Source organism: Gorilla gorilla, chromosome 13, assembly GCF_029281585.2.
Source record: "Gorilla gorilla gorilla isolate KB3781 chromosome 13, NHGRI_mGorGor1-v2.1_pri, whole genome shotgun sequence".
NCBI classification, from domain to species: Eukaryota; Metazoa; Chordata; class Mammalia; order Primates; family Hominidae; genus Gorilla; species Gorilla gorilla.
Genome location: NC_073237.2, coordinates 48909638 through 49039051, shown reverse-complemented (window position 1 = coordinate 49039051; position 129414 = coordinate 48909638). Strand labels below are relative to the sequence as shown.

The 129414-nt window shown below is 39.8% G+C and overlaps 3 protein-coding genes and 1 pseudogene across 8 annotated transcripts; 1 reads left to right on the top strand and 3 right to left on the bottom strand.

Moving 5' to 3' along the window:
* Positions 1–8856: 8856 nt before the first annotated feature.
* SNAPC3 (small nuclear RNA activating complex polypeptide 3) lies at positions 8857–54375 on the top strand. 2 transcript variants are annotated; one of them, XR_010130196.1, is made up of 10 exons: positions 8857–10736; positions 11453–11530; positions 21102–21186; positions 32032–32136; positions 34529–34678; positions 38779–38861; positions 40514–40678; positions 45306–45413; positions 47057–47651; positions 48970–54375. XR_010130196.1 is itself a non-coding variant. In XM_004047828.5 (9 exons), the coding sequence occupies exons 1-9, from the start codon at positions 10420–10422 to the stop codon at positions 47202–47204; spliced, it is 1239 nt and encodes a 412-aa protein (XP_004047876.1). In that variant the 5' UTR covers positions 10327–10419; the 3' UTR covers positions 47205–48968. The 2 variants fall into 2 exon arrangements, 1 of the variants encoding a protein (XP_004047876.1); XM_004047828.5 differs by lacking the exon at positions 48970–54375 and having other exon boundaries at positions 10327–10736; positions 47057–48968.
* PSIP1 (PC4 and SRSF1 interacting protein 1) lies at positions 51699–98710 on the bottom strand. Of its 5 annotated transcripts, XM_019033632.4 has the most exons (16): positions 98413–98710; positions 97713–97922; positions 94176–94252; positions 77573–77711; positions 74404–74508; positions 73585–73647; positions 67181–67277; positions 66073–66148; positions 61600–61828; positions 60235–60353; positions 57555–57610; positions 56883–56953; positions 56575–56676; positions 56248–56461; positions 54372–54483; positions 51699–53215 (listed from the first exon to the last, which is right to left on the bottom strand). In XM_019033632.4, exons 2-16 carry the CDS (start codon positions 97782–97784, stop codon positions 53155–53157), a joined length of 1593 nt encoding a protein of 530 aa, XP_018889177.1. In that variant the 5' UTR covers positions 97785–97922; positions 98413–98710; the 3' UTR covers positions 51699–53154. The 5 variants fall into 5 exon arrangements, with proteins under 5 accessions (XP_018889177.1, XP_018889181.1, XP_018889183.1 ...); XM_019033636.4 differs by lacking the exons at positions 51699–53215; positions 54372–54483; positions 56248–56461; ... (2 more) ...; positions 57555–57610; positions 98413–98710 and adding an exon at positions 58249–60147 and having other exon boundaries at positions 97713–97851; XM_019033638.4 differs by lacking the exons at positions 51699–53215; positions 54372–54483; positions 56248–56461; ... (2 more) ...; positions 57555–57610; positions 98413–98710 and adding an exon at positions 58249–58920 and having other exon boundaries at positions 97713–97851.
* Positions 98711–112214: 13504 nt separating this feature from the next.
* On the bottom strand, positions 112215–112343 carry LOC109028221 (thymosin beta-11). Its single transcript, XM_019033162.2, has one exon. It carries the CDS (start codon positions 112341–112343, stop codon positions 112215–112217), a length of 129 nt encoding a protein of 42 aa, XP_018888707.2.
* Positions 112344–114591: 2248 nt separating this feature from the next.
* On the bottom strand, positions 114592–115360 carry LOC101150860 (ferritin heavy chain-like; annotated as a pseudogene).
* Positions 115361–129414: the final 14054 nt, after the last annotated feature.

The following is a 129414-nucleotide window of genomic DNA, read 5'->3' as shown; positions in this document are numbered from 1 at the left end:
TTTGTTTCAATTTAATTTAGTTCTGCTCTGATCTTGGTTATTTCCTTTCTTCTGCTAGGTTTGGGTTTGGTTTGTTCTTGTTTCTCAAGTTCTTTGAGGTGTGACCTTAGATTGTCTGTGCTCTTTCAGTATTTTTGATGTAGGCATTTAGGGCTATGAACTTTCCTCTTAGCATCAGCTTTGCTGTCTCCCAGAGGTTTTGACAGGTTGTGTCATTATTGTCATTCAGTTTGATGAATTTTTTAATTTCCATCTTGATTTTATTTTTGACCTAATGATCATTCAGGAACAGGTTATTTCATTTCCATGTATTTGGATGGTTTTGAAGGTTCCTTTTGGAGTTGATTTCCAGTTTTATTCCACTGTGGTCTGAGAGAGTGTTTGATATAATTTCCATTTTCTTAAATTTATTGAAGCTTGTCTTGTGGCCTATCATATGGTCTATCTTGGAGAAAGTTTCATTTGCTGATGAATAGAATGTATATTCTGTGGTTGTTGAGTAGAATGTTCTGTAAATATCTATTAAGTCCATTTGTTCCTGGGTTTGATTTAAATCCATTGTTTCTTTGTGGACTTTCTGTCTTGATGGCTTGTCTAGTGCTGTCAGTGGAGAATTGAAGTCCCCCACTATTATTGTGTTGCTCTTAATCTCACTTCTTAGATCTATTAGTAATTGTTTTATAAATTTGGGAGCTCCAATGTTGGATGCATATATATTTAGAATTGTGACATTTTCCTGTTGGACAAGGCCTTTTAGCATTATGTAATGTCCCCTTTTGTCTATTTTAACTGCTATTGCTTTAAAGTTTGTTTAGTCTGATATAAGAATAGCCAATCCTGGCTGGGCATAGTGGATCACGTCTGTAATCCCAACACTTTGGGAGGCTGAGGCGGATGGATCACAAGGTCAGGAGATCAAGACCATCCTGGCTAACATGGTGAAACCCCATCTCTACTAAAAATACAAAAAAAGTTAGCTGAGCATGGTGGCACATGCCTGTAGTCCCAGCTACTCAGGAGGCTGAGGCAGGAGAATGGCATGAACCCAGGAGGCAGAGCTTGCAGTGAGCCGAGATCGCACCACTGCACTCCAGCCTGGGCAACAGAGCGAGACTCCATCTCAATAAAAAAAAAAAAAAGAATAGCCACTCCTGCTTGCTTTTGATGTCCACGTGCATGGAATGTCTTTTTCCACCCCTTTATCTAAAGTTTATGTGAGTCCTTACGTGTTAGGTGAGTCTCTTGAAGGCAGCAGATAGCTGGTTGGTGAATTCTTATCCATTCTGTGATTTATATCTTTTTTTTTTTTTTTGAGATGGAGTCTCACTCTGTTGCCCAGGCTGGAGTGCAGTGGTGCGATCTCAGCTCACTGCAAGCTCCATCTCCCAGGTTCACACCATTCTCCTGCCTCAGTCTCCCGAGTAGCTGGGACTACAGGTGCCTGCCACCATGCCTGGCTAATTTTTTGTACTTTTAGTAGAGACGGGGTTTCACCATGTTATCCAGGATGGTCTTGATCTCCTGACCTCATGATCCTCCCTCCTTGGCCTCCCAAAGTGCTGGGATTACAGGCGTGAGCCACCGCACCCAGTCTAATTCTATATCTTTTAAGTGGAGCATTTAGGCCATTTACATTTAATGTTACTATTGAGATGGGAGGTACCCTTCCAGTCATCATGATATTTGTTGCCTGTATACCTGTATACCTTGGTATCTTTGGCCAGGCATGGTGGTTCACGCCTGTAATAGCAGCACTTTGGGAGGCCAAGGCAGGTGGATCACGAGGTCAAGACATCAAGACCATCTTGCCCAACATGGTGAAACCCTGTCCCTACCAAAACTATGAAAATTAGCTGGGTGTGGTGGTGCACGCTTGAACCCGGGAGGTGGAGCTTGCAGTGAGCCGAGATCCCGCCACTGCACTCCAGCCTGGGCAACAGAGCGAGACTCCATCTCAACGGCTGGAGCATAGTGGCGCTATCTCGGTTCACTGCAAGTTTGGCCTCCCAGGTTCATGCCGTTCTCCTGCCTCAGCCTCCTGAGTAGCTGGGACTACAGGCGCCCGCCACCATGCCTGAGTAGCTGGGATTACAGGCACATGCCACCATGCCCAGCTAATTTTTGTATTTTTAGTAGAGATGGGATGTTGCCGTGTTGGCCAGGATGGTCTCGATCTCCTGACCTTGTGATCCGCCCACCACGGCCTCCCAAAGTGCTGGGATTACAGGCATGAGCCACTGCACCTGGCCTTATTTTTTTTATTTTTTATTTTTTTAATTCTTTTTGAGACAGTCTCCCTCTGTCACCCAGGCTGGAGTGCAGTGGTGCAATCTTGGCTCTGTCACCCAGACTCAAGCGATCCTTCCACCTCAGCTTCCTGAGTAGCTGGGACTACGGGCATGCACCACAACACCAGGCAAATTTTCTGTACTTTTAGTAGAAAAATACTAAATGCCATGCTGCCCGAGCTGGTAAAAATAATTTTTAAAAATCTAGACCAGGCCAGGCGCGGTGGCTCACGCCTGTAATCCCAGCACTTTGAGAGGCCGAGGCGGGCGGATCACCTGAGGTTGGGAGTTCGCGACCAGCCTGACCAACATGGAGAAACCCCATCTCTACTAAAAATACAAAAATTAGCCAGGCATGGTGGCACATGTCTGTAATCCCAGCTACTCGGGGGGCTGAGGCAGGAGAATCGCTTGAACCCGGGAGGCGGAGGTTGTAATGAGACAAGATTGCGCCATTGCACTGCAGCCTGGGCAACAGGAGTGAGACTCCATCTCAAAAAAAAAAAAAAAAAAAAAAACTAGACCAATTCTACACTCAGAGAAAAAGAAACTGAAGCCAGAGAATAATAAAATAAATGACTTATCTATAAGAAAGATTTAGACAGTAGGGGAAACTAACTGGAAATACAACTTGGATAGCCAACATTGAAATGGTGGGATACACACATGACCTCAGTCCCAGTGAGGCTCCCAGGTACCTATAGCCTTATTACAAGAAAGAAGGCCTTAGGGCAGTGGCAAAATTACTTTGGAAAACAAACTGAAATAATTTTACATGTAGAATTGCACAAACTGGGAGCTGGATGGATTTTAGAGATATAATAGTTCAGAAATCACAGTACAGATCAGCGATCACAAACACCAGATGCCTGTGAGTTGTGTTTGGCTTGAATACTGCATAACGTTGTTTTTTTTAAATTAATTAATTAATTAATTTATTTATTTATTTTGAGATGCAGTCTCGCTCTGTCACCCAGGCTGGGGTGCACTGGCATGATCTCGGCTCACTGCAAACTCTACCTCCCAGGTTCAAGTGATTCTCTTGCCTCAGCCTTCCGAGTAGCTGGGATTACAGGTATGCACCACCACACCTGGTTAATTTTTGTATTTTTAGTAGAGACGGGGTTTTGCCATTTTGGCCAGGCTTGTCTCGAACTCCTGACCTCAGGTGATCCACCCACCTTTGCCTGCCAAGGTGCTGGGATTACAGGTGTGAGCCACTGTGCCTGGCCTATTGTTTTAATTTTTTTTTTTTTTTTTTAGAGACACAGCTTCACTATGTTGCTCAGACTAGCCTGGAAGGAAATACTGTGTTTAAATTTTTTATTAATTAATTGCCAACATTTTAAGATTGAGAGATTTCACACTTAAACAAATTGACTCTCTGGCTTCTTTTGAAATTCTTTTTTTTTTTAGACCTCTATGGTTTAACTCGGGGATCTTTTGAAATTCTGAAAACTCTGGTAGGCGAGGCCCGCATTCTCACGTGGCACCATCACAGCTGCCCCCGTTAGACAGAGGATAGAGTACTCCCCAGTTTCCCACAGTTCCCACCAGCCGGTGTTTCTCATTTTCATCACCTGCGGAGCCCATATAAGTATCTCAGGTGAGGAAGCTGGTTCAGAGGCCAAGTGTGAGAGTTCGTGGCCCCTTTTCCTACTCCCCAGTTTTTAATATTTTCTTCAATAAGCAGAGTTGGGAAATCAAGAGCCAGATAACACTCCATAATCATCTTGGTTTGAGCCACTACTCAGTATTCTTGATTCTAAATTCTACACCACTACTCCAACCTAGTGGTTGGGTCCAATAACCATAATCAGAAAAAAATAGGGGTTTTTCCCCCAAGAATTATAGAAAACTCATCCAGAATTTTAGGGACTATACTTATCCCAGGACCTTGGAATCTTTCCACTTCTTTGCTGCATTACTAGTGCCAGGCCTACAACACCCCCATCTTTTGCCAAATTTGCCACTGAGCTAGAAGCTGCCTTTGCCATGACTTTATCCCAACAAGGGCAGCTGCTAATATGATTATGGTTGCTTCCAGGAAGGTGCGTTCCATGGAGGCTAAGACCCAAATGACTGCCATGTTGTTGTGACTGCTGCTGATGCTCACCATGAATTCTTCTTTCCCCAGTGATCCCTGCAATTCCCACCTCTGAAGCTGCTGCTCCCAAGTGCTACTCCTCATGGTGACAATGAACCACCTCCCTTGGTTACAGCCATTCTGATCCTGCCCTTACCCACTGCTGCCCAGGAACCTATGTGGTCACCACTCCTGAAGCCAATGCTACTAAATCGCCAGATAATATGTTAGACCAGTTCTACCTGAAAGATGACCTCATTCTCTGGAGTGAGGGCGCCCCCTGTTGAGGAATTTGGGTCAAGTATTTCAGGACCTCAGAAGACTTTAGGTTGCAAGAGAATCCAACTCAAACTATCTTAAGATTTAAAAAATAAATAAAAAGTTACTAGTGAAGGAGTTAAGAATATGCCACCCCAAAGTAGTGGCATACTATTTTCAGTTAAAGGCACTTGTGTGGTAGGAGTTATTATTTTTTTAAATTTATTATTATTATTTTTTTGAGACAGAATCTCGCTCTGTTGCCCAGGCTGGAGTGCAGTGGCGCGATCTCGGCTCACTGCAACCTCCACCTCCCGGGTTCAAGCAATTCTCCTGCCTCAGCCTCCTGAGTAGCTGGGATTACAGGTGCCTGCCACCAGACCCAGCTAATTTTTGTATTTTTAGTAGACACGTGGTTTCACCGTGTTGGTCAGGCTGGTCTCGAACCCCTGACCTCATGATCCACCTGCCTCAGCCTCCCAAAGTGCTGGGATTACAGGCGTGAGCCACTGCGCCTGGCCGAGAGTTATTAAGAAATTACTGTAGGCAGAGAGAGAGGAAAAGGGGCCCTTGGGGAGTTTTGGTTTTTAAAGCATCTCTGGAAAAATTTCTTGTAAAGCCCCGGCTCTTAGAGCCAGGCCAGCAACCTTTGATATGCAAATGCAGGGCATTAGAAACTGGGTCCACCCAACGTGGTGATTCCTGCGGCCTTCTTGCCCTTGCCCCACATGTTCCTGGCAACATGGCCGCCCCACATATCTCCACATGTGTAGAACATTCAGAGTGCCCTGCATTTGCATCTTAAAAGGCTAGGATGAGAGGGCCAGCTTTTTCCGAGGGCTACGTGAATGACATGCCTGGTCAAACCAATCCCCTGAGCCCTACGCAAATCAGATATTGCCTTCTCCAGCCTCTGCATATATACCTGGCTGGTATCCGTGGCGGGTGGGGACCTCCTCTTTCGGCTTTGGAGCCCCCCTCCCCCTGTCTCCCTACTGGGGACCTTTTTCCATCTGTCTCCTCCCTTCCTTGCCTATTAAACTCTCCGCTCCTTAAAACCACTCCATGTGTGTCCGTGTTGCCGGCAGGGGACCAAGAACCCTCGTGTTCCTCCACTCATCTGAGCCGTATCACTTGGAAAACAGCAGGTGCAAGGAGTTCACTCTGACTTTTCTTCTGTTTCTTGAAAGCAGGAGATGAAATTCCCATGTGAAAGGTGTCCTCCCTATACCCAGAAGGAAAACATCATTCTTATCATCAAGGACAGGAAGTTGAGGCTGAGGGAAATCTGTACAAACCAACCTTGTTAAACTAACTCTTAGCTTCCTAGTCACTTCTCCACTCAATTAACTACCCTATCCTTGTATGCTTTGCCTTGTCACATTTTCATAATTCACTAACTCTTTATCCAGTTCAGTTTATAAGTGTTCAATTGTAACTGTTTCTTTGGGTCTTCATTTCCTTATGAAGGATCCTATGCCACATAACACTTGTATGAAATTAATTTGTATGTTTTTCTCCTGTTGCTCCGTCTTATGTCAATTTAATTCTCAGGCCCAGCTGAAAAATCCTAAGAGACTAGAGGTAAAATTTTGCCTCCTTTACATAATGGCAAATATAGGAGAGCGGATGGCCTCAGCCCCAGTAGCTCCAAGTCACTTGACTTCTATCTTCTCCATTTTCTGCCTTTGCTTGTTCAAACTCTTGCCTCTGTTCCTTCTTACTCTTCCACTGGCAGGAACGGTCTGTGTCTAGGACACATTATTAGGTCCTTAGAATGGATAAAGAGCTTCTTGGTTTATCGATAAAACCCCACAGGAGGATTCAGATTGGCTCTATTTGAGACACTTCATCATCCTTGGACCAACCACTGTGGCCAGATTGGGAATGGTTCTATGACTGGCAGCCCCAGGAGGATCAAAAGTAGTAGGGAAGGTCAGCTCTGATAAACAATTCTAGGCTGACAAAAACAATAGATATTTCCTACAACAATGTACTGATAAAAACCAGGGCTCCAGCTGGGCATGGTGGCTCATACCTGTAATCCCAGCACTTTGGGAGGCCAAGGCAGGAGGATAACTTGAGCCCAGGAGTTCAAGACCAGCCTGGGCAACATGGTGAAACCTCTTCTCTAAAAAAATTAAAAAATTAACTGGATGTGGTGACAGTGTACCTGTAGTCCCAGCTACTCAGGAGATTAAGATGGGAGGATCACCCGAGCCTGGGAGGTCTACGCGGTGTCACACGCGTCAGTGTGAAGAGACTACCAAACAGGCTTTGTGTGAGCAATAAAGCTGGGTGCAGGCGGGCTGAGTCTGAAAAGAGAGTCAGCAAAGGGTGTGGGATTATCATTAGTTTTTTTTTTGTTTTTTTTTTTTTGAGACGGAGTCTCACTTTGTCGCCCAGGCTACAGTGCAATGGCGCAATCTCAGCTCACTGCAACCTCTGCCTCCCAGGTTCAAGTGATTCTCCTGCCTCAGCCTCCCAAGTAGCTGGAACTACAGGCACCCGCCACCACGCCCAGCTAATTTTTGTATTTTTAGTAGAGAAGGGGTTTCACCATATTGGCCAGGCTGGTCTCGAACTCCTGATCTTGTGATCCTCCTGCCTTGGCCTCCCAAAGTGCTGGGATTACAGGCGTGAGCCACGGCACCCAGCCTATCATTAGTTCTTATATGTTTGGGATAAGCGGTGGAGTTAGAAGCAATTTTTTTGTGGGCAGGGGGTGGGTCTCACAAAGTACATTCTCAAGGGCAGGGAGAATATTACAAAGCATGTTATCGCAAGGGCGGGGAGGGTGTATTGTCATAAGGTCAATTGATCAGTTAGGGTGGGGCAGGAACAGATCACAATGGTGGAATGTCATCTTTTGTGGTTCTTCAGTTGCTTCAGGCCATCTAGATGTATACGTGCAGGTCTCAGGGGATATAATGGCTTAGCTTGGGCTCAGAGGCCTGACGCGCTGCAGTGAGCCATGATTGTGCCAGTGCGCTCCAGTCTGGGTGACAGAGCGAGACACTATCTCAAACAAACAAACAACAACAAAACAACCAGAAGGCTGGGCGCAGTGGCTCACGCCTGTAATCCCAGCACTTTGGGAGGCAGAGGTGGACAGATCACCTGAGGTCAGGAGTTCTAGACCAGCCTGACCAATATGATGAAATCCCATCTCTACTAAAAATACAAAAAAATTAGTCAGGTGTGGTGGAATGCACCTGTAATCCCAGCTACTCAGGAGGGTGAGACAGGAGAATCGCTCCAACCCAGGAGGTGGAGGTTGCGGTGAGCCAAGATCGCATCATTGCACTCCAGCCTGGGCAATAAGAGGGAAACTCTGTCTCAAAAAAAAAAGAAAGAAAGAAAGAAAGAAAAACCAGAGCTCCTATGGAAACACAATAACTTTATTTAAAAATTGGTAAAGAACTTGAATATATATTTCCCCAAAGAAATATGCAAATGGTCAATAAGCACATGAAAACGTGCTCCATCAATATAATTAGGGAGATGCAAATAAAAAGTCATGAAACACCATTTCACACTCACTGACACGGTTATAATAAAAAGTTCAGATAAGTGTTGGCAAGGATGTGGAGAATCCTGCTGGGGAGGGGTGTAAAATGGGACAGCCACTTTAAAAAAATCTGGCAGTTCCTCAAATAGTTGAAAATAGAGTTCCATAAATACAGAAATCCCTTGGTATCTGCAGGGGGGACTGTTTCTAAGACCCTTGTGGACTCCAAAATTGGCAGATGCTCTTCTTGCAGTCAGCCCTGTGGAATCCGCCCATAGGAAAATTCCTCTTATCCTCAGGTTCTGCAACCTGGGAATACTGTAATTTTTGATATTTGGTTGGTTGAATTGGAGGATGCAGAACCCACAGATAGGGAGGGCTGACTGTATACTACTGGGCACATGCCCAAGAGAAATGAAAACGTATTTGCACAAAAATGTGTACATGAATGTTCATAGCAACGCCAAAACGTAAAAACTTTTTGATAAATAAAATGTGGCATATACATACAATGCAATATTATTCAGCCAAAAAAGGAATGAAGTACTGACACATACTACAAAATGGATGAACCTGTTACAGGTGGCAGGTATCCAAGTTACCAGGGCAAATCTGTATGGGTCTGCAGCAACTTCAGTTCTTGCCTCCTCAGAAGAAAGAATTTGACCGAGGGGCAATAAGGCACGAAAAGAGACTGAGGCAAGTTTCAGAGCAGGAGTGGAAGTTTATTTAAAAGGCCTTTAGGAAAGAAAGCACGCTCGGAAGAGTCCCAAGCTGTCACTGAGGTCAACTGTGATATTGACCTTGATCCTAGGACTTTATAGGCTGGCTCCTTTCCCATCATTCTTCCCTTAGGGTGGGCTGCCTCCATGCGCAGTGCCCTCCTTACCCTTGGGAAGTGAGCACAGCGCAGTATGTATGAAGTTGTATGCGTGCCCATCTGAGGCTTTCTTCCCTTTTCCAATAGAGTCCCCCTGAAAGGTCATACTCCCCGATTTTGTCTCTTAATGCATATGGCCAGGAAGTTGCTTCTCCCTGTCACCTGCATTCAACGAGCACTTTAGTGCAACAGGTGTGGGCCATCAGGAAATGGCCTCTCCCTGGCACCGGCTGCCAATTTATCACTTTTAGAGGCAATGTGATAAATGCCTAAGCATCACCCCACATTCCTAGTGGGTGAGGGAAGAGCCCTCTCCTGCCCTGCTCATGCCTAACTACCTGTAACAAACCTTGTAAATATTAAGCCAGCCACCAAAAGACCATATAATTCCGTTTATATTAAATGTCCAGATTAGTTAAATCTAGAGAGACAAAGTAGGTTCTTGGTTGGCTAGGGCTGGAGGAGTTGGGAGGATCAGGGGTGATAGCTAAAAAGTACAAGTTTCTTCTTTCGAGTGGTAAAAATGCTCTCAAATAGTGGTGATGGTTGCCCAAGCCTGTGAATATACTAAAAATCACTGAACACTTCAAATGGGTGAATTATATGGCATGTGATTAAAGTCTAATAAATAAATAGTATGTCCTGCTGTATCCTTCAGGGCCTCTGAGAAATGGAGAGAGCTCCATCTGAAGCCAGACTGAGTTCCGATCCTGCTTCTATTTTCCCCGCAGGTAAATCCTTCCTCAACAGCAACACGGGGTGATACGCCTTATCCAGAAAGGTTGTTGTAATTTTTAAAAACATTAAAAACATACATTAGGGTTAATCATGTAGTGTGTGATACACAGACGCTCTGAAACACTACTGCACACGCACACGAACATGGGGCCTCTGCGGAGGTTGTGAAAGAACCAGATCTGGAGGGCTGGTCGTGTCCCTGGTCTCGGCCCTCGCCCTCCTTGTTTCTTAGGCTCTAAAGCAAGCAGGCAGCAGAGCAGTCCTTGAACCCCAGTCAAGAAAAAGCCCTGCACCCCTTAGTCCGAAAGCCGCAAGGAACGGGGCCTAAGCGCCTGGCGAGGCCGCCCTACCGGGCAGAGACAGTTGCTACGCAACTCGGGGACCAGAAACCCAGCCCCACCCGCTGCGGTTAACCGACAGCCGCAACGGTTCCCGCACCGCCCGGGTCGGAGAACAATGCTGCGCCCCGCACGTAGAGCCTCGCGGTGCCGCGCCCTGGGGCGGGCCTGCCCATGGCCTGCCGGGAAATGTAGTTTCTGATGCCCCGCCCGCGCCGCCTCGCCGCTCGCCGGCCGGGCGCCCCAAGCAACTACAACTTCCATCACGCTCTGCGAGGCCTTGATCTGCAGGCTTTTGCAGGGAAAGGAGTGGGGCGAACATGGCTGAAGGAAGTCGAGGTGGCCCTACGTGTAGCGGGGTGGGTGGCAGGCAGGACCCAGTCTCCGGCAGTGGCGGCTGCAACTTTCCAGAGTATGAGCTTCCCGAGCTAAATACGCGCGCTTTCCATGTGGGCGCCTTTGGGGAGCTGTGGCGGGGCCGTCTACGCGGGGCCGGGGACTTGTCGCTGAGGGAGCCGCCGGCATCCGCTCTGCCTGGGAGCCAGGGGATTGCTGACTCCGACCGGGAGGATGCCGCGGTGGCCAGGGATCTGGACTGCAGCCTGGAGGCGGCGGCTGAGCTGAGGGCGGTGTGCGGGTGAGTGCGGAGCAAAGGGGCTCTTGCAGCTTGGGGTCAAACAGGGTGCAGCCTTGCTCGTGCGCTCCTCTGGGACTCATCCCTGAGAAGGGCCTGTGGTTTAGACCTGGGCTAGGAGTATTACCCTTTAAAGCTTTCAACCCGCTGGAGCCTTCCTGGGACACCAGGAGAAGTCCTGGGACCCGAATTGTACAGTTTCTACGAGTTGGAGCAAAGGGACAAGACAGCTGCGTCAAAGACTAGTTTTTCCATTTGCTTATTCTAAGAGTGCTTGTTAATAAAGAATAGCAATCAGGGCAACAGCGACGTGTACCTGCCATTGACAGACACTTTGTCAATGGAGGAACCTGAGTAATGGTGAAGCTGCGGGAGACTTCATCAGAGGAGTGTTAAAACCCCGACTAACTGGTTTCTTTTGGGGACCTTCCGGGTATTCTGTTACTGAAATATTTCTTAAAAGTGCCTTATTTGGGGATGAAAATATAAAAATAACTTTAATCTCTTTCTCCATTTAACAGTAGTGGCTGCCTTCATCGGCCTTTTCATTATAAAATATAATCACAGAAATCGTTGTCTTAAGTTCTGGCCTCTCTGAGCAGCCTGCTGGATTTTATCTGACTTCGTAATTCAGTAATGTATTTAGGAAAACAACACTAACTCGCTGTGAACCAGATGCAGAGTCGACCTTAAAGTATTGCTTTTCCTTTTTGTTTTAGCCTTGATAAACTGAAATGCCTTGAGGACGGTGAGGATCCAGAAGTCATTCCGGAGAATACTGACCTGGTGACTTTGGGGTATGGAGGACTTGGTTTTTATGACCTATTTATTTAAACATTTTTTCAACATTATGTTTTGAAAAATTGAAAGTGCAGTATTGATTGTTGTCTGTATACCCACCCCTTAAATTCAGCTGTTCTTAATATTTGACCATATTTACTTTAGCCGTGTGTATGGGATGCCTGCTGTGTGTTTTCATTTTGCTATCCCCCATTCAGTAAGTTAGACATGATAATTTACCTGTAAATACATAAGCATATAGCTTCTAAAAGTATCATTCTCCTACATAATTATTGTGGTATTATTATACCTAAGAAAACCGTAAATACATAATCTGTAATATTCAGTCCATATTCAAACTTGTGTTTATTTTTTAATATTTTTGAATGTGTGTTTATAGAGGTGGTAATCTACTTAGATCTGGGGGGCAACCTAAATACTCTGATAGTGTTTTTCAAACTATTTGTGGTAAAGGACAGTTCTTGTTTTTAAAAATTTTTAATCTTCGACAGATATATACTTTGATAAAATACTATAAAAAGAATTACTAGAAAAATGGAATTAAAAAAGACAAACACAATATAAGTTCAAATTTTTAATTAAATTCAATAGACAAAATTACTGTCAATGATAATGGAAGTTTATAAATGCTTACTGTCATTTTCTGTACGGATTGGTTAACAAATAGGTCATAGATGAATTCTGGTCTGCCTACCACTCTTTGAGAGGCACTGTTGTATGATAATATAGAGAAATTGCGCATGTAATAGTGAAATTTATAATTTCCAATTTATAGTCCACTTATTTCATACTACCTCAGCTATGTTCTGTCGTTCTTGATCCTACGCTGTTATCCCCCTCAAATATTCAGGCAGTCATTTCAACTCTACTTGGGTTTTCTTTCATAATAACTGCCAAATCTGTTCCCCTGGTCCCTACTGCTAACTTTTACAGCAGCAACACCTGGAGCACTATGCAAGGTTCTTAAGTGTCTTTGATAAGTACAGTCATTTCTCCCACTGATTTATCCATCATGCTATCGCCTGAGCATGCCATTTTGCTTAAAAATGGTCTATGGCCCTACATCTCCTATATGGAAAAATTTCAAACTCCTTAGCTAGACATTTGAAGCCTTCCACATATATCCCAAATTTGCCTTTCCAGATTTATTTTCAACCACTTTCTCTTTCAGATGGCTCAGGATGCATGTGGCCTCTCTCCCATCTGAAACATACCACTTCTTATGTTATGTTATGTTATGTTATGTTATGTTATGTTATGTTATGTTATGTTATTTTTTTGAGATACAGTCTCACTCTGTTGCCCAGGCTGGAGTGCAGTGGCGTGATCTCTGCTCACTGCAACTTCTGCCTCCAGGTTCAAGCGATTCTCCTGCCTCAGCCTCCGGAGTAGCTGGGATTACAGGTGCCTGCACCCTCGGCTGCCTAACTTTTTTGCATTTTTAGTAGAGACGGGTTTCACCATGTTGGCCAGGCTGGTTTCAACTCCTGACCTCATGTGATCTGCCCACCTCGTCCTCCCAAAGTGCTAGGATTACATGCGTGAGCCGCCACACCTTGCCCATACCACTTCTTTAAAAACCCAAAGATTCCTTTCCAGATTACCACAACCCATCTTTCCCTTAGGAAACAGTTGCATTTATACTGCCTTAAACTCTTAACATTTCTAAAGTCCTTGAAGGCTCAATGAGAGTCCAAACTCCCATCTGTGTATTGTTCTCAAGCCTACTATACTGCCTTGCTCCAATTGGTGCTCTGTAACTATCGTTGATTGATCAGTTGTATTTGTCTAAAATGCACATCTGATTGTCACTCCCTTGCGTAAAACCTTTTGATGTCCCTTAGGCTGAAGTCCTGAGTCTGTAGTGGCTCACAAAGGCCTCTAAGGAATGGACCTTGCTGTTTTCGTTTTGTTTTGTTTTTGAGATGGAATTTCACTCTTGTTGCCCAGGCCTGAGTGCAATGGTGCGATCCCGGCTCACGGCAACCTCCGCCTCCTAGGTTCAAGTGAGTCTCCTGCCTCAGCCTCCCAAGTAGCTGGGATTACAGGCATGCGCCACCACGCTTAATTTTGTATTTTTAGTAGGGACGGAGTTTCTCCATGTTGGTCAGGCTCCATGTTGGCCAACCTCTCGTGATCCGCCCACCTCGGCCTCCCAAAGTGTTGGGATTACAGATATGAGCCACCGCACCCGGCCCGACCTTGCTGATTTTTTTTAAGCTTTTTCTCTGCAGTGTTCCAGCCACACTGCACTGTTTCAGTTCCTCGAATGTGCTCTCTCACTCCAGGCCTTTGCCCAGAACAGTCATTCTTGCTTATCTCCTGACCTTGTTGACTTCCACTCATCCTGCAAGTCTTAGCTAAAGGACTACAGACTCCATTTAGGTCATCTTGTATGCTCATGTAGCACCCTATGCTTCCCTATTGAAATGCTCATCACATCTGTAATATACGTGTTTAATTTTCTGTCTTCTTAGCTACACTTGAAAGTTCCTTAAGTTACATCTGCCACACTCACTGCTATATTACCAATTCCTAGAACTGTGGTGCATAGTAGGGAGCCAGCAAGTATTTGTAGAATGAGTGGAATAAATGAAACTTTCAGAAGACTCAGGAAGTGATTTTTAGAGATAGACTGAAAAAAGAACGTTGATTATAATCATATTAAAGCAGACTCTTTTTTGCTATAGTTAATAATGTATTCATTGATTTATAGTAATTTTGTTAAGCCATGTTAAATAGTAATTTTAAGACTGCTTAAACATTACTTCCCTTGACTACTTTGCACTACTAGGTCAACTAGATTTCCTTGGTTTCTTCTAGTCCCTCCAAACAGGATTTGTGGGTAGAATTATATATAATCTAATATAAATCAGTACGGTATTCTTCAACTGGGTGGGGTTATTTTGATATACTGTGAAGCTAGTGTATTTAATACATGACCATTGTTAACCTTAATGGTCCTGCCAAAAAAAAAATTAGACTTGTGGCAAAAGCCTAAATTTGTATCTCTATGCTTTATCTTTCTCTGAACCTTCCTTTTCCTCACCAATAATTTAACATTATTATATTATAAAAATAAAACATAAGTACATCATTTCTTTATTATGACATAAAATAAATTTCTGGTACTTTTTCTTTCCCACATCAAATGAAAGAGCTCATTTTATGCATATAAGGGACCAAAGGTAGTTGGTAGATATTGATTCTTCCTTGATACATGTTGCTCCCTTAATCTATAGCAAACTACATAGCTTTGGCAGTTTTGACATTTTTTTTGACTACTTAGTTGGTTTTAATTCCTAGGAATAGGAGAGATAATTATTAATACATGGGTGCTGCTAAAACTTACTTGTCATTCCAAAAGCTTCAGCAACATCACTTATTTATTTGTTTATTTATTTATTTTTAGACAGAGTCTCACTCACTCTGTTGCCCAGGCTAGAGTGCAGTGGCTCAATCTCTCCTCACTGCAACTTCTGCCTCCTGGGCTCAAGTGATTCTTCTGCCTCAGCCTCCCAAGTAGCTGGGATTACTGGCGTGTGCCACCATGCCTGGCTAATTTTTTATATTTTTAGTAGAGATGGGGTTTCACCATTTTGACCAGGCTAGTCTCAAACTCCTGACCTCAAGTGATCTGCCGGCCTTGCCCCAAAGGGCTGGTATTACAGGCGTGAGCCACGAAGCCCAGCCCTTCAGCAACATTACTTTTAATACAATAGAAATTTTAGATTATTCTGCCCATCCCCCTCACTTTTGTGACCAAGAAAGCACTGTTTACAGGTCCAGGATGTACTGTTTAAAGGCTAACAAAGGGAACTTACAGAGTCCTGCAAAAACAAAAAACAAAAGAACCATGAAATTGGAGAACTCAAAACTCCTATTCCACCAAACCAACCACAAATGATTTTTTAAAAAAACTTAAACAGGGTGGAGTGCTTGAGGTCAGGAGTTCAACACCAGCCTGGCCAATATGGTGAAACCCCACCTCTACTAAAAATACAAACATTAGCTGGGCATGGTGGCACCCGCCTGTAGTCCCAGCTACTCGAGAGGCTGAGGCAAGAGAATCACTTGAACCCGGGAGATGGAGGTTGCAGTGAGCTGAGATCGCGCCATTGCACTCCAGCCTGGGTGACACAGCGCAACTCTGTCTCCAAAAAAAAAAAAAACTCTCAAACAGCTCTCATATATCTGAAGTTGGCTAGAATGACAAAAGAGCACCATCAAACTGGGAATCTTGTAAACTATCACTGTGCCCCAGATGTTACAAAAACGAGCAAGAGGAAATAAAATCTAACGAGAGCTTGTTGCAGATAATCAGGAAATAACTGTTTATACAGATCAACTTTGGAGACTACCTGTTTCCACTCGGAAACAGGTAAAGCCTGTAAGTCTAGCCTGTCGTGGTGGCAGGCGCCTGTAGTCCCAACTACTTGGGAGGCTGAGGCAGGAGAATGGCGTGAACCCGGGAGGCGGAGCTTGCAGTGAGCCGAGATCACGCCACTGCACTCCAGCCTGGGCGACAGAGCGAGACTCTGTCTCAAAAAAAAAAAAAAAGAGAAAGCCTATAAGTCTATACTCCAAACAGAATTGAATATACTCAAATAAGCATTTGAGGGTATAAAAATGTTTACCTTGGCTTAGAATTTTTAAAACTATTAATAAGAATGGAAATGATGACTAAAGGAGAAATGAAAAAAGAGTTGATGAAACAAAGGGAAGATATGGAAGAAAAAGACAATTACCTCATAAGTGAATAAATTGTAAGATACCTAAGGGAAAACAGACTGAAATGAAAGCAAGAGGCAATGAAGAAAGGCATAAAAACAACCAAGAGAATTGAAAATGACAAAGAAAAAAGTAAGATGAATCCGAGAAAGTAGGGAATGGTAGGTAGATAGGCAAAGACATAATATTCATATTATCAGAGTCCCTGAAGAAGAGAAAGAAATGGAACATAATTCATATTTAAAAACATAATCCAGCAAAAGTTTCCAGAAATTGAAAAAAAAACTAAATCTAGAAAGGGTTCCCTAGGTACCTGGAAAAATTAACCCAGACTTACTGACTTTTGGGATATATTTTAGTACAAGTATTAGATTTCAGAGATAAAGATGAAATCATCAAGTCTTCTGTGCAAAAAGAACATATAACTTACAAAGGCAAACTTACAAAAAGCATCACATGTTGAAAAACTGACATACAAAGCAAGGCAACATAGAGCAGTGTTTTTTTTTTAAAGCTCAATGAAGGTGTGAATTTAAGGATTTTACATCTAACTGAATGTTCTCAAATGTCAAGGTTATAGAAAAATAGTTTTCGACATACGAAAACCTGGGTAATTTCTGTACCTGCTGGCCATTTCTGAGGAATATACAAGAGAATGAGCTTTATCCAACCAATTGATGACTGGAAAATTTTCAGCAAAAGTACTAATACAGAGAGGATGAGGGTGGAAGATTTGTGTAACCGTTGGGTATTGCAACAAAGTACAGTATTGCAACTAAAATGATGGAAGGAGAAAAATGGATAATGTGTGGGCAATAGATGGGTTTTAAAGACTACTGCAGAGGAAAAAAAACCTGACACACCAGATAGTAAAGTGTTAAATAAGAAAATGGGTAACTATAGGATTTAAAAAATGTGAGTAGAAAGGTAACCAGTAGAACAATAATAGAAATATCAACTCCCCCTCAATTTCTAAAAAATAAATGGAAAAGAAGGGTATGCATTTCATAATGAAAAACAGCTATTACAACAAAATACAAATAATTAGAAAATATTGTGATAGAGTTGAGACCAAATACATCAGTCTTAAGCAACCTATTAAAAAAGGATTTTCAATTTGGCTTGTAAAAAATCTTGGGGTGACAAGAGACACATCTAAAATAAAATGATTCAGAAAAGCTAAAAATAAAGGGTTAGATGAAAGTATACCAAGTAAATGGAAACAAAAATCGAGCAGGAGTAGTGATGCTGATATCAGACAAATAGTATTCAAGCCCCAAAGTATTACATGTGATAAAGGACACTTTTTAATTTATATCTTATGGAGGTACATATACATAAAATTTGCTCCCTGCTAATGAGAACTGTATGACATGTTCACAAAAATTGATTATGTATTAGGTCACAAAGGAAACATCAATGACATTCATAACATAGAATATTACTAACAGGTTGCGTGCAGTGGCTCATGCCTGTACTCTCAACACTTTGGGAGGCCAAGATGGAAGGATTGCTTCAGCCCTCGAGTTTGATTACAGCCTGGGCAAGATAGGGAGAACCTGTGTCTACAAAAAAAATAAAAACAATTAGCCAGCTGTGGTGGCACACACCTGTGCTCCCAGCTACTCAGGAAGCCGGGGTGGAAGGATCACTTGAGCCTAGGAGATTGAGGCTGAAGTGAGCCGTGATTTTACCACTCCACTCCAGCCTGGGCAACAGAAAAAGACCCTGTCAAAAAAACAAAAAGAAAATAAATTTCCAGCTCAGAAAACAAAAAAAGAACAACAAAGTAAGTGAAAAGAAAATACTAGAAAGGAAATAATAAAGATAACAGAAATTAATGAGGAAAATAATACTTTTTGTCCCAGCAATCCCATTTCTAGTAATTTATACCAAAGGTACCCCTCCAACAATATGAAAATACATGTGTTCAATACTTACTAGTGATGTTTAGCTTGTTTCTGTCTGCTTGTTATTCCTTGAAGTATTGTTTGTAGTTGCAAAATATTTGAAATACCTTAAATATACAGACGTAGGAGAGGAGAGTGTTGAATACGCTATGGGAAATCCACACGGTAATATTTTGCAGCTAGAATAAAGGATGAGGAAGGATTAACTCAGTAATTTCCAGTACATTCTATTAAGTGAAAAAAGCAAAGTCCCAAAGTATATGCCACCTTTCCTGTAAGAAAGGTGTGCCAGGTGTAGTTTATTGGCTCTCATCTTCAAATTTACCTTTTTCCTGCTCTGTAACAATGGACCTTGGCCTTTTAAATACTTTTCTTTTGCCAACTAGCACATCCTTAAGCTTTGTCAGTGAAGGGCAATGGAGAGACTTCTCAGGAGTCTCAAAGGTTTTGCTTCCTGATCTGATGTGCTGGCTCAGCAGGATCCTGCAGTGCACACAGCTTCCCCAGTGCCCAGCTCCTGCAATACACTGCAGTCTGAAGCACCCCGCGCCCAGCAGCTTTCCTGCCAACCCCATTTCCCTCCACAGCTCCCCTTAACAGGTTTTCCTAGTGCCCTTGAGGGTGGATTTCCAGCAAGTTCCACTGATGCAGTACCATAGCAACTTCTTTCTCCAGCTCGTCTGGATCTCAGTCCAGGAAGAAAAAGGACTTCCTTGCGCTCTTTCTCAGCCCTAGGGGTAGGGTGCTCCTTCTGTTTGCTATTATTCTATACTTTAGTGTTCCCTTTTACTGCTTCCTTGCCAATCCCTCATTATTCCAATCCTCTGTTAAAGTTATTGAATCCTTAACCTTTGTTCAAATTGCTGTTCTTTTTTTCTTCCTAATTGAACTCAGATTGATACAGGAGATAACAGAGTATACACAAATATCTGTTTATTTGAACAAAGGAAATGGAAAGGATAAACCAAAACTATAGAGACTGATTGCCTGCAGGGGTGGGTGGGAAAGGGGTGGAAAGAAGGGAGGGAATGGGAACAGGTTAGTAGGAACAAAGAGGGAGTGACACTTTTGACTCTTAGGATCATAGTGATGTGTCACATATCCCAAATGTAATCAGACAATTAAAACCAACTAGGATGTAGGGGGAACCCAAAACTGAATTCAAAAACTAAAAAATAAGGCTAGTTGTATTACGGATGTGTAATATAACACCACTGAAAAGGGTGGGGAAGAAAGAACTAAAGTCTGTATTAAAGCCTGTCTTCTTTTTTTTTTTTTTTTTTTGAGCACTTCACGAATTTGCATATCATCCACGCACAGGGGCCGTGCTAATCTTAAATATATTGTTCCGATTTTTAAATAATAAAATGCTACCAAAAGCGTATCTTGATATAATGTAAAGGTGAAGACAGAACTGTTTATAATTTAGTGTTTCTCACAGGGGTATAGGTTAGCAATTCTGTAACTATTTTATGTATTTACTAGAATTGAACAAATCATAGGTTGCCGACAGTGAAAGCTGGATTTCTCACTTGTGGAGAAAGAAGTTATAAACAAGGAAATGTTAAAGGCTAAAATGAATCCTGTGGTTTTAGTTTGGGATCAGAAGTATCAGTATAAACTCATAGTTTTAAATGTATAACAGTAAAATACAGAAATACAGATATTTGTACATGTATAGGTTAGTATACGTACATATATTTCCTGCCTATCTCACCTGAGAGGCCTAGAAGCAGTGACTCCAGTAACAATGAGAATGCCTAGAACCCAGATACTGGTCTCTAAACACCTTTTTCCAGTAAAGGAACTAGGGCTCTTACAAGTGGTTGATTCCAGGGACGAGACAAGAAAAATACAGGATGGGCCTTGAGCATCTTGTGGTGCCGGAAAGTAAGGGAATATTCAAAAAATAAAAAATAATTTTAAAAAGGAGAGGACTTGCTGAAAGAACGGGAGCTCCTAATAATAAAGCTGTACCAATTTGAACAACAAAATAGTGATAGTATTAGATTTTAACCCCAGAATAAAACAATTATCGGTAGGTTCATACTAACAGAAATGATGAAATAAACAGATGGGAGGAAAGAGGCAGGTCTTCCTCAAAATATAATTCCAATGAATAAATGTAGAAGATCCATTGAATAAATGTAGAAGAAAGTAAAGACAGAATTGCTATTAGGCATACACCACAGTAATAAATGTTGCAGACAAAATCTATCAGTGAATGCTAAAATTCATGGGTGAATTTTGAGGAGAAACAAGATTTGCGTAGTGTCAAAGTATCTCCCCCAAAATGTTTACCAAGTTCATAGAAAATAAGGTGTCTTTCTGGTGCAGGAGCCTGGCAGACAGAAACAAGCTAAACATCACTAGTAAGATGTCATATTAATATCATGAACATCTTGATATGATATAATGAGAAGGGCATCATTGTAGTATTCTTACCAAAATGCTAAATTTATTCCTATCATGAGGAACTAGCGGTCAAACCCAAATTGAAGGACATTCTATAAAATAACTGATTAGAGCTCTTTGAAATTGTCAAGATCATGAAAGATAAGGAGAGACTGAAGAACTTTAACAAACTCAAGGAGACTAAGGAAAAATAACAGATGCCATGTGGGATCCTGGATAGGAATCTGGAACAGAAAAAAAAAAATGGGTAAATTAAAAATTGTGTGAAATTTTAAAAAGGCGTATAGCTAATAATATTGTATAAGAATTTATTTCCTGTTCTTAATTGTCTCATGATCAAGTAAGATGTTGACATAAGGGAAGCTGAACAAGAGATAGAAGGGAACTTTTTCCTGCTTTTGCTACTTAAAATTAGTTCAAAATAAAAAAACTTGAATGTTAAATATGTTTTTGAAGCCCGAATAACGAATGTTGAACTTTGATTTTTTTTTTTCTTTTACATCTACAACAGGGTTAGAAAAAGGTTCTTGGAACATCGGGAAGAAACCATTACAATAGATCGAGCCTGCAGACAAGAAACATTCGTTTATGAGATGGTAATTAAGAGTCTCATCTTTTTCACCCTTTTCTCTTAAAACAGTAAGCCGACATTGGCTGAGGGTTAGTAATGACAGTATGGTAGCTTTATACTGGATATGCTTAGTTGAAAACAAACTAGAGAAACTCCTTTGAGTCTGGGAACTAGTGAGAGAAGAGGACCCTTAGAACTCAAGTGACCACATATTTGACTTTTTCACATCTCTGCCTTTATTCTTGTTTGGTTTTATCTTGCTTTCGGTATTAGGCTAAATTTATGCCTTTTCACTACCCTATTTCTGGTCTTTTTGTTCTGCTCCTGATTTTGGTTTAACCACATTGTCAATCCTCATCTATTACCTCTTGTGTAAAACTTTGGGAAAATTTAAGATGATGACTCTTGAGGAATTAGGAGCTAGTAGACACGATAGGTTCAGAATCAATGTGCTAGGCACTGTGCTGGCACTTGATCATGCATACGGGCACCTATTGTCTCTCCCACTTATTTTACTTTTATTGTGGTAAAGTTTACATAACATAAAATTTACCATTTTGATCATTTTAAAGTGTTCAATTAAGTGGCAATAAGTACATTCACAATGCTGTAAATCATCACCATTTCCAGAACTTTTTCATCATCCCAAACAGAAATTCCATACCTGTTAAGCAATAACTCACCAGTTTTCCCTCCTGCAGCCCCTGCTAACCTCTATTCTACCTTCTTTCTCTATGAATTTGCCTATTCTAGATATCTCATGTAAGTGGAATGCTTTTTTGTCCTTTTCTGTATGGCTTTTTTTTTTTTTTTTTTTTTTGAAACAAGAGTCTCGCTGTGTCGCCCAGGCTGGAGTGCAGTGGCGCCATCTCGGCTCACTGCAGTCTCCGCCTCCTGGGTTCAAGCGATTCTCCTGCCTCAGCCTTTTAAACAGCTGGGATTATAGGTGCCTGCCACCATGCCTGGCTAATTTTTGTATTTTTAGTAGAGACGGTTTCATCATGTTGGCCAGGCTGGTCTCGAACCCTTGACCTCAAGCAATCTGCCTACTTCGGCCTCCCAAAGTGCTGGGATTACAGTCGTGAGCCATGGCACCCAGCCTATGGCATATTTTACGTAGCATAATGTTTTATAGGTTCATCCATGTTGTAACGTGTATTAGAACTTCCTTTTTATGGCTGAATAATATCTATTGTATGTATACACCACGTTTTGTTCTATTTATCCGTTGATAGACATTTGGGTTGTTTCTATCTTTTGGCTATTGCGAATAATGCTGCTATGAAAATTGGTGTACAGATATCTTTTTAAGTCCTTTTTCATTTATTTTGCGTCTGCCCCTAGGAATGGAATTGATGGATTGTATGGTTAATTCTGAGAAACCTGTTTTTCATAGCAATGATACCGTATTACATTCCCATCAGTAATGCATGAAGGTTCCAATTTCTCCATGTACTTGTGAACATGTGTTTTCTAGCTTTTTTTAATAATAGCCATCCTTGTGGGTGTGAAGTAGTATCTCATTGTGGTTTCGATTTATATTTCCCTAATAGCTAGTGATGCTGAACATCTTTTTATTTGGTTTTTGGCCATCTGTATATTTTCTTTGAAAAAGATCTATTAAAATATTTTGTCCATTTTCAAATTGGGTTGTTTATCCTGTTGAGTTATAAAGAGTTCTTGGCCGGGTGCCATGGCTAACGCTTGTAATCCCAGCACTTTGGGAGGCCGAGGCGGGTGGATCACCTGAGGTCAGGAGTTCCAGACCAGCCTGACCAACATGGCGAAACCCTGTCTCTACTAAAAATACAAAAATTAGCCGGGCGTGGTGGCATCCCCCTGTAATCCCAGCTACTCGGGAGACTGAAACAGGAGAATTGCTTGAACCTGGGAGGTGGAGGTTGCCGTGAGCCAGTATCATGCCACTGCACTCCAGCCTGAGCAACAGAATGAGACTCTGTCTCAAAAAAAAATTAGCCGGGCGTGGTGGCAAGCGCCTGTAATCCCAGCTACTCTGGAGGCTGGCAGGAGAATCACTAGAACCCAGGAGGTGGAGGTTGCAGCAAGCCCAGATTGTGCCATTGCACTCCAGCCTGGGCAATAGGAGTGAAACTCTGTCTGAAAAAAAAAAAAAGAGTTCTTTGTATATTCTGGATACTAGACCCTTACCATATAAGTAATTTAAAAATATTTTATCCCATTCTATATGTTGTCTTTTTACTTACTTTTCTTTTTTTTTTTTTTTTTTTTTTTTTGAGACAGAGTTTCACTCTTGTTGCCCAACCTAGAGTACAATGGAGCAATCTTAGCTCACTGCAACCTCCATCTCCCAGGTTCAAGTGATTCTTCTGCATCTGCCTCCCGAGTGGCTGGGATTACAGGTGCCTGCCACCATGCCCAGCTAATTTTTGTATTTTTAGTAGAGATGGGGTTTCATCATGTTGGCTAGGATGGTCTCGAACTCCTGACCTCAGGTGATCCGTGTGCTTCGGCCTCCCAAAGTGCTGGGATTACAGGCGTGGGCAACCACAGTCAGCCTTTTTAGTTTCTTGATACTGTCGCTGGATGTACAAAAGTTTTTAAATTTGATGAAGTCTAGTTTATCTTTTTCTTTTGTTGTCCTTGCTTTTGATGTCATACTTAAAACATTGCCAGATGCAGCATCATGAAGATTTTCCCATATGTTTTCTTCTAGGAGTTTTATAGCTTTAGCTCATAAGTTTGTCTTTGATCCACTTTGAGTTGATTTTTATATATGATGTGAGGTAAGGGTTTGATTTCATTCTTTTGCATATAGCTATCTATTTTTTGCAGACTGTCCTTTCCCTAGTGAATGATCTTGGCCCTTTTGTCCAAAATCAGTTGACCATATAAGTTTCATCGTTACATTCTATTGGTCTAGATTCTAACCTAGAACTACACTGTTTTGATTACTTTGGCTTTGTAGTAAATTTTGAAATCAGGGAGTGTGAGTCCTCCAACTTTGTTCATGTTTTTCAAGATTGTTTTGACTATTCAGAGTTCCTTGAAATTCCCTATGAATTTTAGGATGGGTGTTTCTATTTTTGGAAAAAATGCCATTGGGATTTTGATAGGGATTGCATTGAACCTGTAGATTACTTTGGGGGAGTATTGAGATCTTAATGATATCAAGTCTTCCAATCCATGAATGAGATTTCTTTCCATTTATTTAGATATTTAATTTCTTACAGCAGTTTTTTTTTTTTTTTTTTTTGAGACGAAGTTTTGCTCTTGTTGCCCAGGCTGGAGTGCAATGGTGCGATCTTGGCTCACCGCAGCCTTCGCCTCCCGGGTTCGAGCGATTCTCCTGCCTCAGCCTCCTGAGTGGCTGGGATTACAGGTGCGTGCCACCATGCCCAGCTAAGTTTTTGTATTTTTAATAGAGACGGGGTTTCTCCGTGTTGGCCAAACTGGTCTCCAACTCCCAGCCACAGGTGATCCGCCCGCCTCGGCCTCCCAAAATGCTGGGATTACAGACGTGAGCCACTGTGCCCAGCCTATCAGCAGTGTTTTATACTCTTTATGTATACAACCCTTTCACTTCCTTGGTTAAATTTATCCCTAAATATTTTATTCTTTTGAATGCTATTGTAAGTGAAATTGTTTTCTTAATTCCTTTTTTTTTTTTTTGAGACAGTCTCGTTCTGTCACCCAGGCTGAGTGCAGTGGCACAATCTTGGCTCACTGCAACTTCCGCCTCCCGAGTTCAAGTGATTCTCATGCCTCAGCCTCCTGAGTAGCTGGGACTACAGGTGCCCATCACAATGCCTGGCTACTTTTTGTATTTTTAGTAGACACAGAGTTTCACCACGTTGGTGAAGATGGTCTTGAACTCCTGACCTCAGGTGATCCACCCACCTTGGCCTCTCAAATTGCTGGGATTACAGGCGTGAGCCACCACACCCGGCCCTGTTCCTATTTTCTTTAGTGTTTTTATCATGAAAGGGTGTTAGATTTTGTCAAATGCTTTTCTGTGTCAGTCGAGGTAATGATCTGTTTTTTTTTTTTTTTTTTGCCTCATCATTCCATTAGTGTGGTGTATTATATTGATTGACTTGCTAATGTTAAATTACCCTTGCATTTTGAGGATAAATAAATTCCACTTGGTTGTGGGATTCAATAAAAATTGTAATCATAAAAAGTACCTTTTCTTATCATAACTGAATGACATTAGAAATCAATAACAGAAGAAAAATTGGAAAATTCACAAAAATTAAACACATTTGACAAAAGCCTTTTCATATGCTTCTGAATTTGCTTTGCTAGTATTTTGTTGAGATTATTGCATTCCTATTTATAAAGGGATATTGGCCTGTAGTTTTCCTGTAGTGTCTTTGTCTCACTGTGGTACCAAGATAATGCTGGTCTCATAGAATGAGTTAGGAAGTGTTTACTCCTTTTGAAATTTTGTGAAAGAGTTTGAGAAACTCTGGTATTAATTCTTTTAATGTTTGGTAGAATTTACCAGTGAAGTCATCTGGTTCTGGGCTTTTCTTTGTTGGGAGGTTTTTCATTGCTGATTCAACCTCCTTACTTGTTACAGGTCTATTTAGATTTTTTATTTCATTTTGAATCAGTTTTGATAGTTTGTATGTTTCCAGGAATTTGTCCTTTTCATCTAGGTTATCCAATTTGTTGGCAAACAGTAGTTCATAGTTTTCTCTTCTAATCCTTTTTTTCCTGTAAAATCAGTAGTAACGTCTCCACTTTTACTTCTCATTTTAGTAATTTGAGCCTTCTTTTTTCTCAGTCAGTGCAGTAAAAGTTTGTCAAATTTGATGTTTTCAAAGAACCAGCTTTTGTTTTTATTGATTTTTCTATATTTTCTATTCTTTTTCATTTATCTCCACTCATCTTTATAACTTTCATTTTTTTTTGCTAGCTTTGGGTTTAGTTTATTCTTTTTAAATTCCTTATCTAGTTATTGAGATTGTTCCTTTATATAAAGTTATACAGCCATAACTTTTTAAAATCACTCTTTTTACTACATCTCCCTAAATTTCCTATGCTGTGATTTTTGTCGAGTGTTGTTAAATTTCCACATACTTGTGAATTTTCCAATTTTTCTCCTGTTATTGATTTCTAATATTCACTTAATGATCAGAAAAGTTACCTTTATTACTTTAATTTTTTTTAATTTAAGATTTGTTGGTGTATCCTGGAGAATGGTTCACATGCACTTGAGAAGAACCTGTATTCAGCTGTTGTTGTTTGGAGAGTTCTTTGTATATCTGTTGGGTCTAATTGTTCCCGTTGTTCAAGTCTCCTGTTTCTTTATTGATCTTCTGTCTAGTTGTTCTACCCGTTATTGAAAGTGGGGTATTAAAGTCTCCAACTATTACCATAGAACTGTCTATTTCTTCAGTGCTGTTGGCTTTTGCTTCATATATTTTATTTTACTTATGTTTTTTGAGATAGGGTCTTGCTTTCTTGCCCAGGCTGGAGTGCGGTGGCGCCATCACTGCGCATTGTTGCCTCAACCTCCTGTGCTCCAGTTTTCTTCCCACCTCCACCTCCCGAGTAGACAGGACTATAAACTTGCACCACCATGCTGAGTTAAGTTTTTGTATTTTTTGTAGAGATGGCGTTTTGCCGTGTTGCCCAGGCTGGTCTTGAACTCTTGGACTCAAGCAATCTGCCCACCTTGGTCTCCCATGCTTCTTATGTTTTAGAGTTCTGTTGGCTGTATATAAGTTTATAATTGTATATATCTTCTTGCTGGATGGCATCTTTTGCCAATATATAATATCCTTCTTTGTCTATTGAAACCTTAAAAAATTTTGTTTTTAGAGATGAGGTCTTGCTCTGTTCCCCAGGCTGTCCTCAAACTCTTAGGCTCAAGTGATACTCCCACATCAGCTTTCTGATAGCTGGGACTACAAACATATGCCAAAACATCTTATTTTTCTGTAACGTAAGGATTACTTTGTTTTTTTTTGAGATAGTCTCACTCCGTCACCCAGGCTGGAGTGCAGCGGCCCGATCTCGGCTCACTGTAATTTCTGCCTCCTGGGTTCAAGTGAATCTTGTGCCTCAGCCTCCCGAGTAGCTGGAACTACAAGCACCCACCACCACACCCGGCTAATTTTTGTATTTTTGTAGAGGCAGGGTTTCACCATGTTGGCCAGGCTAGTCTGGAACTCCTAACCTCAAGTGATCCACCTGCCTCAGTCTCCCAAAGTGCTGAGATTACAGGTGTGAGCCACTGTGCCCAGCTAGGATTACAATTAAATCTTAAAATTGAAACAACTTACTTTTAATTATACACAGTCCTCAACCTACTGTGGTTTGACTTAGGATGTTTTGACTTTATGATGGGTTTATTGGGGTCTGAAATGCATTTTCCACTTGTGATGTATTTTATTTATGGGGTTTATTGGGGCATAATCCCATCATTGTTGAACATTTGTGTCAGTTTTGTTTCTATAGTATTCAAATACTCTGCTTCCACATCTTTGTCTGTCCCTCTTTGGGTTGTCACAGATTATGTCTTTATATGTTGTGTGTCCATTAACATAACCTTGTAAGTATTGTTTAATCCATTTATTTTGCAATCATATAGGAAAAACAGAAAAATCGTAGAGGAGTGAGTTACAAACCAAAAGTACAATAATACTGGCTTCTATATTTACCTGTGTTGTTCCCTTTAGCAGTATTCTTTATTTCTTCTTATGGCTTCAATTTACTGTCTAGTGTCTTTTCATTTCAGCCTGAAGAATCCTCTTTAACACTTCTTACAGGTTAGGTCTGCTGGTAGTAATTAATTCCCCTAGCTTTTGTTTATCTGCAAATGTCTTAATTTCTCCTTCATTCCTGAAGGATGGTTTTGCCAAATACAGAATTCTTGGCTGACAGGTTTTGTTTTTTTTCTTTCATGGGTTTAAATATGTCACCCAAAAAAGAAAAACAAAAGTAAAAAAATTTAAAAGCTGAACACAGTGGTGGTTTCCCATAGTCTCAGTTACTGAGAAGGTTGAGGCAGAAGGAGCACTTGAGCCCAAGAATTTGAGGCCAATCTAGGCTACATAGATAGATAGATTTAAAAAATCAGGGCCGGGCGCGGTGGCTCACGCCTGTAATCCCAACACTTTGGGAGGCCGAGGCGGGCGGATCACGAGGTCAAGAGATTGAGACAATCCTGGCTAACACAGTGAAACCCCGTCTCTACTAAAAATACAAAAAATTAGCTGGGCGTGGTGGCGGGTGCCTGTAGTCCCAGCTACTCGGGAGGCTGAGGCAGGAGAATGGCATGAACCCGGGAGGCAGAGCTTGCAGTGAGCCGAGATAGCGCCACTGCACTCCAGCTTGAGCTTGCAGTGAGCCGAGATAGCACCACTGCACTCCAGCTTGGGCGACAGAGTGAGACTCCGTCTCAAAAAAAAAAAAAAAAAAAAAAAATTGGTCAGTCAGTCCATCCGTCTATCTGCCCATTCTCTGGTTTCTTAACCTCCATGGTTTCTGATGAGAAAACTCCTGTTAATCTTATTGAGGAATCTGATTTTCTTTAAGTATTTGGTTTCCTTTAGCTGATCGAACACATTTTTAAAGTTGATACATAATGATTGTACAAATTTCTGGGGTACTCATTGAGCACATTTAAGTCAGTTGCTATAACGCCTTTTTTTTTTTTATTTAACATTATTATTATTTTTTTAATTTCATTTTCTTCATTTTATTTCATTTATATACCCTGAAGTGGGATGACTGAATCATGTAGTAGTTCTACTTTTAATTTTTTTGAGAGACCTCCATATTGTTTTCCATAATAGCTGTATCAATTTGCATCCTTGCCAACAGTGTGCAAGAGTTCCCTTTTCTTTTTTTTTTCTTTTCTTTTTTTTTTTTTTTAGTATTTATTGATCATTCTTGGGTGTTTCTCGAGGAGAGGGGGATTTGGCAGGGTCATAGGACAATAGTGGAGGGAAGGTCAGCAGATAAACAAGTGAACAAGGGTCTCTGGTTTTCCTAGGCAGAGGACCCTGCGGCCTTCCGCAGTGTTTGTGTCCCTGGGTACTTGAGATTAGGGAGTGGTGATGACTCTTAAGGAGCATGCTGCCTTCAAGCATCTGTTTAACAAAGCACATCTTGCACCGCCCTTAATCCATTTAACCCTGAGTGGACACAGCACATGTTTCAGAGAGCAGGGGGTTGGGGGTAAGGTTATAGATTAACAGCATCCCAAGGCAGAAGAATTTTTCTTAGTACAGAACAAAATGGAATCTCCTATGTCTACTTCTTTCTACACAGACACAGCAACAATCTGATTTCTCTATCTTTTCCCCACATTTCCCCCTTTTCTAGTCGACAAAACCGCCATCGTCATCATGGCCCGTTCTCAATGAGCTGTTGGGTACACCGCCCAGACGCGGTGGCGGCCGGGCAGAGGAGCTCCTCACTTCCCAGAAGGGGTGGCCAGGCAGAGGCGCCCCCCACCTCCCGGACAGGGCGGCGGCCAGGCGGAGGCGCTCCCCACCTCCTGGACAGGGCAGCCGGCCGGGTGGGGGCTGCCCCCCACCTACTCCCGGACGGGGCGGCTGGCCGGGCGGGGGCTGCCCCCCACCTCCCGGACGGGGCGGCTGCCGGGCAGAGACGCTCCTCACCTCCCAGAGGGAGCAGCTGCCGAGCAGAGGGGCTCCTCACCTCCCAGATGGGGCGGCTGCCAGGCGGAGGGGCTCCTCACTTCTCAGACGGGGCGGCTGCTGGGCGGAGGGGCTCCTCACTTCTCAGACGGGGGCGGCTGGGTGGAGATGCTCCTCACCTCCCAGATCGGGTCGCGGCCGGGCAGAGGCACTCCTCACATCCCAGACGGGGCGGCGGGGCAGAGGCACTCCCCACATCTCAGACGATGGGCGGCCGGGCAGAGACACTCCTCACTTCCTAGACGAGATGGCGCCCGGGAAGAGGCGCTCCGCACTTCCCAGACTGGGCAGCGGGGCAGAGGGGCTCCTCACATCCCAGACGATGGGCAGCCAGGCAGAGACGCTCTTCATTTCCCAGACGGGGTGGCGGCCGGGCACAGGCTGCAATCTCGGCACTTTGGGAGGCCAAGGCAGGCGGCTGGGAGGTGGAGGTTGTAGCAAGCCGAGATCACGCCACTGCACCCCAGCCTGGGCAACATTGAGCACTGAGTGAACGAGACTCCGTCTGCAATCCCGGCACCTCGGGAGGCCGAGGCTGGCAGATCACTCGCGGTTAGGAGCTGGAGACCAGCCCCGCCAACACAGCGAAACCCCGTCTCCACCAAAAAAATACGAAAACCAGTCAGGCGTGGCGGCGCGCACCTGCAATCCCAGGCACTTGGCAGGCTGAGGCAGGAGAATCAGGCAGGGAGGTTGCAGTGAGCCGAGATGGCGGCAGTACGGTCCAGCTTTGGCTTGGCATCAGAGGGAGACCATGGAGAGAGAGGGAGAGGGAGACCGTGGGGAGAGGGGGAGAGGGAGAGAGGGAGAGGGAGAGGGAGAGGGAGCTAACGTCTTTGTTTAGTGGACTTTTATTTATGTGCGAATGTAGCTATTGCCTGTAGGAATAATTAATTGACACTTTGACTAGTAATTCCAATGTCTGGGCTTCCTCAGGGTTGGTTTTGTCAAATTCTTATTTTCCTAAGAGTTGTCCATACTTTCCTCCTTTTTGCGATTTATATGTTTTTTTGAGAACTAGACATTCTAGGTGTATTTTTTCTTGTGCATGGCTGGAGCTGCCTGTGACTTTTCCAAACGATTATTTTAGCACGTGTGTTACTTGTTGTACGTGGTCACTGATGTTTCTGTTTCATTCTCTCTGTGGTCAATCAGTGATCTGACAAAGATTTCCTTAAATACCTGGCTCCAAAAAGAAAAAAAAGCATCTTGTCTGTAAGTCTTCCAATATAGATCCTGCTGGGGGAAGCTGCTGCCACCAAGAGGGTCAAAACCAATGCACGTACCTGGGCCAGGCACTCGGCATCACCAGACCAACCAAAACATAAAATCCTCAGTTCTTAGAGAACAGGTCCCCACTGCCTGCCTTGGCACCAGCCAGCTTCTCCAGGAATTCAAGCTGCCTGTCTCATCGGCGAGGGGCGAAGGAGTGAGGGTGGTAGTTGATTTGCACACAGTGCTTACTAATGAAAAGCAGCAACTTCTCTCGTCCTCAAACACTCCCCTGATTGTTGTTAAGTGTCCCATCAGGTTCCAGAGTTCCAAAATAGTTTATTCCAGTCTCTCATTCCAGCTTACTGGTTGCTTCTGTTAGAGGGACTGGGCCCTGGAGCTGCCTACTCTATTTTGTGACATGATTCCCACTTATTTTTAAAACTCGTGCATCTAAACCAGTTCAGCCTGGCCTCTATTTTATATTAATTTAGCACACATAAAAGATCAAAATATATTAAAGATGTCATGGTGTTATAAAAAGCATAGGGTTTAGAGCCAAACAAATCTGTATTTGCGTCCTAACTCTGGTATGACCTTGAGTAAATCACTGAACCTCTGAGCTTTATCTGTAAAATAGCTTTCACAGGAATATTTGATAAGGAATGTAAAAATGTAACTGGAAATGCCAGTGTTATACCAACATTAGTTGATACTCCTGTTGCTCATCAACTGCTAAGTACTCAGTACCACACATCTTATCAGATGCATTATGTACACATTCCCAGCAACAGTACAGTAAGTATTTTCTGGTTCTGTTTGTTTATTGAAAGAAGATGAAACTAAAGCTTAGAGATGTCTTAACATTTTTCCCAGAGTATAATTAGGTGTCAAACCCAAGGCTGCTTGACTCGATCCCTTGCTGATAGCCATTGTACCACACTGCATCTTATCTGAGTTATAGTATCTGGTTTCAGTGTCTCTTTTTCTTTCTTCAGGAGTCACATGCCATAGGAAAAAAGCCTGAAAATTCAGCAGACATGATTGAAGAAGGGGAGCTTATCCTATCTGTGAATATCTTGTACCCTGTTATATTTCATAAGGTAAGTAGTAAAACCTTTTGGATTTTATGGATAATAGTAACTTTTGTAAAAGTGTTTAATTATTTGAAGAGTCATATTCCTATGCTTACATTAAAAATAAACACTCTGGGAGTGGTGGCTCATGCCTGTAATCTCAGCACTTTGGGAGGCCAAGTCAGGAGGATCACTTGAGGCCAGGAGTTTGAGACCAACCTGGAAACATAGTGAGACCTTGTCTCTACTAAAAATCAAAAAAAAATTAGCTAGGCATGGTGGTGCACATCTGTAATCCCAACTACTTGGGAGGCTGAGGTGGGAAGATCACTTGAGCCTAGGAATTCAAGGTTGTAAGCGAGCTATGATTGCACCACTGAACTCCAGCCTAGGAGACAGAGTGAGACCCTGTCTAATAAATGCAAGCATATGCTGCCTATCTGATGTCTTATTTTTAGAGCTGACAATCTATAATCTTGTGCCATCTGTTCTAATAAGGAATATTGGAAATAAGGTCAAATTTCAAACAATCTCTCGATCCAATAGGATTACAGGTATATAGTATTGAAATATATGCCTGATTTCTGCACTAGAAGCAACTGAAAGTATATGTACATCCATAATGATTCTAATTCTACAAATTCTTGAGGGATTTTCGCAGAATAGGTGGCTAATGGAGGAATTAGCCTATGTTCACTAATTTAGAATAGTTGGGAAGTTATTGAACTAACCAGAGACAGCTCTTCTTTGATGAAAATACAGAACGTTATTAAGTCAAGGGTATCTAGGAATCTCTTAGGAGAAAGAACTCTTTCCTAGGCCAGAGTGTATATATTCTTGATTCCTTAAATAGATGTGTCATAAATTCTGATGAGTTGTCATTGAAATATTAATATATATAAGTTGCACTTATGAATAAATAGGCTTTTACGAAGCATCTGGGATGTAGTTAGTACTAATTATCTTATTTGATTAAGATCTCAAATTGCTGGCTGGGTGTAATGGCCCACACCTATATCCTCAGCACCTTTGGAAGGCTGAGGTGGGCTGATCACTTGAGCTCAGGAGTTCAAGATCAGCCTAGACAAAGTGGCAAAACCTCATCTCTACAAAAAATACAAAAACTAGCTAGGTGTGGTGGTGTGTGCCTGTAGTCCCAGTTACTAGGGAGGATTGCTTGAGCCCGGGAGGTCAAGGCTGCAGTGAGCCAAGATCATGCCATGGCACTCCAGCCTAGGTGACAAAATGAGACTGTCCCTCACCGCCACCCCCTTCTCCCCAGAAAAAGATCCCAAATGACCAGTCATAAAAACAAACCAAACCAAAGTATGAATCTGGGTTTATAACCTCAGGTTACAGTATAGATTGCCTGACCTCTATGAAGTAACTTTTAGGAAATTTTAAGACAGTCTTGCTAAATGAAGTTACATTCCAGTGGATCTTAATGCTCATGTCAGTTTGGTATCATCTTGATTATAAACTTTAGTTTAAACCAGAAAATTTCCATGGCTAAGTATGTCAGTTGTACCCATGGGATTTTTGTTGGTTTGTTTGTTTTTGAGACAGGGCCTTGCTCCATTGCCTAGGTTGGAGTGCAGTAGTACAGTCGTGGCTCACTGCAGCTTCACTCGAGCAATCCTCCTGCCTCAGCCTCCCAAGTAGCTAGGACTACAAGCATGTATCACAACGCCCAGCTAACTTTTAAATTTTTTGTAGAGATGGGGTTTTGCTATGTTGCCCAGGTTGATCTTGAACTTCTAGGCTCAAGCAATCCTCCTGCTTCGGCCTCCCAAAGTGTTGGGATTACAGGCATGAGCCACTGTGCTTGGACATTCCATGCTATTCTAATTTATGGAGATGACTGAGGGATGACATGGAGAGGCTATAATGCCTTTGAAAGGAGATTTTTATTACATTTCCTTAGAGGAGGGGGCACACCATGTAGGGCCACAGGAAGAAGCATCATTCTCATTTAGGAGGCTGAAAGGGGAGAGGGGAAGGCATAGACCACAGTTTTTATTGGGGTTTCTGTGGGAAAGACAAGGTAGGGAAGAGTAAACAGTTTAGGATTGGCTAATTCGAATAATTCCAGTAGGTTTGGTGGCAGAGGGGCTGTCCCCTGTAGCCTGGTGCTTGGCCCTGGGTGGATTGAGGTTGAGGGAATACCAGGGGAAATAGTGGCTTGGTGTGTGATAAAGGAGGTGGTTTCAGAGTGGCTGTGGAACACAGGGGAGATGTAAACAATTTTGACCATGAGTTTGGCCCTATAATTATTGGATGTGAAAATACAGAGCATCAAGTTATGGGGACAATTTAAAATTAAGAAAACCAGCAATTTAATTTTGATCTAGTCATGACAGGATTTGTAGTTTTATCGCTTTGTCTCTAAATGAACACTTATTTATTCTTTGACTTTTAGCACAAAGAACACAAACCATACCAAACAATGCTGGTGTTGGGCAGTCAAAAACTCACACAACTGAGGGATTCAATTCGCTGTGTCAGTGACCTCCAGATTGGCGGTGAATTCAGCAACACTCCTGACCAAGCCCCTGAGCACATCAGCAAAGTAAGGTGATTTCCTCCCATAAAACAAAAGGAAATAACAAGCTAAGAAAATAGTGATTACTCTAGCTGGTTCATAAATGTCCCAGTAAATCCTTTTCTTCTCCTGCGGGATTCCATCAAACTACTACACTATCTCATTCCTTCCCTTTATCACCGGAACTTTTCCAAAGAAGAGGCTAGACTCTGTTTTGATTTCTTCATCTCTCATTTGTTTCTAAACTATTGTATGGAGACTTTTCCTTCTGGGCTAATAGTGACCACCTAATTTTCTTTTTTGTTTTTTTTTTGTTTTTTGTTTTTTTGAGACGGAGTCTCGCTCTGCCGCCCAGGCTGGAGTGCAGTGTCGCCATCTCAGCTCTATAGTGACCACCTAATTTTCTAAGCAGTTGGTCACTTTTCCATTTTTATGTAACTTGACCTCACTGTAGCATATGACTTTGCTGTTCATTCACTCGTTTGAAGCTCTGTCAGAGTTGTGATCTGTCATGATTGTGCCCAGCAAAAGGCTGGAGTCGACCTGAGAGCCTCAAATAGTTAGCACCCATTCTTCACCTTTTGCTGCCCAAGGACCAATACCCAACAAGGAGAGAGCATATGAAGTTGGTCCTTGCTGGTGTTTCCCCAATGTGTTGCCCTCAAAAGGAAAGAGAAGCCCTGCATACCCCCTGGATAAGGATGGAAAGGAGCAGTGTGGTAGACTGGCTACCCACAATGTTTTCAGAAAGGATCGTTTACCTAATAAAGCAGGAGGGCCTTGATCCCTTCCACATTTCATCATAGGGCAGGATTGAACTAAACCTGCTACAACTCTGGCAGAGGGCCTCAGGTTTACAGGGCCATTTCAGGGGAGGGATAGCATCTCCTAGAGATAAGTAAAAAGATATTTGGAACAACAAGGATGGAGATAGTGTTTGGACAAGAACCAATACAATCTCCTTTTTTCCTGGGTCCTGTTCCACCAGCCACATAAATGTTGGTATAACTTAGGTTTCATGTTAACTTTTTTTTTTTCTCCCTAGGCTGACATATAAGGCCTTTTATAATGATGCTTCCCAAATTAACTTTCTGAACTGTTTACTTGCTGCCTTTACACCTCATTCATCCATAGTGAATTTGTGTATTTTCATCAGTGTACCATACTTTTTCATGTCTCTGAGTATTTGAACATGGTAGGAAGCCCTTTCCCTACTTCATCCATTTTGTGAGTTCATTCTCAGATTTCCAAACCCAGCTCAAAACTCACCAATTATATGCAATTTTTCTTGACTCCTTTCTTTGTTACCCTGGCACCTTTTCTTTTGTCCATTGTAGTATGTATTTCAGTATGCTGATTCAGTGTAATGTGTGTCCGTCTGCTCCACAGGCTGACTATATTCCAGTTTTTGGTGACTAGTGTGGAGACTAGCATATGGTTCACATGTAGATTTCACTTAAGTACCTGTCGAGTTATGCTGGAAATGGTTTTTAGATATTTAGGTTCTTCAGGGTTGCCATCTCAGTGCTTTTGGAGAGAAACAATAGGATAAGAAAAGTAGAATTTCAAAATTTTATGCGGAGCAGGAAATATGAGATTTATCTTTTTCTTTCTTTTTTTTTTTTTGGATGGGGCTCTGTTGCCCAGGCTGGAGTGCGATGATGCAGTCTCGGCTCACTGCAACCTTCACCTCCCAGGTTCAAGTGATTCTCGTGCTTCAGCCTCCCAAGTAGCTGGGATTACAGGTGGCCCCACTGCGCCCAGTTAATTTTTGTATTTTTTATTAGAAACGGGGTTTCACCATGTTGGCCAAGCTGGTCTCGAACTCCTGACTTCAGGTGATCCACCCGCCTCAGCCTCCTAAAGTGCTGGGAGTACAAGGTGTGAGCCACCGTGCCTGGCCAAGATTTTTCTTTAAAGCAGCGGTGGCAATCTTCTGCAAAGTTTTTTAACCTTGTCAAAAAAAACATAAGATGTAACTGTTAAATAATAAGATCAGTCTAAGAAGAAAAATCTGAATTTACCCTCTTCACTCCAACCATCTGAACATTGCTCAAAGCAGTTTGAGTCAGATCTGGGAATCGGTCTTACCTTCAGGAAACCCTGGAGAATGTTTGTCTGTCTGTTTTTTAATCAAGTCCAGTCTGGGCAACAACTCACTGTGTTGCCCAGGAGAAGGTTTTAACCAGGCTTTGTCAATTTACTTGGTCTGTTCATTGGTGCTGATAGCTTCGGAAGTTTTTTAAGCAGGGATTAAATAACCCATAATTGTATTTTAAAATATTTACATATCTCCTGTTATATTGTTTCTGTCTCTTCTATTATTATTATATATATATATATATTTTTTTTTTTTTTTTTTTTTTTTTTTTTTGAGACAGAATTTTGCTCTTCTTGCCCAGGCTGGAGTGCAATGGCACGGTCTCGGCTCACTGCAACCTCTGCCTCTCGGGTTCACACGATTCTCCTGCCTCAGCCCCATGAGTAGCTGGGATTACAGGCATGCACCACCATGCCCAGCTAATTTTTGTATTTTTAGTAGAGATGGGGTTTCTCCATGTTGGTCAGGCTGGTCTTGAACTCCCAACCTCAGGTGATCTGCCCACCTCGGCCTCCCGAAGTGCAGAGATTACAGGCATGAGCCACCAGGCCAGTCAGGGAAGTTTATTAGTGGATGACTTTTGATTTAAATGGAAAACATTTTTGTTCTTTTAGAGTTCACCTTGTAATTAATAATTATGCCAAAAGATAGTAAGTTGCTTAAATCACCTAAGATGAAGTTTTATGGCAGTGTTTTGTAAAACACAATTATATATATTAAACTTCATTTTGTTTCCAAAATAAGTCAATAGTTATTTTTTTAGAACCTTTATTTTGGACCCTGCTTACCTCTTTGAGGGTGTAGAAGTATATTAAGTGGCAGATTTTGTATTGTAGCAGCTAGTCATATGACATTAAGTACATTATACTTAATGTACATAATCTCCATAACAACCTATGAGGAAGGTAAAGGCTTTACTCAAATTTTACATGGGAAAACAGGGTGAGTGAGATTTAGTGACTGGTCCAAGAAGAAACAACATAGCCAGTCTTGCAGGAGTGTCTCGTGCGAACACAAGATAATCTGTAAGTGGGGGAATGAAGACAAGAAAGAAAAATGGAAGCTTCAAAGAAGTAGGAGAAAAATTAAAATATTAACGGTAAAATTATTTTAGTACCTGAAACATATCTCCTATACATAAATTGCTTTTGATCTTCACCACAATCCTGTAAAACATCGTGGCAGATATTATTATTCTCATTTCACAGATGAGAAAACAGGTCTGAGAAGTGATTGCTACATACCAAAATCACAAAGCTAGTAAGTGGTAGGTTAAGGAAAAGAACTCAGGTCTTCTGCCCTCATTCAGGAGTCTAAATAGAAGGTGAAGGACCAGTTTAACAGAGTGCTTCTCAACTCTGGTTGCATGTTTTTTTCTAGAGAGCTTTGGAAAAATACTGATCCCCAAAGATTCTTAATTAATGAGTCTGAGTTGACACTTGTGTTTGGTGTTTTTGTGATTTGATTTTGCAGTCAGGATTGAGAGCCACTCCTTTGACGGACACTGTGGTAGAATGAGTTAAGAACCCTTGAAGGTTCCAACCAGTTGTGGTACAACTACAGTACCTGGGGCAAGATTGCTTGAGTAAAAATAGAAATTCAGATTCTGTCTGCCTAAGAGTTACTGAAAATATAAAGAGAGAATTTTTGTAAAAACATTGCAAATACAAAAAAATGCCAGAAAAACATAGCTCGATGATCATTGTTATTACTGGGGAAACATTAAAGATAGGACTTTGTTTAGTTTTTAGTTCTAGTATCCAACACTACTTACTGCTCTGTAAGTATAATAAAATAATGATGTTTATTTGATTTCTAATTGGGTTCCTTTCATGAATCTCAGAATATACACATTTAGATCAAACGTAGTGATTATAACAGCAATAGGGTAAAATTGAAAATAGTAGCAATTTTTGTAACACATATTAGTGTGATTTTATGATATATCTATTTTGAATTAATACTTAGAGCAATTTCATCATTGTTAATAGTTGATTTTCTCTCAATACCATCTGTTTTCTTGTAGGACCTATACAAATCAGCCTTCTTTTATTTTGAAGGAACATTTTATAATGATAAAAGATACCCAGAATGCAGAGATTTGAGCAGGTATAGTTTCCAAAAATCTTCTCAAAGTCTTTCCTATTTCTAGTTATCAAAGTAGTGTTATCTCCACAAATCCTATTATTGGCCTATTAAGGACCTTTGCCAAGGAATTATTGATAAATCTTGTCTTGTGCATTACATACATCCAAAAAAAATTAGCCAGGCACAGTAGTCCCGGCCACTCCGGAGGCTGAGGCAGGAGAATCTTTTGAGGCCAAGAGTTCAAGGCTGTATAGCATGCTATAATCTCGCCTGTGAATACCCACTGCTTTCCAGCCTGGGTAATATAGCAAGACTCTGTCTCTAAAAAAAAATAAATAAATCACCTTAACATGCATTATTAGTCTCTGGCCTTTACATATAAGTAATAGTGGCAAATTAACCTTTCACTATTTTTTCTGCCTATCCAGCATATACTATTGTTTGCCCTAGGTGATGGTGATATATATATATATATATTGCTTAAGTACATAATATAGGAAAAATCTGTAAGCTCATTTTAATACCATACTTTCATTATCAATGTCTTAACAATTACAGTATACAAGTATATATATTATTGTTGCCCTTTTTTTAAAAAAAAAAAACAATGAAAAAGTCTCGTTCTGTCACCCAGTCTGGAGTATGGTGGCACGATCTCAGCTCACTGCAGCCTCTGCCTCCCAGGTCAAGCCATTCTCGTGCCTCAGCCTGCCAAGTAGCTGGGACTACAGGTGTGTGCCATCATGCCTAGCTAATTTTTGTATTTTTAGTAGAGACAGGGTTTCAACATGTTGGCCAGGCTGGTCTTGAACTCCTGGCCTCAAGTAAGCCGACTGCATTGGCCTCCCAAACTGCTAACATTACAGGTGTGAGCCACAATGCCCAGCATATTGTAGCCATTTTAAATCTGTATTCTAACCCAACAGTTCAAACCTATTGGTTTCAGCTTTTTTTTTTTTTTTTTTTGATACAGTTTCGCTCTTGTTGCCCAGGCTGGAGTGCAATGGCGCGATTTCGGCTCACCACAGCCTCTGCCTTCCAGGTTCAAGCCATTCTCCTGCCTCAGCCTCCCCAGTAGCTGGGATTACAGGCATGCACCACCACGCCTGGCTAATTTTGTATTTTTAGTAGAGATGGGGTTTTTCCATGTTGGTCAGGCTGGAATCGAACTCCGGACCTCAAGCGATCCGCCCACCTCGGCCTCCTGAAGTGCTGGGATTACAGGTGTGAGCCACCATGCCCAGCCTTGCATTTATTTATACTATAAATAATTGAAGACCCCAATGAGCTACTGCTTATGTGGGTTATAACTATCAATATTTATAATATTAAACACTGAAACTAAGAAGTATTTGAAATATTAAATAATCTCATTACATACTAACATTTTGTGAAAAATATTTTTCAAAACACAATGAGTGGCATTGTTACACATTGTGCATTTAAGCTAAAGTGATGCACATCATGTAACCTGCAGAAAATGGATCCCTTACGAAAATTCAGCATTCCTAATCTCAACATGTGTCAAACATTTTGGTCTTCATCTCAAGATGGCAACTGTCCAGTTAGTTGGGTGAGCTAGGTTAATGTGAATTACTGCAATCACAAACTGTTTTCTGTAGTTTTTAAGTTTTTGTGGAAAAATGATATATCCTTGCCTTTTCCCCCCTCAGAACTATCATTGAGTGGTCAGAGTCCCATGATAGAGGCTATGGAAAGTTTCAGACTGCTAGAATGGAAGATTTCACCTTCAATGACTTGTGTATTAAACTGGGTTTTCCTTACTTATACTGTCATCAGGGAGACTGTGAACATGTCATTGTCATTACTGACATAAGGTAGGTGACAGCACTTAGGACATTTTGTTACCTTTTTTTTTCTTTATTTCATAGTACAAAACCAGAGATAGTTTTTTTAAAAATAAGAGGAGTAAAAGTAATAACCATTGCAACTTGGCGTGGCAGCAGCAAAAATACTGTCTTCTTTCCATGCAAATACCAACTCTTTCCATCCAGTTGCATCATCTATTGTTCATTATTTTGGAAAATCTTTAAGAAATACTTTACTATTAGACGGTTAAAAATCTGTTAATAATTTTAAAAGTATCTCCATTTTGTATTAAATAGCTGTTATTCAGATAGTACTTATCCATTTATATATAACATTGCAACTTTGTTTTTAGGTTTGTCTTTTTGCCAAAATTTGAAGAAGATAAAAGGGAATTGGAGGAAGAGTAATTCTAATACTTGACAAATGTGAAGTCTTAATGCTTTGACAAAGATTTAAATTGGGAAGGAGCTAAGATAGTCTAAAATAAGACTTAGGGATGAGTTATAAATTTTAGACAGCTAATAGCTCTATTCCATGAATAAGGCTATTCATTTCCTCTTTATTTAGGAAATCACAGTTTAAGAAGGAATACTATGTACGAATAAACCCTGCTCCATTGCTGGTTTGATTCCTTATGAGAGACCATTTAAAAGTTTTTTGTGGAATAATAATGTACCTATGTTTGACCAGTTATTAGAAACCAGTAATTACTGGTATTAATTAGTAATTTATTATACCACTAATAGAAACTGATGCCTGCCAGGCACAGTGGCTCACGCCTATAATCCCAACACTTTGGGAGACTGAAGTGGGCAAATTGAGCCCAGGAGTTCGAGACCAGCCTGAAAAATACGGTGAAACCCTCTCTACAAAAAATACAAAAATTAGCTGAGCATAGTGGTGTGTGCCTGTAATCCCAGCTACTCAGGTTAAAACGTGAGGATTGCTTGAGACCAGGAGGTCAAGGCTGCAGTGAGCTATGATCATGCCGCTGCATTCCAGCCTGGGTGACAGAGTGAGACCTTGTCTCAAAAAAAAAAAAAAAAAAAGAAAAGAAAAAAAGAAAGAAGCTGATGCTTTCAGAAAGTCCCTGCTTCCATTTTTGGTCTTACTGACTCTTCTCCAAAATTTTGTATCTCATGCACTCCATCTCAGGAAACTATCAGAAGATGTAAAAGTGCTTCACAGAAAGTGTAAACCATGAACAAGAAAGACATGGAATGCAACACAGAATAGGTTAAATAGACATAAAAGGGATTCTCAGAATTATGGAAAAGTGAAATCCCAGTGTGAGAGCTTTACACCAGACCCGGAGATTTGATGAAGGGTCTGGAGCCAGGAGCATACAGAACTCAGGAAGGATGTCTGGGAGGAAAAATAGAACTGGTAGACTCCCGGTTGTTCACTGTTCTGTCAGAAAATAGGTGACTGAATTCGTGACAGGTACATTGAAAATTAAGCAAATGGGCCAGGGCCGGTGGCTCACGCCTGTAATCCCAGCACTTTGGGAGGCCAAGGCGGGCAGATCACGAGGTCAGGAGATCGAGACCATGCTGGCTAACACAGTGAAACCGTCTCTACTAAAAATACAAAAATTAGCCAGGCGTGGTGGTGGGCACCTGTAGTCCTAGCTACTTGGGAGGCTGAGGCAGGAGAATGGCGTGAACCCGGGAGGTGGTGCTTGCAGTGAGCTGAGATCGTGCCACTGCACTCCAGCTTGGGTGACAAAGCAAGACTCCATATCAATAAATAAATAAGAAAATTAAGCAAATGCAAATGGGAGAGAATTAATAGATTAATAGCTACAAAACAAAATGTCGTCCAATAGATGTCAACTGTGTGGCTTAGGTAGAAGTAGCACTAATTCGTCCTGAATTAAATATCTTTAACCAAAATTATGGTAGTTCTGTGGGGAGAAGCTGAGGAGCTAAATTCTAAACAAACAATTAAGAATGGAAAACAATTACCCCTAGGGAAGAAGAATGGGGAGGCAAGAGCCAGAAGAATACATAAACCTTGGATTTATATGACTTTTAAAATTATAGACAGTACATTTATGTCTTTGATGTTATTAAAATTTTATATCAGCAGCCTAGCATGGTGGCTCATGCCTGTAATCCCAGCACTTCGGGAGGCCAAGGTGGCCAGATTACTTGCAGTCAGGAGTTCAAGACCAGCCTGGCCAACATGGTGAAATCCTGTCTCTACTAAAAATACAAAAATTAGCCAGGTGTGGTGATGGGCGTCTGTAGTCCCAGCTACTTGGGAGAGTGAGGCATGAGAATCACTTGAACCCGGGAAGCGGAGGTTGCAATGAGCCAAGATCGTGCCATTGCACTCCATCCTGGGTGACAGAGCAAGACTGTATCAAAAGAAAAAAAAAATTATATAAGCTGTTCTGCCTGCTCTTCCTTTCAAATGTGGGAAAATGTGCTGGCCTTGTAATAAACATAAGATGGAAGGCAATCCCCTATTCTCTCTGATGGCCTTATTTTTCGTACATTTTTCTTTCTTTTTTTTTTTTGAGACGGAGTTTCGCTCTGTTGCCTAGGCTGGAATGCAGTGGCATGATCTCGGCTCACCGCAACCTCTGTCTCCTAGGTTGAAGCAATTCTCATGCCTTAGCCTCCCAAGTAGCTGGGATTACAGGCACGTGTCACCTTGTCCGGCTAATTTTTGTATTATTTATTTATTTATTTTTTTTGAGACCGAGTTTCGCTCTTGTTGTCCAGGCTGGAGTGCAGTGGTGTGATCTCCGCTCACCACAACCTCTGCCTCCCAGGTTCAGGCAGTTCTTCTGCCTCATCCTCTTGAGTAGCTGGGATTACAGGCATGCGCCACCACGCCCGGCTAATTTTGTATTTTTAGTAGAGACGGGGTTTCACCATGTTGGCCAGGCTGGTGTCGAACTCCTGACCTCAGGTGATCCGCCCATGTCGGCCTCCCAAAGTGCTGGGATTACAGGCAAGAGCCACTGCGCCTGGCCTTTTCCGTACATTTCTTATAGTGTAGGCCTATTTCTATAAACAACGTGATTCCAAGGCTGAAGGATAAAAACATGACCATTAAACTCATGGTAACTTCTTGATACAGTGGTCAACAAAAGAAACATGATTTGTTTGAGTGTCAAAGAAAAACAATTTACACTTTTTTTTTTTCTTGAGAGGGGATGTCACTCTGTTGCTCAGGTTGGAGTGCAGTGGCAAAATCATGGCTCAATGCAGCCTCAACCTCCTGGGCTCAAGTAGTCCTCTTCCCTCAGTCTTTCCCATAGCTGAGATTATAGGCATAGGCCACCATGCCTGGCCAATTTTTCTATTTTTTGTAGAGACAGGGTCTCACTTTGTTTCCCAGGCTGGTCTTGAACTCCTGAGCTCAAGCGATCCTCCTGCCTTGGCCTCCCAAAGTGCTGGGATTGCAGGCGTGAGCCACCACATCTGCCCTTTTATTTTTTTAAACAGTTTACATTTATTAAGAGTATGCAATGTAGGGCTTTTTAAAAGGCAATTTAGGGAAGTCATTTTTATCTTACGGGTGGATTTAATCATTCATTGCCATTCCATAATACCAACTATCAAAAGGTTAATTATTTTCTGATGGTGAAAGTTTTAATTTTAAAAAAATCAAATTTTAGAATTGTTAGAGACCTTTAGAACAATTTTGTGTAGTCCTTTCATCTTTCAGAAGAATCTGAAGTCTGTCATCATTTAAAGGATTTACCCAAAGCCATGGAGCTGATTAGTGGCAGAGTAGAGATTGACTTCCATTTCTTTTTTAATAAAAATTATGAAACTTCTTAAAGGTTTCATAATTCTGATACTTAAAACTAAGATTCTACCAATTCATATTATGCCAGGAGTCAGAATTAGATTTTAATAAAGGAGACATTAAAAAAACAAGAGGCACATTGTAACAACCAGTTAATCTAGGTAAAATATCACTGAGTAGCTTTGCCCAAATTATGTTTCATTACAAGGTACTAAATGTTAGCCAGGTGTCGTGGCTCACAGCTGTAATCCCAGCACCTTGGGAGGCTGAGGTGGGAGGATTGCTTGAGACCAGGAGTTTGAGACCAGCCTGGACAACATAGTGAGACCGTGTCTCTACAAAAACTTAAAAAATTATCTGGGTGTGGTGGTGCATGCTTGTAGTCCCAACTACTGGAGAGGCTGAGGTGGGAGGACTGCTTGAGCACAGGAGTTTGAGGCTACAGTAAGCCAAGATCATGCCACCGTACTCCAGCCTGGGTAACAGAGTAAGACCCCATTTCAAATAAATAAAAATAAAAGGTACTAGTGTTAAGCAAAGCAAGGATTCTCTGGTAAAATACATTCAAGAAATGCTCTACATAATAACTCCCTCTTAAGGGGGGATCACAGTGTACATTACCATAAAGGGATTTGAGAAGCCTAAGGAAAGAAAACCTTGTTTAATCCAAAATGCTCTTGGAGAAAGTATTTTGTGGAACAGAATTTGGTCAAACATGGCATAACAAGTAATTCAGCAACATCTTGTAAGCAAAAATTGAAAATATCTATTTTCCTAATACTCAGGTACAGATATATTTAATAGCTCATAAAAATTTGTCACTTAATATTTGTCACCTTAATATCTTTATTTTCCCACAAACAAAAGGCTTGTGCATCATGATGACTGCTTGGATAGGACATTGTATCCCCTCCTTATCAAGAAGCATTGGCTATGGACCAGAAAATGTTTTGTTTGTAAAATGTATACAGCTAGGTGAGTGATCATGTATTTTTTTTTTCTCTGAGAAATGGTAGTTTTGACTTTTGGTATTTTGTTTTCCACTTTGGATCTAAGAATATTTGTACTTCAGGTTATAAATATGAAGTATCATCTAGTAGGGAAGTGCCAGAAAATCAATTTAGTGAGTTAAAACATTCTTAAATAGTAAGGAAATATTATATGTACACAAGTCCAGGGATAGGTCAAATTTCAGGCTTGTAAAATGTATACAGCTAGGTGAATAAAAATAAAAGTTACTAGTGTTAAGCAAAGCAAAGAATTCTCTGATAGAATACATTCAAGAAAAGCTCTGTACAATAACTCCCTGTTAGAGGGTCACAGTGCACATTACCATAAAGGGATTTGGGAAGTCTAACAAAAGAAAACCTTGTTTAATCCAAAATGCTCGAGAGCCATGTTCTTTCTGCCTCTTGTCCACATAGTTTACATAATCAGCTTCATCAATAAAACTTCATCAATAAAACCACAGCACATCACATGAAGTTAAAATATAGTTTTATAAAATTTTTACTTTATGTGATTCTACATGTTTAGATTATAAGGCATTTCTTACTGTGGGTCAGTAAAAAAAAAACTTGTTGCTTTTGGAGGCTGAGGTGGGAGGATCGCTTGAGGCCTGGAGACCAGCCTGGACAACACAGCAGTAACTATAAAAAACATATAAAAAAAATCTGAAAGCCACTCAGAGGAAAGGAAATTTAGTACAGGTTGAGCATTCCAAATTTCAGGAATCAGAAATCCAAAACCTGAAAGTGTTTGAGTGGCAACATCTGATGCTCAAATGATCATTGGAGCATTTTGGATTTCAAATTCTCAGTGGGATGCTCAACTGGCAAATATATGCATAATATATTTAAAAATCTGAAAAAAATCTGCCATTTGAAATACTTATTTCTGGTCCCAAGCATTTCAGATAAAGGATACTCAACTTGTATCTTCAGTTTGTTTTCGCCACCCCACCACCATATTCTTTTCTGAAAGATCAATAGGAAAACATAAATCAAAGTGAAAATAATGTTAAAAGCAAACATTCCATGAGATGCAGAATTCAAACATACCATACAATAGCATCTTCATGCCATTCAACATTTTGGTTGAATAATGTTGCCCATATTGCTATTTGTATATACTTTATAACATAATCTTGAGTTCTAGGTAAAAAGAGTTATATAGTTTTCAAATTAACCAGTACTCATTTATCAGTTAAGAAGGTATATTAAGCAAAAGTGTATCAGATTTGTAGCATCTAATTTTGCCATGGTTTTTCAAGATGGTGTGTTAGAAGAAAATGACTATATTCGTACTTGGAGGATAGGTATGTCGTGGCAAATGTGTGATGCTTTCAAATAGATTTATATTCTTCCTTTAAGGGTAAGTATTACAGAGAAACAGCATTCTGCAGTGTTTCTTAATGTTAGATGCCCTTTCGCTTTGTAGAGAGAGTATTGGTGGTGATGTATTTGTATCTATGTATACAAAATTAAGGGATTATTATGCATTAATAACAGACTGATAAGGAAATAGAATGTTATATTTACATACTGCTACAGGTCATAAAGCATGTTAAGTATGGCAAATTTGATTGTAATGATGTACTTTTTTTTAAAAAACTACAGATGGGTGACGAACAATGACAGTTTTGCACCAGAGGACCCATGCTTCTTTTGTGATGTTTGCTTCCGAATGCTGCACTATGATTCAGAAGGCAACAAACTGGGGGAATTCCTTGCTTATCCTTATGTTGATCCTGGAACCTTTAATTAAGAATAGCTACACTCACAAAAGTACCCCCTCATGAAATAACTGTTCTCTTGGATGGTTACCTTATTTCTAAGAAATGCCACTGAGGAACAGGATCCACTTTGAACAGTCTGCTAAAGCTATCCAAAAAAAGTCCAAATCACAGATTTTCTTATAATGATTGTGTTTAAATGTTTATAACATAGTTTAATTCTATATTTATTCCAGATAGTATTTAATTTAGTGCTTTTTACCCATTTTGAGTTGAGCTGTAGTACTTTATATATTCTGACTTTAAATCCTTTGTCAGACACATATATTCTTTCTCCCAATCCTTGCCTTCCCTATTCATTCTCTGTCCAGAGTTTTTTGCTAAAGAGAGAATTATTAATGATACATCAAGTAGTGGAAGTGTTTTGAAAATTCTTTGAAGAATGTGAGAGCTACACCTTCTACCATGAGGCTTCCAAGGTAAAGATCCTTCAAATAACTGTAATGGAAATTAGGGAGAATGAATTATTTACAAATAAGACAAAATTAATAGCTTTGGGATTATTTATTTTTTGAGACAAAATCTCGCTCTTGTTGCCCAGGCTGGAATACAATGGCGCAATCTCAGCTCACTGCAGCCTCCGCCTCCCGGATTCAAGTGATTCTCCTGCCACAGCCTCCTGAGTAGCTGGGATTACAGGCACCTGGCACCATGCCTGGCTAATTTTTGTATTTTTAGTAGAGACGGGGTTTCACCATGTTGGCCAGGCTGGTCTCAAACTCCTGACCTCAGGCGATCCGCCCGCCTCAGCCTCCCAAAATGTTGGGATCACAGGCGTGAGCCATCGCGCCCGGCTGCTTTGGGGGAATTTAATCTTAGTGTGCTGTTTAGTAATGTTAGGTTTTGTTTTGAAGGAAACTAGGCATACAAGACATGTTAATAAGACTATGTGAATAATGAATTTAAAAAGATCTTGAGTATATACTCATAACTCCAGAAATAACATTAACTTGAAGCTTTATTTCTTGACAAAAGCTTTATGTCATGAGTTTAAAATATGTCAATTTAATACTATGATTTAAAAAACAATAGCAGATTTCGTATGACTGGGGACATGGAAAAATCAAGATCCTATTGATTGCTAGCTCTGGCTCACTTATTCTCCAGTAATGATACTATTGGATATATACCAAAATTATATAAGCAAAAAGAAAAAAAATAAGTTTTCCTGGCCCAGGTCTTCCATTCTTCTGGTCCCCTTACTATAGTAATTCTAGTTACTCTCATCTTATTCTGAGAAAAAAAAAAAAACCAAAACTTTTTAAACTTATTTTTTGACATAGGGTCTTACTGTGTCACCCAGGCTGGAGTACAGTGGCGTGATCTTGGCTCACTGGAGCCCTGACCTCCCTAGGCTCAGGTGATCCTCCCACCTCAGCCTACTGAGTAGCTGAGACATGGTGGCACAGGCCATCATGGCGGGCTAATTTTTTTATTTCTTGTAGAGACAGGGTTTCACTATGTTGCCCAGAATAGTCTCGAACTCCTGACCTCAAGTGATCCATCCGCCTTGGCCTCCCAGAGTGCTGGGATTACAAGCATGAACCACAGCGCCCAGCAAAAGAAACTTTATTTTCAGGTCTAGACCATCAGATAGATTTATAGCTATCTATATTCAAATATTTTCTGGAAACCTTTATCAGTAGAAAATTTAATACTGTTTAGAAGACTTTTAGGAATACTATAGATTTCAAATGCATCATTTAAAATAAATAAATTCCACTTTCTCTCTCCTAGGTTGTATTTAAATTTGACTGAATATCTGGATGGCTAAGAACAGACATTTATCTTATACATGGAAAACTGATGAAACCTATAAGCCTATGTGTTTGACAGTGAAGTATGTTTTATGGACTTAAATGCCACAAACAGTTAAGTCCATTGGCTTGGAGATGACAAGCACGAGTTTCTGGTATGTCTAGTGTTCTCATTCACTGATTCAGTCAGTACACAGATAATCAGTATAGAGAACTTAAGAGGCTGGCTTATGTTATACCTAAATTTTTACTTTCTTATATACAACAATGCTAAAATTGAGCAGATTGATAACTGCCAGCAAACCATAGATTTAAGATAAATGAATGATTTACCCAACCGTGAAATTCCATGGGTAAAAATTTTGATTATTTTCAATACTGCGTTCCTTATAGGTCTTACATGCATATGCAAGGATATTTTATCTTATTCATTTTCATTTCATACTCTCAAAACACCAAACTTCAAAAAGTTAATTATTGTCATAATGCATTATTCCATGTGTGGTGTCAATTCATTTTAGTGGACAAAGAAGAAACATGCCAGTTAAAACATTTCTGCTACTGGGATTCTTCTTTTATTAATTATTTGAGAATGTTATTCTGCTAGTTCTTTTTTTTTTTTTTTTTTTTTTTTGAGACGGAGTCTTGCTTTGTCGCCCAGGCTGGAGTGCAGTGGCGCGATCTCAGCTCACTGCAAGCTCCACCTCCTGGGTTCACGCCATTCTCCTGCCTCAGCCTCCCGAGTAGCTGGGACTACAGACGCCCACCACCACGCCCGGCTAATTTTTTTTGTATTTTTAGTAAAGATGGGGTTTCACCGTGTTAGCCAGGATGGTCTCGATCTCCTGACCTCGTGATCCGCCCGCCTCGGCCTCCCAAAGTGCTGGGATTACAGGCGTGAGCCACCGCGCCCGGCCTCTGCTAGTTCTTAAGGTTAACTTTTTCATCAAAGACTCAGGTACCTATTATTGTTCCCTGGTGAAACTGAGGAGAAAAGTTAATCAACCAGGTTACTCCCACAGTTTGCCCGTGTGTTATGTATCAGTTATACAGGTATCCCACCAAGTTCAAGTCAAAAGAAATTCCTAACTTTGTATATTTCTGGAGCTATAAAACCCCTGATTTAAGGCAGCTTTTCTCTTTTTTCGAGGCAGCTTTTCTTTATGCTTATTTCAATCAAATGTAACACGCCTGTCAAATTACATGTAACACATTATCTAATGAAGATAGGCAACTGAAAATGTTGTCATGAACATGTCAACCTGCTTGGTAGTTGAATTTGACTTTTATATAATAGTGGATACACATGCACAGAAGTCACTAGAGAAGCAATAGCTATTTCTTTAAACATTCTTCAGGCCTCAGTACCATTTAAGGACAATTAGACATTCTAGTTTTACTAGGAGAAAGGTCAGTCATCTCTAACATTGTGTTGCAGAATTACACGACACAAACATAAACACGTTTCTGCCTATTAAACCAGTTTCTTTGTTTCTAAAGAGTTTAATGATACGGGTTTGCTATTTCCATTAGAGCATCCTTTTTCTGGCCAATCGGACAAAATAAAGTTAGCAAAGCCCTCACAGCACCCTATGAAAAATCTTTGCTCTTATACAGGATTAGATGCAGACCTCATCTTGACCTGACATCTGTAACCAGGTAAGTGTATGAGTAGGAACACAGACAGCAGTACTGTATCAGCAAAATCTATCATATTATTTGAAATCACCAGATATAATATTAATTATAAAGTGTATGGTTCTCTCCAGTTGTTCACATACCAAATCCCAATCAGTTCTCAGATTCAGACAGATGTATCTGCAATTTCTCCAAGCAGCTAAGAAAACCTTCAATAGTCAGTTCTGCTTGGTCATGGTATGACTATTTTTTTTTTTTTTTTGAGATGGAGTCTTGCTCTGTCTCCCAGGCTGGAGTGCAGTGGGGCAATCTCAGCTCACTGCAACCTCTGCCTCCCGGGTTCAAGCAATCCTCCTGCCTCAGCCTCCCGAGTAGCTGGGATTACAGGCACGTGCCACTGCGCCCGGCTGATGTATGACTCTTTTATCCAGTAATCAAAACACATACGTACATACACACACATACCAGCCCAAAAGAGGTGTTAAAACATACATATTACACGTACTTTTTGGAGGAGTGGGGTGGGGGTTATCTATCTCAAAATTACCTCTTGGTGCCTTGTCAAGCTGTGCAGTTTTGACCACACACACAAATTGAGCCAATGAACAATTTCAGTGATCCTGAAAGTTCTTAAGTCTTATGAATAATTATCAAGAATTCTGAGAAGTTATCTGTAAATCAGCCTATGACACCAAGCACATTTCTTGAGAGTTATGATTAAAGAAACAGCAATTATGCTTGAAGCGAACATACATCAACTAGTTAGAGCAAGGTCAGCCTGTACAAGCTGACATAAATTATGAGAATGATGCTCTATCTCTAGAATTTGAATATTCTGTGGCTTCTTTGTAAAACTATAGATCTGGTGAGTCATGGGAAGAAAGGGAGGGTGAACAAAAGATAAATATTACCTTTATTTTTTATCATCTTGAGCTTACTGTTTAGTTACCCCGTTTCCCAAAACAACACAACCTCTGTGACCAGTTAACTAAGAAATTATTTCCTTGGCAGCAAACCCAGAATTCCATCACTTACTCTTGTAAATAGCAAGAAAGTAATTTACTAGCAGAGTTTGATAGAAAAATTCTTTAATCAAAACAAGTTTACACGTTGAACTTATGGCTTAACTAGAATAAATCTAAGTTAAAACTGTATAAGGACCAAACAGATAATGACTGGTATATACGCAGGTTCTCTCAAAACGGTGATTACTAGTTCCATTATAAGACCTCGTTAAAAGCAAAAATGCAATTCTGTAGATGAAAACAGTTATCTCAGAGGGTCAACCATACAATGTCATACAGAGACGCTGGTCTTAAGCCATTTTTTTCCATATTCATAAAATTTCAAAACATGAGAAGTATCCTACTTGCTGAGAAGTGCCAAATGACCCTAATATTCAAAATATCTTAGAAATGCTATCCTTTAGTTAACATACCCTTAAATTTTGTAACATTGATTTTACCCTGGATATAGTCCATACACGTCAATATACAGACTTATCAAAGTACAATGCTGGAACAACTAGTGTTTGTATTTTTGGAATCTAGAAAATAAAAATAATATAGCCATGATTTCAAATAGGTGAGTTTACTTATATAACATTTATTCATATTTATTATATAAGCATCATGATTTTTTCTTCCAATTAAGTACTATTTAGTGACTTCCTAAAGACATTTTTAACAACATTCCTCAAAAATAAACTTACTTAGTTTTCAGTTTTAGTTACTAGTGCCTGCCTATAAAAGGACCTTAAATGATTTAACCCTAAAGCCAGATTCATTCCTATATATACCCAGTCAGTTATCTGCAAAGAAGTCCTAAGACTTCACTGAATGCCCAGCCACAAAACTAAATTACCTTCAAAAATTAATGTTTTATAGTTTTTAGAATTCTCAGTCAGTTCAATGTCAGTTGCTTAATTAGTTGTCATACCAAAAAAAACCATACAGAGCACACATTGTTCCAAAGAAGCTGGATAATGTAGCACAATGTAGACTGTGAGATTAAAATTAACTTTTGATAAAAAGGGAGTGAGTACTTGTATAGAAGTAACATTTTATCTACCATAAAAATGCGTAACTTCTACAAAACCCACAAACAGTGAAAAGACAGTCTGGTAAATCCAAGGTTTGTAAAAACTATGCACAAAACCCACAGTATTTGGGAAAAGAGGCAAGGTTTATACAAGTAGCAGTTTTAAAAATGTAACTTTGTTCTACTATCAATTACACATTAACATACACACACAGATTGAAAATATGCTACAACCATGTCTGGAAAAGCAGTTTAACATTTTCTAAATGGATTTTATCCCACATTTACTGTATAATGTAGCTGTTAATACTGCACAAGTACACTTAGCGATAATGTTTACTTTAAAACAAAGATAAAGGGATTTTCTCCCTCAAAAGTTTTCAACATCAAACCTATGCTTATAAAAATTTAAAACTTTCAGCAGTCTATTTCAAATGAAAACCATTACAAACTTCTCAAGTGTTCTCTATATTCCAGGTATGTCAACCTAGTTATCTAGTGTAGAATCCTTCAGAGATATTTCAGTCTCTCTCTCCTCACTGGATGGCCTGAAGAAAAGGGGGAAAGGTACAACTGGAATTAGGATTTTCTCCTGATGAAGGAAAAAAAGACATTAAGTCTGCATTATATTTTTAAACCCATGAAAAGACTGAAACCAACCAAACAAAAGAAAAACTTGACTTGTTATTAGAACAGTCATTATTTTTTTCTTCTTCAAAACTGTTATTTTGCCATGTTGTATCTTCTTCCCAAAATAATATGCAGATAAAGCAAAATAACTCAGCAAAGTGTCATGGACCAAGCCCTTTCCATCATTTCTAGCATAAAAGTGAATTCTCTTTAAAGAACATGAGAATGTTTTATATCTGTGATACCAACATATTTCAAAATCTTAATAAAAAGAGAGGTTGACAGACAACAAGATTTCCCTCAATTTCAGAATTAGAAGGGATGCTTCTATCTAACTCCTTCAGATACACAGTGGAACAAACCAAGACTTCAACTATGGCTCCATAGCCTGTTTTAGGGTGGGTATTAAAAAATAGCCTGTGATGGCCGGGCGTGTTGGCTCACACCTGTAATCCCAACACTTCGGGAAGCCAAGGTGGGTGGATCACCCGAGGTCAGGAGTTCGAGGCCGGGCTGGCCAACATGGTGAAACCTCATCTCTACTAAAAATACAAAAAATTAGATGGGCACAGTGGCAGGTGCCTGTAATCCCAGCTACTTGGGAGGCTGAGGCAGGAGAATTGCTTGAACCCAGGAAGTGGAGGTTGCAGTGAGCACGATCGCACCATTGCACTCCAGCCTGAGCAACAAGAGTGAAACTCTGTCTCAAAGAAAAAACAACAACAAAAAAAACTGATTCTCCGTCTAACTTTTTACAATTATCCTTTCACAATTCAAGAAAGTGTGAATGCAAGTCATTACTAACAGTATCTCAGTAAAAGAAGTCCAGGAGCAAATATTTTCTTTTTAACTGGGTTCCCAGCTAGTTCCATTCCCTTGAATTCAGTGGCAAAGTCACTGTCAATAAAAGGTTTTTACTCTTCTTCCTTTTTGAATTGTAACTTGCTTACTGAATTCAGGAATTGGGTGGTCAAAAGATAACTGCTTATTATAGTAAGATAACCTTGGAACAGAACTGTGATTAAAAACCTGAATAATAAAAACACACAAGACCCATTAAAAACTATTCCTCACTTTTTCTTCGTGCTGGCTTCATGGTTGTCTTTGCTGTCTTCATTGCTCTCCCCGTTATGTTGTGGCTGATTACCGTCTTGAGCATCAGATCCTCCATTTAGAGTCTTTGACCCTTGCGAAGGAATCCAATGGAAAAACTTTGTTAAAGCTTACAAAATAATTGAAGGTGTCCACTAAAGATCCAAAATCAAAATACAACATGACGTTAAAGTGTTTCTACTACTTAATGTCTTTTATTTGAAATTACATTGTAATACAGCCCTCTCTTGAATGTTAGAATTGGGTTTTGATGCTTTGTCAAAATGGGAGCAGATGACCACCAGAGGCTTTGGGTAGCTAAGGCACCATAAAAAGCAGGTTAACTATCTATGGGTACAGGAAGTGGATTATTAATCTGATTATTCTGGTTGTTACTATTACCAGGAAGACTACAGGGTGTTATAATTCTTAGCATATTCATTTATTCTACTACGAAAAAGCAATGTGAATCAAATTTTAAAATTTACTATTTTAGAACAAAGTGCTAAAGGAGTATTTCCTAATTGATATTTTTGTGCCTAATAAAGGGGGTTTTCCTGTAAGTCATATTAATAATTCTCTAAGGGGACCCATGTCATTCCCCAATAAAGCAACAAAAACAAAAAACCAACCAACTGCTTTTGAAATGCCAGCTTTTATAAGCAGCTTGCCACTAAGATGTTTAATAACAAGACTGGAGGAGCTGATAATGGTACTATGATTCTGTTTTAAGAGTCTTTCTTTCATACATTCTGAAATGTTTATGAGTGAAATGATATGTCAGGGATTTTTCGTAAAACAACTTTCAAGAGGGGCATAGAGAAAGCTTATGGGCTACAAAAGCACAATGATCATAAACGGAACTGCCAAAGCTGGATGACAAGGCTATGAGAAGTTATTTCTATTTGTATACGTTATAAATTTTTCCTAATACAAATGAAAAGAAAATAACTACTGTTAGTAATAAGTACTAGCAGGATTTAACTACTGCTAAAGTTAGTGAAAAAAGTAGAAGCTAAGGTTGAGTGCTTTACATATATGCTACACATCTAAGTGCTTTGTAAGACTTTATCACCAGGCGTGGTGGCTCATGCCTGTAATCCCAGCACTTTGGGAAGCCAAGGCAGGTGGATTACCCTAGGTCGGGAGTTCAAGACCAGCCTGACCAACATGGAGAAACCCCGTCCCTACTAAAAATACAAAATTAGCTAGGTGTGGTGGCGTATGCCTGTAATCCCAGCTACTCTGGAGGTTGAGGCAGGAGAATCGCTTGAACCCAGAAGGTGGAGGTTGTGGTGAGCCGAGATCACGCCACTGTACTCCAGCCTGGACAAGAGCAAAACTCCATCTTTTAAAAAAAAAAAAAAGGACATGGCATTAATACTGTGAAGTCTGTTCAGGGTAACTCAGCAGCATCATCAGAATACCTGTATCAAGTAATGGCAGGTGTAGTCTCCACCTATGAGGCTGTGTTTTAGTTTAAAAGGCTACTGTACGCTATTTTACTTTTTAGGTGAGAAGAAAACATCAGAAGCAGCTGAGCAACCAGGAAGTGGGTACTCTAGGGATGAGGAGGCATTGTGATGGATGGGTTTTTAAAAATTGTTTATCCAGAGTCATCTGCCTCATGAGCAATGGTTTTTGCCTTAGAAGTCGAATATAAACTGACAGGATTTTTTGTTCTCAATGCACACTGCTCTAGTCCTTCAATAGGCCCATCAGATTTTCACCATTTTGCCTTTGTATACTTTTTCTGTGACGTATACACAGTGAAACTATGTATGAAAGCCATTTTTAAAAGCAGTCCTGGCAAATGGTTTAAAAACTGGTGTGAAATTGTTGGCTTTTTACCACATACCTGTTTGTTCCTTCTCTAGCTTTTTGTTTGGCCCTTTCTTCCCCTGATCTTTGGTTTTATTCGCTTCCTCATGCTGTCTTTGTTCAGCAAGAGATTTATTCAGCACTTGTGTGATCACGGAATCTCCTTCACCAACCAAGAACATGTTCTTAAACTTGTTATACAACATTGTAGACTTTTCCATGATAACCTGACTAACTTTGAATCGCCGTATCTGAGAAAACAATATACATTCATCATAATTGTTTTCCTAATTGATTTTTTAAACAATTTTTAAATGAAGTAATGACAAAATTCAAAGAATCCACATGACTTGAAATCACTTACTTTTTTCAGTGTAGTAATCATCTCTGTGTGTTTCTGAGCTTGTTGCATTGTGACCTGAAGTGAAGCAAGTTCATCCAAGGCCTCAATGCATCTGTTCACATCCTTCATGACAAAACAGTAATTTCATAGCTGTTAATTATCTTAACACTTAATCTGTTTCTAAAGATCGTTTCAAAAAAAAAAAAACAGGTAGTGCAAAACGACCAGTAATTATCCCTTAAATTTACATACTCATAAGATCATGTGAGAAAATAAAAGATGAAGCTATAAATGCAGTACTGAAGTATTAAATGAAGTTAAACACTTACAAGATTATCAATTTTGAGTGAATTTTTAATCTCAGCATGTATCCTTTGAAGTCGAGAATCCATTGATGTTTCTACAAATTAAAATATGTGAAAAACAGTGAACAGTTTTTCCAAAACCAGTATTTCTGTATACAGGCTAAGTATAATGAATTAGTGGACTTAAAAAAAAAATGTTCTTAGTAATCTTTACTAAGAAGCTCAAAGATATGCACAATAGCTTAACTAAGAATAAGTACTTATTGCCATTTTTAGTGGTTGAGAAAAGCAACATGCAGTGTAAAAGCACAAAACCACCACTTGGCTGCGTTTTTTCTAAAATAAATAGTCTGCATGTGATAACTCCTCTGCTCTCCAGTCCCCAAACACCTGCTTTTCCTTATGTTTAACCAAGGGATTTGTCTGAAATGGGAAAGCATCCAGCTTTCAGCAAGTGTACTAAAATTTGACACCATCAAATAATTAATGAGCATTAAACATAAACAACTCAAGCAAGTTCACTTGATTATGCTTAAAATACAATGCAATTTATATAAAGCCCATTAGGGATTTGAAAAATTCTATTTGTAGGATATGAGTATAAAATTATTCCAAAACCAATACATGAAAAGTTATGTCTACATAACTTCCTTTCCATGTATAATTTTATGTATCTTAGAAAGTGAAATAACTAACCTCGCTTCTTCTCCACTTTCTTAACTTCTGGCTTCTTTCCTTCATCTTTATTCTGCCTATCAAATGTTAACAAAAATATTTCAAAACATTGGAACTTTGTGACTAAATGCCCACAATCCCTATGTAAAAGCTAAAACTGTTTTCCTTAAAATAAGTCAATAGCCTAGACTGCAAAGGAACTGACTGTAGCTCTTAGAATGGTGCAGTTCCATAGCATAAATATAAGCAAAACTCTAACATGCTAAATTAAATCATATCTGACTTTTCAGTGACATCACAAATAATGTGTTGCTAGAAGACCAATTTCAGGGTCACTGGACAAATAGGCCACAATGGGAAAATGATACCTATAAATATTTAATGGCTTCTACATCAATTGTTTTTTAAAGCTGCATGTTAAAATAGACCAATTTAATCATTGTGCATGTAACAAGTAGATTAATGAGTTCTGAAGTTAGCTTTAAGGTTAAATAGACTGAAGATAACACTGTTTTTAAAATTTTGGCCAATTTATCAAACTCAAATGACGTCCAGTAACATTCACTAACATTTCACAAAAGGTACCATTTTATTGTCAATCACAAAAATAACCACTTAAAATTGAAATCTTAATTTCTAGTACCTTGGCTTAGAGTTCAGGCCATATTATGAACCAATTCAAATAGACAAGAACAAAAAATATCTAAAAATCAGGTTTTTTTTTTTAAAAAAAACTTTATTTTAAAATTTTGGTTACAGTTTCATTCTTAACAAGTCTACTACTGTTTACTCTCTCAGGATTAAAAAAACATTTATTAAGATTCTAAAGAATTAACAAAGGAATGTCAAGAGAAGGGCCCCATTCTCAGGGATATAACTGCTATTCCAGTTTAATAACTAGCTTCAAAACAAAATGAATTTTTATATTTTCTAAATGAATAATGTACAACCACCATCTTCGTCTGAGCTTGTTATTACTTTCAAACACAAAGCTTCATTTTAAGCTTGGTTAAAAAAAAAAAAAAAAAAAAAAACAAGAATGATGGCCGACCTTAGTATGTAGTGTGTACCTTACAGGAAATTTGTTAATCATAACACAGTAATGCCATTAATAATGAAGTCCTCAATTTAGAATCTGGAACATTCTTCCATCAATGGGGGGAAGGGGGAAATTCAGTCCAATGAGTCTGTCTCAAGATCTTCATCTCTTGTTTGCTCCACTTGTATTCTCTTTTCAGTAACTGGATTAATGCTTTGAGCCCAAAATGAGATATATTTTTTATTACTGTAGATTACATGTTGTTTGGCTGGGAATACAATACAATAAACTTTATTTTGCATAATGCATTTCACACAAGCTGCATCTGAAATGCTTTACAGAGCAAAACTGTCCAAGTACAAAGTTTTGTAATAACAGGAGAAGGAAAGAAAACACAAATATTAGAATTTGAGAAAGTTACATTGGAGGACATTCAAAAGAAACTGAAATACATAAAGATAACTTTAAGATACTAAAGAAGGGTTGGGCTACATATACTAGTAACAACTAATTTTATATCTTAATTTTGAGAGCACAATAAAGTCAAAAGCAACAAACAGTCCAACAGCTTTTCAGTGAAAAGATAGAATAGAAAATGATAGGTGACAAAGAATAACTTAAATATTTACAGAAGTGCTTAAAGTCTAACATTAGAGGGAATAATATTTTTGAGCTTTAGATAAGTTATTTAAATTACTCCCTCAAGGAGCTAAAACTACTTGTATATCCTCCAAACTAAGAAAGCAGAGTAAAACGCTGTACTTGTCAAGAAAGACTTTGGCTTACGGATATATTATATAAAGAAAAAAGTACAAAATTATTCAAGAATCGTTTTACTGCTCATCATTAACTTTGTCTTATTGACCTAGAGCATGTTTTAAAAATCACCTCACTAAAACAACAACAAAAAAACAAAATTTAGTCAGAATGTAAGACACTTCACGAGGAAAGAAAAGCATGTCAGAGAACTCAGAAGTGACAGTCTAAAGGTAACTAGGAAAGCAAATGTAATAAAGACACGAAGTCTGTTCATTATTATCATTGCTATTACTTTTCCTTCTAGTAATAAAATTATATAGTAAGGGGAAAGAAATTCCCCATGGCAAGTACTGTCTCTAAGTATCAAAATTTAAGAGAAAACAGCTTTGAATTTGATTTATATTGCACATATATAATAATGTACACCCTGTCAGCCTTTAGATTTACTTTTACTGGCTTCCTGGGTTTCCAAATGTGCTTTTGTTACTTTTGCTGGTCTTTAGGGTGAGGCCTGCTTGGTGGTGTGATGAATAAGGGTATTTCCTGCATTCTTTGTCCACCAGTATATTATCGCCCCTCTATCTATATGTATTATATTATACAAACAAATGGTAGAGGATGAGTACACTTCTTGCAAAGCCAGTATCAATTAAATCCTATCTGCACTTCGTTTAAATTCAAAAATAATTCACAGAGTGACTGCCTCAGTCAATTTCATCCTCTCAGAAGAGAATGAAGCCTGAAATAAGATCATCATATATTGAAGATTTTTCTAACACATGGGAAAAGTCACTTCTTCAAAAGGCTTCATAAAGTCTGGAAAATGAAAGTCTATTATTTAAAAATTCCATGCTAGCCTTTAAAAAGAACCCAAAATTTAGAAAAAAAAAAAAAAATACTTACTGCTCAGTTTCCATTTGTTCCTCTTGCTTGCGTTTTCGATCTGCTGCTTCTTTCTCATGTTGGCCTTTCAGCATATTCCTTCTGTGAGCAGTCTGAAAGTTCCTCCCACCTTTTCTCTTCTGTTTTGAGAATTAGGATGGTTTTATTTAACTATAAAGTCAGTGACTAGTGCTTATGGAATTATAATCTTGGGGGAAAAGCAGCAGCTAGTTTTTAAAAAAGGGATGAATACTCAAATTAGCAACCTAAAAATAGTCTTTGAATTACACCTATCTCTGCAAGTTTAACTTTGATTAATGACCGTGAAATAATCATCTTGTTTTATGCCCTGCTATAGGAGTGATGTCCTTTGGATAAAATATAGTATGTCAGTCTGTTTGCCTCTCTACAGAGTGATTTGACTTGAGTACTGACAAGCACACTACATGACCTATCCAATTTAAAATGTTTGGTTTCTAAAAGATTAAGAAATGAGCCAAAAATCAGATGAAAGTAAACAAAAGATCTGCATGACCTGAATCTGTAAATCTCTAAGGCTATACACAAAATTTTATTTTTCTACACAAAAGGATACACAGCTTTAATGAGGTTCCCAACAACTATGGCGTCCAAATAAAGTTACATACCACTGATAAAATGTACAATAGGCCTGAAGAGTGTTAAGAACTTCTTGGGGGTAAATAACAAAAATCTCTATATAAATCCACCTCTTTTAACATTTGTCTTCACTGGCCACAGCCTATTTCATCTACCTTTTCTAGACAGATGGGGTTATTGGAAAGGTACTGTTTACTTAATTTCCAGATCATAATTGTAAAATAGATAAATTTAGAGAACAGATAATAAAGGGACATTTTCAATATGCTTTGTAACACAGCTAATTCAAGTCTATTCAAAAAGGTAAACAAATTCATTTTAACTGCCACTGATATTTATAGACTTCCTCCAAAATATTAAAAGCTCTTAAACTAGGCAGATTAAGAAATACATAAATGGCCAGGTGTCGTGCCTGTAATCCCGGCACTTTGGGAGGCCAAGGTGGGAGGTTCACCTGAGATCAGGATTTCAAGACCAGCCTGACCAAGATTGCAAAACCTTGTCTCCACTAAAAATACAAAAATTAGCCGGTAGTGGTGGCACATGCCTGTACTTCCAGCTACTCAGGAGGCTGAGGCTGGAGAATTACTTGAATCCAGGAGGCAGAGGTTGCAGTGAACCAAGATTGTGCCACTGCACTCCAGCCTAAGCAACACAGCGAGATTCCATCTCAAAAAAAAAAAAAAAAGAAAGAAAAAAGAAAAAACAAAATATATATATATATAAACTAAGAATAGAACAGCCATTTTATATATGTAAACTTTATACCTTTTCACCTTCTTGATCATCTCCTTCTTCTTCAGAATCGGAGGTTGATGTAACCCCTGTTTTAGCTAAATTTTTCCTTTTTGATTCAACTTCTTTCTTCCCCTCTTTTTTATCCGGCTCTTTTCTTGGCTTATCTTCTTCCTTCTGGCCCTCTTCATCCTTCTTAGGCTGCTTTTTAGGTTGTTTTTCCTCTTGCCCCTTTTTCTTACTTTTGTCCTCTTCAGTAATGCTATTTTAGAGAACATAACAATGTATACTTGTCATTCAACTATATTCTCCCAGCCAAGTGAATAGTATTTTAGATATCAGTAAGCTATAATTTTTAATTTAAATGCAAATCTAAAACAAAGTAAAAGAGTGTCTTCACTATCCAATCATAAAAGGAATTCTGTCACAGAACATCCTTTTGGTATAAATTAGAAGAAAGAAGATGGGCAGATCCCTGGCTCTTATGGAACTTAAATTCTACATATTTGTAAGAATAAATTATATTTAAAAAGTAGACACACTGGGACAAATGGAATTGCGGAAGTGAAATCAAATATGGTCGTTTTAGAACTCAAAGAAATATTCTTTGCAGGGTAAAAAGGTCCCAACTTAAGCATATGATAAATATATAGCCAATTAAGCATGTTTTCAGACAGTGCTGTGCTGACTAGCACCTAAGTATTCCCATCACCACTGAATTTCACAGACACCACTAAAACAAGAGAAACTACCTAAACTGCCCAATAATCCTAATTACTGCTACATATTTATGCAAGTGGTACTACAGAAATAGACTCTAGGAGAATCAAATAATGCAAATACTAACCACGTAATTACTTTTATGGTTGATATATATTCTTCTAAAGCAATTCTTTTACAAATAAATACTTCACTTGAAGCTGGAATAAGCCGTTTAAAAACTGTAACCTTTTAAGTGTCCAAAGAATTTCATTGAGATTTTCGCAAATTATTCAATTAAATCAATGAATTTGAGAGCTCGAAGAGACTTCATATCGTTCAGTTCAACCCCTTCCATTTGACAAATGAGAAAATGATGATGCAAAAGGTCAAATAACAAGCCCAACATCTCAATTCCAAATCCATTAATTAACCTCTTTCCAGACAAGTGATTCCCTGACCACTTAACTATTAAGTTGGAAGAGAAGAAATTTACTTTTGCCCCTTTAGAAACTTTTTATTATATAATTATCATTGGGTATGCTTATTTTCTAATGGTCCTATGGTTTTCATCCTTTTAACTTTAGCCTCTCTGGGATTAAAACCATCCTTTACTTTTAATAAATGAAAGTAAAAGCATGCAAGTGAAACTGTTTGCTTTCTTCAGGATTTCCACTGATGTAAATATTTGATAATCAGTTTCCTAAAAATGGGACTAGAGTCCCATTTAAAAAGACATTTCTGTGTCTCTTAAACAATACTGGCCAACTACTTCTCCCAAAATGTTACACCTGTATGGAAGGAAATAGCTATTAAAAATACAAATACCATTTGACCCAGCAAATCTGCTTCTCACAATGTATCCTAACCAATATATTTGCATTATGTACAAAAGAATAGATGACAATGTTTTTAAAATTGTCTATCCATACATAGGATAGATCTTAAGAATTATAAAACATACAGTGGGATACCATGCAGCTGGTCTTTAAAAAGTGACTTTAGAGATTTATTTTAAAAATTTATCCTAAGGTCATAAAAAAGATTATTTCAAGGTGTGAAATAATCTTTGTGCCAAAACAATTTACATAAACATGACTATCACTGCTTGCTACCAATGAGTCTTTTCCCAGTGGTTCTTCCATGAAATACAGACTTGTGACAATTTCCCTTTTTAGTAGGTAAGGGATATTAGCAAAGTTGTATTTGTAAATTTCTTAATCTTTTAATATATGTTAATATAAGCAAAGACTAATGCAAACACAACCCTAAGAGCTTCAGTGGGCTTTAACAAACATTTCTGAGGATTATGAGTTGGTTTTTAGCTCTTCTGGGCTCTATTCTACTGTCGTGTCACATCAGTACCTGTGGCAAAGAAGTAGACGCTAAGAGATACATGGTGTTCTAATGGTGAAGAACAGAAGTTTAAAAAGAGCTTATACAGTTTAGTTCTGCACTCCACTGAGTGTGTGCCCAGATACACAGCCAAGAGTAGTTACAGCTCACACTCAGCCTACGTACAGCATGAATAAGAAATAAACGTTGTAAAGGCTACTGCTATTTTAGGGTTGTCCATTGCCTCAGGAAAAAGCTCACTAATAGAGAAACTGACACCAGGACCAAAAACCTAAAACATGTAGTCACTTGCTTTAGGGCTGGGAGACTGGAAACCCTAATACGTTATTATACAATGGGTAAAACTGTTGAACCATAGCAGAAATAAGAAAATATATTCAATGAACTTGTGGCTTTGGGTGAAGAAGTTTCAAAATATAATACTGGTAGCGTGAAATGACTATCAAGGTAAATTTGATAGTGTTCAAGAAAGATGTGTTCAAAAAACAGCCTATTTTCAAGTAAGGATGTAGGACTTTCAAATTGGGTGACAGCCTGGGTCAAAGACCCAATAAAGGGTATAGCTGCAATCCTTAAGAATTAAAATTGAACTTTATTAATCCTTCAGATGGACAAATGATTCCTGAGGGATGGTTTCTCACAAAAATCTATAAACTCAAAGTATCTGTTATTAAATATAAAAAGATGAGCATGTCTGAGAAAAGTCTTAACAATAATTGCATAGGAAGCTGACCAGAATTAAACACACATACAAAAGTATTACATTACCAAAAGTGACACCAGACTCCATCAAGAGAAAGTAAGTGACATAAGGATAAGTACCTAAAAAGGTACACTGGACCCTCAGATCACTATGGTCCAAAAGTAGGCTAAGAAAGCTGCTCAGCTGATAAGGAGGGCAGTATTTTCCAATGACCTTTTCAGATGCAACAAAGGATGATACTGAAAAAGTAGAGAAGTTCCAGAGGAATCAGCCAAAAGCCATGAAGACAAACGGAGTGGGAAGCATACTCCAGGGGAAAACTGGGACCTAATTAGGGAACACTAATTATATCCAAAACAGAGGGATCTCACAGTATTTTCCCAGCAGAATTTCAGATTTCCTAGGGAATAATGACTGCCAACTCACCTGCTAAGTATCCAATTTCTTAATTTCACTATAATAGTTAAAGTATGTTGTATTTTTCTGCCACTATTTTTAAAAATTGACAGGTAAAAATTCTATGTGTTTATGGTGTGCAACACAATGTTTTGATGTATATATACACTGTGGAATGGCTAAATCAAGCTATTTACCATACCACCTCACATACATATTTTTATTTTGTGGTGAGAACCCTTAAAGTCTACTCTCTTAGTAATTTTCAAGTATATAATATATTGTTATGTGCCACTATTTTTGAAAGTAAATACAGACTGGCAGTGAAACTCTTTAAACATATTTTGGTTGAAACATACCAATTCTCTAATAGTGTTCTACAATTAGAATTTTCTATAATCAGTTCATTCAAAACAATGTAAATCTATGCTTAATAGACATACCCCACTTAAGCCTTTCAAACCTTCAAACACAATAGCCATAAAAAGTTTTTCTCCCCCGTTGTCTAAATATACTCTCTATTCCTTCTGGCAAAGAATCCCCAAAAAAACCAAAGTAAAAAGGATCCAAGTAGAAAAGGCAGCAAGGGAAAAATGCAAAAAACCAAAAAACACTCACAATTTCCTGGATAACTGAATAGTTATTCTGAAATGCTTTAAAAATTAAATTTAAATACAAAAATTATTTTAGCCCTATTTTTAAATAAAGCACCTATTCTAGAGGAGATAAAGATTTGTAGGCTAGGCACGTGGCTCACCCCTGTAATTCCAGCACTATGGAAGGATGAGGTGGGAGAATCGTTTGAGCCCAGGAGTTTGAGACCAGCCTGGGAACGATGAGACCAGTCTCATCAAAAAAAGTTAGCCAGGTGTGGTGGCACACACCTGTGGTCCCAGCTACTTGGGAGGCTAAAGTGGGAAGAGGCTCCTTGAGCCCAGGAGTTTGAGGTTACAGTGTGCGACTGCACCACTGCACTCCAGCCTGGGCGACAGAGTGAAACCCCATCTTTAAAAAAAGAAAAAAAAAAAAAAATTTGTGACATTACTTCAAATATATTCTAAAATTCCTGAAACATACCATCTTGCCCAATTTCTCTATTATATATTTTATGTTGTATTATCTAAGTATCTATATAAATTGATATACCCAAGAGTCTTAATTAATGAAATGATAGCCATTCCTTACCAATTTTTACTTTACAAAATTTTTCCAGTTTTTCCTGTAATTTTAAGATCAAAATAATAACAAACATCCTGTAAGAGAAAACTGATAAAATCGCAGAGATATGTGCTTGTTTACAGTCAAATGTCTCATTTATTGCGTAACTAATTATACATTAAAAATAAACTCACATGTCACTCTCTGAAGGACAGGGCTGTTTTACCATTTTGGGTCTGCCTCTTGGTTTTGGAATCTTGACTTCTGTAGCTAATATACACATGGAAAAAAAATCAGTAACTACTAGTTTCTATTTAAGATACAAATCTCAGGTATAAATATTAGAAATGATACATACTATTTAAGAATATTAGCTTATTACAGATACAATTATTGCTAAATTGAAAAAATAATACCTCCCCCACCATGGTTAAAATGAGCAACAACAAAAAATGTATAAAGAGGTAAACAGAGTAATCCTCAATTTGTCCTTATTATGACTGAGAGGGCTTAAAACATTTTTCACTATCGTTTTAACAGTAATGTCACAAAATTCAACTTTAGAATAGGAAACAGCACATATTTAATATTCATATACATATTATATTACTTATGCAGTTACATATCTTTGGAAGTTCATATCAAAATTCACTGACTTTCCCTAGCACTATTAATTTTATCCACTGCAATATTAAACTCCAAAATACATAAATAAAAATCTTTTTTCTTTTCTGGGTTTTACTCATCTTACCCCCCATTTTCAGTAAGAATCCTATTAAAAAGTAGAAAAAAAATTCACTCAATTTTGGTTTTGTTTTACGAAGATTTTTCCAAAATATTTCCAATTTGCCAAATTAAGAAAATACTTTTAAATAGGCAATGCTGAAGAGAGCTGCAAACTGTAAAAATCAAAATCCCTATCAATAAAGAACGCAAAAATTTAAAATATTAATGACTTTAATCAAATGCTATTTCTCATTCTCTGATTATAACTCCATTTTGAAATCTTACGACTCCTAAGTGAAAGGTAAAATAAACCCATTATTCATGACAATTTTAACCTCCCCACAGCCTCTCTTACCACTATTTAGGGAAAACATAACAGAGATAAAGCAAAGTTTATTTCAAATTTAAATACTTTGAAACAGAGCACAAATCATGTTTATCTCCTTTGAAATCTGTATGTTACACATAATCAATTGCCTATTTGCTTCATTCCAAAATATTTGAGGCAGCAACACTTTAAATGGACTGGAATATTAATCACAAGCCAAACAGATATTTAAACATCAGTAATCCTACCTGCAGGTCGTCCTCTTTTAGGACTCACTTTTAGATTAACAGATGCTGTTGCTGTTGTCACTACTCCTGCCTCCTCAGTTTCTACTTGTTTTTCTGCCTGAATTACAAAAATTTAATTAACTTATTTAGCAAATAGCAGGCACTCAAAGTTTAATTCGATGGCAAAAACATGCCAGTCTATGGTAATGTTGAGTTCAAGTATAGATATAACCTCTATATGATCTTTGTTTTTTCAATAATCAACTCAAGAGTAACATCTTCAAACTTAGTTTATAACTCTAGTGAACAATTCTTAAAAAAAAAAAAACTTCTTAGAAATGAAGTCATTTGTAAAAATAAAGCTAATATTCTTGATGCAATATGGAGAACAAAGTATGTGATTACACTGCAACTAACACAATGTTATTTCTAATTCTTCGTTCATACAGACACATTTTATTTCTAAACTGAGACTGTTACCTAACAGTTCTCCTTTAGGAGTTATTCTTATTTCCCGTAAGAAAGGATTTACTACAACAGAGAGTAAGGAATCCACTGACCATTTGCAAACTCTAATTCACTTTGATAATTGCTAGTATGACTCTCCTGGAGAGAATGGCCCCAAATGACAATCAGTATTATTGATTTAAGCATTAGCATGGAACAAAGGTTAAGAACACAAATTAGAAACAAAATGTAAACATGAGGCAGCAGTTGGTACTGATCATAACTGCAAAAGGAGGAAAGAGAAAGACCAAAGGAGGAGATGGGCTCCTTCCCCAACTCCCCCAACTATTTAGAATTCAGCATTAACTGTATCACTAAAGATAACAACAAGAAGGCATTCAAAAACATGCATAATCCAATCTCATTGATTAAAAAAATTAAAAATTGCCTTTTCATCAATGATTTGTAAACATAATGCCCAGTGTTGATAAGCATGTGGAGAATCATTCATACATTGACTACCAATGATCAATAAGCTGGTATCAATAAACTGATACTTTATGAAAGCACATAATTATGAATGAGTATTGGCAATATAGAATGTGCAAATCTCTATATAGGGCTGGACACAGTGGCTCACGCCTGTAATCCCAGCATTTTGGGAGGCCAAGGTGAGTGGATCACTTGAGGTTAGAAGTTCATGACCAGCCTGGCCAACATGATGAAACCCTTTCTCTACTAAAAAACACAAAAAATTAGCCAGGCTTGTGGCGCACACCTGTAATCCCAGCTACATGGGAGACTGAGGCAGGAGAATTGCTGGAACTCAGGGGGCAGAGGTTGCAGTGAACCGAAATTCATGCCACTGCATTCCAGCCTGGGCAACAGAACAAGACTGTCTCAAAAAACAAAACAAAACACCTTTATATGGCAATTCCACTTCTACAAGTGTATCCATTTCTTTATTAGTTTTTTAAACATTTCTTTAAATAACTGAAACATAATGAAGCATATTAAAAGTATTATTAAAACTCATCTAAGGTAACCCTTGAGTTGTTCTCAGAGAACACTGAAAATTCCTCCCTGAACATTATTAGCTCAGGTTTTATTTCTAGAATTTTAAGAACTTACAAAGTTGCCCTGCCCCAATCCTGATTCAATAGCTCTGAGTCAGGGAACCAGGATTCTGTGTTTTTATAAAGCTCCCCAGGTAACAAAGCTTAAGAACTCAAGACTGAGAGCTCTTTTCCTACTGAGGAGTTAAGAGGGCATAATTTGTCTAAAATTCAGTTATAACTGGTCAATTCTTTGGTGCAAAGAAGACTCTCTCCACTTACACTTTCTGCTTTTGGAAATAAATCAAAACACTGAATAAGAATTATAGGTAGGGTTGGGTGCAGTGGCCCATGCCTGTAATTCCCACTCAGCACTTTGGGAGGCTGGGGCTAGCAGATCACGAGGTCAGGAGTTCGAGACCAGCCTGGCCAACATGGTGAAACCCCATCTCTATTAAAAATACAAAAATAAGTCAGGCACCTGTAATCCCAGCCACTCAAGAGGCTAAGGTGGGAGAATCACTTGAACCCAGGAGGCAGAGATTGCAGTGAGCTGACATCCTGCTACCACACTCCAGCCTGGGCAACAGAGCAAGACTCCGTCTCAAAAAAAACAAAGAATTATAGGTAAAAGAGATGGTTTTTAAGGAGGTACCAATAAGTGTAACAAGTTCATCAATAATAATTAAAACTATATTAACACTAATACTAAGAGATCAGCCCTACCATGCACGTGTGTTCATGACTATTATAGCTAAATCATGCAAGTCAGAACCATTCCTCATGAAAATAAAATCAAAGAATAATAAATATTTTATCTAAAGAAAGGACCAATGAAGTTATACGAAATATATATATTTAAAACTTTTTTTTCCACTCTTAGGATATGCTTAAATATTTAAACATCTTAAATGCTAATATTTTAAACTACTGACTACAGATTTATTTCTTCCATATTTTACTTGCTCTGAGACATCTAACCCTCATTTTCTCTTCATTTTTTACCCCTTTCTAGCTCTCCCAGCTTCCTTGATCTTAACTAAAAACACACCACCTCACACACACACAAAAACCTCATGGGATTACTATTCAAATGTATTCATAAGTCCTCCACATCCTTGTTTTGCTGTATCTGTCCCACAAATCCTCAAGAGAGGTTACTATACAATTCTACCTTCTCTGTTCTATTATTCCCAGCTGCTGAAGCCTGCTGGGAAAAAAAAAAAAAATGTACAAACATGCATTCATTTTATGCAATCTCAGTTGAGATCTCAAAGTCACTTTACCCTATCTGATCAGGCCTCCTCCTCCCATCAACAGCTGCATAATTTACTCAATCTATTCTTCCCGACTTGTACCACATCCAAAGTCTTGCTTTGATGTGGATGGGGCAGAAGGGAGTAAGGGCTGTAGAAAGGAATTCCCTTAATTTCCTAGTGTCCCAAGAAATTTTCAGAGCCTCCTCCATCCCTCCCCTTCAGTGTTAAGAGACTGAAACATCCATCTCCTCAAGTCAGTTCCTTCAAATGTCCCCTCCATTCTCTCATCCAACATGTATTTACATAAAATAATTTATACTGACTCCACATCTTTGATCTTTCCTAATTTTGCAGAGAAAAAGTGTTAAGGCATTTACTGTCTTTTGTCATTTTAACACTTTCCCTTAGCTATGAAAATCCCTATTATGTTGCCACATTCTCCTTGCCTTCAAAGATTTAAAAAGCACAGTGTAACTTTACCATTAACATTTATTCTCTAATCCCTTAATCTAGTTTCTGTCCTTACCATTCAACTAAATGGAGTTCACCTGAAAGTATCCTAGAGCAGCCTATTTGGCAAGTGTCTTACTGGGACCCTCTCTAAATCAGGACATTACTGACCACTTCTTCATTCTGGACATTCTCCCTTCCCTTGTTTAGGCTTGATATCCTCTTAGATTTTCTCTTGACAGTTCATTCTCAGCCATAATTTCACAGAGCAACCTTTCCCCCTCTCCATTATATTCCTTCAGGATTCTGGTTTCTGCATCCTCTCAATAAACAGTTCTCCTTTGACCTCATCTATTACCCTATCTTCATGCCAGAGACTGCATCTGTAACTTACATCTTCTCCCTCTTTGGTGCCAGAACAATATATATATATCTCTTCACTCCAATTCCCACAGGTGCTTCACCTTCCCCTTACTCATGCCTATGATTCCAAACCAACATCCTCTGCACTCCCAATAACTAGCTTATTCAAGTAAAGACCTTGGAGCCACCTTAGATTCTAGTTCCCTCCCCCGCCCCCTTTACCATCCACTTCTCATCAACCATCAACTTAACATCTTAAAGTGCTCTTAAATCCCATCTCTCGTCTACACCGCTTAAAAAATCTGCTATAAGATCTTTGTCCTTCCAGTCTCATGCCAACTCCTTAGAAAGGCCTTTTGTAGCCTAGTCTGTTGCCAACTCATTAATTCCCCATTTAAACCCTCTTATTTTAAATATTTATTTTTTGTCTAAAAAAAAATGTAAGTTCAATGGAAACAAAGACCTTGTCTTCTTTACTGACTACTCAAATCCATGCCAAGTCCAGTAAAGTTAGTACTAAAATTCTGAATGAATTTTACAGTGAACTGGTCTCACTGCCCCAATCCAATCCCCATCGTTCACACTGCTTTAAAAAAATGACGCATTCTTTGGGAGGCCAAGGAAGGCGGATCACAAGGTGAGGAGTTCAAGACCTGGCTGACCAACATAGTGAAACCCCGTCTTTACTAAATATACAAAAAATTAGCTGGGTATGGTGGCGGATGCCTGTAATCCCAGCACTTTGGGAGGCAGAGGTGAGCGGATCACTTGAGGCCAGGAGTTTGAGACCAGCCTGGCCACCATGGTGAAACCCCATCTCTACTAAAAATACAAAAATTAGCCAGGCGTGGTGGTGCAGGTCTGTAATCCCAGCTACTCAGGAGGCTGAGTGAGGCAGGAGAATAGCTTGAACCCAGGAGGTGGAGGTTGCAGTGAGCTAAGATCATGCCACTGCACTCCAGTCTGGGTGACAGAATGAAACTCTGTATCCAAAAAAAAAAAAACAAAACCAAATTTATATTTTAAAAAAAAAGAAAAAAGAGGCATCAAGTTGTGTACAGAGGCTCACATCTGCAATCCTAGTACTTTGGGAGGATTGCCGAGGCTGGCAGTTAGAGATCAGCCTAGGCAACATAGCAAAACCCCATGTCTATTAAAAAAATATATACATATAGGCCAGGCCCAGTGGCTCACACCTGTAATCCCAGAGCTTCAGGAGGCTGAGATGGGCAGATCACCTGAGGTCAGGAGTTCGAGATAAGCCTGGCCAACATGGTGAAACCCCGTCTCTACTAAAAATACAAAAATTAGCCGGGCGTGGTGGCTCATGCCAGCACTTTGGGAGGCCGAGGTGGGTGGATCACTTGAGGCCAGGAGTTCAAGACCAGCCTGGCCAACATGGTAAAACCTCATCTCTCCTAAAAATACAAAAAAATTAGATGTGCATGGTGGTGTGCACCCGTAATCCCAGCTAATCGGGGGGCTGAGGCAGGAGAATCACGTGAACCTGGGAGGTGAAGGTTGCAGTGAGCCGAGATGGCGCCACTGCACTTCAGCTGGGGCAACAGTGTGAGAATCCGTCTCAAAACAAAAACAAAACAAAAAAAATACAAAAATTAGCTGGGCATGGTGGTGCATGCCTGTAATCCCAGCTACTTGGGAGGCCGAGGTAGGAGAATTGTTTGAATTCGGGAGGTGGAGGTTGCAGTGAGCCAAGATTGCACCACTTCACACCAACCTAGACAACAGAGCGAGATCCGTCTTAAAAAAAAAAAATTAGCCGGGTGTGGTGGCACACTTCTACAGTCCCAGCTATTAGGGAGGGTAAGATGGGAAAATCCCTTGAGCCCACAAGTTTCAGGTTGCAGTGAGGCATGATTGTGCCACTGCACTACTCTAGCCTATGTGACAGCATGAGACCCCATCTCTTAAAAAAATTTTTTTTAAAGGAGGTATCTAAAATTTAAAATAATTCTATCATTTCCCATCACTTCTGTAAGTTCCAAGGTCTTTAGGACAACATCAGGTTTTTTTGGTACCCATTTCCCTCAGACTTTATGGTGTGTTAATAATGAAATACAATACTCAAGATGCTTGAGTAGGAATTTCCTCTATGTGAAATGGCTTCATGTGTCCTTCCCTGCTCCTTCATCCGCCTGACAAAATTCTGCCTGTATTTTAAAATCTTGTTATCACACCACCTCCAACCCATACTGCACAACAAATAAGCCACTGTAATTATTTATTTTCATAGTTTACCTCCTCATGAGATACTGAACTTTTGGTTTTCTTTGCATCTTTGGTATATGATAATAATTTGAGACATAAATAGGTCAGAAAAGGGTGTGAACAAAACTTCATATATGGAAGGAAAATTTCGTATTAATTAAAAGCCTACTATGTACCTAACCTTGCACTGTCACTCACACTCATTTCTCACAACGTTGTGAAGTAACAACAACAACAACATAATGAACAACACTTATATAGCACTTACTAGTGTTTAGGTGTCAGGATTTAGCATAAACATTTTACATATGTTAAATCATTTAATCCTCCACAACCTTGGAGTATATATTTCTACCCATTTTAGAGAAAACTGAAGCACAGTCATTAAAATGAATGAAAACTGGTGCATTTTATTTCCTTTACCACTCAAGTTATTTTAAGGGTGCTATATCACTAAGAAAGAAACACAGATAGTTTTGCCAAGTAAAACATAACCCATAAAAAATTAAAGGGTTTAGAATAAAAGCTGAAATTTAAGGTTTCATTGTATCTACTCTCCCTCAACCCAACTAAAATAAAAATTCTTTTCAGATCCCCGTGGTTGGTAAGTCAGTGAAATTACCTTTCTCTTTCTCCCTCTTCTGGCAGCTTTTGGAGTAGTTATGTCAACTGCTTTAGTCACATCCTAAAAAAGAAAAAAGAAAACTGAATACTGAATAAATTATTCCAGGAATGAAAGAAACCTTGTTAAACTAAAAGTTACAAGCACGTTTAACTGAAAGCATTGGGGAAATTTGTTTTGCTCTGTAGAGTTCTGAAATTAAAAACATTGTGTCTCAACATTATAAAGTGAGAAAAATGCATTTCCACTGTCAGATCAAATATAAGTCATGCTTGCTAGTACACCAGGAAGTCTGTCTATTTAAATTTATAAAACTACTTTTTCTACACTAGAATTCTGAATTATAGGGGTGGATAAATTTGAACTGTGAATTTTAAAGAGTGGCTGGGACACTGAAGATCATCCAACAACCATTTCATTAGGCCTGGAAGGGCTAAATGAGTCATCTTTACACACAGATCATATACAGTTGGACATCAACCTAGGTTTTAAAAAATTTAGTCTAATGCTTTTTCCAGTACATCCATCCCACAACACTTCTTTTAAAAAAATCCTTAACACTACCACACCCTATAGTTGGACTTCATGTTTTACATATAAAAATAACTTCAAATAATAACAGGTATGCATCTTAAAGATGCATAAATTGTTTGACAATACTGTATTTAATATTTACACAAGGAAATAAGCCTTAAATATTTTCTAATTCACTTTTCAAGTACTTTAAAAATTACTTACTAATTAATCATGGCCAACTCATTTCATTATTTCTTCCTTGAAACAAAATGGGTTTAAAATGTTAGGAGAAATAGAACATACCTCATTGCTGGCTTTTTCTTCATGGTCGGTATCTTCCTTTGAAACACTAGTTTCCTTTTCTTCAACTTCAACATCAGATGATGCATTTGATTGTTTAGTTGCTGCCTGTGAGCAATCAACTCTATTAATTTCACAAAATAAGTTTTTACCCCAATAATATATACAATTCTTTATTTTTATTTTTATTTTTTTTAAGAGACAGGGTCTCACTCTATCACCCAGGCTGGAGGCAGTGGCGCAATTATGGTTCACTGACGCCTCAATTCCTGGGCTCAAGGCATCCTCCCCCTTCAGCCTGAGCCCAGGAGGTCGAGGCCGTAGTGAACCATGATTGCACCACTGTACCCCAGCCTGGGCAACGCAGTCTCAAATAATAAAAATAAAAAAAAACTCCAAGACTATATGGTGACAAGGCTTGGCAATTTGGAGGATAAAAAAGACCATAAAGGTGCAATCACAGGACAAATGATCCAAGAGAAATTACAAAACGTAGTTGGGCACTGTGGCTCACACCTGTAATCCCAGCACTTTGGGAGGCTGAGGCAGGCGGATCGCTTGAGGTTGGGCGTTCAAGACCAGCCTGGCTAATATGGTGAAACCCCATCTCTACCAAAAATACAAAAATTAGCCAGGCATGGTGGCACGCGCCTGTAATCCCAGCTACTCGGGAGGCTGAGGCACGAGTATAGCTTAAACCCAGGAGGCAGAGGTTGCAGCGAGACAAGATCAAAACTGCACCACTGCACTCCAACCTGGGCGACAGAGCAAGACGCTGTCTCCAAAAAAAACAACAACAAAGAAGAAATTACAAGATGTTAAGTTTCAGAAAACAATCAATTCTGTCTCTTTAGACAGATGTCTTCCCATCATACAGTCAAGGCAATAATGATAAGAAACCATGTAGCCATTCAACAAATATTTAGTGATTAGCTATTCTTCTCACACGTGTACATGCTGGGCACACAGGACATAAACCTTTGTTCACAGAGGCAACATAATATTCTGTAGCAGGTACAGACAAGTACAGAAACAATTATGATATGGTTCGATGAATCCATTAACAAGTAAGTACTGGGAAGTAATAAAGTCACTTATCATTTAATGTGGCCTTGGAGCATCAATGAAAGATTTATATGTTCCAGATAGAACAGTATCTAAAAAGTTCTCCAAGGTAAGAAAAAGCATGGCACACGTGAAGAAATAAAATTTATCGGTTTAAGAGTAAAAAGCTAGGCCGGGCACAGTGACTCATGCCTGTAATCCCAGCACTTTGGGAGGCTGAGGTGGGTGGATCACAAGGTCAGGAGTTCAAGACTGGCCTGGCCAAGATGGTGAAACCCCATCTCTACTAAAAATACAAAAATTACCCAGGCACGGTGGCAGGCACACGTAATCCCAGCTACTCGGGAGGCTGAGGCAGGAGAATTGGTTGACCTGGGGGGCAGAGGCTTCAGTGAGCCAAGATCACGCCACTGCACTCTAGCCCGGGCGACAGAGTGAGACTCCGTCTCAATAAAAAAAAAAAAAAAAAAAAAAAAAGAGTAAAAAGCTGCAGAATTTCCACTTTGTTGCTACCTCGCTTCTTTAGATTTACTTGTGCTCTTCCCTGTTTTTGGACCTCAGGTCTTAAACAGAGGACGTTTATTGATGAAAGAAAAACTGTCCCAATTATCTTCATAAAGACCTCTCATAGCCCTCTGATCCTATTATAAAGCCATCTGTTTATTTTAAATCGTAAGAGTTCTGGAACATTCATTTGGGAATATATGCAACAATTCAAGAGTGCAATCGACAATATAAAAACTTTTTCTAAGCCTATAATCCCAGCACTTTGGGAAGCCGAGGTGGGCAGATCACAAGGTCAGATGATCGAGACCATCCTGGCTAACAAGGTGAAACCCCGTCTCTACTAAAAATACAAAAAATTAGGCTGGACACAGTGGCTCAGGCCTATAATCCCAACACTTTGGGGGGCCAAGGCGGGCGGATCACAAGGTCAGGAGATCGAGACCATCCTGGCTAACATGGTGAAACCCCGTCTCTACTAAAAATACAAAGAATTAGCCGGGCGTGGTGGCGGGCACCTGTAGTCCCAGCTACTCAGAAGGCTGAGGCAGGAGAATGGTGTGAACCCAGGAGGCGGAGCTTACAGTGAGCCAAGATAGAGCCAATGCGCCCCAGCCTGGGCGACAGAGCGAGACTCCTCTCAAAAAAAATAAAATTTTTTTCTAAATCACATCAATACCAACACAAAGGAGAAGTAAGAGAACCAGTGTTTTCTGTAGGATAAAAACAATACAAATTGGATAAAGGCAAACCACTCCATGAAAATTTACTATCACATATAAATTAATAAAAGCTCTGGACCCATGGGAAAAACCACACAAAAGAAGGTATAAGGTGGCTGCTGACACCAATAAATATAATTTGCATAGTGCTGTAAGTACATTTGTCACATACTAATTTAACTCATGAGGTTCATATTCCAATACAATTCTATGGATTTAGAAATTAAAGACTGGGCGCAATGGCTCACATCTGTAATCCCAGCATTTTGGGAGGCTGAGGTGGGTGGATCACCTGAAGTCAGGAGTTTGAGACCAGTCTGGCCAACATAACAAAACCCGTCTCTAGTAAAAATACAAAAAGTTAGCCAGGCGCGGTGGTGGGCACCTGTAACCCAGCTACTTGGGAGGCTGAGGCAGGACAATCACTTGAACCCGGGAGGCATAAGTTGCAGTGAGCCAAGATTGCACCATTGCACTCCAGCCTGGGCAACAAAAGCGAAACTCCACCTCAAAAAAAAAAAAAAGAAATTTAATTAATTAATTAAAGAGAATAAGAAAACTTAGGCATACACCATGTAAGTCGCAAAACCTAAATTTAGAACAGTACATACAGCTTTAAATTCAATGACGTATTAAACCCTCTATCAGGAGTTAAATAACTGAATAGTTCCCAGTTTCTTGAGATCTGTTTAACTACACAAAATAATGATTTTGTCAATTCGTTTTGATATAAAATGCCCAAGGTTCAACCTCACAAATAAGAACACAACAAGCTAGTATGAAATTCCCAAGGCTTTTAGTATTTATTTTCCTACAGCTAGGATAGTGATTATTCCCCAGGGTTAAATAAGTAATACCAAATTTTATGTAATATGACTTACCTGTTGACTTGAAAATTTCACTTTTGGATTGTTATCTATCTCCCATAAACCTTCATTAAAACCTTTTCTTTTATTTGGTTTGCCATACTTTTCCTTATTTTCTGAGTAAGGAAATATATCCTTTGGTCCTAAAAAAGCACTAAAAAAGAAGTGGGGAGGATGTGAGTGCAAAGCAAGCTCAAATACATAATTTATTAGATAAGACACCCTATTACACAATTATCAAAAATACAGAACCTAAACTGCATTACAAATCTTATATAAGTTAAAGGGCAATTAATAATTCCAAATACTTTTATTAAATTCAGTAACAAGCTACTATTTAAATCCATAATCCTATTAAGTAAAACCACAGACGTTGCACAATGTGAATGTACTTAACACTGCTGAACTATACACTTAAAAATGGTTACATCGCCATGCGTGGTACCTTACGCCTATAATCCCACCACTTTGGGAAGCTGAGGCGGGTGGATCACTTGAGGTCAGGAGTTTGAGACCAGCCTGGCCAACATGGTGAAACCCCGTCTCTACTAAAAAATGCAAAAATTAGCCGGGCGTGGTGGCGTGCACCTGTAGTCCCAGCTACTTGGGAGGCTGAGGCAGGAGAGTCGCTTGAACCCGGGAGGTGGAGGTTGCAGTGAGCTGTGATCACGCCACTGCACTCCAGCCTGGGCGACAGAGTGAGACTCTGTCTCAAAAAAAAAAAAAAAAAAAAAAAAAAGGTTAATTCAATAAATTTGGGTTTTTTTAAACTACAAACTTTGACACATTAGCATTAATCAACACATTTAACTGCACCCCAAATATAGTTTCACTTCAAAATAACCTCATATATTATACAACTCACAAAACTATCGTGTTTTTAAAATAATCAGTGAGTATGTTAAGAATTTTATTTTACTGAATGAGGGAATCAGACATGTTATAACCCATTCATTCATATATGTACTATCAATTTTTGCTATCTGTGGTAGTAATGTTCTACAAAGTCACTGTGAAAACTGAATTAGCAAATACTCAACCATTGCTCCTAGGGGAAATACAGGGTTAGGTTCCGGTAATCACAAGGTTTTCATGAACCTATCAATACATAAATTCATTTTATGTGTGTTTCTGTTTAAAGACACCTTATTTAATACAGACTGCTAACTCATTAACACTGAACTGATAGCCAACAGCGTATGTAACATGCGCTTTCTCTGTAAAGCACATTATAACCTTCTCGCACTTAGCAACACTAAAGAACACTTTAGCATTATGCTTGGGAGCTAGTTTAAACAGCAAAATGACCAATAAAAGCACAAAAATGCATGGCAATAAACAGACTGCAAAAAAGATACTTGCTTACAGTATGAGTGCTGAAAAAAGAAGGCAAGCATTCCCTTGTACAACCTCAGCTAAGAATGTGTTGTATCAGGATACTCAAGTGTTTCCACTACTCAGTGCATGTTTGTGAATGACCTGTACAACAAGTACTACTGATCTGGGCTTACAAATAATTTTGGTGAGTAGGTACATTCGCAAATATGGAATCCACAAGTAACGAGCCTCAACTGTTTGCATATGTGTGTACATATATACACAGATAGTTCTTAATTTACTAGGAGGTTATGTCCCAATAAGCCCACTGTAAATCTAAAATATCTAAAGTCAGAAATCCATTTAAGTACCATGAAAAACCCACTCTAAAGTCAAAAAATCTAAGTTGAACCACTGTAAGTGTGTTAGTCCATTCTCACGCTGCTATGAAGAAATACCGGAGACTGGGTAATTTATAAAGAAAAGAAGTTTAATTGACTCACAGTTCCACACGGCTGGGGAGGCCCCAAGAAACTTACAATCATGGCAGAAGGCACCTCTTCACAGGGCCACAGGAGAGAATGCATGCAAGCAGGGAAAATGCCAGACGCTTGAAACCATCAGGTCTCATGAAACTCACTATCACAAAAACAACATGGGGGAAACCACCTCCATCATTCAATTACCTCCACCTGGTTCCGCCCTTAACACCTGGGGATTATTAGAATTCAAGGTGAGATTTGTGAGGGGACACAGAGCCAAACCATATCATTCTGCCCCTGCCCCCTCTCTCAAATCTCATGTCCTCACATTTCAAAACACAACCATGCCTTTCCAACAGTCCCCATCCCCCAAAGTCTTAACTCATTCCAGCATTAACTCAAAAGTCCAAGTCCAAAGTCTCATCTGAGACAAGGCAAGTCTCTTCCACCTAGGAGCCTGTAAAATCAAAAGCAAGTTAAGTTACTTCCTAGATACAATGGGGGGACAGGCATTGGCTAAATACACCCATCCCAAATGGGAGAAACTGACTAAAACAAAGGGGCTACAGGCCCCATGCCAAGTCCAAAATCTAATAGGGGCAGTCAAGTTCCAAAATGATCTCCTTTGACTGCATGTCTCACATTCAGATCATGCAAATGCAAGAGGTGGGCTCCCACAGCCTTAAAAAACTCTGCCCCTATGGTTTTGCATGGTACACACCCCGCCTCAGGCTGGTGTTGAATGTCTGCAGCTTTTCCAGGTGCATGGTGCAAGCTGTCAGTGGATCTACCATTCTGGGGTCTGGAGGATGGTGGCCTTCTTCTCACAGCCAGTGCCCCAGTGGGGACTTGGTGTCGGGGATCCAACCCCACATTTCCCTTCCACACAGTCCTAGCACAGGTTCTCCATGAAGTCTTCGTCCCTGCAGCAGACTTCTTTCTACCTGGACATCCAGGCATTTCCACATGTCTTCTGAAATCTAGGCAGAGTTTCCCAAACCTCAATTCTTGTCTTCTGCACATCTGCAGACCCAACACCATGTGGAAGCTGCCAAGGCTTGGGGCTTGCACCCTCTGAAACAACAGCCTCAGCTATACCTTGGTCCCTTTTAGCCAAGACTGGAGCAGCTGGGACACAGGGGACCAAGTCCCAAGGCTGCACGCAGCAGGGAAGGCCCGGGACCCAGCCCAGGAAACCATTTTTCCCTCCTAGGCCTCTCGCCCTATGATGAGAGGGGCTGCCAGGAAGCCTTGGTATGCCTTGGAGGTGTTTTCCCCATTGTCTTGGTGATTAGCATTTGGCAGCCAGCTTGAATTTCTCCCTAGAAAACGGGTTTTTCTTTTCTACTGCATCATCGGGCTGCAAATTTTCCTTTTATGCTCTGTCACTTCCTAAATGCCTTGCTGCTTAGAAATTTCTTCTGCCAGATACCCTAAATCATCTCTCTCAAGTTCAGAGTTCCACAGATCTCTAGGGCAAGGGCAAAAAGCCAGCAGTCTCCCTGCTAGAGCAGAGCAAGAGTGATCTTTACTCCAGTTCCCAACACGCTCCTCATCTCCATCTGAGACCACCTCAGCCTGGAGTTCATTGTCCATATCATTATCAGCATTTGGGTCAAAGCCATTCAACAAGTCTCTAGAAGTTCTCAACTTTCCCACATTTTCCTGTCTTCTTGTGAGCCCTCCAAACTGTTCCAACCTCTGCCTGTTACCCAGTTCCAAAGTCGCTTCCACATTTTCAGATATCTTTACAGCATCACCCCACTTTCTGGTACCAATTTACCATATTAGTCAGTTCTCGCACTGCTATGAGGAAATACCCAAGACTGGATAGTTTATAAAGAAAAGAGGTTTAATTGACTCAAAGTTCCGCATGGCTGGGGAGGCCTCAGGAAACTTACAATCACGGCAGAAGGTACCTCTTCACAGGGACGCAGGAGAGGGAATGAGTGCAAGCAGGGGAAATGCCGGACACTTATGAAACCATCAGATCTCATAAGACTCACTATCACCATAACAGCATTTGGGAAATTGCCCCAATCATTCAATTACCTCTACCTGGTCCTGCCCTTGATGTGTGGGGATTATTACAATTCGAGGTGCAATTTGGGTGGGGACACAGAGCCAAACCATATCTGTAGGTCAGGGACCATCTGTACATATATATTTAGATACATTATCCAGGATGGACCCTGTACATCTCCTCCCCACATCAGTGAGTCACATAAGTCTGTCAGTTCTATAAAGCTAGACGTTAAGTATGTTGATAATTTTACTATGACAGCTGATATACATATACTCCGCAAAGCAACAGGCAAATGGAACTGATACTTATTTCCTCTAAAATGTACTAAATTTTAAAATTATTACTATCATTAGATATATATCACAAATTCCTGATCTGCTAAAATTCTTTAAGAATTAGGGAACTAATGAGTACAGTTAACATTCTAGTTAGAATTTTAAAAAGGCTCTAAAATAAAATTTCAATTAAAAGACTTAAGAGTTCTATTTAAATATGGCTGGGCGTGGTGGCTCACGCCTATAATCCCAGCACTTGGGAGGCCTAGCAGGGCAGATCACCTGAGGTCAGGGGTTTGAAACCAGCCTGGCCAATGTGGCGAAACGCCGTCTCTACTAAAAATACAAAATTAGCCAGGCGTGGTGGCACACACCTGTAATCCCAGCTACTTGGGAGGCTGAGGCAGTAGAATCGCTTGAACCTGGGAGGTGGAGGTTGTGGTGAGCCAAGATCACACCATTGCACTCCAGCCTGGGCAACAAGAGCAAAACTGCATCTCAAAAAAAAAAAAAAAAAATACACACACACACATATATAAAAAATCAGGGTATATAAAAGTCAGCTTTATTATTTAAATTCTGTAACATTCATTGTATCCATGTATTTTAACTGCACATCCCATTTTCAAAGTAATATTATGCTAGGATTAAGGCAAACCAATAATTTACCAAATTTACCTTGGAGTTAAACTGAAATCATCTCATTCCATCAAAAACTGAAGATTTTACTAAGCATCATTAATTCCTGTCCATAATCTCAAATTAGAAAAATTAACACATTTAGCTATAACAGTACAACATTCCTCTTACGTAACAGGTTTCAAATTCCAAGTAAATGACTTGAGTTAAACCTCCATGAAAACATATTTCTGGTCAGAACAAACCCAATTCAACACAAATTCTCCCCCCTGAAAAACCAGAAAAACAACAGTAAAGAGATTATTTTAAAAGTATAAACTCTTAAAACCAAACAAGGCAAAAATAAAATTTGGAAGCTAAAAAGACGACTAAAGAAGTTGAATCTTAAGCACCCTCACATTTACAATTTAAAATCCCCAAAGGGCTCAAAATTGGGGTCACCAGGAACTTCAGGAGTAGGAAAAGACCTCAAAAATAATTACAGGAAAATGTTTTAAAACCTCAAATATTTATTTTTTTTTAAAGATATGGCTCTAAGTCTAAAAGCCACAGAAGACTGATCTACCACAAAGTTACTGTATAAAAGCTACAGCTAAATTTTTTTACATGAATCATTTTTCTTAACCTCAAAAAAAGCAGTTCTTAAAAAGGACCATGCAAGGCAATCTTAATAATCAATGGGAAAAGTTAGGATTGTTCTGTGACCTTTAAAAATTGTCAGAATATTAAGTAGTCTATTACTGACGGTTATGTAAATGCATAAGGAAATGAAATAGTAAAACCAATACCAACTTAGTATGCTGTAACTTAAAACATTAGGAACACTGATATTAAAGTGTATCATTTCTTTGTATAAAAAAAACTATCAAGAATAGTTTGAACAGTGCTTGCCTTCTTCTAGTGATATTTATTATGATATGGAATGCGCCTATCTTCTATGCCTTGGCAAATTGTCATACTCCTTTCTAAGTTTAGATCACATTCCAATATTTTATCCTTCATGCTTTCAATGATGTGAAATATCCTCAATGTTTTTTGTTGGTATCACTTCTATTAATAGGATATCTTCATATTTTCCATTACAACTACCTTTTTCATTTATGTTGATAAGCTTGCCTTCACTAAGTTTCTCTGGCTGGACACTTAGTGTCTCTCCAACTGCAAACCATCTATATTCACAAGGTAAGCTATTTATTCTATTATTCCATTTATGTTAAATTCAAATTTCCCATCTAGCATTATGATTTTTGCTGCACTATCATCTTTGTTGACCAATTTCCTCGTTTATTTTGGTAAACTGTCACATGGGGACATCATTAGGAGACAGAGGCCAACTATACATCCCACTGTGCATGATTTTGAGAAACCAATGCATGGTGACCAATCACCAAGAAGCTTTGAAAGTGACATTATATGCACCTGTAATTTACATCTTAATTTGTGGGTTGAAAGACTAGCAGCAAATTTTGTAGTTTATGCAATTAGTTAATATGGCAGGGTAGGTGAAATTTTAACCATGTTGTTAGTGGACTGTTACTTAGCTAAGTCACGGCAATTGAAATTTGTGCCTACAGGAACTATGTAAAGCTAAGGACTGCCTATATATACCCTTCTCTCTTCAAGCTTTGAGTTTAAATTCCACTTTTAACAGCAGTATTGCCATTCCTGCTTTCTTTGTGACATTGTATCATTACTCGCTCTTATTTTGAGCTTTGTCTCACAAAATAAGACATAGCAAAGTGGTTTATTAAAACAGAAAGTCTTAACAGAACTATATTCATTCATAAAATGTAATGTTTACATTTAGTTTTATTCACACCACCTCATTTTACATGTACCTTTTCACTACAATTGGTTTTTATTCTTAACTTTGCTAAGTAGGTTTTTAAAAAAATTCACCCCTTGCTCCTACTCCCAGATTCAGATTTACAAGTTGTACCTTTCATTATTAACCATAATGGTTCAACTGATGTCATACATAAATTCACGTATCTTAATATACCAAAAATTAAATAACTATGTTCTTCCAACTGAAAAGACTTTTACAAATGTAAATTCATGTTAAGTACGGAAGATTTTTAAATTCGCACACTTTTTTTTTAGTTCACATAATTCAACATCAAGTTATCCAGGAAATGTAGATCAAAAATCACAAGATACTACCGTCACTCCCACTCAGACGGCCAAAAAATAACAAATAATAACAAGTGTTGGCAAGGATGTGGAGAAATTGGAACCCTCCTACAATTGCTGGTGGGAATGTTAAACGGTGCAGCTGATTTGGAAAGTCTGAGAGTTTTCTCAAAACATTAAACGTGAAGTTACATCTGACCCAGGAATTTTCTCCTAGAGAAATGAAAACTTATGTTCACAAAAAAACTTGGACACAAATGTTCACAGCATTATTCATGAAAGCCAAAAGTAAAAATAACTCAAATGTCTATCAAGTGATGAATAAATATGGTAAATCAATATAATGGTATATTTGACAATAAAAAGTAGCAATGTACTATCACATCCAGGCTAGAGCACGGATGAACCTTGAAAAACATCATCCTAAGTGAGAAAAGCCAGCCACTGAAGACCACACGTTCTATGATTCCATTTTTTTTCTTTTTTTTTTTTTGAGACAGAGTCCCGCTCTGTCACTCAGGCTGGAGTGCAATGGCGCCATCTTGGCTCACTGCAACATCCTCTGCTTCCCAAGTTCAAACAATTCTCCTGCCTTAGCCTCCCAAGTAGCTGGAATTACAGGCATGTGCAACCACGCCTGGCTACTTTTTATATTTTTAGTAGAGATGGGGTTTCACCATGTTGTCCAGGCTGGTCTCGAACTCCTGACCTCGTGATCCGCCGGCCTCGGCCTCCCAAAAGTGCTGGGATTACAGGCGTGAGCCACCGTGCCCGGCTGATTCCATTTATATGAAGTGCCCAGAATAGGAAGAAAGTAGGTTAGCTGCCACCTAGGCCAAGGTGGGAAAGAAGATTGGGTAGAAATGGAAAGTAAATGCTAATGAATACATGGTTTCTTTTTGGAGAAATGAATTATATTTTAATAAAGCTGTTAAAATTTTTTGACAGTAACATATCCTATCAAAGAAAACTAATCCATAATTTCACCAACTAAATCTACTGTTTTCAGCCCACTTATTTGTATCTATACATATATAACTATGCAATTTCAATGTATATGATACAAACTTACTCAAAAGTAGACCTCTTTAAATTAAAATGAGTATCTTTTTAAGTCAACAATTACTTAACACCTACACAGTATTTCACTGAATAGCTAAACCTATTGTTGGGCCATTTTCCATGTCAAATTTTATATTATAAAATCACACTGCTATAATAAACATATTGCTCAATCTCTGCACCTATCTTCACAATAAATTCTAAGAATAAGTGGGTCAAGCCGGGAATGGTGGCTCACATTTGTAACCCCAGCCGCAGCACTTTGGGAGGCCAAGGCGGGCGTGTCACCTGAGGTCAGGAGTTCGAGACCAGCCTGGCCAAGACAGCAAAACCCCATCTCTACTAAAAATACAAAAATTAGCCAGCCGTGGTGGCATGCACCTGTAATCCCAGCCACTAGGAAGGCTGAAGCAGGAGAATCACCTGAATTCGGGAGGCGGAGATTGCAGTGAGACAAGATCGTGCCACTGCATTCCAGCCTGGGTGACAGAGTAAGGCTCCGTTTCAAAACACAAAACAAAACAAAAAAACAAAGAGTAAGATATGCTCAAGACTGATGAACTCTTAATGAGACTCAAAAATGACAGTAGATGGAAAAAAAAAAAATCTTCCTTGGGCACGCAGTCCTACAGGTTTGGTGAACAGGGATCAGATTAGTTTTTCGACGGACATCACTATACTACTTCCCAAGGGTACAACCTTATGCAGCTGTGGTTTTGATTCATTCTTCAAGGCATTCCACTTTAAAATTACATATAAAAAAATCCTTAATATGCTAAGTAAATGCAGGATATAATTATACATAATATCAAATACCAAAAAATTTTAAGTCAGTCTGAAATACATCAAAATGTTAACAGTAGGTCTGACTGATTCATTCTTCAAGGCATTCCACTTTAAAATAACATACCAAATGCTTAACACGCACACAAAAGCAGGGCATAACTATATACGACAGAAGCTCCTTTAAAAAATGCAGACAAGTTTGAAAAAAATACACCAAAATATTACCAGGTTTAGGGGTTATTTCTAAAAAACAGGAGTAAAAAGGATTTGTTTCCTCTTATATTGTTTTTTAAAATTTTAACAAGAAAAGATACACATTCAAGGTAACTTACCCACCAAATTTCAGAGCTGAAAGGAAACTGACGGATCACCAAAAACCTCATTTTAAAGATTAGAAAATTGAAATTCAAAAAGACTGACTCAGGCAAGGTCACCTACCTATTAAAACATCAGAGTCTCAACTTGTGTTCCTTAAAGAGGTTTTGGACTTTCCTTTAACCATTGTAATACAGTCTTTGAAACATCTCCTAATAAAATATTCATGCTACTTCTCTATATGTACGAACTCAGACCTCAAATACCAATGTCAAAGCTTGTAAGAGTCAAGACTGATGTAAAACATTCTAAGAAAACAGGAAATCATTAACTGAATTCAATACTAGTTTTATAATACTGAGGCAGCTCAAATGCTACAATGTGTTTCTTACATGGCACACACTTTGAAGCCCTAAGTGTGTACGTGTGCATTCCAATTTTCCTAATGGTATATAAACAAAGACAAGCAGTTATCCCTCTTAATTCACTTTTTGTGAATAATATGAATATCCACAAGAACACACACAAAAATTCAGTTGTTACACAACTAGAACTCTTAAAAGAAACAAGTCACAGGCCAGGCACGGTGGCTCATGTCTGTAATCCCAACACTTTAGGAGGCTGAGGTGGGAGGATCATTTGAGCCCAGGAGTTCAAGACCCACCTGGCCAACATGGTGAAACCCCATTTCTACTGAAAATACAAAAATTAGCTGGACTTGGGGGCGCGTCCCTGTAATCCCAGCTACTCAGGAGGCTGAGGCAGGAGAATCGCTTGAACCCGGGAGGCAGAGGTTGCAGTGAGCCAAGATCACGCCACTGCACTCCAGCCTGGACCACAGAGCAAGAGACTCTGTCTCAAAAAAAAAAAAAAAAAAAAAAAAAAAAACGAAGTCACATACACAAAACAGGAAATCAGAGCCAAATATATGAAGCTCAAAACTCATTTAAGTGTTGCCAAGTAATATTGCTAAACAGAAAAATTCCATTTTTAACAACATATTGATTCTAACTTGCTGCTTCATTTCTACATTACTAAATCACAAAATATGAAAGTTTATTATAAATATTTTATATTTTATAATAGCATGTATTAGTCTGTAACAGAAAAATTATTCAACAGACAATTGAATATGCAGGCACCATTTGTCATGAACCTGCTGGTAAAAAGAGATCAATAGGGCTGGGCGTGGTGGCTCACACCTGTAATCCCAGCACTGTGGAGGCCGAGGCAGGAGGATCATGATGTCAGGAGATCAAGACCATCCTGGCTAACACGGTGAAACCCGGCCTCCACTAAAAACACAAAAAATTAGCCGGGTGTGGTGGCAGGCGCCTGTAGTCCCAGCTACTTGGGAGGCTGAGGCAGGAGAACGGCATGAACCCAGGAGGCGGACCTTGCTTTGAGCGGAGATCGCGCCACTGCCACTGCACTCCAGCCTGGGAGACAGAGCAAGACTCTGTCTCCAAAAAAAAAAGAGATGAATAAACAGTTCATCTCATAATTTGGTGTAAAATTTAAGAGAAATCATACAAGTCCCACACCAATACGTGCAGCTATGAAACTTGTACAGAAGAACTAGTGTAGAAGAAAAAAATCCTATCCTAAGATTCATTACTTTATTTTCTTCTTGTCACCACTATCAGTACCTCTGCACTGACCTTCACTCCTAAAACTATAAATTAGACGGGTTTTAAAACAGCCTGTGATGTATATTTAAAGTTCCTAAAACTGAGCACCCAACTTCTTTGCGTTAAGACAATTAAGAGCAGTAAGGAGGAAAAAACTGCAAAATATCTTTATTTAAATTTTCTAGACTTCTAAGATACAGAGCTAGGTAGGAATATTCCCTGAATTAGCAAAGGTAATTAGTCACCAAAACTCAAACTGAGCTTCATTTCAATTTAATAAATACTACTAGAAGTCTTGGAAAAATGGGTAAATCCCCACAACTCTTGTTCCCAAAATGAAATAAAAGTTTGCCAAAGCTGAACATTTTAAATAAATAATAGCTGCTATTTATTTAGTGTTTAATACATGCCAAGCATTGTTCTAAGCATTATTCATGTCATGTCTTATTTGCATCCCAAGATTCTGAGGCAAGATAATATTATCCCCACTTTACAAATGACAAAGAAAAAAAACACAAATATAAGTAACCTGCCCAAGGTTATATAGCAGGTAAATGGCAGTCAGGATTCAAAAACAAACTTCTGATCTAGTTGCTCTACATAAACGTTGGCTAATGGACAGCAAATGCATAATCAACAAATGACTTTATCTAGTGCACAAAGCTTTCAATCACCAAATATTTATTTAACAGCTACTAAGTGCCAGGCACTTAAGTTAATGATGACAAGATAGACAAGGTCCCTGCTGATCCAGCTCTTCGAGTGTGGGTGAAAAAAAGAGAAAAGGGGAAAAAAAAAATTCAGTCACTGTTGCAATGGTGAAAATAAACACGAGGAGGAGGATGTGAGCTAAGATCTAAATGACTTCAAATATCCGAAGGCATAACCTTCCCCGCAAAGGGAAAACAAAAGACCTGAGATAAGATGAGGCTTATTTTTACAACAGAAAAAAGCGGTGAAAAATGTAATGAGGCTGGAGAGGTAAGCATGGGCTAGTTCGTATAAGTTTTTATAAATATCATTTGTAGGTAGTTTTTGGTTTTGATTCACTGCTAATGTTAAAATAGGGAGTCACTGAAGGTTTTCACTGAAATGACATGATCTGATTGAGATATAAAGATCTCTTTGACTACACAGTTGTACCTCTGTATCCGTAAGACTGTGGATTATCCTTCCTCGACCCCTGCAGATACCAAAATTCACAGATGTTTAAGTCCCTTATATAAAACAGCATATATATAACGCACACCCTCCCATTTACTTTAAATCAGGGGTCTCCAGCCCCCTGGCCAAGGACCAGTACCCGTCCGTGGCCTGTTAGGAACCAGGCTACACAGCAGGAGGCAGGCATTACCACCTGAGCTCTGCCTCCTGTCAGATCAGTGGCAGCATTAGATCCTCACAGAAGCACAAACCCTACTGTGCACTGCACATGCAAGGGATCTAGTCTGAGTGCTCCTTGTAAGAATCTAAGTAATGCCTGCTGATCTGAGGTGGAACAGTTTTCATCCCAAAACCATCCCCCCAAACCCCCGTGGAAAAAACTGTCTTCCACTGCTGCTTTAAATCATCTCTAGATCACTTATAATACCTAATACAATGTAAATGCTATATAGTTGTTACATTGCATTAAGGTAATAATGACAAGAAAAAAAATCTATACATATTCACTACAGACATAACCATCTTTTTCCCCCAAATATTTTCAATCTGTGACAGGATGACTCCATGGATACAGAACCCACAGATACAGCAGGCCAACTGTATGTGAAGAGTGGAAACTGAAACCAACATAGAGTAAGCGCACTATTTTTAATTTTTTTACCCCCAAGACAGGGTCTTACTATGTTACAAGCCAGATTTGAACTCCTGGGATCAAGGGATCCTCCTGCCTCAGCCTCCTAAGTAGCTGGGACTACAGACATGTCCCAGTGTGCCCAACTTAGGACATTATTTACAGGAGTAATTACGCATGGACTTGAATTATACAAAGATGACCAAGAGCAGACAGATCCGAATGCATTTGAAAGGCAAAGAACAAGATTTGCTGACTGACTAGATGTAGAAAGGAAGGGGAAAGACTATAATATGTAATCAAGGATAATACCAAGACTTGGCTTCAGTAAGAATTGAGTCTATGTCATTCCCACTTACTAAAAATCTGTCTGAATATGTTAGGTTTAAAATATCTAGTACATGGTCACAGTTAGGGCTCACTGTCTAATATTCAAAACTTGACTGCTGAACATTTACTATGAATGTCCTAAGTAAAATCAGACGTCTGTAGGCCAGGAAAAGAATGCAGTTACAAAAGAATTCTGCTCTAAATTAACAATTAAAAAATCTTAATCTATAAACCAGTTATGAATTAGTACAATTTCCAAATATCCCTTTCTTCTTGTATGTTCTTCCTATCCCATCTCCCTAACCCCTGGTTAGCAGACTACTAAACTATTTATGCAAAATCCAAACTAAAAAGTTCAAACAGGCCAGGCACAGAGGCTCATACCTGTAATCCCAGCACTTTGGGAGGCCAAGGCAGGTGGATCACTTGAGGTCAGGAGTTTGAGACCAGCCTGGCCAACATGGTGAAACCCCATCTCTACTAAAAACACAAAAATTAGCTGGGTGTGGTGGCGGGTGCCTGTAATCCTGACTAGTTGGGAGGCTGAGGCAGAGGAATCACTTGTATCTCGGAGTTGGAGGTTGCAATGAGCCGAGATGGTGCCACCGCACTCCAGCCTGGGCAACAGAGGAGACTCTATCACAAAAAAATAAAATAAAAATAAAAAAATAAAGTAGCCTGTAATCTCAGCACTTTGGGAGGCTAAGGCAGGAGGATCACTTGAAACCAGGCGTTGGAGACCAGCCCGGGCCATGTAGCAAGACCCCATCTCCAAAAAATAATAATAATAATAAATACAAAAATTAGCAAGCTACTGCAGTTATCAGCTACTTGGGAAGTTGAGATGGGAGGATCACTTGGGCCCAGGAGTTCAAGGATGCAGTCAACTATGATCGCCACTGTGCTCCATCCTGGGCCATGGAATGAGACTCTGTCTCCAAAAAAAAAAAAAACTTCAAATAACTACCCTCCCAAATTTTGAGGGGAAAAAAGATCATCAGAGACCTAGTTTCCAAAAATTAGTATTTTTTTGTTTGTTTTTTAGAGACAGAGTCTCACTCTGTTGCCCAGGCTGGAGTGCAATGGCACAATCTTGGCTCACCACACCCTCTGCCTCCTGGGTTCAAGCAATTCTCCTGCCTCAGCCTCCCAAGTAGCTGAGACTACAGGTGCACACTACCATGCCCGGCTAATTTTTCTATTTTCAGTAGAGATGGGGTTTCACTATATTGGCCAAGGTGGTCTTGAACTCCTGACCTCGTCATCCGCCCGCCTCAGCCTCCCAAAGTGCTGGGATTACAGGCGTAAGCCACCGCGCCCAGCCCAAAAATTAATCTTAAGTACAAAAGAAGTCACCACCAGACCAACATACATATGGGGCAGCACTGCTTTTCCAAAGATAAATGGTATAATCATAAGAACACTAAGGCAAAAACCACGTCCATTTTGAAATGAAAATTCAGTATTGTCAGCTTAACTTTAAATTCATTTGAATTCCTTGAATATATCCTAAATTCTTGAATATTAGTAATTCATTGTCTTCATTAACTATCTAATTACCTATTAACCAAACAACAGTTTAGTTTAGTTTGTTTTGGTTTAAAGTGTACATATATTTATAATATGAAAATCCTTTTAAATGCAGGAGAAGGGATAATCATTCCTCTTCTAAATTTAAAATAGTAATGTAAGAATGGACTGTGCATTCTGTAAGACTATCAGGATATATAGAAGTATAAAATCTGTTCCATTCCAGCACTTTAGGAGGCCGAGGTGGGCAGATCACGAGGTCAGGAGATCGAGACCATCCTGGCTAACACGGTGAAACCCCGTCTCTACTAAAAATACAAAAAATTAGCCTGGCGTGGTGGCGGGCGCCTGTAGTCCCAGCTACTCGGGAGGCTGAGGCAGGAGAATGGCGTGAACCCGGGAGGCGGAGCATGCAGTGAGCGGAGATCATGCCACTGCACTCCAGCCTGGGCAACAGAGATAGACTCCGTCTCAAAAAAAAAAAAAAAAGAAAAAACCTGCTCCATTTCAGACAAAAATCAGAATTAAAGACTTTTAAGCTTATAAAACTGAAAAATGCTAAGGAATGTCCACTCACATTACTACAGTATTTCCAAACTTCAACGTAAATCAGAATCATCTGGAAGGCTTGTTAAAACAGGTCTTTGGCTCCACACTCACAGCTTTATTCAGTAGGTCTAGAGTAAGGCCTAAGAACTTTTTTTTTTTTTTTTTTTTGAGATGAGGTCTGCAGTGGTGAGATCTTGGCTCACTGCAACCTTTGCCTCCCCGGCTCAGGTGACGGTTCCACCTCAGCCTCTGGAGTAACTGGGACCACATGTGTGTGCCACCACAAACGGCTAATTTTTGTATTTTTTGTAGAGACACAGTTTCACCATGTTGCAGGCTGGTCTCCAACTCCTGAACTCAAGTGATCCTCCCGCCTTGGCCTCCCAAAGTGTTGGGATTACAGGTGTGAGCCACCACACCCAGCCAAGAACTTACATTTTAATTAAAGTTCGCAAGAGATGCTAATGGTGCTAGACCTGACAACACACTTTGAAAAGCCCCACTCTAATATACACTGCACCATTTTCCATTAAAAGATACTTTTGTCCTCTATTAAATTTACTGAAGAGTTTCTTTAAAGTATCCCATGGAATCAGAAACTTATCACTTCTTAAAAATTATATTGTTATATATAGAATACACTTGAACCTAACTCCAATTATGATGAAGGCCAAACCAATTCTGGATCCAAAGTTGTATTTTTTTAAACACTTATTATTAAATATTGTACGACACCATTCAAATAAAATGTCCAGAACTGGTAAGTCTATACAGACAGTACACTAGTGGTTGTTTAGGGTTGGAGAGGGGAAAGTGATCATCAAAAGGTTATGATAGTAAATATACTAAAATCTACTAAATATACTAAAATCTATTGAAAATCACTTTAAGCAGGTGAACTTCTTTGTATGTAAATTCCATCTCAATAAAGCTATTAAAGACATTGTGTGAAAGTTTATACAGTAGCTAAGCAACTTTAAACCAAATATTGCCATTGTAGCCACTCTTAGGAATACATAATTCTAATCAGAATAGCAATAGTTTTGTTTCTCCTCATCCCAGGTAAACAAGACTACCAAAATTATGACAGACACCAAACCTCAAGTCCAAAATCAACCAGATTATATAGTATTTCTAAGGCCATTAAATTATAGGTACGTAGGAATATTCTTTGGGAAATTAATGGTAGCCTACGGAGTGATCCCATGCACTTGGCAGTAACATACGTCAACATTCAGCTGCAATTTTTGAAAAATTTGCTTCACATCAGTTCTCTGCCCACATACCCACCAGAGGCAGCAGAGCTTCAGGGACCATATAAACACATGGAGGGAACTAGCTAAGACTTCCTCTTCTCACCTTCTCCACAATATACAGTTTGCATATCTGATATCATAAAACCAAAAATTAGGTACCAAGTAGTCCTTATAAAAAGCACTTATTTTACTGTATAGGAATATCAGATCACCTATTAAAACTTTCCTTATGTATTTTCATCCATCAATCATTCTTATTGCTCAGAGAATTTCTACTTTCCTTTTTGGTTAAGGCAACATCAATTCCAGTAAAAAATAAACCTATAGCATCTGTAAACGCTACCTTAAAAACAGAGACTTAAAGACTCTTTCCAAAGTTCAAAGATTTTAAAGTTTCCTATTATGTTACGATTTCCCCCTTAAATTAATGTCTACTGCCTAATAACCCTGTTAAATTAACTCTGATTTGCCTTTAAAGCTAACAGGACTTACGTCTCATGAGTTCCAAAAAAGAAAATGGGTAGTTTGTTTGTGGGTGGCTTTACAGCTCCATCAGGAACTTCGTCTACCTAAAAGAAAAGTGAGAAAAATTAAAATATTTTAAATCATACACACCTCAACATTTATCTGAATAAACGAGAGCACAACATCCAAAAGGGTTCTGTTATAAAATGGACCAGTTCTGCAGGCCCATAATCTCCTATCCCCAAATCTAAAACCCAAGAAGCTCTGAAAACCAACATTTCTGTCAAAACTCATTTGGTGGCAAAACCTGGACTGACACTGAGGGTATCAGTCATTTCTTTTATCCACCTGTTTCCACTGTTGTTTCTTTGCAGACATATTATCATGTGCTATTCCAGACCGCACCAGCAGCAAAATATATGGCATATGTACTCTCCCTGCCTTCCCAAAATTCTGAATTATTAATCATATCATTTCAGGTAAGGAGTCTGAACCTATTTGACAACCCTAAATGTTAGTTCTGCAGGAAATCTATACAAATAACAGAATAATGTAAAAGCAGACATTGACAAAAGTTTAAATCAGTACCTCCCAAAGTCTGAAAAACTTACTATGAAAAGATCCTTCACTAATATGCCTGAATCACATGAGGCTACCTGTTCCTTTTTCACTGCTCTTTCAACCTTTTAAATTATGTAAGGAAGAAATCATCAGGTGCTGTCACGTCTAATATATCCATAATACTTGTTACTTTCCCTCATCAATAAAGGAAAAGCAGACCTCAGGACTAAAGCAGTACTATCTAGCTAGAATTTAACAACATGTCTGCCAGGCGCGGTGGCTCACACCTGTAATCCCAGGACTCTGGGAGCGCAAGGTGGATGGATCATGAGGTCAGGAGTTCAAGACCAGCCTGACCAATATGGTGAAACCCGGTCTCTACTAAAAATACAAAAATTAGCAGGGCACGGTGTCAGGTGCCTGTAATCTCAGCCACTCCGGAGGCGAATCACTTGAACCTGGGCAACAGAGGTTGCAGTGAGCCGAGATCACGCCACTGCACTCAAGCCTGGGTGACAGAGTGAGATCCTGCCTTTAAAAAAAACAAAAAAAAAGAATTTAACAACATATCTATTTTAAATGTCATAATTTTCATAATTTCAAAAACACTTCAATTTGAAAATCAGCTGACTTTGTTAAGAAGGGGGTTGACCATCAGAGGACCTACTATCCTCTGTAAGCATTGTGGTGTTGCAGAAAAAGACCATGAGGATGACTGAACTGATTTGTGAGGGAAGTCTAAAGGCTTTCACACACCAACAGAATCATTACCACCTAATATCTCTAGGGACCTATTTCCCCACTTATACGATGAAGATCACACCTGTTATCTCAACTTTGTGAGAATGCCCCGATAATTGCAAAAATCCTTAATCCCTTAAGAGATCATTTCTGTTAACCCAGTTCATATGCCTCTTTCTGCTAGCAAACAGCTTTAAGAGTTTATGCAAATACCTAGCACCTATAGCCTTTAGCAAATGCCAGGCAAAATTTAAGTTGATTTTTTAAATAATTATTACTGGTAAACGATTATGTACATGAATGTTTAAGACTTAAAAATTAATGAAGTTTGGGACATGTAGACAGAAATGTTAAAGCAAAAATTGCAACAAGAGGTGTCACCTTTACAGCTCAGACTTTAAATATGGACTCTAAACTCTACAGCAAAGATTTCAAATTTTTAAGAATGAAGAAGATAGAAAAAGGAATGTAACTGTTGGACACAGAATACACCAACACTAAATGGAGGTGTTTCTCAGAAAAAATGATGGGGAAAAGGGAAAAGACAAACACTTCCCTTCCAATCCAAATGAACTTGTTAAATGCAGAACTTGTTAAATAAGGAAAACACTCTGGTCTTCCAAAGGCTACCCTGTTTTATTTTCAGTAGCACTCTTAGTCACTTAACATATGAGCGTGGGGAGGGTGATTTGGGAGATTTTTTAAACATTTCCTTTGGCTTTTAACTTCACTGTGGCATGCAAATCGGAATATAGATCTGTTAGACAACCTCATATTTTCAAACACCTCAAAATAAACAAGGATACCTCGAAAACCATGAAAAAGTATATCAGAGGGGCCTTAAACCTGATCAGTTTCCCTAGGCTCCATTTGAACGTGAATTGTGTTTTATAGGTGCATCATATGTACTACGGACTATGGAGGGTATAAACAAATTCCATTTAAGGTTGTTGCCCTCGGGCTCACAATATATTTGGAAGTCAAAGCATACACAGAGTAAGAATTAAAACAAAAGATTATCACGAAAGGAATAGATTAGAATGTAAAATATATAGACAAGGATTATGACTAAGGATTGTTCAAGTAAGACTGCACCGAAAAGGCAGACTTTATAGGCAAGGAAAAAAGCTTTGGAAGGAAACTTGTGAACAGGAGTTTACGTAGAGCAGCTAGATGGAAGAAAGTCAAGAAACAGTGATCATTTTACACTTGGATGGCACTCTCAGCTCCTAGACAGGACTCCGTTATCTAATGGGTGTTTTCCACCATTCCCCTGCTGACGTAACTACAGAATTTAATTATTTTTAAGAAATACATTTTCAAAGGACAGTAAATTAGTCGAAAATAAATGGCTTGGAAAAAATAAAACTTCAGAACCCCATGTAAGTATATTTTTAAAGGATCTTGAGTTTACCTAATCTAATGGACTGCAACATATCTTAGGTCCTATCTATCACTGTTTGAGAGCCTTGGGTACCACCATAAACAAAAAGACCCCTTTTTCTAAAAATGGAGCGTAGATCTTTAAACAGTCTCAATTCCTAAATGTCACAAAACATCCTGGGTCCTTAATCATTTCTCTGTACCACTAGATGTGAACTGAGGAATCTGGTCCACACCTCCTTTTTGCCTACTGGAAACAAAAAGGTAAAACAACTTCTTCAAGGTCATAAACATCTCAAATAAAAAAGGAGAAATGAATTTTCTGGCCCTTCCTCGGTACTAAACTACTGTAATACTATCAAGAATATCCAGTCCTGAATCTCTGTATTAAGCAAATCCAGAAGGCCTCATCAAGTACAAGGTATTTTTTTTAAAACCCTGTAAATCCAATTTAACCACATACGCACTTCTCTGACATCCAAGTGTTTGTGTGTAATCTGCACAAATTCCACTGATATTTTGTACTTGATCCAAAACTATGGAAATGTCAATGTTTCACTAATTTTTAAACAAAAATTCATTCTTCATTATTTCACCTACAATGGAATATTAACTAGCAACACATTTAAATATTTCCTAGGAAGAAAATCTGTCCAAGTCTGCCAATAAACCATACGGAAACACACAGTATGTAGAAACGTCTGGATTTTCATAATTACACGGGAGATTACTGGGCAAAAAACTAAAATGAAAGGTCAGGTTACAAATGAGACTAAAGCGAGGGAGAGAAAGGACAGAAAAAATAAAAAGACACGGTGGGCAGCAGGCCTCTGGAGAGGAGGGTAGCACTGCTAAGCGCGAGGGCTACAAATCACTTACTCGAGCTGGCCAATGGGGATAACCTTTCATCTTGGCGAAGATGAGGTCTCCAGGTTTGAAATCGCGAGTCATGTTTCGGGGGCGAGACCGGGGGTCCGAAGCCCGGGAGGCGGCGAGGAGATGCGGCGGCGCGGGGATGCGGGCGGCGGACGCGGGCCCAGCTACCGGGCCCGCGGGCGGAGGAGGATGCCTCGGGGCGTCCCGACACGCCTGCTAGGGAGAGCATCGAGGGCGGTTAAAGCGAAAAAGCCCGAAGGGAGGGGCCGCAAGGGGAGGGGGAGGGGAGCCGGCGGGTGGGGGTGGGAGAGCGAGTGGAGGGCCGCCTCCCGCTCCTCCCCCGCCAGTGCGCTGCCTCCGCGCTGGGGCAGGTCCTCCGCCCCGCCACCGGAGAGACGCCACCACCTGAAGCAGGGATGCTGCCCGGCCAGGAATCTCCCGTCTGCCCGCCCCATCTTTCTCCGGGCTTTTTCCACCGAGCTTAAGCCCCAAAAGGGAGGGGGTGCATGGGAGAGAAAAAGGCAGGGATTCCGAGAGGCGAGCGGCCCCCTTCCGCCCACGCAAGGCCTCCCCCGCAACCTGCTGCCCAGCAGCTGCAGCCTCGGCCCCCTTAGCTCCTGGGCGGGCCGCGTCCACTTCCCCGCTACAGCCAGGAGCGACGCCACCGAGGGGGGGGCGGGGCGAGTCCCCGTCGCCCGCTCACCTGCCGGGGCCGCGGGCGCCGACGCTGCGGTTGCTGGCCGGTCGCCTCTACCCGCGTCCACGCAAGCCACCTGCGCCACCAGCTGCCGCAGAGGCGTCTCAACGGCTCGGAATCGCAACCGCGCCGCCGCTGCCGCCGCCGTAGCTGCGCTGCTCCCGCGCGGCTCCCGCTCGGCGCCCGCTAGCACTGGGGCGCGACCAACTGTTTACCGAGAGAGGGGGGATGATGCAGCACCCGGCGAAGGTGTGTGGCTCCGAAGCGGATTTTCTGGAAACCCTACGTCACCAAGTTCGCTTTCCTGTAACAAGTGCATGCAGATGGAGAAGAAGACGCAAGCGAAGAAGAAAGGACTGGGCGAAAATAGCTCGGCCTGCCGCAAGTTCCCCCTGCGGTTTGCGGAGTGGTCGGGCCCGGCCCGCCCCTGCTGGCCTCTCTGCGTGTGTGTATTTGTATGTGTACTGTATGTAAAAGGCGGGGAGGGAGGAAATGATTGTTGTGGACGCGGTTTTGGGGGCGGGTATCCGGGCCTCTATCCCTTGGCTGCGTGTTAGGGAGAAACTGGCAGTAAAGCTTCATGTTCTTGTATCGTTTCCCAGGGTGGGGAGGTTTGAATGCTGCTTTTGCGCGGCTTGCATCATCCAAAAAAGAGGAGCTGTACGAAAACCCTAAGATGAAATTGGAGCATGCGGCGGTTGCAGGGTGTGCTGCATCTAGGCCTCTTGCACCTCGCTGAATGGGCCTCGTAATCTCCTTTTCCTTGAGATTGTAGTATGAGAGAGCCCTATTTCATTTCTTTTACATTTGCATCACCAAGAACTATTAAGAAAAATGCAACCCTACTGAATGCAAAATGCGAAGGGTAGAAAACAATGACAGGAAAACAGAATCCTTTTAGATAGGATGTGGGTTTGGGCCCTAACTAAATTTTAGCTGCATCTAAATTTTATTTCCCTAGTAGAATAGGAGCTGGTAGGTGGTACAATGTGTAAGTGTTACTAAACCTCAAATATTTTCTCTCTTAAAATGCTCTTCAAGGGATTTTAAAGGTTAATTTTTTGATCCTTTAGAGAGGTTGAAAATATTTTTAAAAAGAATGTTAAGACATATAAAAATAAGAATAATAAGACATTAGCACCTAGATAATACTGTTTTAAATACGGGACTCAACTGGAAATGAATTAGGAAATTTTTTTTGAATTGGTAAAAATTGAGAGTTTTTTGAAAGCGATACAGCATGTCTTTAAAAAGGAATGAAAGAAGACAGTCCCAAAGTAAAATGTCCTGTAAGGAGTTTCGAGAAACTAAGTATACCTGGGCAATATGCAGAGTTCCAAGTGGAGCAAAAAGAGAAATTGGCAGAGGAGAAGGAAGGGTTGGTGAAATGTCTTGAAGCTTCTCATTCTGAATTTGAATTTAATGTGTGTAGTAGGAAGCTACTATAGGTTGCTCAGCAAGAATGGGGTAAAAATGATTATTTAACCAGTTCTTGATGTTTCAAGGTAGATGTTAGTAGAAAGAGGCCGGGGGTAACTGGAGTACTCATGAAATGACGCATTTCTCAGTGAGAATGGTGACTAAGAAACGGGAAGGAAGAGCACAACTAAGTAATTACACAAAGGAATGATTGTCAGGTGTTGGCTATAAATTATGCATAGGAAAAGGTGGAAAAAGGTGTATTGAAAAAAAGCTCAAGATACAGAGTAAGAGAGACCAAAGCAGCATCCAGCAATCATTTTTTTGTGTGTATGCACTTTATTTGTTCTAAACCCTGTAAGGCCTTGCTACTTCAAGTGTGGTCCAAGGCCCAGCAGCAAGGGCTTTACCTGGGAGTGCAGGTAAAGCTCAGACCTTCCCCAGGCCTTCTAAATCATAATCTGCATTTTAAAAGGATCCCTAGGTGATTCTTACGCATATTCAAGTTTGAGAAACTGCTTTAGAGGATACCTCAGACTGTAAAAACTTCAAACTAAGAAAAACAGATATATGACAAGTTATAATTAAAGTTAAAGATAACTTTTTATTAGTACTAATGGTAGGATTAACAGGTAAAGAGGGGGTAGTTAGTGTTACAGGGGACCTCAGAAAAGAAATAAAAAAGGGAAAATGGAAAAGCATTGATGTTTTAGTATTAGTATTTTCTGTTGTTGTTGTTGTTTTAAAAAAAGGAAGTACCATACTTAGCTCCTGCTGCCTTTAAGTTTTGTCCGCTTCAACCTGTGGTAGTTTGTGGACAACAGGAGATACCCTTTAAACAATAAAGGCAAAACAGGTGGTGGTTTAAGCTTCCAGAGAACAAAAGCCCAGGATCCCTGGGAGCAACAGTTCTGAATCTGAGAGGAAAGGGGGAGGGGAGGGGAGGGGAGGGGAGGGGAGGGGAGGGGAGGGGAGGGGAGGGAACGGGGAAGGAAAGCTGGGCACATCCTAGCCACTTGGGAGAGCTTTTCTGTGCTCTTTTTCAGCTATGCTTGGTGCAGCCCTCTCCCATAGTCAGCCTTCTTAGTGGGGATACTTGAAAAAGTATACCAAAATGGAGATCAGAGGAGCAATGGGAAAGTTATAAGGAGAAAGAATATAATTTCCAAAACAACTGAAGCAAGGGGAGGGGCCAGGAAAATCCAAATGAGTTGAGGCAGGAACTTGGCCTACATTATCTCATTTAACCCAAGTGCCACTATCCCCATTTCACAGATGAGAAAATAAGCTCACAGAAGGTAAGCAGCTAGCTTGCCCAAGATCACACATCTAGTCCAGGGGCTGAGGCAACATTCTAGCCCCTCTGGCTACTTGCCCATGCCTTTTTTGTGATCCCACATCGCCTCTAGGTGGGGCAGGGAGGCAGCAAGGCTGAAGGAGGAGTGGCTTATAATTAGAAAAAGATGCTGGAAGGAAAAGCAGCCCAGTACTTACTCTTCCACCTTCCACCTTTGGGCTTGAAAGTATTCCCAGCTTCAAATTTCTTAACAACCTCCCTCCACACCATGCCATTCCCCAGCTTGTCCCCAGCACGAGACCATTCTGTTTAACTCCTTCTGGTCCTAAAAAGCTCAACCCAAAAATCACCTCTGGAATAGATGTGACCTAATCTTAGAGTAACATAGTTTCTTATTTACACTCTTTCCTACTAATCTGTAAACTGCTTAGAAGTAGGCACTATCTTATTCATCAGTGCAGGTACTCAATAAAAAAGCGCCGGACGCGGTGGCTCATGCCCGTAATCCCAGCACTCTGGGAGGCCAGGGCAGGTGGATCACGAGGTCAGGAATTCAAGACCAGCCTGGCCAACATGGTGAAACCCCGTCTATACTAAAAATACAAAAATTAGCCGGGTGTGGTGGTGTGCGCCTGTTAATACCAGCTACTCAGGAGGCTGAGGCAGGAGAATCCCTTGAACCTGGGAGGTGGAGGTTGCAGTGTTCCAAGATCACCCCACTGCACTCCAGCCAGGGTGACAGAGCGAGACTCTGTCTCGAAAAAAAATTTCTTTTCAAAAATATTTATTGAGTGAATGAGAGGGAGGGGCAAGTGAAAAACCCCAACAGACTCATTAATCCTTTAGGGTGAAAAAACAGGTAAGTATGACACATGGAAGTGTTTTTGTTTTGACTTTATGAATTTTTCTTGTACAGTACTTAAAGGTTAACCCTTTAAGAGCAGTGATTTTTTCATTCACTACAAATACATTCATTTTAACCATTTTAATGAAAATCTTTCTAAATGAGATCTTTATTCTAAAAAATTAGCAACAATCTCTTCCTTCGTATCTTTTGCATAATTTCCTACCTTAATACACAGTGTTAGTGATGCACCTTCAATTTATAGGTATGAACAGGTATTGAACTGTTTTCTTGTGTTATATGTTAATCCTTATGATGGGGAAATAGTGGGAAGTTAGCAAGAATATGGGGGAAAATAAAGAGCATTAATCAAAGAGCTAGTTTAGTTGGGGATGTCATAAATCCAATCTAGGTCTTGCTTCCCATGAAAATCAATAAGCATTCAAAGCTTTGACTCCCAGGTGGGCAAAAACCAAGAAGTACTAGCTTATGAGCTGGTAGCTAGGTTTACTGCTGAGCTGGTTTACCAATGTTTAGAAGAGAGTTGTTTTCAGCGCATGAGATAAGAGAAGTCTTAAGGAATCTGAGTGCTCCTTAGAAAGACTAGAAAGAAGCAAGGCAAAGATAGAGTTTGACAGTTGACCTGTGAGTACTATTAGTGCCTTTTGTGAAGACTGCCTAGACTGTGGGCCGTTCCAGTGGGAATTTTTTTTTTTTTTTTTTGAGACGGAGTCTCGCTCTGTCACACAGGCTAGAGTGCAGTGGCGCAACCTCGGCCCACTGCAACCTCCACCTCCTGAATTCAAGCGATTATCCTGCCTCAGCCTCCCGAGTAGCTGGGATTACAGGTGCCCACCACCACACCTAGCTATTTTTTTTTTTTTTGTATTTTTAGTAGAGACAGGGTTTCACTGTGTTGGCCAGGCTGGTTTTGAACTCCTGACCTCAAGTGGTCCATCAACCTCGGCCTTCCAAAGTGCTAGGATTACAGGAGTGAGTCATCGCACCCGGCCTTTTTTTTTTTCTTTTTTTTTTTTTTTTGAGATGGAGTCTCACTCTGTTGCCCAGGCTGGAGTGCAGTGGTGCAATCTTGGCTCACTGCAACCTCCACCTCCTGGGTTCAAGTGATTCTCCTGCCTCAGCTTCCCAAGTAGCTGAGATTACAGGCATGTGCCACCATGCCCGGCTAATTTTTTTTGTAGTTTTAGGAGAGATAGGGTTTTGCCACGTTGGCCAGACTGGTCTCGAACGCCTGACCTCAGGTGATCTGCCCTCCCCGGCCTTCCAGAGTGCTAGGATTACAGGCGTGAGTCACCGTGCCCAACGTCCAGTGGGATTTTTTTAAAAATCACTAGATGACCTGATTACTTCTCATCTCAGATACTTGGTTTGCTTCTTTTTTACATCTCCATCTCCAGTCTTGGTTAAGGCTTCTCTTACCCACATGTGTGTATGCCATACTCCTCTTTGACTCTGCTGCCTGATTTTGCCTTTTTCTCTTCTTCATCTTATTCCTTTGTCTGTATTCTTTCTCATTTTCCTCCGTGTTCTTACTCCATGATTTTGGTGTGTAAAGTGTGTAGCTTTGAAAGTGGAGTGATCTTTTGCTCTGGTCAATAGACCTACCAACCTACTGATGTCTTTTATTGTCTTTGTACCATTGATGCTTCTAGGTCAGCTTTCTCAGAGTGTTTTATGAGAACAGTAGTATAGCTTGAGAAGTTAAAAGGCCTAAATTAGGGAAAAGGAAATTCTATAGACAAGTGAATTTGAGAAACGCAGAGTCAAAGTTGCTTGGCTTTCTTTAAAGTAAGACATCTCAGAGCTGTTAATATATTAAATTTGCTTTATGAATTTCTAAAATGGGTTTTTAGCCATCAGTCCAAAGTTATTTGATAATGGAACTCCCCTTTCTTTTTTTCTGGAAAACCCTCACCTAGGACTAGTGATGGTAAATATTGTACCATGCAACATTTTGGCGATGTGCTTTCTTATGAGCTTATTGATAAGCAGGGGATGTGAGGTTGAGCTCTGATAGCCAGACAGACACCAGAGGCTTTACTTTAAATGCAAATTTAATGTATCTTAATATTTAGAAAAAGTAACTCAGGTGCTCGATGTTCAACTGCAGAGAAAAAACTAATAGTTACCACTTTGATATGACATAAGAAAAGAGAGCACAGACTTTGGAGTCAAGCATGAGTTCTGATCATGGCTCTGTCACTTTCCATACGTGCTATTAGGCAACTCTTAATTTCATGTACTTATTTTCTAATCAGTGAAATGTGAATAAGGACACTTGCCTTGGAGGGCTATTGTGAGGATTAAATTAGATCATAAATATATAATGTGCATGATATTAGTATCTTAGCCATGTTTACAACCTAGGGGGAAAAATAAGTAATTGTCTTCCATGTATGTATAGGATTATGCTATGACTGGGTCTAAAATCCAACTAGATGTAGAGGGAAAAGTTCTGTATGAAAACTTCACTTCTAAGGACTGCTGGATGACAAATTACTGGTTTGACTTTGCTGTTTGGGGATTTTTTTCTTCTTCTTGGATTGGTCTTTTATTATTATTATTATTATTATTAATCATTATTATTATTATTATTTGAGACAGGGTCTTGCTCTGTTGCCCAGGCCGGAGTGCAACGGCCTGATCTCGGCTCACTGCATCCTCAAACTCCTAGGCTCAAGTGATCCTTCCCTCTCAAACTCTGGAGTAGTTGGGACTACAGTCGCATACCACTATCCCCAGCTTTTTTTTTTTTTTTTTAATTTTTTGTAGAGACAAGGTCTCCCTATGTTGCCCAGGCTGATCTCAAACTCCTGGTCTCAAGCAGTCCTCCTGCCTCGGCCTCCCAAAACTGTAGTATTATGGGCATGAGCCACAGTGCCTGGCCTGGTTTGGGTTTTTTTGTAGTTTTTTTTTTTAAGATTTTATTTTTTGAGAGCAGTTTTAGATTCACAGCAAAATTGAGAAGATACAGATGTATCCCATATGCCCTCTACCCCCACACATGCATAGCGTATATCATTATCAACATCCCCCACTAAAGTATTACATTTTTTATGATTGATGAAACTACATTGACATATTACCCAATGTCCATAGTTTACATTAGGGTTCACTATTGCTTCGTGCATTCTATGGGTTTGGACGAATTTATAATGACATGTATCCGCCACTGTAACATCATACAGAGTAGTTTCACTGCCCTCAAAATCCTTTCTGCCCTGCCTATTCATCCGTCCATTCCCCAAGTCATGGCAACCACTTATCTTTTTACTGTCTTCATACTTTCCCCTTTTCCAAATCATACAATATGTAACCTTTTCAGAGGCTTCTTTCACTTCGTAATCTGCATTTCAGTTTCCTCCATGGCTTGGTAGGTAATTTCTTTTTAGTTCTGAAACATATTCCATTGTCTGGACATATTTTGTTTGTTCGAATATTCACCTACTGAAGGAAACTTGGTTGCTTCCAAGTTTTGGCAATTATGAATAAAACTGCTATAAATGACTATGTGCATGTTTTGTGTGAACATAAGTTTTCAACTTATTTGTGTAAATACCAAGTTCTGTAATTGCTGATTCATATGGTAAGAATATGTTTCACTTTTAAGAAATTGCCAAACTGTTTTCCAAAGTGGTTGTACCATTTTATATTCCCACCAGCAATGAGTGAGAGTTCCTGTTGCTCCACATCCTCATCAGCATTTGGTGTTGTGTTTTGGATCTTGGCCATTCTGTTAGATGTGTGTTAGGTATCTCATTGTTATTTTATTTTTTGTATTATAGCTCATAACTTATTAGCTCCTCCACAGTGGTTAGTAGAAGATTTCTGCTTAAGTATGTTTTATATGTGTCCTTCAGTGAAGAAAATATTTGTTAAGACATCAACCTAGAATAATATGGAAACCTAAGGCGGCTTGGAGAAAACAGTGTTTATGTACAGATTACAAAACATTTCGAAAATACAAAGTAGTAGCAATGAATTTTTTAAATTTCCATACCCACAAATTACCCTGTTAAAATGTTTGTCAATTATCTTCCAGTCTTCATTTGTATAGATTTTTTTTTTTTTTCAGGCAGGGTCTCGCTATGTCGCCCAGGTTGCAGTGCAGTGGCACAATCACACCTCACTGAAGCCTCACCCTCCTGGGCTCAAGCCATCCTCCCAGCCGGAGTAGCTGGGACTACATGTGTACACCACCATGCCTGGCTAATTTTTTTATTTTTTGTAGAGAGGAGGTCTCTGTGTTGCGCAGGCTGGTTTTGAAAGCTGGGCTCAGGCAATCCTCCTCTCTTAACCTCCCAAAGTGTTGGGATTACAGGCATGAGCCACCACACCTGGATTTTTGTATAGATTTTTAAACATAGTTTGTAAATATTGTTTTGAAATAAACTTTTCCTTTTTGAATAAATTTATTTTATAGACAAGTTACCAAGATAGTACAGAGGATTATTTTATACCTTTTGCTAAGTTTTCACTCTTGTTAACATCCTATATTAGCATTGCAAGGGTGTCAAAATTAAGAAATTAACATATCTACAACACTGTTACCTAAACTACTGAGTGTATTTGTATTTCACCAACTTTCCCATTAGTGTCCTCCTTCTGTTATAGTATCCTGTCCAGGATACCACATTATTCTGAGTTGTCATGTCCTCCCGGTCTTTTCCGGTCTATGGCAGTTTCTAAGTCTTCCATTGTTTTTCATGATCTTGGCAGTCTTTTTTTTGTTTGTTCTTGTTTTTGTTTTTGTTTTTTTGAGACAGTCTCATTCTGTCACCCAGGCTGGAGTGCAGTGGCGTGATCTTGGCTCACTGTAACCTCCACCTCCCAGATTCAAGCGATTCTCCTGACCGTGACAGTCTTGAGGAGTTCTGGCCAGATACACTGTAGAATGTCCCCTAATCTGCATTGGTCTGATGTTTTCCTCATGGTTACACTGGTGATGTGGGATTTCGGAAAGAATACCCCAAAAGTAAAGTGTCTTTCTGGTCACGTCGTATCAGCTATATGATATGAACATGACACCACGCGTAATGTGAACCTTCATCACGATTTTGGTGATGTCTGTTAGGTTTCTCCACTATAAAGTTACTCTTTTTCTCTTTCCCTACTTAGTCTTTGGAAACAGTCGCTAAGTCTAGCCTACTCCCAGGGGGGGTCAGGAGCACCCAGAAATGAAGCTTCACCTCCTAGACAGGGGAATATCTCTCTCTATATATACTTTGGAATTCCTCTATATAAAAGATTTGTTTCTTCCCGCTTATTTATAAATATTGTTTTTAGTGACTGAATTACTGGCTATACTATAGTTTAGCTAAATAGTCTTCAAATGTTGCACATTTAGGTGGTATACAATTTTTTACTTAAAGAGTTTTGTATTAATAATTTATAATCATATGATGGGTTTTTTAAATTTCCATTTTTTATCTGTAGTGTTTTAAACACATTCCTTGCTCCAAGGAACATATATTTATAATTTCAAAAAATCAATACCTCTTGAGCATAGGCCTGCATATTTTATTTGACTGAGAAACTCTTTTATCTCCAAGATTTTAAACTTGGAGCTTTCTGCTGTGATCGTAATCCAGGCAACTCTCCAGCACTGTTCTATCCATTGAACCTCTTTTTCTCAGTTAACTTGACTTTAGTCATTTTTGCATCCCACTTCACTGAGCATATCCCACTTTCCAGCCTCACATGATGCCTATGACAACAGTCTTCACATTTTTTTGCTGCTATAGTTCCCCCGCCAAACATTTTAAGTTGAAATATAACATTTTTTCAACATTTTAATCATTCCAAAAGATGCGGTTTCTAGCACATTAGAGATACTTTAAAATAAAAATGTTACATGAAGTGTAGTATAAATACCCACAGTGATTTCATAGCCACTATTATTCATTTTCAGAAAAACGTGAATAAATACATCTTTATTTTAAGGAATAAAGAATTCTTGTTCTTTAATAAAAGTTTATTAGCATTTAAAAATTTTCCATATTTGCTTATTCTCCTTGAACTCTAATTTCCATTCTACTTGTCCTGTAGAATTTTGTTGTAATCCAGTACATTTTGTATTTGAAAGTACTTTAGGGCCAGGTGTTGTGGCTCACGCCTATAATCCCAGCACTTTGGGAGGCCAAGATGGGCAGATCACCTGAGGTCAGGAGTTTGAGATTAGCCTAGCCAACATGGAGAAACCCCGTCTCTACTAAAAATACAAAAATTAGCCGGGCATGGTGGCACGTGTCTGTAATCCCAGCTACTCGGGAGGCTGAGGCAAGAAAATCACTTGAACCTGGGGGGCAGAGGTTGCAGACAGCCAAGATCACGCCATTGCACTCCAGCCTGGGCGACAGAACAAAACTCTGTGTCAAAAAAAAAAGAAAGTACTTTATTGAACCCATCATACTTCTCTATAACAGTAATATGTATATAAATTGAAATTATCAAGTGCACTTTTTTCTTGTGATTATAAGACATAGATTTTTTCCTCAGATTGTTTTTCATTAAAATTAGTCATATATAATTGACCAAATCAACATATATTACACATTTTAATACATTATTCATTATGAAAATTATACTGGAAATGTTTCTCTTAAGCAGATGAGTCATGATCAAATTTTTTCTAAGTATAATATTTAATGAAAGTGAAAGGCATAGATGGTAAATACTACTCAGTCTGGCAGTTGGTAGATATTTTAATTTTTTCTTACTAGGAGGTAAAATTTTTTAACATTTTTTTTTTTTTTTTAGAGATAAGGTCTTGTTATGTTTCCGAGGCTGGATTCAAACTCCTGGGCTGAAATTATCCTCTCGTGTCAGCCAGGATTACAGGCACGCACCACTGCCTAGCATAAACATTTTATAAGATAAAGATAAACTAGAAAAAAAGTTACGTGATGATAGGTTCTTGAAATACAGTTGGCTCTCTATCAGCAGTTTCTACATTCGTGGATTCGACCAATCCCAACCCTGATGGAAAAAACAGTACCTGCATTCTGCATTGGTAGAATCCGCGGATGCAGAATCTGGCACCTCCTCACCGCACCCCCTCCATCCCACCTCCCCCTGTGAGTGCTAACTAAGGAACTTGAGTATCCATGGATTATGGTATCCACGGGGGTTCTGGAACAATCCCCCACAGATAAGGAGGGCCAACTGTGTGTTATTGAATAACACATTCAATTTAAGAGAATCACTTAAATTTTTACCCTGGATTTTAATCAGTGTATCTGGAAATATTTAGTATTCATGGGAAACTTTACAGTTACATTTTAAGAATCAAGTTTAACCAGTTTATACCACTTCATCTGTGCAAAGAAGATTTATTTACCAGCTGTAATGACAAATCTTAGAGATGAGTAGTGAGAACATCTAAAAAGAATTGGCAGGGCACGGTGGCACGTGCGGTAGTCTCAGCAACTCAGGAGCCTGAAGTGGGACAATCACTTGAGCCCACCATCACTTGAGTTCGAGGTTACAGTGAGCTACGATCACCACTGTACCGCAGCCTGGGTGACTGAGCAAGACCCTGTTTCAAAACAAACAAAATTGTTTGTTTGAAGGCAGACTGAGAAACACTTTAATGTTCTATATTTCTTTTCAATGCTACGTTTGTTTTGCTCCTGTGGGAGTCTTTCTCGCTCTTTTTATACAATTCAAAAGATAGAAGAGGCAGAACTGGGCCATTTCTGCTTTCTCTTTCCTAGGCCACAGTGTTGCTAAAGAATGCAGCAAAATCATGTAGGTCCCTTAAGTTAAAATTCATGTTAATGTGGCAAGTTTGAATCATATTTCACAAAAGCAGCTATATAAGAAACATTTTATCTATTACGACAAATAACTCTGACTTTAATACTATTGACTAGCAGGAAATTCAGTCTCACTATAGGGTTTCCTTCCTCCTTCTAGAAGTTCACAAGAAGTAGGCTGATGTGCTGCGCTGGGTACATATGAAAGCTTCCTCATCTTCAGACCATCCTGATTGGATGATCCCTTGCATGTCTTGGTAGCCCTACAGATAGCCAAAAAAATGTAGAGAATCAGAAAGATTAATATAGCTCAATAAAGTATCTTACCACTTTTCCACTGAACTCTTAAGATCACTCAACTGGTCCTTCATTAAATTTTGTTTCCTCTCCATTGTATAACCCATTATGACTCTTTCAAGTCATGTCAATACTACTCAAGTTCACACTTAACCTTGAATCATCCTCAGTCTTAGCAGATAACCTTTTCCTCACAGAGAAGATCTGCCATCAGGCTCTTCTCAAAGTAGTACCTGTCTTTCTTTGTCCCTGCTACCTCGATGGAAAAGTAAAGAATTTCCCTCATACCATCCAAGGTTAATTCTTTCTATTTTGGGGAGTGGGGGAAAGGCAATGCCCTATATTGCGGCGGATCATATATTTACTATACCTTTGTTTTCACAATACAAACTCAAGGAAATAGAATTCTGAAAAAAAACTTCATTGTGGGTGTATGAAGAGAAGAAAATGAAGCGTTGTAGGGGCCATGTGTTAGAAAAAAGGCTGAATAAACACTGCAAATACTGTATTTCTCTCACTGCTGGTCCTTTTCTCGATACCTTCATAATATCTATAAACAAAGCAGATTTTCCTTGCCTTAAACAAAAACTTTCTCTTGAACGTACAGTGTATAGATCTGTGTTTTTTCACTTTTTATTTTGAAATAATTATAGATTCACAGAAAGATGCAAAAATAATACAGAAAGATCCTTTGAACCCTTCACTCATATCCTCCAATGGTTATATCTGAATTATAGTATAATGACAAAATCAGGAAATTGATCTTGGAACGATATGTATGTATAATTATCTGTCACTTATGACACGTTGGAGATTCCTGCCACCACAATCAAGATACAGAACTATTCCACCACCATGAAGACCCCTCGTGCTACCACTTTAGAGTCATTTTCTCCTCCTCCCAATTCCTAACCCTTGGCAATCACTAATCATTTCTCCATCCCTATAATTTCATCATTTTGAGAATATTATATATATTAAATCATACAGTATGTGGCCTTTTGAGATTGGCTCTCATCACTCATCTTAAAGCTCTTAAAACCCATCCAAGTTTTTCTATGTATCAATAGTTCATTGTTTTTTATTTCTGAGTAGGATTCCATGGTATGAATGTATACAATTTGTGGAACCATCCACCTATTGAAGGACATCGTGGTTGTTTCCAGATTTCCCCTATTACAAACAAAGCTTCGATGAACATTTATGTATAGTTTTTGTGTAGATATAAGTTTTTATTTCTCTGGGTTAAATGGCCAGAAGTGTCATTACTGGGGTGTATGGTAGTTGCACACTTAGTTTTTTAAAATAAACTGCCAAACTATTTTCTAGAGTGGCTAAGCCATTTTACATTCTCTCCAACGATGTATGAGAAATGTAGTTTTTCCTCGTCTTCACCAGAATTCGGTATCGTCATTATTTTTTCTTTACACTATTCTAACAGCGTGGTCTTAATTTGCATTACCCAAATGGTTAGTGATATTAAATATCTTTTCATGTGCTTATTTGCCATCTGTACATCCTCTGATGAAATGTCTCTTCATGTCCTTTGCTGGTTTCCTAACTGGAGTGTTTTTTTACTGTTGAGTTTCAAGCATTCTTTTTTGTTTTTGCCACAAGTTGTGTTTTATTTTCATTATTCATACAAATAATTTTCATACATTTATTTATTTATTTATTTATTTATTCATTTATTTATTTATTTAGACAGAGTCTCCCTCTGTCACCCAGGCTAGAGTTCAGTGGCGCCATCTCGGCTCACTGCAACCTCTTCCTCCTGGGTTCAAGCCATTCTCCTGCCTCAGCCTCCTGAGTAGCTGGGATTACAGCTGGCTAATTTTGGTATTTTCCGTAGAGACGGGGTTTCACCATGATAGGTTGGTCTCAAACTCCTGACCTCAGGTGATTCACCTGCCTTAGCTTCCCAAAGTGCTGGGACTATAGGCGTGAGCCACCGCGCCCGGCCACACATAATTTTCTATAATATCCCGGGGCAAGCCGGAGAATTTGGCAGTCCCATTGCGGGTCCCCTCAGAGACTCACAGGTCGGTGGCATGGTTTGGAGAGCCCAGGTTCACAGCGCAGCTTGTGGGGCATGTCCACCTTGCAGGTGGCTGTTCCTCCACATCTCAAGTCGGGGCTCACAGATGACAGTCATAGAGAATCCTCGAGGCTCTCAGGAAATCTCCCTCCACTTCTCCTGCTCTGTGGTCTCTTTGGTCGGCAGAGTGTTCTGCATGTCTGTGGCCTTCAGCTTGGCCTTATCCAAGCTGGCAATTTCTTCCAGGTCCAGTTTGTGTGCCATTTTCTTACCCACTTTCCCGTTTGCCCTGAGAATACTCTCCAGCGGGGCTTGTGGCTGCAGCGTTTACCCACAACTTTGCCACAAAATATCTCACTTTTATTACTATTTTCACGTGGTTCTAGAATACTGACTTTGGAAACAAAAGACATCACTCTGTTCATAGCATTTTGTTTTTAGTAGTGCTATTTCCATTTGCAAAATATAGTGATTCCCAATCACTGAAAATGCCAGATCCTAGAAAACACAGCATTCCTACATGCGATGTGAACATCGTTCTCAAACAGTTGTTGCCCGAAGATTCATTTGACAAATCCGGTTTTTCCGAAATAGACGATTCTGATGATTCAGACTATTTTTATGTTAGTTCTGTTTAGAAATAACTTCAGGAACGGTTTTTATATTTTATTTTCACATCAAAAGTCAGTCAGATTTGCTTCAGCCTCAAAGAGCCTGTTTCTGTAAAATTAAATGAGCACTGGCAGTGAGCTGCCCTTTTTTGTTCTAAACAGGAAAAGGGCTAAAGCAATCCGTGGCATCCTGCTCCAACCCTGGGTTCCTGGTGCTCCCACTCATGTTGCTGTGGCAGGAGACCCAGTTTCAAGCATTCCTTATATATTCTAGATAAGAGTTCTTTGTCACACACGTGATTTGCAAGTATTTTCTCCATATGTGTAACTAGTCTTTTTGTCTTCCCTATAGGTCTTTCACAGACTAAAAGTTTTACATTTTGATGAAGTCCAACTTATCAGGTTTTTTTCTTTGATGGATTATCCTTTTGTTTTCATGTCTGAGAACTCTTCATTAAGCCCTAGATCCCAAAGATTTTTCTTTTGTTTTCTCTTTAAAACTTCAGCGTTTAATGTCTAATATTTAACCCTGTGATCTACTTTGAGTTAATTTTTGTAAGGTTTAAGTGGAGGTTCGTTTTTTTGTCTATGGATATCTGAATGCTCTAGCACCTTTGTTGAAAAGGCTACTCTTGTTTTCTTGAATTGCTTTTTCACCTTTGTCAAAAACTTTAGAATAAGCTTGTTTGTATCTGTAAAAGTTTTGCTGGGATTTTTTTCTTTTGTAAGAGAGGAGGTCTCACTATGTTGCCCAGGCTGGAGTGCTTTGGGTACTCACAAGCAAGGGCCCACTACTGATTAGCATGGGAGTTTTGACCTGCTCCATTTCCAACTTTGTTCAATTCACCACTCTTTTGGCAACCTGGTGGTCCCCCACTCCTGGGAAGTCACCATATTGACCTTGGACTCAGTGTGGACACCTGATCACTCAGCATAGTGCGCTATAGCCTGGAAGTCCTGGGCTCAAGCAGTCCTCTTGCCTCAGCCTCCTGAATAGCTGGAACTACAAGTATACACCGCACCTAGCCTGCTGGGATTTTGATAGGAATTTAATTTATAAATATATTATAAATTCAATTATATATACATTTCGATATTACATATTATATAGAATATATAAACAGAAATATATATTTAATTATATATAATTATATATGATATAGAAAAATATATCATATATTTATATATAAATTTGAGGAAAATTTAGGTCTTTACTAGGTTGAGTTTTCTAACCCTCGAACACAGTATATCTGTTAATTTAGTTCTTTCATTTCTTTGATTGGCATTTTGTGGTGTTCAGCCTACAAGTCCCACACGTTTTGTTAGATTTACAACTAAGTATTTTATTTTTTGGAGTGACTGTTTTAATTTCAGTGTTCATTGCTAGATATAGAAATACGGTTGATTTCTTATAGTTTAGCTTGTGTCTCAGACCTTGTTGAACTGACCAATTAAGTTTAGAAGGCTTTTTTTCTTTTTCTTTTCCTTTCTCTATTTTTTGTAGATCTGTTGGGATCTTCTACATAAACAGTCATGTTATCTGTAAATAGGGACAACAAATACACTCTGTGTGATTTCAATATTTTTCAGTTTTCTGAGGGCTTTTCTGGCCCAGGATATGGTCTATCTTGTAGATGTTACTTGGGTGCTTTAAAAGATTGTATGTTCTGCTTTTTGTTGGATGGAATATTTGATAAATGTCAATTAGATCATTCTAGATGATGGTGTTGTTGAGTTCTTTTTTTTTCTTTTTGTGTAAAGATAGGGTCTCACTATATTGACCAGGCTGGTCTCAAACTCCTGAGCTCAAGTGATCCTCCCACCTCGGTCTCCCAAAGTGCTGGGATTACAAGCACGAGCCACTGCACCTGGCCAGAATTCTTTTTTTTTTTTTGGTGGGGGGGTACCAAATTTCTTTATTTGAAGGAATGGTATAAATCAAAGAACTTAAGTGGATGTTTTGATACAACTTATAGAAAAGGTAAAGGAAAACCCAACATGCATGCACTGCCTTGGTGACCAGGGAAGTCACCCCACGGCTATGGGGAAATTAGCCTGAGGCTTAGCTTTCATTATCACTGTCTCCCAGGGTGTGCTTGTCAAAGAGATATTCTGCCAAGCCAGATTCGGGTGCTCCCATCTTGCACAAGTTGGTCACGTGGTCACCCAATTCTTTGATGGCTTCACCTGCTCATTCAGGCAATGTGTCTCAATGAAGTCACACAAATGGGGGTCATTTTTGTCAGTGGCCAGTTTGTGCAGTTCCAGTGGTGACTGATTCACATTTTTTTCCAAATGTAGTGCACACTCCATCGCATTCAGCCCACTCTCCCAGTCATCACAGTCTGGTTTCTTGATATCCTGAAGAAGGATTCGGCCACCTCGTTGGTTCTGCAGCTTCAACAGTTTCTCAGCATGTTCCCTCTCCTCTTGAGATTGGTGAAGAAAGTATTTGGCAAAGTTCTTCAAAGCCACATCATCGAGGTCAAAGTAGTAAGACATGGACAGGTAAGCATAGGAGGTGTAGAGCTCCAGGTTGATCTGGCGGTTGATGGCGGCCTCTGAGTCCTGGTGGTAGTTCTGGCGCACCTGCCAGGTGGACGCGGTCGTCATGGCAGTGACTAAGGAGAGGCAGCGGCGGCGGCTGCTGCGCGGCGCTGGAGCGGCGGCGGGGGCCTTGGGGCAGTCCCAGGGCGCGGTGAAGAGGTGACGGAGGGCTGGCTATGGGCGGCTGGCCGGGGTAGGGGACGAGGGCTGGGTTCCATCCAAGCACTGTTGAAGCAGGAAACCCCGACGACTCTCGGTGAAGAACGTCTCTTTTTTTTTGAGATGGAGTCTCACTCTGTCACCCAGGCTGGAGGGCAGTCGGCACAGATCTTGGCTTACTGCAACCTCTGCCTCCCAGGTTCAAGCGATTCTCCTGCCTCAGCCTCCCAAGTAGCTGGGACTACAAGTGTATGCCACCACGCCTGGCTAATTTTTTGTATTAATCCCAGCTACTCAGGAGGCTGAGGCAGGAGAATCGCTTGAACCCAGGAGGTGGAGGTTGCAGTGAGCCGAGAAAGTGCCATTGCACTCCAGCCTGGGCGACAGAGCAAGACTCTGTCTCAAAAAAAAAAAAAAAAAAAAAAAAAATCCCTGTAGCCCCAAACCTACACTGCAAATAGGCTATGCTTGGTCATTCCTAAGGGCAATAAAAGCTTTCCTCTAGCATTGAGAAGAGGGTCAGAAAGGTAAAACCAAGAAAAAAAGTGAAAAGAAAAAGGAAGCATTTTTGTTGAAGGCATAGAGCAACTTGTCTGAGATCTATATACTCTGTCTTCTTGAACTCCACTCTGAAATCTTCTTGGTCTTTGAGACAGGGCAGCACATGTTCTCCTTTAAGAAACCCATATTATGTCTAATTCCTGTCTATTTGGAAGCATTGTCTGTCCCATTTTATAAAATTCCTAGGTAAGGCCCTGGCCTTAGACAGGGAACTCCTTTACTATCTTCTGAACCATAGCATGTAGGATTAGTCTTAACTTTTCAGGCCTCTTAGAAAGCATAACATGAAGAGCCTTTGTGTAGAAGAAAGCAGTCAAAAATTCCCCTTCAGTTTTTAGGTTTTGAACTCAAATCAAGGCCCAGATTTCCTCCTTATTGAATTAAATTATTTAAAGATGTTTAGGGGGTGGGGAATGGAATTTGTTGATGAAAATGAGCCTTAGGTGATATCAGGGCCTATCCTGAAAGCAGGCATCGGTTGGTCAAGATAACATATCTGTGTCCAATATGCTAGTAGCAGTTAGTTTTTGCCCCATCAATTTAACACTAGGTGCAAGGGAGCAACCTTGTTTTTGGTGATAATACCCCTATGGAGTTACCCCTATGTTGTCAGATGGTGAGGTAATATTTTGCAATGTTTCATAAGTGTCGTTTGGTGTCAAGAAATGATATTTGTGATAAAGAAATCACCAGGTAGTTCTAAAGCAAAAAACGGCTGGGTGCAGTGGCTCGTGCCTGTAATCCCAGCACTTTGGGAGGCCAAGGCAGGAGGCCTTGCATGCCACTGCACTCCAGCCTGGGTGACAAAGTGAGACCTTGTCTCAAAAACAAAAACAAAAACAAAAAAAAAGCAAACACAAAAAGGCTAGGGGAGGCCAGGTGCAGTGGCTCATGCCTGTTATCCCAGCACTTCGGGAGGCCGAGGTGGGCAGATCACGAGGTCAGGAGATCAAGACCATCCTGGCTAATAGGGTAAAACCCCGACTCTACTAAAAAAAATACAAAAAATTAGCAGGGCGTGGTGGTGGGTGCCTGTAGTCCCAGTTACTCGGAAGGCTGAGGCAGGAGTATGGCGTGAACCCAGGAGGCAGAACTTTCAGTGAGCTGAGATCGTGCCACTGCACTCCAGCCTGGGCGACAGAGTGAGACTCTGTCTCAAAAAAATAAATAAATAAATAAATAAATAAAAATAAGGCTTGTGCTTAAGCCCACTAGTGTGCTTTTCTTGTAAGATCAGTAAAAGTGAAATTATCTTTGAATACACCTCATCTGTTTAAAAATCCTTTCCAGGACTGATTTCTTTTGGTTGCAAAAGCTGGCTCCTGCAAGAGTTTTCTACAATGAGTTTGTCAAACTGCAAAGTCTATAGGCACAATTCTCCACAAGACTGCCTTTACTTCAGTTAACAGCCACAAGTTTGGGGGTTCCCAGGGCAACTCTCACTTCTGACCAGCTGGCTATAAATTCATGGGTTCCCACAACCACTCTCAGGTTTGATAATTCACTAAAAAGGTTCACTGAACTCACTAAAGTTGTATGTGTATTATAATTTTATTACAGCAAAAAGATACAAATTAGAATCATCCAAAAGAAGAGATGTATCAGGTGACATCTGGGAGGGATCCAAATGCAGAGCTTCCATTGTCCTCAGGGATGTGTTACCTGCCCAGCATCAAAGTGTGAAAATAATCAAGGCATGTTGCCAGCCGGGGAAACTCACCCAAGTTTCAGTTCCCAGAGTTTTTATTGAGGTTTCATTACGTAGGCATGATCGATTGAATCATTGTGCATGTGGTTGAACTGAATCTCCAGCCCCTCTTTCTCAAAGGTCAAGCTGATACCACATGGCTCAAAGCTCCAACCCTCTAATCACATGGTTGGTCTTTCTGGCAGGGCTAGCCCACATCTGAAGCACTTCACTAACAGAAATTATCAGGTGTGATTTGAGGGGCCCACAATGAACAACAAAGATACTCAGATCACTTGGACAACTCTAAGGTTTTAGCAATTAATCTCCCAGGGCCAGGCACATTGGCTCACGTCCATAATCCCATCACTGTGGGAGGCTGAGGTGGGCGGATTGCTTGAGTCCAGGTGTTTGAGACCAGCTCAAGCAACATGGCAAAACCTCATCTCTACAAAAAATACAAAAATTAGCTGGGTGTGGTAGTGTGTGCCAGTAGTCCCAGCTACTTGGGAGGCTGAGGTAGGAGGATCACTTGAGCCCAGGAGGCAAAGGTTGTAGTGAGCTGAGATAGCACCATTGCACTCTAGCCTGGGCCCTGCCTCAAAAAAGTGAGACCTTGTCTCAAAAACAAAACAAAACAAAACAACAACAACAACAACAACAACAAAAAAAAAACAAGGAGGGCCAGGTGCAGTAGCTCATGCCTGTAATCCCAGCCCCAGCACTTTGGGAGGCCGAGGCAGGCAGATCACTTGAGGTCAGGTGTTCGAGACCAGCCTGGCCAATATGGTGAAACCCCATCTCTACTAAAAATACAAAAATTAGCCAGGTGTGGTGATGTGCGCCTGTAATCCCAGCTACTCAGGAGGCTGAGGCAGGAGAATCACTTGAACCCAGGAGGTGAAAGCTGCCATGAGCCGAGATCATGCCACTGCACTCCAGCCTGGGCGACAGAGTGAGACTCTGTCTCAAAAAAAAAAAAAAAAAAGAAATTATTTCCCAGGAGCTGGGGACAAAGACCTGCCAAATTGCCAAATTTTTTATTACATAGTCCCTGAATATTGTTTCCATGGAGGGGAACATGATGGGGGATTTTGTATTTCTGGATGTCTGACCTGTTGTGTTACTCTAAAAAAAAGTCACTTCGTGGTTGACTCCAATTACCAGGAAAGTATTTATTTATTTTTCTTTCTTTCCTTTTTTTTATTTTGTCAGAGCAGAAGAACTTGACTACTGATTTATTACACAGAACTAATATAAAAGGAAAATGAAGGCACCTACCTGTAAAGAGAATATAAACCCAATAGTTAGTTTGATTTTGTGTTTTAGCCAAATTATGAAAAATTATAGCCAAGCATTAGACTTTTACCAAGGAGTGATTAAGGAGACAAAACACATTATTAAGGATAAGGACCTTATAGGTATCAAAGTTAATAATCCAAAACTTCAAGGTAACTAGAAAGAAAGAAAATAGCTTGAACAATAACAAACAAAAGCCTGCTGATGGAAGCCTGACGATCTGACTCCAGTCATCTAGGTCTTATTTCATGAGTCTCTGATGGAAGCTGTCTACTTCATGCAGTCATCTTGATCTGAAAGTCTTGGGTGGAAACTGTCTCCTCATGATCTTGTGGTTTCTAGCCCATTGGGCTTTCTTGTAACTTAAGGATGAGTAAATTCCTTTACTTGAGAGAAATGGTTGTAAGCATCAACACCCTAGAGTTTTGTTGTAGTGTTAGATGTTTGTAGTAACTTATATGGGTTCTTTTCATCAAGGCTTAAGGGCTATTTTTCTCTGAGGTCTCGTCCACAAGATGAAAAATGTCAGAACATCATCAAAATAGAAGACAGTTGAATGATTTATTGAGGGGTAACAGAAAATTAATATATAAGCATATAGTCAATGATGATCCTGGGAATAGGAGCATATGAACAGAGGGAGACTCCAGGGCTTTTTAATTTGTGCCACAAGGTATATTACAGTGGTCCCTGATCGACAAAGACATTGGAACTTAATAACCTAATACAAAATCTTTTTGGAGACAATTATTGTACCAATCTTTGTACATGAAAAAACTATATTTCTAAGATATGTCAATCAGGGACCAGACAGGAAACAGAAACCACATCAGTTTTTTGAACAGGGAAAGTTTAATATAAAGAATTATTAACTAGCAGGAGGTGAGTGAATTCAAAAAAGGGTAAACAAGGACTCTAAAGAATCCAGAAGCAGCAAGTGCGGAAAAACAGCGCATCCCTCTAGGCTGAGGAAGAATGAACGATAAAGAGGAGAAAGGGCTCCTCTCAGCAACCACCGCCCCAGGGCTGAGATTCAGACCTCTTCAAAGAAGACACGTTTATTTATTTATTTTTTTAGACGGAGTCTCGCTCTTGTTGCCCAGGCTGGAGGGCGGTGGCGCGATCTCGGCTCACTACCGCCTCCGCCTCCCAGATTCAACCGATTCTCCTGCCCCAGCCTCCTGAGTAGCTGGGATTGCGCCACCACGCCCGGCTCATTTTTGTATTAGTAGAGACGGGGTTTCACCATGTTGGCTAGGCTTGTCTCGAACTCCTGACCTCAGATGATCCGCCCGCTTCGGCCTCCCAGAGTGCTGGGATTACAGGCGTGAGCCACCGCGCCCCGGCCAGAAGACATGTTTACTGCAAACACAGCCACACAGCCTGGCAATGGTGAAGATACTTGCTAGAGGGACCTATAAAAGTGATTCACCACTGCTGGTGGGGATAGGCAGGCTGGGCCAGTCTGCGGGAAGGGTCAGCTGTTGCCAGAGGATATAGGTGGCTGGACCTGGTCTAAGGTCGCCTTAAGAAGAGGGACTATATAGACTGAGGGCACAGCTAGAGCTACTTTGTTAGGCTCGTGTGTTGAAGATTACAAGAGGGCTGGAGCCCAACTGAAAAGTGTCTTTCCGTAGCTGTGGCCATGCAGTGTCACTCTAGCGCCCTCTGTCGATGAACCATAACATTTTATCTGTTGGCAAGAAAATGATTATAGGGTTCAGGACTGATCATGAATCAGGGCAAAATAGTGTAGATTTGCAATGGAGCGACGATATTAAATTGGTAACTAGCACATAAGCATTCACAATCATGAAACAATATTAATAATTTTTTTATTCCAAATTTTATTTTATTCCAAATTTTGTTTCCAAATTTATTCCAATTTTTTTTTTTTTTAGATGGACTCTTGCTCTGTCACCCAGGCTGGAGTGCAATGGCGTGATCTCGGCTCACTGCAACCTCCGCCTCCCGAGTTCACGCGATTCTCCTCTGCCTCAGCCTCCTGAGTAGCTGGGACTACAGGCTCGCCCCACCATGCCCAACTAATTTTTGTATTTTTAGTAGAGACAGGGTTTCACCATGTTGGCCAGGTTGGTGTCAAACTCCTGACCATAGGTGATCCTCTCGCCTCAGCCTTCCAAAATGTTGGGATTTCAGGCGTGAGCCACCGGGCCTGGCCATACATAATTAAAATTTAGAGAATGTCACACATGCCTAATTATTTCTACTATTTTTCTTTTATAAATTGAGAAACTGACTCTTTGGCTGAACTGGTGGCTATTCCAGTCAATTCAAAGAAAGTTTTGATTTATAAGAGAATTTTACAGGCCAGGCATGGTGGCTAACTACATCTGTAGTCCCAGCACTTTGGGAGGCCGAGGAGGGTGGATCGCTTGAGCTCAGGAGTTCGAAACCAGCCTTGGCAACATAGTGAAACCCCATGTCTCCTAAAAAATACAAAAATTAGCAGACATGGTGGTGCACGCCTGTGGTCCCAGCTACTCGGGAGGCTGAGGCAGGATGATTGCTTGAGCCCAGGAGGCAGAGGTTGCAGTGAGCTGAGATCACACCACTGCACTCCAGCCTGGGTGACAGAGCAAGACCCTGTTTCAAAAGAAAAGAAAACAATAAAATCTTAAAAAAGAAAAGAAAAGAAAAGAAAACTTTACAGTCTGATTATTCTGAATTAGGGAACTGAATTTGGAACACACATAATCAAGAAGAGTTGTCAGAGGACATAAGACATACGCATAAGCCATTTTATTCAAAGGCTATACATGGTTGTAACAAATAGGAAACACAACGATAAATAGTAGTTATTACTAGCAATTTTTATTTTTATTTTATTTTATTTTATTTTTTTTGAGACAGAGTCTCACTCTGTCACCCAGGCTGGAGTGCAGTGGCGTGATCTCGGCTCACTGAAACCTCCACCAACTGGGTTCAAGCGATTCTCCTGCCTCAGCCTCCTGAATAGCTGGGATTACAGGCGCATGGCACCATGCCCAGCTAATTTTTGTATTTTTTTAGTAGAGATGGGGTTTCACCACGTTGGTCAGGCTGGTCTCGAACCCCTGACTTCGTGATCTGCCCACCTCGGCCTCCCAAAGTGCTGGAGTTACAGGCATAAGCCACCGCTCCCGGCCCTTGATTACTAGTAATTTAACTTTAAAAAATTTCTTGCCAAAATGATTCCATCATATGTAAGAAGTCTAGAGAGTTAACAGAATATTTTGGGAATAAAAAAGAATTTCTGTTTATCTGAGCATGAATAACTAGGTTGTTACAGGAAGAAAATGCAGATCTTAATTTTACTTTTTGTTTTCAATCCATATTAAAATTTACAGTAAAAGATATGTAAGCCTTCAAATTTGTCTTTTGTCTTTTAAATTTTTATTTATTTTATTTTATTTATTTATTTATTATGTTTTTATTTTTTTGAGACAGAGTCTCGCTCTGTCGCCCAGGCTGGAGTGCAGTGATGCAATCTCGGCTCACTGCAAGCTCCGCCTCCCAGGTTCACACCATTCTCCTGCCTCAGCCTCCCGAGTAGCTGGGACTACAGGCACCCGCCACCATGCCTGGCTAATTTTTTGTATTTTTAGTAGAGACAGGGTTTCACCGTGTTAGCCAGGATGGTCTCGATCTCCTGACCTGGTGATCTGCCTGCTTTGGCCTCCCAAAGTGCTAGGATTACAGGCGTGAGCCACCGTGCCCAGCTAAAATTTTAAATAATTCTTTTGAATTTATTTTTATATAACTCTATAGATACGCATTGAGACATACACAAATATGTAAATATGCCAGCAAGTGATTAAACTAAGGCTTTAAATTGTAGCTTTAGAACATATTTAACTTACAAAAAAATTTAACTTAAAAAAATTTAACTTTATCAGCATATTAAATAAAAGTATATATTATGTTATTAAACAAACATCTTTATAAACTGCAACGATACCCTTAAAAAACAGTTAGGCATACCTTATTTATTGTTTTGAATGCATACTCCTATTTCTGTTTAACGGTTCTCATTATTACAAACTGTAACCAAAGTAATCTATTTTGGATTTTTCAGACACAAGATAAATTAAAAGGTAGAATACCAAGAACTATATTGCTAATGTTTTTTCCTTTGAACAAATATATATTACTTTAATACATTTTAAGGTGGCTGAATAATATATATGCATAAAGGCACATATATATACATACATGTAATCGTTAAAAAAGATTTGCACATCTTGCTAATCTATAGCCAGTCCATACATTAAAATAAGGTGTAAGATTATTTATTTATTTAATTTTTTGAGAGGGGTCTCCCTCTGTCACCCAGGCTGGAGCGCAGTGGCGCAGTCTCGGCTCACTGCAACCTCTGCCTCCCCTACTCAAGTGATCCTCCCACATCAACTTCTGGAGTAGCTGGGACCACAGGCGCACGCCACCACACCAGTTTAATTTGTTTTGAATTTTGGTAGAGACGAGGCTTTGCCACATTGCCCAGGCTGGTCTCGAACCCCCGAGCTCAAGCAATCCACCTGCCTTGGCCTCCCAAAGAGCTGGGACTACAGGCTGAGTCACCGTGCCCGGCTTAGAAATAATTTAAAGTTATGCTTAGTGTTCAATGTTTTGTTTTCTTTTTTATATAAAATGATTTGGCGCTTGAACTCATGAGACAGAAGTTGCAGTGAGCCAAGATCACGCCACTGCATTCCAGAGCGCCAGGGCAACAGAGTGAGACTTAGTCTCCAAAAAAATAAATAAATAAATAAAATAAAATAATTTGGGTAATTACAGTATATTTGTTAATTAATTTATTTTAATATTAGTTTAATGTCTTAAAGTTGATTAAAAATCTGGAAATTAAAATTTAGGTCAGGCCATTGAGTCCTTATCATTTGTATTATAAGAATCCATGAGCTGGCCGGGTGCGGTGGCTCACGCCTGTAATCTCAGCCCTCTGGAAGGCAAAGACGGGCGGATCACGAAGTCAGAAGATCGAGACCATCCTGGCTAACACGGAGAAACCCCATCTCTACTAAAAATACAAAAAATTAGCCGGGCGTGGTGGTGGGCGCCTGTAGTCCCAGCTACTCGGGAGGCTGAGGCAGGAGAATGGCGTGAACCTGGGAGGCAGAGCTTGCAGTGAGCCAAGATCGCGCCACTGCACTCCAGCCTGGGTGACTGAGCGAGACTCCGTCTCAAAAAAAAAAAAAAAAAAAGCATCCAAGAGCCTGTGCTCAGTGACTCATGCCTGCAATTCGAGCACTTTGGGAAGCTGAGAATGGCTTGAGCTCAGGAGTTTGAGACCAGCCTGGGCAACAAATTGAGAACCCCCATCTCTACAAAAATAAAAACTAAAATTAATAGAAAATTAAAATATTTTAAAAATTCATTTAATTTTTCTTAATTCAAGAATTTTAATTCTTGATAAATCTATTATTTCATTCAGCTAAATACAATTTCATGTTTGTAATCTTAAACCATCTGTAAAAATGGTAACTTACTGGGCTGATAGGATATTAATCCTACATTAGTAGAAATTTTAGAAGTTTAAATGAGAAACGAAACCCAAGTCTTTCATTAAATAAAATATTGGGTCAACTTTTTATTTTCTGAAAAAGTCAGGGAGAAGGCATAAAGTTGGTTTTAAGCTAAAATTTTATCACTATAAAATGTTCAAAGAATCATCTATCAGTAATATTACATAGACTTCTAAAATTATTAAAAAAAACCCTCAGTATTTACATATAAAACATTTTCAAAAAAGACTTTTGAACTCATCATGCCAGGAGCTCTAAGTATCTAGCTTTTTTTCTTGTCTAGGTATCAAGGCCATTACCTAAACCTACCTCAGTAGTTCTTTGCAGTGAGGAAATTAGGAAAGGGCCTTTAATAGGGTGATTTTTCAGGTGAATTTTGCTTGTAAGAAACTTGTTGGGATAGTTGGATTTTTGGGAAGAGGAAGATATCACGGCACGTTTTAAAGAGAAAGTTGTTAGTCTTGATAAATAAGTTGTTTAGCTGGTTCACAATCTTATCTTCGAGAAATATTTTCCAGAGCAAATAAGCTAGTTATTTTTGCTTGGTGTCAATATTATTTAACATAGGGAATGAAAGCATGTTTGTCCCCATGGATGTAGGATTATGTTGGTTTCAGTTATCACTTGTGTCCCCTCACTAAAATGCAAGCAATGTGACAGCAGATATTTTTGTGTGTATTTTTCACTTTTCTATGCCTAGCACCTAAAACATCTAGGAAATAGTAGGTGTTGGGTAAATATTTGCTGAATGAATCTGAATTAATGGATGCATTAGAATAGCCAAGAACATTTTTAAAAAGTAAGGACAGACAATTTAGCAGTTAAAAGAGGTACTACAGTTGGGTGCAGTGGCTCATGCTTGAAATGTCAGCACTTTGGGAAGCCGAGGCAGGCAGACTGCTTGAGCTCAGAAGTTTGAGACCAGCCTTGGCAATATGGTGAAACCCTGTGTCTACTTGAAAAATGCAAAAATTAGCTGGGCTTGGGGGCCTGTGCCTGGAGTCCCAGATACTCAGGAGGCTGAGGTGGGAGGATAGCTTAGGCCAGGGAGGTCGAGGCTGTGGTAAGCTGAGATTGTGTTGCTGCACTACAGCCTGAATGACAGAGCAAGACCTTGTCTCAAAAAAAAAAAAAAAAAAGGTACTACAAAGGTACAGTAGTTAAAACAGTGTGGTATTGGAACATAGATAGATCCATTGAACAGAATAAAAAATCCAGAAACACGTACACACACGTCTATTAAACTTTCATTCCACTTTAAAGGAAACATCAACCTTCTCAAGTATATGTTTTTTTGGTTGGGGGTCTTTGTTTTGAGAGAGGGTCTGGCTTCATCACCCAGGCTGGAATGCAGTGGCATGATCATTGCTCACCACAACCTCTGCCTCCAGGGCTAAGGCAATCCTCCTGCCTCAGCCTCCCAAGTAGCTGGGACTACAGGCATACACCACCACACCCAGCTAACATTTGTATTTTTAGTAGAGATGGGGTTTTGCCATGTCAGTCATTCTGGTCTTGAACTCTTGGACTCAAGGTATCTGCCCCCCTTGGCCTCTCGGAGTGCTAGGATTTCATGAGTGAGCCACCGTGCCCAAACTAAGTATATGTTTTAAAAGGAGAGGAATTTTTCTCATAGTTGCTTCCAGGTTGACCACTGCTTCTCTGTCAGTGATCCCTCAATCCTTCTTTGGTTGCGCTGGTTCCAATCTAGAACTCATTAACTGTGATTTCGTCTTACATCAATGCTGACAACTCCACAAAAGCTTCTATAGACTAAAAGAAGGTAACATGAGGCCGGCTTAGCTTGCTTCATAAATTGGTCCTCGCTTCCATCTACAGCTCCGATTATAAAGCTGTTAGTTGCTCTAAGAGGAGTTAACATGTGAAACTATAGACCAGACGTGACTTTTCGCAAAGTTGGAAGCAAAGGTTCCCAAGAAGTTATACACTGCCCAGGGCTCCATTATAGACTCACTTGGCTCTTAACTTTTCTCTTCATTCCTTAGGTCTACCCTCCTTTCTGTAATAGTGCTTCCTTTTTTGGAGAGGAAATCCCACCTTCTAACCACTGTTAGATGGTCTCACTGTAGGAGACATTCTCCTCTCCAGGAGTATGCTTCTTTAAATTTGAGTCATTTCTTCAAGAGCAATGGCTCAGAGCAGCAACAAGGAAGTCTAAGGTAAGCTTTAGGAGATGAAGTCCTGTCTTGCAGTCCCATGCAGGCCAATAGCAAATTTGGACCTCTTTCAGATCTTCTCACGAGAGATAACTGCACGTATCTTTTTAATTTTGTTTGGAAGTCTATTGGGTAGGTAACTATTGGATTAGAAATATATACACTTAAATCACTTGAGGAGCCTGGCGCGATGGCTCATGCCTGTAATCCCAGCAGTTTGGGAGGCCGAGGCGGGCGGATCACAAGGTCAGGAGATCGAGACCATCCTGGCTAACACGGTGAAACCCCGTCTCTACTAAAAATACAGAAAAATTAGCCGAGCGTTGTGGCGGGCGCCTGTAGTCCCAGCTACTCGGGAGGCTGAGGCAGGAGAATGGCGTGAACCCGGGAGGTGGAGTTAGCAGTGAGCCGAGATTGCGCCGCCGCACTCCAGCCTGGATGATAGAGCGGGACTCCGTCTCAAAAAATAAAATAAATAAATAAATAAATAAATAAATAAATAACTTGAGGATAAATACTGGAGAATGCTAGTCTAAACTTGGAAGAGTAACACTTTCCTGTTGCCCGTAATTTGCAAGAACACCACTACTTATATTGGAGTCATTACATTGCTATACATACTGATTTTAGTGTCTTTCTTCCACCATTGCCCTCACTCCTACTCCTTAATTTTTGCTTTTCAATTATACTCTGTTTAGACCCGTGAGGAGTAATAATAAATAGGCTCAATTCTTAACAATAGGCTTATGTAGGTGATGTTACTTTGCCTAGTGAATCTTGGCCAGAGCATTTCAATTATTCATTGTAAGGTTATAAGCTAACATCTTAGACTTGGTACAATTCTCCTCTCTAATTTGTGATGGCAGTGGTGGTGTAGTAGTGATTTCGTGCTTCCAGTTACATAAAAGTGTCATTTCTAGATGTTACTAAACTTCATTAATAATCAGATAAATGTAAATTAAAAGGACAATAGAATAACGATATATCACTTTTTGCTTATCAGATTGGAAAAGTTTCGATACTGAGAAAATATCTAGTGCAGAAGGAAGTGGATACTTTCACCCAATGTTATTATTTGTTTAAGTTGATACAATCTTCCTGGAAGGTAACCTGGTAGTATGTTTAAATAATTAAAATATGTTGTCAAATAGTGACTCCTCAAAAGCTCATTATAAAAACTGTTGATTAAGCAAAGTTAAGTGTATTAGATTTACTTCATTAAGAAAGTATACCACCTTGACTGAGCCTTAGCAGTGTCTCAAAACAGAAAATTAGAGTCAATTATTTATAGAGTTTTAGAGCTTGGGCTGAATACTTTCAGGGAATGTCAGAAGTATGATGAGGATTGGGCACAGTTTATGATACAGTAGCTTGATATTGGTGGGCACAGTAAGGGAATTGTTGTAAAGCATTTCTTTTCTTCTTTTTTTTTTTTTTTTGTACAGTATGTCACTCTGTCACCCACACTGTAGTTCAGTGGCTCTATCACGGTTCACTGCAACCTCAACCTGGTTCAAGCCATCCTCCCAACTCACCCTCCTAAATAGCTGGGACTACAGGCATGTGCTACCATGCCGGGTTAATTTTTGTATTTTTTGTAGAGATGAGATCTCATTATCTTGCCCAGGCTAGTCTTAAACTTCTAGGCTCAAGTGATCCCCCCTACTCAGCTTCCCAAAGTGTTAGAATTACAGGCATGAGCCACCATGCCCAGCTCTTTACTGTCATTTTTTTTTACTATCATTTTAAAGAGACAAATATGGCCAAGCATGGTGGTTCACGCCTGTAATCCCAGCACTTTGGGAGACCAAGGCAGGCAGATCACAAGGTCAAGAGATCAAGACCATCCTGGCCAACATGGTGAAACCCCATCTCTACTAAAAACACAAAAACAAACAAACAAACAAACAAACAAACAAAAAAATTAGCTGGGTGTGGTGGCGTGCGCCTGTAGTCCCAGCTACTCGGGAGGCTGAGGCAGAAGAATCACTTGAACCTGGGAGGCAGAAGTTGCAGTGAGCTGAGATTGCCCCACTGCACTGCAGCCTGGTGACAGAGCGAGACCCCATCTCAAAAAAAAATAAAAATAAAAATAAAAATAAAAAAAGACAAATATGTGAAATATACGTAGACAGACAGTGTTTAATTTTTTAAATAAAAGGAATAAGTTAATAAACATCTAAATGGATAAATTATGGGCATTTATAAAATAGGTCATTATGCAGTCATAAAAGGGTATCTTTTTTTCATATCAACATAGAAATGTCTATGCTTATTAAGTAAAGAAAAAGTATAGAATTACAATGCATATGTTAGCATTTGTTTGGCTTCAAGCGGTGATGTGCCAGAGCTGGTTCATATTTGCTTGAGAGAGCACAGGGCTCTTGAGAGCCAAATGTGCACATTTCTTCACAAGTGCAGTCAAGCTTCATGTTGGTTGTTTAAAATTGGCCATAGTGAGAGTATTTAAAGTATTTACATCAAGGAAGTCAGCAAAGACTACAAATCAGGGGACCTTTTTCCCTCCCCCAGAGCTAGTTTACTAGCATGCCACTTGCTTCAAGTAACAGAAAACATGACTAGCACAGGCTTAAACTCTAAGGCCATTTATTGCTTACTACAAGGAGATCAGGGGAGATCAGCGGTGGTAGGCAGTTCAGGAAAGGGTCAGCAACTAATTATGTCATCGAGGATCAAGGCTCTTTTTATTCTTATCTCAGTAAATGTGCCCTTATATTTCATTGTTCAGAA

Bases quoted from the DNA above. Each gene is read 5' to 3' on its own strand.
- SNAPC3 (XM_004047828.5), top strand. From the start codon at position 10,420: ATGGCTGAAGGAAGTCGAGGTGGCCCTACGTGTAGCGGGGTGGGTGGC. The intron at 11,531-21,101 runs GTATGGAGGACT...CATCTACAACAG, and splicing joins ACTGACCTGGTGACTTTGGG to GGTTAGAAAAAGGTTCTTGG. The intron at 40,679-45,305 runs GTAGGTGACAGC...CACAAACAAAAG, and splicing joins ATTGTCATTACTGACATAAG to GCTTGTGCATCATGATGACT.
- PSIP1 (XM_019033632.4), bottom strand. From the start codon at position 97,784: ATGACTCGCGATTTCAAACCTGGAGACCTCATCTTCGCCAAGATGAAA. The intron at 61,829-66,072 runs GTGAGTTTATTT...TCTCTAAAATAG, and splicing joins TGTCCTTCAGAGAGTGACAT to CATTACTGAAGAGGACAAAA. The intron at 56,677-56,882 runs GTAAGTGTTTAA...TTTGTCATGAAG, and splicing joins CACTCAAAATTGATAATCTT to GATGTGAACAGATGCATTGA.
- LOC109028221 (XM_019033162.2), bottom strand. From the start codon at position 112,343: ATGGCACACAAACTGGACCTGGAAGAAATTGCCAGCTTGGATAAGGCC.